At 42.3% G+C, this 144,179-nt stretch overlaps 1 protein-coding gene, 1 non-coding gene and 2 pseudogenes across 3 annotated transcripts; 2 read left to right on the forward strand and 2 right to left on the reverse strand.

Moving 5' to 3' along the window:
* Window positions 1–42,183: 42,183 nt before the first annotated feature.
* LOC101673734 lies at window positions 42,184–45,239 on the forward strand (annotated as a pseudogene).
* On the reverse strand, window positions 43,289–64,045 carry CFAP418 (cilia and flagella associated protein 418). Of its 2 annotated transcripts, XM_013064569.2 has the most exons (7): window positions 63,842–64,045; window positions 61,817–61,876; window positions 60,849–60,936; window positions 57,668–57,732; window positions 57,057–57,122; window positions 48,538–48,633; window positions 43,289–45,629 (listed from the first exon to the last, which is right to left on the reverse strand). In XM_013064569.2, exons 1-7 carry the CDS (start codon window positions 63,994–63,996, stop codon window positions 45,476–45,478), a joined length of 684 nt encoding a protein of 227 aa, XP_012920023.1. In that variant the 5' UTR covers window positions 63,997–64,045; the 3' UTR covers window positions 43,289–45,475. The 2 variants fall into 2 exon arrangements, with proteins under 2 accessions (XP_012920023.1, XP_004768592.1); XM_004768535.3 differs by lacking the exon at window positions 61,817–61,876 and having other exon boundaries at window positions 63,842–64,033.
* Window positions 64,046–64,473: 428 nt separating this feature from the next.
* TRNAS-AGA lies at window positions 64,474–64,555 on the reverse strand. The gene has a single exon. It is a non-coding gene; the product is annotated as a tRNA-Ser (tRNA).
* Window positions 64,556–136,216: 71,661 nt separating this feature from the next.
* Window positions 136,217–136,336, forward strand: LOC123391522 (annotated as a pseudogene).
* Window positions 136,337–144,179: the final 7,843 nt, after the last annotated feature.

The following is a 144,179-nucleotide window of genomic DNA, read 5'->3' on the forward strand; positions in this document are numbered from 1 at the left end:
GATCCCAGGACCCTGAGATCATGCCCTGAGCCGAAGGCAGAGGCTTTAACCTACTGAGCCACCCAGGTGCCCCTTGACTAGACTTCTTAATGTGGGTCCCCTGGAGCCCTTGATGGTCTCTGCATAGAATTCATGGGGTCTGTGACCTTGGCTAGGAAGAAATATTGACCTTCTATTTTCACTAACAACTAACTAAAATTTAGAAACTCCTCCAATTACGAATATAGACAACAAAACTCACCAGTGGGAACGGTACTTCTGACTTTGACACCAACACAGTCCACATTTCTTTATAGTTGTTGCAGAAGACTTGGAAGATCGGCTATGCTTGTCACTACTTCAAAACTAGGTATTAAATCTGCTACTAGAACTTGTTATTTATTTATTCAAAGATTTTATTTATTTATTTGACAGAGAGAGAGCACAAGCAGGAGGGGCAGCAGGCAGAGGGAGAGGGAAAAGCAGGTTCCCCACTGAGCAAAGAGCCCCATATGGGACTCGATCCCAGCACTCTGGAATCACGACCTGAGCCGAAGGGAGAGGCTTAGCTGACTAAGCCACCCACGTGCCCCTAGAACTTTTTATTTAATGTGTCAATAAAGAAGCACACGTTTTGAAACTTCAGTTTCAATGTGACTGGTTTTCTTTGAATATTTTATATTTTATTTTATGAATTTAAGAACATCTTGGAAAAGGTCCATAAGTTTCCACTAGACTGCCAGGAGTGTCAGTCCATGGCACAAAAATGGGTAAGAACTTAGAATGTGGAGGCAGCCCCTAAGACGGCCCTCACTTCTGGTGCAATCGCAAGTCTGGGAGCTTCCCAAGTCCACCTTCAGTTTGGATAAATTACAAGAAGGACTTACAGAATTTACTGGAAGTTCTTACAGTTACAGTGTATTACAATGAAAGGAATGGGCCAAGGGAAGAGACACACGGGGCAGAAAGTTCCAAGAGTGGATGGAGCTTCTGGCTCTCCTTTCCCAGTGGAATCACGGATAGCACCCATTTTTCCTGGCAACGTTGTGTGACAACACACGTGGAGGATCGCCAACCAGGGAAACTCACCTGAAATTTGGTGTCAAGAGTTTTTACTGGAGCTCAGTCGGGTAGCCATTGGGGACCACCCACCATTCTGGAGCCCAGCCATAAATCACATTCTGTGGCCCAAGGCCCTCAGTTAAGCTCTTATCAGGAAGGTTAGTCCAAGGGCTTAGAGATACCTCAAAGGAGCTGAGGACAGAGGCTGGACTTCTCTTTGGCTAAAGTTGATATTTTACTATTCAACACTCCACCTGGGAAGCTCCATTTGGAGCTACAAGCACGGAGGCGGGTAATGAGGAAGGGGGTGGGCAATCAGCTAACCTGTAGTTGTCGCTACTGAAACAAAGTTTAGAGGAAGATTTTTCCAGGGGTCGGGTAGGACCTTGCAAAGATGATGTAGAATTCATTGTTTCCAGAGGAAACTGAATAATGACAATGATTAAAAACCTCACTTGGCCTTCCACACCTAATTCTTGTCTAAGTGCACTTCCATCTGTCCTCTCCTTTAATCCTCACAAGAGGTGGAAAGCAGGGGGGTTGTTAAGCGTCTGAGATGCAGGAGGCCCAGGAGGTTGGGGTGGGTTGAGGACCGTCTTGGCCCCCTCCCTCGCCCTGCACCGCCCATGGCCTCCTCTGGGGTTTTCAGACAGAGCCCTGCGGCCAAGACGATCAGCAGACACTGGGCCCCATCAGGTGCCTGGTAATGCCGGGGTGGTGCACGGAGCGGAACCCATTTCAGGGGTGGCCTGTTCTGGAGCTTACTACACAAGGTGATTACATGAGGTCACTGCCGGCCTGATGGAGCCAGCTTACGTGTGGGAAAGCACGGGTTTGCCTAGGCCCAACGTGTCTTGACGCATCTATAGCAAGCCCAGAGCTGTGACTTCACCCTGAAGTTTGGGTAAATTACATGCGGTAAATCTCTGAAAAACCGTTCTTTCAGGGCCCTTCGCATGGTATCTTCCCTGAGTTAGACCATTTCTGTGGGCTTGTCTCCTCGGCAGGAGCCTCTAAAGAGGGGAACGCCGTGAGCGTGGGCCTCCTCTGACCAGCTTTGTCCCCACAGGGACCGAAGGCTTTCTGGGGTGCAGCTGGGAACTGGAGAGCTTTGTGTTTCCCCTGACGAGCACATCTGTGCTTACAAGTATACTTATATAAAATTTGCCCAGTAATTGTCACTGTTTTAGGGAGGCCGATGTGTTTTTTTTTCTTTTAAGCTACCTTTGGAAAGGATCACTTATATATATATATATATATTTTTTTTTTAAGATTTTATTTACTTGAGAGAGAGAGCGTGTGTGAGAGAGTACAAGCAGGGTGAAGGCCAGAGGGAGAAGCAGACTCCCCACTGAGCAGGGAGCCTGATGCAGGGCTCCATCCCAGGACCCTGGGATCATGACCTGAGCAAAAGGCAGACCCTTCACCGACTGAGCCACCCAGGTGCCTTAGGATCATTTAAAACGACCCTTCTTTCCTCAGCTGGGAGGCAGCCTCTTTCGGGTGGTCACTACATGCCGTGTGACCTTCCTCGGCAACCGGACTGCAGCTCTGTGGGGCCAGGCCTGCTCGGGCCTGGTCACAGCTGCATTTCAGCACCTATGCCGGAGCTTGGCCTATGGTCGGCATTTGGTTAAGTGTCGAATAATAATAGAAATGAATCTTATAAGGTCACTCACAGTATTAACTTCCTGTGGTTCCTTTAGCAGAAACTGGGCGGTTTCAGACAGCAGACATTTGTTCTCTCACACTTCTGGAGGCTGTAAGGGCTATGTCAGCCTCACTGGGCCATGATCAAGGTGTCAGCAGGGTCCTCCGGAGCTCGAGGGGAGAGTCTGCTCCTTGTTTCTTCGAGCCTCTGGAGGCTGTTGGGTTCTTTGGCTTGTGGCTACGTTATTTCAGTTTCTGCCTCTGTGGTCACCTCGCCTTCTCTTCTGCGAGTGTCAAGTGTCCCTCTGCCTCCTTCTTAAAAGTATCCATGTGATGGTACTTGGGGTCTGCCAGGAAATCCAGGATAATCTGCCCATTGCAAGATCCTTAATCACACCTGCAAACTTCCTCCCCCTACCCACCCTTTTCTGCATAAGGTAGCACCCACAGGTTCCAGGACTAGGAGGTGGAAATGTTTGGGGGGCCATTGTCCAGCCTACCACACTCACACAGGAGAGAGAAGCACAGAGAAGGCTGGGTAGTTCCCCACTGAGGATGACGGCAGGGAGGGGCACCTGTTCCTAAACACTGTTAATTTACACAAAGGGCCAGCAGAGGAGTCTGGTTCGTGGGAAGCCATCATGCAGTTTTAGGGACCTATATTACTATGGAAAAGGTACGAACAGGAAAAACTGCCCTTTTTGCCCTCTGAGCTCTCAGCCAATACACACTCGCTCTCCTGGCACTAGACCCTCCTGTGGCAACGGCATGTGTCTGCGGAAGCAGGAGAGGAAACCCTTTCCATGGAGAGCTCAGGAGGGCCCTGGTTCTAGGAGTCCCTGGGGGGTTTCCATGGGGGACCCATCTCTTCCTGGTATACATAGGTAGTCACTCTTCCTCTTGGCCATTACCCCAAGCTCTTCAGTCCCACGGCTGGGTCGACGAGGGGTGGGTCGAAGAAGCTGATGAAGAGAATGGTTAATAATTTGGGAGGCCCCGATAAAGAAAGGTCAGATAGGGAGGACCCTACCTCGGGCTGGCCAGCTAAATGGGGCGAGTTTTTGCTTTATGTGCTCTTTGGGACTTATAGATGCTGCTGCCGGCCACCCTCTCTCCCCACACAGATTGTGAGAAAGACAGACTGGAAGAAACTAGAAAGGGGCTGGTTGCAGGAATTTAGCAGATTTGTCTATGCACGCCCCCTCCACATCACCCTCCTACTGGATATTCCCTCCTTTCAGTGTTTCCGAATAAATCCCCAACCTATTGTTCTAGGGATCTTCATCATTGAACTCTATTATTCTCCGTTCTCCAGAGTTTCTCTAAAATTACCACTGCTTTGCCAGACCTCCCAGAGTGAATCTCCAAGTAAAGAGGCAGAGCATTACTCCAGGATCTCTCTGCTGGGGCCCTTCCAACAGCCAGGCAGAGGGAGCTGGAGGGAGGGATAAGGTGGAGAGATTCGCGTTTTCCTTCCTGCAGGGCTCGGCTCTTCTCTGCTGAATGGGCCACCCTCTCTGGGAGCCTGGAAGTGTTGCCTCCCATGAGCCCCTGGCAAAGTCTCCATCCATCGTTACATGACTGCCTCTCCTGATTTACACCCCGGTAGGCACCAAGAGCCACTGTGGGCTGCAGGCAGAGTGCTGAGTGGAGAATCAGGCGGACTCAAGGGGAATTCTGCTTTAGATGCTTGAGTTCTTCCGGACAGGCTCTTGGCCTCTGTCTGCTATTCTAAACTGGGACAGGGTGACACAGGCTGATCGCTGGGAGCTTCCCAGTGGTGCCACCCAGACTCTGTGGGGTTAGGATTGGCTCCAGGACTCCGTCTGGATCTTGGAGTCTAGGTTTTGTTCCATCTGTATCTGTAGCCTTCTTTGAAGAGGAGAGGGGAACACGCTTCATGGCCCAGGGCTCTGTGTCTGTCTGGATTTGTAGTCATGGTGTTTAATTCGTTCCAGGACAGGTGTACGCCTAGGCCTTGCAGGGGGACCAGGCTCTCTGGGTGCCCTCAGCAGGGATGGCCGGGCAGCAGAGCTGAGGGAGAAAGGTGGTAAGAAGCCGCCAGTGTCCTCCCTTTCTGCACAGCCTTGCTGGGTGGATCTGCGGGGGAGAAAAGCCTGAAGGGGTAAGCCAGGAAGTAACACATCCCACAGAATGGGGGAGCTTAAATGAAAGAAATTGACTTCTCAGGGTTCTTGAGGCCTGCAGGTCTGAGACCACAGTGCCAGCACACGGTCAGGTCATGGTAAGGGCTGTCTTCCCAGGTCACAGACCATCTCCTTTCCTCTGTGTCCTTGCATGGGGGAGAGAGAACATCTCTTCTGTCTCTTCCTAGAAGGGTGCTGATCCCATTAATGGGGGCTCCACCCTCATGACCTTATCTAAACCTAAGCACCTCCCACAGTCCCCAACTCCAAGTGGGAGCGGAGGATGGGGGGCATATAGCAGGTGTTCTTGAGGGACAGTGATGTCAGCATCACTCCTGTTGCCCACAACGTCAGGTAGCTGCTGGCAAGTCTGAGCATCGACATGACGGTGGGTATGAAGGGGGCTTCCAACCCCCAAGCCCTTCCCTGGGGTTAGGCTTGCCTGCCTGGACAGAGAGTCTCCCATTTTACACATGACACACTCATTACATCCATTCTCTCTCCATGGGCCTGAAAACCCCTGAACGCTACCTGTGTGTTGTGTCCTGCAGAAGTAAGAGGTGAAGGCCGGTCAGATGTGGAGCCTGCCCTCTCTGTGCTCCCCTCGGTAGGGAAGACCAGCCAGTGAGCCTCGTGTGGGGGGTCCAGCAAGAGAAGCCTCTACAAGACTTAGACTTGACATCTCATATTCCTTCTTACCTCCAGGCCTTGACATGTTTCTTCTGCCTGAATTACTCTTTCTCCTTCCCCTATTGAGCTCCTATCACCCTTCAGGTGCCCACGAAAATCTTCCCTGAGGCCCTTTCCCTCATATTTCCAATTCCTTTTGACATCTCAGAGCTTTGGTTCCCTCCCTTCCTGCAGGGCTGTGACTGTGTCAGTTGTGTTCCTTGCTGTACCCCAGGGCCTGGTCCCTAGTTAAGTGCTCAGTAAATATTTATTGGACCATTGGAAAAAACGTATTGCCTAGAAGAGGCACTGGTTAATTTTATTAGAAAGGAATCAGGGACAGCTTTCTGGAGATGGGGATGAGTAAGCAGGGGTTTAAGAAAGGAGTTTGCTGAGTTGCAGTGGGAACAGCATATGCAAAGGTCCAGTGATATCGTATGGAAGGTCAATATTGTTGGGATGTAGAGTGAAGGGGGAACAAGTGAGATGATGGTGCAGTAGAGGCCTGGGTGTGGAAGGCCCAGAAGGTCTATTCAGGAGGTGGGTGACGTGGATAAGAAGGAGGATAATGGGATTGCTGGGTGAGGTAGATTGAAGGCTCTCAGACTGGAGCTAGGAAGTTGTATGCTGGTACAGGAGGAGAGATACAATGAGGCCTGAACCCAAGCCATAGCTGCGAGCATGGGGAAGAAGAATGCATTTGAGATTTTAGGCTGGAGTGCCAGGGCTTGATGACTAATTTGATGTGATAGAAGAAGTAGTGGAAGGTAGTTACATGAGTCCACTAACCCAAACCACAAACATGAGAAGAAGAACAACTTTGAAGAAGTTGAGAAGGGAAGATCTAGATCAGTTCTCCTTTAAATACATTCAGTTTGAGGATCCCTTGGGACTTCAGGGAGCAAACAGTTTTCTATTTGGGTCTAGAGCTCAAAGGACAATTCAGAGCAGAAGGTGCAGGTTTGGATTCCTGGACATATGTGTGGCAGTTGAAATCATAAGGATGAGCAAGACTTCTGGAGAGAGGGTGTGGAGTAGAACCAGAAGAAGTCTGGGCATACAATACTCAGGGAAGTAAAAATTCAAGGGGCCTTCAGAAAAGGGGACTTGGGAGTGGACACCAAGAAAGAGTGGCAGAAGAGTGAGAGAAACAGCAAAAGGAGTGTCATGGAAACTGCTGCAGGGACTCTGGGTTGTCTAAGCAACACAAGTCCCTCCATCTCCCTTGATAAGCATGTGGGCCTTCCTGCTCCAGAGACTGGATCATGATGGTGGAAGCCAGCAGTGGTAAACCCATTCCCTTCATCAGTGATTAGCTTAGGAATAAACATGTGATCCATTCTGACCAATGAAACCTGAGTGGAAGAGTTCTAAAGGGTTTCGGGAAAAACTTTTCTATATTTAAGACAGAAGCCAGGATGAGATGGTTCTCTTTAAACTTTGAACTTGGTTGAGTTGGCAGGTTCTAGAATAGTTGCAGTTCTCTTGTGACCGCATGGAAAAGCAGCCTAGCAATCAAGTCAACACACCAAAGCTGATGGAGAAGAGAAGTGAAAAGAATAGGGGTCTTTGATGACATTGGCCTACTGTAGCAACCATCCCCGGATTCTACTCCTTCACTGAGTCCTTTCCTATGTGATTATAATGAAATGTATTTTTGTTTTAGCCAGTTTGGATCAGGTTTTCTGTTACCTTCCATTAGGGTAACCAAGGAAATATTTCAGCAGAGTCACACTCCTCAGAAATTCAGTTATGAAGATAATAGTGTTGATTGGATTTGGCAACATGGTGGTCATAGGGCACATTCAGTAGGGAGATGGATGGGCTAGAAGACTGGCCATAGAGACTGAGGGTGACTGTGATGTGTAGAAGTAAAGACCAGAAGTGCAGACAACTCTTGTAAGCTTGGTTGAGGAAGGGTAATGGAAAAGCATCTTGTCAGAAGACCTCAATGTTTAGTCAGTAATGGTTAGGCTTTGCTGTGCTAACAAACAGACACCAAATCTCTGTAGTTCAACATACACAAGTTTTATATTTTGTTTTTGTTTCTCACTTGGAGGCAGTCCTCTGAGGATCACACAGGGATTTCTAGCAATGACTCAGGGATCTGGGTTGTTTTGTGTTGTGGTTAAGCCTTCTCAGTGTGGGAACTTCACAGTCACCATGGCAAGTGAAAGGGGAGCTAAGGAAACTTGCTGAGGTTCTTTCCTGCCTTATTCTCCTCATAACATTTGGCATTTGGGCTCTGAGTCCATTGACCAGACTGGTCATAGACGGGACCCTCAATATGCCTACTTCTTAAATCCCTGGGACCTCTGATGGTCCCCTTGTATGGGAAAAAAAAAAAAAAAAGATGTTGCTATCATCCAGATGAGATTAAGTTAGATTAAGTTAGATATCAAGATGGGAAGGTTATCCTGGATTATCCAAGTGGGTCCTGAATGCAATCACACAGTATTCTTGGAGAGGCAGAGGAAGCTTGAATACAGGGAAAAGGAGGGATGCCTGACTGGTTTAGCCAGTAGGGCATGCAGTGCTTGATCTCAGGGTCATGAGTTCAAGGCCCACTTTAGGTGTGGAACCTACTTAAAAAAAATGAATTAAAAACAAAACAAAACAAAAGAGAGGAGGAGAAAGCAATATGAACACGGGTACAGAGATGGAAGTGATGTGGCCACAAGTCAAAGAATGCCCATGGCCACCAGAAATTGGAAGAGGCAAGGAGTGGATTCTTCCCTTCCCGAGAGCCTCTGGAGGGTGTGTGGTTTTCCCAATTCCTTAATTTCAGCCCAGAGATACTTATTTCAGACTTCTGGCTTCCAGAACTATGAGAGAATAAGTTGTTGTCCTTTGTCGTGAGTTAATTTATCGTAATTTGTTATGGGAGCCACAGAAAACTGATATGCCAGATTTCAGGGGATGGCCCAGGAATGCCTCAGTCTTTGGTCCTCTGACTTTTCCCATTTGGGAGGTCAAGAAGAGTTCCTATGGGCCCTTGTGCCCGTGGCAGACAGGAGGAAGAGGCTGAGCTTCACTGTTGTTGGACTGAAGGAAGAGCTTCAGAAAATGGCCTTGAGACACACAGGAATCCTTTATGCACCTGCTATGTGGCAGACCGTCTTGGAATACAGATATGGTAACACTGAGAGGTGGGTGTGGATGGATTCCTGTTGTCCAGGCTGAGGCTGGTCTGTCCCCAGGCCCAGCTGTGGGCTGGAGCTGTTGGAGCACAGGACTTCCCAGGCCCATCCTGCTGGCCTTGCTAAGCAGTCAGGTGCCGCAGTGGGAAGGGACTGGAATCTGGAATGTCCTGCACCCCGAAGAGGATGTTAGGAGGGTGCCGGTCCCAAGGGCACATGCTGGGCGCAGGTTTCTCCAGGAGGCAGGACCAGGGCAGTAGAGTCCTGCCACACCTGCGAGGAAGTTCATGGGGTGAAGTGTGGAGCTGCCAGACCGCGGGGGGCCTGAGAGGTGTATAGCCCAGGAGTGGAGCTCCAGGGCTGGAAACAGCCATCCAGAGGGCTGCCAGCCACGACAGTTTCCAGCAGCTCTCTCCAGGGCCAGAGGTAGGCCTCGATGGGAGCTGTGGTTTGCGTCACTTTTGTGCCTGCTTGGCCCGAAGGAAGGGATGGATGTCTCTGGAGGACAGAGGGGCCTTCGGCCTTTCTACCACTGGTGGGACTCTGGGCAACTCTGACCTTGGGCGCGAGGGTTTCTGGACCTTGGCTTCCGTGTGACATTCCACTGTGGCGAAGGGGCACACTGAACCAGAGGGCAGTACCTGCCTGACTTGCTGAGCCAGCTGATCGGGGTCATGGCATCTCATCTTCAACTTTATGGATGAAACAGAGTGCAGGGAAGAGGGAGTGGTCCTGTCAAATCAGGGAGAGAAAGACTGAGGGAAGTTAGCCAGGAATGGGAGCTGGGGATGCCGGTCAGCCCTCAGCAACCAGAACGTTCTGGCGCTTCCTGAAAAGAGGATGTCCTCCTCAGAGGAGAGAAGTAAGTACTCCATTCATGTTTTGAGGGGGCAGGGCACTTTGAGAATCTGACGTGATGAAGATAGTGGCAGCTTCTGTGGTGTTCTGTGGCTCCCTCTTCTCTCTTCATTTCTGTGTTCCCTTCCCATCTCCTCTCTTGGCTGCTCTTTTCTCTTTCCATCCCTTGTTTTGTCTCTGTGTGTCTTCTGACTCTTCCTGGATCTCTTTCTGTCTACTGCTGCTGTGACACACATCTGCACACACTCCCACCCACCCTGGCTTTATTCGGGTCACTTGGGCTCAGGGGCCTGAATGTGACAGGAAGCACCTGTGCCCTGACTCGGCCCAAGCACATTTTATTTTCCTCATTTATACTTCCTCATTCATCCTTTCCTTTACAAATACTTGGTCACAATGTCATCTGTGACTTTCTGGGTCCCATCACATATCTTCATCTGTTTTTATCACCAAACAGCCAAACTTCCTAGTGTCTTCCTGGTATCCCCCAAACCCCAACCCTTTGGGCCCAACCAGCCCAGCAGAGAAGCCTCAGCTCCTTGGGGCCCAGGTTAGGTGAGGACCCTGCTGTGGGGTGGGCCGCAGGCAGGCATGTCCAGAGAGGTCTAACTCCTCACCTTGACTCCTGAGAAGCCACTCAAATAAGAAGAGGAAATACAGCCTCCCCTCAGCTCTTAGCCTCCTGGGGCTGCTCCCCCAGCAGAGCAGAAGAGCACCTAGGTGAAGGCTGCAGAGATTCCCATTAGCACATGACTTAGAGCTAGGACACCAGACCTTGGTGACCTCTGGCAAGTTCCATAATCTTTTGGAGTTTCAGTATTTTTTTTTTTTTTAAGATTTTATTTGACAGAGAGAGATCCCAAGTAGGCAGAGAGGCAAGCAGAGAGAGAGGGGAAAGCAGGCTTCCTGCGGAGCAGAGAGCCTGACGCAGGGCTCGATCCCAGGACCCTGATATCACGACTTGAGCCAAAGGCAGACGCTTAACCCACTGAGCCACCCAGGCACCCTGAGCCTCAGTATTTTTAATCTGGAAAATGGGTATTTTGTCATCACAGATGCCTTCATGTATAAAGTCACTTAATTCTACCACAATCTCATGAGAAGCTACTATCATTATCTTTGCTTCACAGGTGAGAAAATAGAAGTGCAGAGAGGTTAAGCAACTTGTCTAAGGTTGCACAGCTGCTGAGCAGCTGAGCTGGGATTCAGACCCAGCAGTCTGGTCCTGACCTCACACACTGATGAATGCACATTTTCCTGTGGGCGGGGCAAATACTGTTCCTTTCCTATACTTCAGTAGCCTGGGGGAACACTGGCGGTGCCCCTCTCCCAGGGGCCCTGAGAAACTCTATATACAGGCCTGGGGACAAATGCCTGGGAAGAAGTGACCCAGTCTGCATAAGTGATGGTCCAGCACCTGAGGGCATGTGGCCATCTCCATCTTGGCCTTGTGAGGGATGTGCGGGGGAGGGGGGCATCCTTGGGAGGAGGGGGTTGCTCCCAGACTTCAGGAACCAGCTGTGTTTTTCAGCGAGGTTGCTTCAGGCTTTGTCACCACAATACGTTTATTTTTGGAGAATTACTATTCCCAGCTTGGCCTACCAGGCCTCTTATTCATCAGCCCCATCCCTTCTGGTTTCTGTGTAAGTGCATTGTGAATCAGCTTTGCTGCTGCTAACTTTGCTTCTCTTCTAAAAACAGTATTCGTGTGGGAAGCTCTGTGTATTTGCTCACTTCAACAAACATGACTTCCGCCTACAGGACACCATGATGGCTGCTCTGGGGACATCAAAGATGAGATCAGTGTGGCCTTTGCCCTCAAGAGTCTTACAGTCCACTCACAGCACTATAACACGCACAGAGGTCCCTGTCATGGAACGTGAGTGGCCTCCAAAGTGCCACCAGGACATCCGACAGGGCTCTCAGGGAAGCTTCCACAGGGAAGACTGTACAAAAGTAATTCATGCTGCAGAGATTCCAAGACACTTTGACTCGTACAAGGACAGTCTTAAGATATAATTTTATTCCTCTCTCCTACGACAGTGCAGATGTTGTGGTGGGACAACCTCAGCTCCATGAGGTCATTCAGGGACCCAGTTCTGCTCTATCCCATTGCTTTGCTCCATTGTCCTGTTGGGTATCCTCTTCAACCATATGGTTAATGCTTGGTTGTTGCCACATGAATGTTCCCGCCTGTAGGAAGGGCAAAGAGTTACAAAGGATGCTGGGAAATACAGTCTATAGCCAGGTAGACAGCCCAAAATGTAATGTGGAAGAAAGGGACGATGGGATAAAGGCGTGGGCCTTGGCATATGGATAGGATATGCTGGGTGGAAATTAGAGGGGGAGGATATTCTAGACAGAGAAGATGGCAGAAGCTTGGGAAGGTGCAGGGTGGATTAGGGGCAAGTGAGTAGCAAGCATAACTGAGTGTGGGGTTTAGGTAGAAAAAAACTGGGGTTTAGGAAGAAGAGATTGTGACCCACCTATGGGTGGAGCTGGGGCAGACTTCATCTCTTTAACAGGCTAATCAGTCTTCCCATAGAAGGTGACCCTTGTCACCTGCTAGCCAAAAACAAATCTTTGATCAACCACACAGGATGTGTGCATTTGGGGCCCGACTCAGGAAATTTAATCTTGAACTGATAGTGATCTAGATCCTATCGATGGGGCACCTGGGTGGCTCCGTCAGTTAAGCGTCTGACTCTTGATTGCAGCTCAGGTCATGATCTTGGGGTCATGAAATGGAGCCCCGCATGGGGCTCGGCACTTAGTGGAGTCTGCTTAAGACTGTCTCACCCTCTGCCCCTCCCCCCATCCATGTGAGCTTGTGCGCATGCCCATGCTACATCTCCCTCTAAATAAATAAATAAAGGCACCTGGTTGGCTCAGTTGGTTAAGTGTCTGTCTGCCTGCAGCTCAAGTCATGACCCTGGGGGCATGACCTTGGTTTTGGCATTGGAATACATGCATTTTAATCATGATGTTATTGTTTTAGCTCAAACCTTGTTTTTGTCTTGCTTTCCCAAAATGGCCATGCTGTCTTTGTGAGTTTTCATAATTTCTGGATTTTTTGTGTGATTTACTAAACAAAGGAATTTTTTTCATGCTTAGTTATCCCTCCTTCCGATATGAAATGCCAAAAGCAAACAAACAGAAATCATGAAGAAAAAAAATCACCAACTAGGTATATCTCTCTATATCACGCTGTTCTGTCTTTGGCATTCGACACTTCAACAAATGCTTATTAAGGCGCTATTGGCAGGTACAGTGCCAGGTGCTGGAAATACAGAGAAGAGACACAGTCCCAAATATCAGGGAGCTCAACAGTCTGGGGCAGGGTGCTCAGGTGCCCAGGTGCCCAGTCTGGGGCAGGGCTGTGTGGCGTGTGGCATAGATAGATAAATAATTATTTATGATTTAATCTAATTTATGTATTTATTGTGTATAACTTAACAAGTATTTATTATATAATCCACAAATGTTGCAAGAGACATAGGACAAGACCATATGGGAACCCAAGAGAGAAGCCTGAAGGGGCCTCAGAAGGGGCTGATCTCGAAGACGGAATATGGGTTAATAATGTGAGGAATGAATAAAAGAATGCTCCCAGTGACGGGAACAGCTTATGCAAAAGCTTGGAGAAATGAGAACGGGTGGGGCAGGAATGGTTGGGGAACTTCTGGTAGCTCCACGGGGCTCTGGCTCAGGGGACCAGGGGCATTGGGCTAGGGAAGCAGCTGGGGCTATCCACACGGGCTTTGCAGCCACGCCAAGCAGGTGGGTTTCAGGCCCAAAGGCTCTGTGCAGTTCTGCACATGATCAGGGCAAAGGCTGGGAAACAGCAGCCTTGTCAGCACAAATTGGGAAAGGAAGAGACTGAGAAGGGAAGCTGTTGCATTACTTCAGGTGGGACATGCTGTGGCTTTCAGTGTGTGCAGACGAGGTAGACATAGGGAGGCCAAGAGAGATCTGGGGGATATTAAGGAAGAAGCACCTCTTGCATTCGGTGACTGGTTTGGAGAAAAGGAGTGGTGTCGGTAGATGTTTGGACGGGAGTGGCCGCTCCCACAGATGACATTACAGGAGGAGGAGCAGGTAGGAAGTGGATGGTGTGGAGTCTGACCCTGGCCACTTTGAGATAAGGGTAAGCAGTCTGAGACGCAGGAGGAAGTTGGAGGTAGAGGATGTACCAGTGTGGTGATGCTGGTTGAAGACAGGAGTGTGTTTAAACCTGGTGAACACTCAAGGACGCACCTGCTGTGTTGTCAGCTACTTTCACTCAATTAAAAAAAGCTTATGAGATGTCCGCTGTGGTCCCAGAACCTCTGCATTGACTCTGTTAGCCCTCTACAGAAGCCTGCAAGGAAGCGTTTGTTTCCCGCTCACGGGCCAAGCTGAAGAAAGGGTGTAGGTACGGGGAGCAGTCCGATTTTACGGGAAGGTGCCGGGAAGAGCAATGAGCTTGCTCAAGTTGAGACAGCACAGAAGGTAGCAGAGGGGGGATTTGGAGCAGGTCTTTTGCAGCCTGGTCTTTATCACAACTGCTTTTCATGCTGTGGGTGAACTTGGAGCAGAAGGTGCTCATATTGGGGTAGGATGTGGTGCCCACAGGGGGTTGCATGAGTAGGTGGGATGAGGGCGACCTGAACGTGGCCTTGACTCACGTTCGGGTACTGAATTCTGTGAGGGCACATCCCAGGGAAGACTCACTCAACCCAGTGATCTGGTAACCTTCGCAAAGGGTTTGGCTCTCCTTTTATTATCCTTGCTGGAGCAGGAGGCTTTCTGCCTCTCAGGCCTCCACATCTCCTGCCATCCAAGTGGCTAGAGGTGAGGTCTGCAATGAGCCAAAACAGACCCCAGGGCAGGCCTGTCTCTGGTGAGAGGAGACGTTCCCTAGCATGAGGTTTGAAAAGGTTTGCACAAAGGGGGTGAGGGGTAGGGGGCAAAGTGGGAGGAGGTACTTAATCACCCACATTTCTTTAGCACGAGGCTGAGGTAGTGGGTTGAATTGCATCCCTCATCCCCCATAAATATGTCCAAGTCCTAACCCCTGGTACCTGTAAATGTGTCCTTCTTTGGAAAAGGGGTCTTTGCAGATGTAATGACCTTACTGAGTGTGAGATGAGATCATCCTGGATTCAGGGTGAGTGCTAAATCCACGAATTGGTGTCCTCATAAAAGAAAGGGGAGGGGATCTAACACACGGGAAGAAGTCCCTGGGAAGCTGGAGGCAGAGAGCGGAGGTCTGCTGCAAGCTTGTGGCCAAGAGCATTTAGAAGGAGCGTGGCCCTACGGACATCTCGATTTTGACCCAGGAAGACGAATTCAGATTTCTGGCTTCCAGAACTGTGAGAGAATAAATTCCTGTTGTTGTAAGCCACCCAGTTTGTGGTAATTTGTTGTCATAGCCCCAGCAAAGCAATTCAGCCTCAAACAACCGGGCAGGCAAGAGCCTCCTATGCCCGAGGCAGGCATCAGTAATCACTCAGCATTCTTTCCCTTGGAAGCCGATGGAAGCAGACCCTGCCCCATCCCGTCCAGCTGCAACCCTGTGACTGGAGCTGGCAAGCCCCGTGAAACCCATCGGCATCCTTGGTTTGGTGCCTACGCCTGGGTGACACCCTGGCAGTTTGGGAAAGGGTCTGGCAGGCCTCCTCCAGCTCGCTGGTTGCCCAGCTGTGGCCCTGCACACGGCAGCCCAGCAGCTGTGGCTTACCCCCACGAGGTGAGTAAGTCACCCACCAAGCATTCAGCAGTGAAAACCACGTGGTAAATAAAATGCACCAGTGCCTAGATTTAAGGGCTATGAAATTCCCAAGGAGGCCTCCTTAACTTGGAAAGGAGAGAGCACAGAGGAGGCGTGACCTGGGAGCTGGGAGCGGGGTCTTGAAGGAGGAGGAGAAATTTATCCAGGTATGGAGAAAGAGACAAGACCTCGTTAAGGATAGAGGCTTCCTTACGCATCATGGCGGGCATCTCTTACCCTTCTGTCAAGGGCGGATTGCTCACTCAGGGTACATTCCTTCCTTCTTCCCTTCCTTCTCTCCCTCCTTCTTTCCTTTCTCTTCCTCCTCCCTTTTTCCAGCATACCGATGAAGCATTACTTTCCTCAGAATCACTGACTATAGTTACAAAAATGCAGATTTCCTGAGCTGTAGCCCAGACATTAAGGGTTGGAATCTCTAAGGATAGACTTAAAGATCTTCGGTATCTGCATTTTTAAAACATTTTATTTATTTATTTGAGAGAGAGATAGCATGAGCAGGGGGAGTGGCAGAGGGAGAAGCAGGCTCCCCACTGAGCAGGGATCCCCAACACAGGATGGGGATCATGACCTGAGCCAAAGGCAGATGCTTAACTGACTGAGACACCCACGTGCCCCTTAGGTATCTGCTTTTTTAACCCTCTTCCCAGATTACTCTGCTGCACCATCACCTGGAAATTCTTGACCTAAAGGTACCTCCAGTGCAGCCCACAGTCGATGGACTGATACAAAGCAGGCGTGTGGGCCTTTGTCTGGAGTTCCATTCTCTCCTCCGGAAACTGGTCGTGGGATATGGAGGCTCCTTGGTTCAGAACAGCCCTGAACTGTGGACCAGTCTGGGCAGGCCCTGCACAGGGGTGTAGCACTTAGCGGCTAGCCTGTGATCCAGGGAGAAAGGCTTTTTGCTACTTATTACCTGGGTGGTCTTAAGCAAGTGGGTTCACTTCTATCTCAGTTTGCACATCCTGTAAAGTGGGGCTACCAATAGAACAAACCTCAAAGGGCTGTTGAGAGGACTAACGAGGGTGTGTACGTAACGTGCCTCACCCTGGTAACACTGTAGAGTTTAATAAAGCAGAGTCTTTGTTTGTGTTTGTTTTTAAATAGTGGTGATGAAGAAAAGTAACTCATATCTAGGAGAGAAAACTTGATTGAAATCATCATTACAGACCCCAGGTGAAACTTAGCTGTTTAGGAGCTACTACTGATCAAATTGCTGAAAATAGTGTCAGTGATGCCTGAAGGTAAGCAATGATTCTCAACAGACAGCACATCAGATCCGCTGTGTTCAAGAACAGTCTAACCTTGACCCTGCCATGCCCACTCTGTGGAACTGTAATCTCTAGTGAGGAGGCATCTGCATTTAAAAAAAAAAAAAAAAGAAAAGAGGGGCACCTGGGTGGCTCAGCCTGTTGGTTAATGGTCTGACTCTTGATCTGAGCTCAGGTCTTGATCTCAGGGTTGTGAGTTAGTTAGCCCTGAGTTGGGCTCCTCGCTGGGCGTGGAGCCCAACTTAAAAAATAGATAGATAGATGATAGATAAGTAGATAGAGCAGGCAAGCTTTCCTACAATAAGTGTCAAGTGAAGGCACTTGTTGAAAATCTTTCCTGATCTTTCATGATTGCTTGACTGTTCCAGGAAATCTTGCTTCAAGGCATTGGGGATGGGTTCTGGAATTTGCATTTTTTAACAGGGGCTTCTTTAGAGAAGTTAGGGAAGCTCTGGTCGAAAGCAAGTTTGACCTTCTGTAGCAGAGAGAACTTTTGGTGTTATCTGACTGGTCAGAAGCCTCCTCCTTGACTAACCACACTTCTTTGTAATGGTCTTTCCCTGCAACCAGGACTCCGGAAAGTGCTCAAGACAGGGAGAGGGAAGAGTTGTCTGGAGGTTACAAAGCAGAAAACCTTAGTCAGTGCACGTATGTGTTTGTGCAAACCCGTGCACACTCAAACACACTTGAGGAAACTACCTAAGACGATGGTAGAAAAAAGAATTGGTTAAATCATTGAATTTGGGCACAGAGACTGTGCTCAGAGAAATATTACCTCTAATTTTCAAAACAGAAGGATGAAGAAGGGATATTCCCATGGATAGCTGGGGAGAATTTGGGTCTCAGCCCTGAATGGAGGGTCCTGTCCTGAAACCCAACAGTCTCCGCCTCTGTCACTTTCTAGGATGGTTACAGCTTCACCGACCGTTTCCTCCTGGGAATTCCAGGAGGGCTAACACCTGTGTGCTTTATGCCTAGAAAATGCTAGAACCTGACCTACTAATGGTGCAAGAGGGAAAGGGGCTCTTAGCCAACCTCAGTGAGCCAGGAGTCAGGATAGGCAAAGGCTCTGGCTCCCTGCCTCCCCATTGTACAAGGCACTTTTAGGCAACAGGCTTGAGCAATAGAAACCAGAGTAGGACAAAAGGGACCACAGTGACCACTGAGCTGAATGCAAACAGTCTCACTGAGCGGCCGACTTCAAAATAGCCATAGGCCCTAACTAAGCGATGGGCCACCTGTAACTGGTAATCCTAAGATTACCAAAAAAGGGAAAATTCCATAGGTCCCCATACTCCCTCAGTATGGACCCTCAGCACTGCCTCATGGCCAACAATCTCTCCTCTGCTGTTCTGCCCGCTGCTCCCTGGCCGTGTTTTCAGAAAACTTCTGGCTCTTTTGTTCTGCCTTGGGTAAATTCTTCCACAAACTGCGCTACTGGCCCCCAACCCATCAGAGCAACCCACACCCACCTTTTTCTAAGGGACACTCTCCTCAGTCTAGACTCTCCTGTTTGTTTCCTCCCCGAGGCGGGCTGCCAAGAGGATGGCTTTGCTTGCTGAACCCCATGCGGCTGGTATGGTAGCTTTTCTATGTGACTTTTCTAACAGGAGCTTGGAAATAGTATTTTGAACGTATCATGCTCAACTAGTCCCATTTTGAGGGACTATCCCCAGCAGACATGTTGAAGTTTGGGATGAACCAGTGCTGGATTAATAGACCAGACCAGGAACCACCGGACATGGCAGGGATCGAACAAGGCCTGGAAAATGGTTTATGAGAACAAAACAACAAACACGAGAATATGCGACTCTGAGTGTACCAAAAAACACCCAGTTGTCCTCTGTAAATGGGTGGATTATGTGGCATAAAACTGCTGCCCTCTCACCACCCCCCACCCCAACAATAATTAAACACTGAAAAGTAGATGATTTCCTGGAAAGGTAGTTTCTCATTTTAAGACCTACTGACCAGCCTATGTGAGGCTTGGTTTTTCTATCCCGAATCCTATCCTGTTTAGAAATCAGCCTGTGTTATCCACCAGCATCCCAGAACCGGACCCATGCCCACCCCCACAAACCATGCCACTATTAAAGAGAGTGAGATTTGAAAAATCCCGAAACAGCTAGAGAGGCTAACCATGGTGTTTCAGGTTTGGGTTTACAAGCTGAATCCTGACTCTTCCTGCTACTAGCAGCACTCCGTGAAGAGTGACTACAGGCCAGGCGTTGAACCCTATAAGGCAGCAGGAGCTGCATTTCACGCCGGAGAAGACTGAAGCACGGGTTCCGGAAATTGCCCGGAGTCACTCAGCCGCTAAGTGGCTGGCCACAGCTCAACCTCAGGTTCTAACTTTGGTTGCACATGGGAAACATCTGGAGAGCTTTATAACCCACTGGTGCCTGGTTCCTGCCCCCACAGCTTCTAATTTTATTGATTTGGGGTGTGGCCTGAGCATCAGGCTTTTTTTTTTTTTTTTTTTTTTTTGGTTTTGGTTAGAGCACACCAGGTGATTCTAATGAGAACCTATCTCCAGAGTCGGAGGACTACAAGATCAAGGCTGTTCACCCCTTGCAGGCGCCGCACCCACAACTTGAGTAGCTGTTACTGACACAGCGTGGCTCAATTCCTCCATCTGGGGTTAATTCAGGGAAGAAGAATATAAGTTTCAGACCAGTGGCCGTGGCTGCAGAACCCCGCAGGATTCCTTAGGCCGTGGCTGATCCTTGACCTTTGTTAGCCTCCCCTCCCCACAGCAGGAGACCAGGATCAAGTCCAGTCCCACTCCACCCCAAGCCCTCTCTGCCCACGTCTCACCCTGGGTGGGGCGGGGTGGGGGCCGGGCAGCTCTTCAGCTCCAGAGCGTGTGTCCATAGCAAGAATTCTTGATTGTTAACCCACCTAACCCAGTGCCAAGTTTCAGTAACTGGCTTCTGGACTCGGTCCTGCGTCAGCCCTTGTAAATCTGGCTAAGGTGACACTGCTTCTGCCAGCTTCTTGCAAAGTTCCCATCAGGAACACTGCTCCTGTTTGCATGTGCTGCCCTTGTTTCACTTAGCAAGGGTCTTGGACCCAGAGCTGCCCCTTTGTAGTAATGGCCCCAAATCCCTATCCTGCCACCATTCCTGAGTGGCTCTCCCTCCATCTAATTTTGTGCTGGCTTCCTTTCGAGTCCTGGCAGTCTGCTGCCTATTAAACGGTCCTCTTAAAGACCCCACACTTGCCCAGGACTTATACTTTCCATGGTTTATGGGTCTGCCCTTCAAAAATAGAGATTAGAGTCCTCTGAATTTAATATGGAGATTTGGTTGGAAACACACAGTTGAAATACTCAAGAAGACAAAGCGGGAAATGAGCCCGAGAAAATGATGGCCCACCCTTAGGACCTCTCTGCTGCGGCCAGGCGGTGGGGGAGGGGGTCCTCCTCTTCCTACCCTGTCCTCAAGGCTGGACTGGCCCTGCCCCGCCCTCCCAAACCCGGGCTGCCTTTCTGCCCACCCCTGCCATCAGGAGGCAGCTGCTGCAGGGAACCTTTGTCTCCCCAAACCTCACAAGTTCAGCAGGACATTGGCTAAACTCGATTGAACAATGTGAGACCCCTGACTCTCATCGTTGACCTCTGTCCTGAGTACGGACCCCTCCTGTGGTCTAGCACAGGATGCTCTGACCTGCAGACTCCCAGCTTCTCACGGCTGAGCTCCCCCTTCTCAAGGCTTTCAGGTCTGACTTTTAGAAACACTTCCGGTACTGACACCCTCCCCCATGGCTTCAAGCTCTTTGCAGAACCTCCCTCCTCCTCCTCCTCCACCCTTCAACTGAGGAGCACAACTGCCTAGAGCCCATGTGAGTGGAGGCGCTTTGTTCTTACACCTCCAATTTACCTTAGGCCTAGAAGCCACTGTTGATGTTCTTGTAGCTTCTTGCTGTTGACAGGCAAATATGTGCTCACCTTCCTTTGAAATCTGTGCCATCCTCCTACGCCATCTATAATGTGGAGGCTTAGCTCCTCTACTGACAGAAAACCTAAAGTAACCATGTCTCAGCCACACAAGATTTTTATTTTTTAAGTCAAAGAAGTCTCCGAGGTAGACAGTCCAGGGCAAATGAGTTGGCTTTGTGAGGTCCTCAGGGACCCAGGCTTCCCTCTGCTCACTGGTCTGCCATTGCTAGGTTGGGACCCTCATCCTCACGGCCCAAGATGCAGCTCAAGCTTCTGTCATTCCACGAGATTTCCAGGTTGGCCGTAGCGCGAAGGAGACGAGAAGGCTTCCAGAAGTACCAGAGAGCAGGCCCATGGCCACCCTGAGCTGCCAGTTAGGCTGGGCAATGTGTTTAAACAGTCTGGGTGACAGTGATTCCAGCTAAAAAATCAAACTCCTTATTGTTGAGGAAGAAGGGGTGGGTGTGGGTTTGACAGCAATTTTCTGTCCCTTCCAGGCCCTTCCCTGCCAACCTTGTTGTGCCCTCCATCTACCGCTTGGTTCTTCTTCACAAGCTCTGAGGGCTTTAATGCTTGCATCATTTGGGGAGTCCTCAGCACCCCTGACCCACTCTGTGACCTTCCCAGGCCAATAGTCGTGACCTCCCTCCAGCTCCCATCCTGGCGGCCACAGCATGGGGCTCGTCGGTCTACCTGGGTGAAGGGTGCAGTGTCCTCTGTCCATAACCCCTTATCCTTCCAGCTCCCTCCTCCCTCCCACCGATTCTATTCTGGGACCTTGTCAGGATCTTGAGTTCTCTGACTCTGCATTTTTAACATCGTCAGTTTACCTCCCAGGGCCACATGGTGTCCTGCCTTTCTTCTGCCCAAAGTCCCAGTTCCCTTCCTCCCTGACGAACCCAGCCCTGTCTGCAGAGCCTGCCCCTATGGACACCACACAGTCCAGACTCGTGGTGTCCAATGGCAGCTGCCTCCACACACTGCTTTCAAAGCCTCTTCCATGGGCTTTGAATTTCCTTTGCAGAGATTTCAAACCCTGATGACTCCCTTAAGCCCACCCTGCCCCCCAGTAATGACTCTGCTTCTTCTCTTTTATTATTATTTTTTTAAAGATTTTATTTATTTGAGAGTTTGGAGGGTTGGTAGGGGCAAAGAGAGAGGGAGAGAGAGAATCTGAAGCAGACTTGCAGCTGAGTGTGGAGCCCAACGCGGGGCTTGATCTCACAACCCTGAGATCATGACCTGTGCCGAAATCAAGAGTTGAATGCTTCTGATCTTTCAGAAAAGGGGTCCTCAGGTATAGTTTCCTCCATCTCCTTCCCTCTCCTCACACCTGCAAGCTTCTTCAATCCAACCTTTTCCTTCTGCCCCCATCACCAAGGGGGAGGGATCTCCTCACCGAGCCAAGGCCCAACCAGCTACAGATAGCTCCACCTCTCATCTTCCTTTGAGTAGCCGCTCCATTTCCTGTACCTTCAGTTTCTTTGTCTTCCTTGGCTTCTTCCTCCCTGTACAGAAATATGAGGCTCTCTTCCAAACTGAAAAAGCCCTCGTGTATCTCACTCTACTGATCTCTACAGAGACCCTTCCACAGCCCGGTTTGTGGAAAAGTTGCCCACCCTCCCTTTCTCCACTTCCTCCCTTTTGGACTTCTGCCCTTTCCTGTCTGGCTCCTGCTCTTACTATTTTTCCTGGAAACTAGGCCAAGGTGCCCACTGATAAGGCTTTTTTGGGCCTCTCCTTGGTGGCTGCCTTGGGGCAGGACTCACTGTCAGCCACTCCCTCCCTCCTCGGAAATTCTCTGTCCTCTGGCCACCCTTTCTCTTGTCACCGTGCCCCCCCCCCCACCATGGTCATCTGTGCCAGCTACATTTTCTTGGGGCCTTGATACCAGTAATTCATCCATCCCAGGAAATGGAGGCTGCCCCCATGGCCTCGGCCACCTCACAAGTCTATATCTGCTGAACTGACAGAAGCGCCTCCCTGTCAAGGAAATGTGACATGCAAAGTCAGCTTTCATTTACCTTTTCCTAGAAAACAGGACCTGCTGGCCTTGTAAGGAAGGCTCTGACCTTCCAGCCAGTCCCGCCCTGTTCCCCAGTTGTTGCTCTAGGAACACAAGCTCCCTCGGGAGAGTTCTCCAGTGCCTGAGAGGCACCGTGTTCCCCAAGCCAGGGGTTGTTTTCCCTTGAACAAAGCACATCACGCTCCTTACTGATTGTTTTTATTTTTGTCACTTGACATCATCTTGAGAACGTTGGATTTTCCCAGCGCTCCTCAGCCCCACTGCTCTGCTCAGGGGCCGTATCCCTGTGGGGAAAGAGAGTTGGAAGAAAGGCAGGCAGGGATGAGGGGTCCCCACTCTGAGAAACCACCCTGAATGGATTTTTATACCACCCTGGAAGGAGACCTCTACATTTTCCTGCCTGATAGGTAGATGACAAAAACCTCATTGAGTGACAGGCATGTGGAGTGTTAATCAGATTAAAACAGCCCACCAGGGAGCCCATACAAACCCCTAGATAAACTCCCCTGGCAACCCTCTCAGGTCCACTTCCTTGGGTCCCCTCCCTCTTCTGGGGGCTTTGTACTATGGGTCAATAAACTTTACTTTGCTGCTCACTGCAAAGTGAGGTCTCACTGCAAAGAGGTCTCTTTGCTCACTGCAAAGAGGTCTACCTCTTCATTCTTCCAAGTGCCATGACCAAGAACTGAGGGCACTGAAAGGAAAAAAAAAAATCCTGTAACACCCAGGGATCTCTTTCATACCCAGGTTTCGACTGCTTCCTACATTCCAGCAGGACTCTGGTTTGAACCGAACAAAGTCCCCCAGTTCTCAGGCATGTTTGGACATGTCTGGGGGCCCACTGAATGGGATCGGCTCGGGTGTGTTTATCAGTGGTCTAGATGTCTCCTGGGGAAGAACACGGCTATTGTTTCAGTTCCCTCCATCGCAGATCAACCGAGGGATCACGGAGTTAATCCAACACCCATCTACAAGCACTCTTCTAGCGCTGGGAGGTGGGGTCAGCAGGGAAGGAAAAAGACAAAATCCTGTCTTCATGGAGACAGGCAGAAACAGCAGAATAAGGAAGATGTGTGTGAGAAATGCAAAGGAGAAAAATAACACGGGTGAAGGGATAGGAAGTGTGTGTGTGTGTGTGCGTGGCTATTGACATTTGAGGAGGCATGATCACTAGGATGGTGTAGTGAGATCGAAGGGGGAGATGCATGGCCGTGTGCAAGGGAGAGTGCTCCAGGTGGAGGGAACAGCAAGTGCAAAGGTCCTGAGAGGACAGAAAAAGTCCTTCACTTGAGGATTGAAGGGAGCCCAGTGATTAAGGAACTGCAGCCTAGAGATAAGGTCAGAGCATCCTGAGGGTGTGTGAGTGTGTGTGTATGTGTGTGCATGGGTGTGTGTGTTAAGGCTGATAGCTCAGGGCTTGGTAAAGACTTGGGTTTTGGACAGGGGAGGGTTTTGAGCAGAGTAGTGACATGGTCTGGTAGATCGTAAAGGTTCGCTCAGGCTGCCTTGTTAAGAACAGGCTAAACGGCAGAAACAGGAAGACCAGGTAGGAGGCTGTTGCACTAATTCAGGCAAGATACGATGGTGGCTGAGTCTGGGCTGGGAACAATGGAGGTGGTAAGTGGTTAGAATTTGCCTGGATTTTGAGAGTAGTGCCAACAGAATTTGCCAATGGTGGACCCAGAGATGATATTATTTAAGAAAGAACGATCCAGACCCTGGGTACTGATTACTGCCTATATTGGCTATGCCTTCAGACTGTACCACACGGATGGGGTTAGGTTCCCCCTTCGAAAGCAAACTGATGGTTCCAACATCAGTCATTGTGGAAAGATGCTAATCCTGGTGTAGGAAGGAAGGCAAGCTTGGACTGGGGTCAGGGTGTGGGGATGCTAGGAACCTTCCTGGTCATGGACGTGGTGGTTTTGGTTTGGGCAACAGTGTGGGCTGAGTGGGTTAGTCCTGACCTGTGCGGGGCTTGGCCTGCTAAGGGACTAGGATATAGCTGGTTCCTGTTGGTTTTCAGAGAAACTACTTTTCATCGTGGTCAGACTTCATTTACTTGTTGCACATTTGTTCTTCTCAATGCAGACATGAGTGCCCTTGATGGCAGGAACTGGCCCTGTGGGTCAGGGCTAGTGTCATCACTATTGGAGGGCCCTAGGCATGTCTGAGCCCACAGTAAGCAGAACAGGGGGGGGGGGGGAACCACGGGTACATGTGGCAGCAGAGGTCTAGTTCATGAAGTAAGTTCATGTAAGGTTACCCCCCCCACACACACACACAAACCCAGGGTCCCCAGATTTCCCTGGGATGTGTGTGAGAGGCCCTGGAGTTTCCTAGGAGCAGGAGGAGATCCAGGCAGAGAAAGACCATCCTGGGTGACTCACTGTCATGCTATTTTCCACACCAGCCTCCTGTTGTCTGGGAAATGTGCCTTCTCCTCCTTGGTTGACTCCCGGTCTCTCCCTCCAAGCTTAGCTTTCCCTCTTGATATCTGTACCTCCTAGGCATCTTCTGATATTCAAGACCCCAAGCCCAACATTCCCACAGTGAGCTCTTCTTCCCCTGCCAATCCCTCTCCCTCCGCTCAGCCTCCAGAACAATACCATCACCCAACCAGCTGTTGGCCAGAACCCTGGAGGGAAACTTGACTCCCTCTTTCCTTTTTTTCTGTCACACCCACTTAATCCTCTGGTCCAGTGTGTCACCTCCCAAACACCTCTTGATTCCCTCTTTTTTTCCATCTTTGCTGCCCCAGGCAGAGTTCTGGGGTGACCCTTGCAGGTTACCCTCCCACCCTCTTCACCCCCACAGCTCTTCCTGGTGACCTTCCTGGTCCTGTCACCACCCTGCTCACCATTCTTTGTGGCTCGCCATCACCTTCAGGAGTACAGCTCTCCCCAAGGCACAGCACCAGGACCTTGTGTGTGCCTGTGTGTGGCCCCAGGCTACCTGTCCACCTGTTCAGTCTTGGGCACCGCCCTCTGTAGCATGTCCCGTGACAGCTCTGAACACTGGGGTTGGGGGGGGCTGGGGGGAGGGGCTGTTATTCCCAAAGTTTTCTCTTTCTGTGGACTGGAAGGAATATCAGACTCCCCAGAGGGAAGATTATAGAAGAAAAAGCTCCTCCCTCTGCCCTCCTGGGGCAGGGGATGGGCTATTAGTTGACCTGGGAGAAAAGGCACAGCACAGCGCTTTCAGCCGGATATCTTGCTCTTCCTGTCCTGAGGAAAGATGCGTGTGGTCCTGTTTCTCAAAGTTTGTTGACTGGGGTGGACTTTGTCTGGGAAGGGGGAGGTCTGTGTTTTGGGAGGGAGGAATTCAATTTATGGGGCACCCTTCGAAAACCCACTCCCTCCAAGGTCTCTTTCTTATTCCCCTAAGATCTTGTGAAATGGGCTCTTTCAAACCCTCATGCTTTAGCTTTTGCTCTTTCTTCCCTGAGAGATCCAGCCAGTGTAGTGAATTTCTTTCTGGTGTCCAATCTCACTCAGGTTCTGCATGAGCTGCGGTGGTCACCCCTAACCCCTTTCTCCAGGCTGATTCCTGGACACCCTCCTTGTGTCTCCACCACACTTTGTTAATCCGTCTATCGTTACAGGTCCCTAATTATACTGCAAGGTCTGTATGTTTAATGCAGGGTTGTTTTTTTTTTTTAAGATTTTATTTATTTATTTGACAGAGAGAGATCACAAGTAGGCAGAGAGGCAGGCAGAGAGAAAGGAAGGGAAGCAGGCCCCCCGCTGAGCAGAAAGCCCAATGCGGGACTTGATCCCAAGACCCTGAGATGGTGACCTGAGCCGAAGGCAGCGGCTTAACCCACTGAGCCACCCAGGCGCCCCAAAGCAGGGTTTTTTTGTTTGTTTCTTTGTTCTCTCTTTTTCATCTTTGTACCTCTTGTTCTTGGCACCAGGTCTGGCACGTAGGATTTTGCTTGGTAAAAGTTTACTGAATAATTTAGTTCAGCCTAGTGTGTTTAGCATAGATGACGTTCTGGGCACGCTAAGCACTGGGATACAAGCTGTGACTAAGATGGGGACCCCTGGAGGTAGGTGCATGGTCTAGTGGAAAAGGCACACACACATGCAATTAAATAATTATCAAATAATATGCTAAATTCCACAACTAAATGTACGTGAGATGCGGCTTTTAGGTGGTTAAATACTGGGTCTGGAGTTAGGACCCAGACTTAAATCCTAGCTCCACAGCCCACTAGCTTCATTGTCACAGCTGTGGAAGCGGAGGAACAGTACCCGTCTCCACAGGTGAAGGGTAAAAGGAGATGAAGTAAGCGAAAGTATCCGGCGTGGTTACTGGGCACAAGTTTGCAGAATTGTTTGTGCTGCCTCGTGTAGGAGCCTGGATTAGTAGGACAGATTACACAGATTACACAGAGGAGGGACACTGGTCCGGAGTTCAGAGACAGGGGCTCTACATTGCATTTCTGGAGAGAAGTCTTTAGCGGGGTGGGGCGGGGTGGGGGGTGGTGTAATCCTGTGACCCTCAGGCATGGCAGTGTCCAAAGAAGTGAGCTCAAGGGAGCAGCAAGAAGATCTGGGGCAATGTGTCCCCAGCCTGCCTCTGAAGCTGCTGAGTCAGGCCCAGGCCCAAAGGGCTTTGCTTTGTTCCGAAGGAGCTTGTGGCCAAAGGACAGGCCCGAAAGGGCCTGGCTGCTGGGACTTTGTGCCCAGTTATTTCATGGGAGCAGCTCAAAGCTCTGCCCTGCTGGGGCCCCTCCCATGCCCCCACCCCTGCAGTCTGGCCCCGGGGAGCCTCAGCCCAGATTCCTAAAGGGAGTTCCAGCCTGGATTTACAGAGGGAGTGTTTTTGGCTTGGGGCTTTGTTCTAGATGCAGCCCCCAAAGCAAAGAATTCCCGCTTCAAGAGGCAGGTTTCAGCCAGTTATGAGATCCCAGCTCTTGGAGACTGTAGCCTTGAGCAAGTGGTCTGGGTTCCTTAATAGCTCCTTCCTCTGTCAAAGAAATGAACTAGAGACTCACTTCTGATTTGATCAATCTTGGAGTTGCCTGGAAATCAGGGCTTCTCGAACGTTCACATGGCCCAGGGATCTGCAGGATGGATTCTGATCCAGCAGTTCTGGGATGGGGGCTGCGGGTCCACGTTCCTAACAGTCCCCCCACCCCCACCCCCAGCTGAGCTGACTCCTGATGTCCTGTCACCACCGCACGTGGGCAGCTCAGGGCTCCTCCTCTTCACGTCCCTCAGGGTTCCCTGCCTTATTCTCCTAACCAGCCTGGCTGCCTCCAGCCTTCCCCAACTCCACACAGGCCACTAACTGTCACCGGACAAGTCTTACCGAAGTGCAGGAGAAGATGTTTGATGTTCAGCCATGATGACGGCAGGAGCTGCTGCTTTCTTCAGAGAGGGGGAAGGAGCGCATCTTTGTCTCAGGAGTGGATGGGCTTTTATCCAGCAAAACACCTCGGACGCTGCCTGGGTGTGGGAGGTGAATGACCCAGGGCTAGTTTACCAGGAGACCTTAAGTGGTGTGAGGTAGAGCATGAAAGGGGGCTATTTCAAGTCCTGACCTTTCTCCATGTGAGGGGTGATGATGTTGGGCTCTTTGCTGGGACTCATTTTCTCTGTTGGGAAAAGGCTTAGCAGGTGCTGGTAATCGCGGGCCAGTCGGCAGGGAGGAGCACCTGCTCTGGGAAGGATCAGATGAAAGGTCTAGAGCCCATCCTTTCCATCCCCTCTCTGCTCTGCTCCAGTGTCTGGGGGGGGTGGGGAGAGAAGGCCTGGGTCAGTCCCTCAGCCTTTTAGGAACATGTGCATAGGCATTCGTATAGGATCAAGTCCTTCTTGAAAGAGCTGGTGGTCATCTCCATAATGTGCTTGGAGATACTCTGGAGAAAAGGGAAAAATGGACAGGCGGGTGCTGGGGAAGAGGGTAGGTGTCCCAGTTGGTGGCTCCCAGCGTCGCCAGGGGCTGGACCCCACAGGAACCTTCCCTGCAGCCGAAAGGACTTCCCTAGTTTTCTGACAGCTGCGGTGTCAGCCAACGAGAATCCCTGCGCTGCCTTCACGTGGTTCTAATGTCAAGAAATAGAAAATTAAGATTTAGGAAATTGGACAAATCTGAAGGAGTCGCTGTGCACCTGGAGGAGCCTGGAGTTGTAGCCAAAGAGTCTGCCAACCGGGGGGTTGGAGGGGCTGCTCTAGAAGGTCAGATTCTAAGAGCGGATCCGGAGGCACGCAATTTTCTAGCTGACGAATGAGAAAACGCAGATGGCGATTACTGCACAGAAACCGCATTCGGGACATGGGGGCCCCCGCGAGGCTTTTTGCACGTTTTTGGTCTCTTTGCGCAAAAGAGATGATTGGCGTGAGCCTGGCGGGTCTGTTAGCTAAACACAGATGTGTGCTTGCAGCTGCAGCTGGACTTGTCCGGCGGCAGGAAGAAATTGTGTGCTGTGCAGGGGTGAGCAACGGACAGAGCAGGCGAAGCCGGCCACCGGCCCATGGCGCCCCTGATTCTGCCTTGACGGCCTGGATGTAAGATAGGGAAACGCTTTAAAACAGGGGAAGCCCTGGAGTTAATCTAGCAAATTACTTTACACCTATGGTGGCTCTGTGGACTTAAAAACAAAACAAAACAAAACAAAACCCAAAAAACCCCAAATCCACTTTCCCAATATCTTTCTTTCACTTATTTATTAATCTACTTCCAGAAAGTGATGGAGGCAATTTTTAATTAAAAACACGCATCTAAACTGGGTAGCTTAGACATAAGTCAGAAAGGTCAAAAGCCATAAGTCAGAAAGGTCAAAAGCCAGAGAGGAAGCAGGGAGAAAATTCTGCGCAGAACCCAAGGTAAGAGTTATTAGGCACTAAATGCAATCCTGACCCTCACTTGTCTTGTTTTCTCCACCTTCCCATATTTGTGACTCTGAAGAAGTTGCTGTTCCCACGGCTCCCTCCTGAAAGAAGCTACGGAAAATTTCTCAAGGAGTTCAAAGCTGGAGACTGGATCCGCTCTCAGCAGCTTTCAGAGACCACCGGTGGAGCTCAGGAATCCACCTTTCTGAGCCTGTGGCCCCCTGCTGCGCTGCCCTCTCCTTGCCCTGAAAAGTCACTGCTCACCTGCCATGTTTGTTCTTGACCCTGTCCTGGCCTCAGCTCACATGGTGAGTGTCCAGGGGTGAGGCAGCCGTGGCAAGTATAAGGAGACCAGGTGCTGCCTGGAGTGCCTGGCTTCTCCCCCTGCCTGCCACTATCTACTGCCAGGAGGTGCTGAGGACAGGTCTTCGGCTGGTGTCTGCACATGGACCCCTTCCCATCTCAATGTTCATCTGAGTTGGGGCTGTGTGGCCAGAAGTGCAGGGAGAGGCCAAGGGTGGGAGAGGCAAGAGGCTGGAGAGTGGATAGGGCACTGAAGACCATGTTGAACTGGAGACTGTGTTTTAAGCATGGAAAAGGCCTAGTCAGATTAGATCCTCATGCCCACATAGCACTGGGTCCCCAGCTACTGTGACAGGTGACATTCAACACTCCTTTCATCTCTGCCATTCCTTAGGCCCGCTCTCTGAGCTCTAGTCATACTTTCGATCTTTAAGTTCCTCCAAAGGTCTTGCTCTCTCCTGTCTCTGGGCTTTCCCGTGAGTTTGCCTTTTTATGATTAAGAACCCACAACCTCCACTTGGTGGATGCCTGCTCCTTGCCTAAGGAACACGGGCCAGCTGCCTCACCCTGGGACAGGTGACCCATGGCCCCTTGTAGTTCCCCTTCGAAATATTCTCCTCACTTGTAATTACATGGATGGGGTGGATAGTCCCTATTTTTGTGGCCCAGCAGCCTATTTTGTATGTATAGCTACTGTATCTTTATTTTGTGGTACAGCCAAAACCTCGCTCTCTACCTCTGTGCTGTGGGTAAAGGTGCCCCCTCCCCTGGGGGAGCAGTGACCTAGCCTACACTAAGCAATAGTTCATCCCCCTTGGCTTCAGTGATGGGCCCAGGAATGGGCAGGCGATCTAAATGAGCCAATCAGGGCTAAGGGCACTCGATCCCTGAATACTCGTTTGAGTTTTGGGGATCATTAACTCATCAACTTCTAATGGCCCAAGTTGGTAATGATTGAGCCGCAGGTTGCCTGGGTCACCGTGACTTGCCTGAGAATTGAACTAACCAAGAGGGAGCAAAGGCAAGAGACGGCTCCTCATGACCACGTTTAAGCTTTGAATCAAGCTGTTCCTAAAGCCAGCTCCACCCTTGCAGGCTGCATTTATAGGAACCAGTCGATTCTCTTTTTATTTTTTATTTATTTAAAGATTTTATTGACAGGGTCGGAGAGAGCATGAGTACATGCATAAGCAGGGGGAGCAGTAGGCAGGGGGAGAAGCCAGGAGCCCGATGTGGGGCTTGATTCCAGGAGCCTGGGATCATGAGAGCCGAAGGCAGATGCTCAACCCACTGAACCACCCAGGTGCCCTCCGTTCTCTTTTTAAACACAGACCTGTTTGGGTTGGATTTGCTGTCAGTTGCAGTTAGAATCATATAAATGATAACCTTGATCTGTGTTGTCTTCCTTTTTCCATGAGTGCAGGGTCTACGTCTGTGTCCCCAGGGCCTCATTCAGGGCCTGGTCCATAGGAATGTTTAAAATAAATGAATCAAGATATAAAGAAAGGGGTCTCAGAGCTTCTCCAACACCACCCCTTTGTCCTTTCAGACTTGAAAAGGAGGCAGTGGGTTGTGGTTCTTTCTGGGTGATGATCCTGTGACAGAGTCCCATTGGAACTAATTTTCATTAGAGCATGGATCTCAGACTATAGGAAAGCAGCCCCTTGCAAGTCATTGCCAAGAGTGGCTCTGGGAAACACCTGTTGCCCAATGAGATTTTTAGAGTGCCTGAAGTTCTACTGTCAAGATTTCTTTGGCTTACAGTTCTGGGAACACTTAAGAATTCTCTGTGAATATATATATATGGGCACGGAGATACAGGGACAGGACTTAAAGGCTTCCTGTTCCTTAAAATTGGCAGCTCCTGGCTTTCAGCTTTTATGATGGGTCAAGCACAGCCGCTGCTCACAAGTAAGAGAATAGTGTGGGGTTAAAATTTATAGAACCTACAGTGCTTATAATACACTAGAAAAAATATGCAATACACCCATACAATATATATATTACATATTACATACAATATATATGCCATTAAATTCTGTACTCTTACGTGGCTTGTACTTTTGTGTTCATATAGTAATTTGCTCAATGTAATGATTTAGATGACGTCAGAAGTTTTGTGATCAGTGTCTGGAACATTCCTTTTCTGACTGGCTGTGAGGCGCAGCCCCTGGAGGCCTTCTTTGCCAGCAGGCCCTGTGGGGAGATGGCTGGTCTCTCTGAGCCGTCCTCTGCAGATGGTGGGCTTGAGGTTGCCCAGGCTGCCAACACGATGCCATATTTTGTTGTTGTTGTTGTTGTTAAGAAAAAAAAAAAATCAGTAAATGTCTCATCTGCCCATCCAGAAAGATGGGCACCAAATGAACAGTGTTTACCTCTTGGGAGAGTGGAAGGATTTCTTCATTTTTATATATTGTGTGTTTCAGTGCACCAAAAAAGTGAGAGTTATCTTTTTTTCCTTTTGTGTTTTTCTGTACCTTTAAATAAATAAAATTAAAAATAAAGCCCAGTCACTGCATTCTGAGAATATTTGTGCTGAGTAGTCATGTTCTAAGGTCACGGAGATAGGGCTTTCCCGTCTCAGAAAGCCTGTCAGCACAAACGCACTGACCCCTGTGGCTTCCTCTATTGCCTCTGCCAAGCCCGGGACCCTGATTGCCCATCTTCTGTTGGAGGTGAGGAGTCCTTTCATGGTTCCTCTTGAACTCTAGATCCACTTAGGTGCCCTGAAGTACTTAAGGAGTCCTTTTTTGGAAGGGAGTTATTGAAATTGTGCCAATTTTTCCCCAGAGGCGGACCCTAAGCTCCAGATGACAAGTGCTTCCGTGAGGAGAGGGTTGTTCCGAGTCCAGGGCGAAAGGGATCTGGAGTTTGGTGCCTCTCCTTTTCTCCTAAAAACAGACAGATGGTTCAGACAACGGAGGGTTTCTATTTTTGGCGGGAAAAGAAACACAGAACTCCACCACTGCGGGACATCCTTAACAGCAGGCCGACTGAGGGAAAATGGAAATGGATCATATTTTAAAACAGTGTTATGGGTGTTGTTCCCAGACCACAGCCCAGCAGGGACATTTTATCCGGTCCTCAGTGCAGGTCTGCCCCCTATGGGCCAGATTCTCGATTTATTAGTTTCATCAAGTCTGGTAGGGCTCAGAAGATGCGTCTTTAAATTTTTTTTTTTTATTTTTAAAATTATTTTATTATTTTTAAAAGATTTTATTTATTTGTCAGAGAGAGAGAGAGAGAGAGAGAGATAGAGAAAGCGTACAAGCAAGGGGAGCAACAGAGGGAGAGGGAGAAGCAGGCTTCCCACTGAGCAGGAAGCCTGACTTGGGACTCCATTCCAGGACTCTGGGATCATGACCTGAGCCCCAGGCAGCTGCTGAATGGACTGAGCCACCCAGGTGTCCCTTTACTTATTTTTGACCACGGGTCTTTTAAAATCCCTAATCCCTCAGCAAAATTTGTGTCTTTCTTCTCCACTCTAACTAGCTGTAGCTCTATAAAGAGTTCTTCAGGACCTCTTTCCTCTGCTGGGTCCTTCAGGCCTCAGGGACGGAAGAGTTGGGCTCAGAATGTGACCGGATGACTCAACAGCTGGCCCGAAAGTACAATAAGAATTTTTAAACTGTAGAAGGGGAAGTTTAGGCAAAGTACTTTCCTTACTCTCTGTCTGGGAGAAGTGTATGTTTCCAGCACAAGTACCGACACACAGATGAGCAGTTTCCATTTTGGTCATGTTATAACCCAAGATAAGCCAATGCGGGGTGTCCTGTGTTGAATTTGAGTAGGCTGTGAAGAGCCTGATGTACAGATTCTGCCTGTAGATGTCTGTATTTAGATGTTTGGGGTTCACCAGAGTCAGACACTTCATGTAAAGGACTGATTATTATAGTTCCTTAAGAAATAATCCATGTTTTACCAACTCTGCTCCTGTGTGATGACTAGGACCTCTGGGCCTGCTGGCCATGCAGGGAACACAGTGCGGGTGGGCGCTTTCATTTTGCGAAAATACTCTTGCGATTTGACACTCCCTTGAAACGGGTCATTTTGGGTCTGTGTATGACATGAAACTTGGTGGTGGTGAAACACATTTAAGGCAAAACAGAATGCCAAAGGAGAAAACCGATCTGGTTTTGTGGCAGGAAGTTCTCTTGAAGGTATGCACTTTTATATTGACAGAACTTAGCAGAGAATTCACACTTACTGAGCACTTACTATGTGCCAGGTGTCATGCTAAATGCTTTCCATGGATTATGTCACTGGTTTCCTCCCGCCAGTTCTGTGAGGTCGGTGTTCTTACAATCTCTTTTCCAGTGGTGGGGAAGAGGCGCAGGGAGGGTAAGTGACTTGCAGAACATCATGTGCCCTGAAGTTGTAGGTCAGGACTCAGATCCAGGCAGTCTGACTCCAGGTCTGTGCTCAGCCCTGCTGACCATCAGGCGCAAAGGCCGTGAGGGGCATGGGGCTCCTTCACTGGGGACACAGTGAGGAGCTTCCCTAGCACACATACCCATGCCTTTCCAGGTGGGGTCATGCAAATCCCTGCCTTGTTAGTCCCTGGTTTTTTTCACTAGACCTGGGATATTTCAGAATAAATTTGTGCTGGTAATTAGATTAAATATCCAGTGTTCTTCCATAAAAGCTGAGTGCAGAGAAGCCCTGGTAGTCTCGAGTATACAATAAACAGTGGAAGGAAACCAAGGCCAGAGAGAAGGGACTTGGAAGGAATTTGCTGGGTCTTTCTTAGCATTAGATGTTGAGGTGGAAGATGATTGTAATATGCTATGCCTCAATCTACTGGGAAAAATCTTGTTTAACCTCCATCCCTCAATAAAAAAATGTCAAAAACAAAAGTGCATTACATTCTTTGAGAGCAAGTCTTTTATAATTTTCCCTACATGTCTTGTGGATGTCAATTAAAAACAATCTTTGGAGTGTGGGTTAAGTGTCTGACTCTCGGTTTCGGGTCAGGTCATGATCTCATGGGTTGTGAGATCCAGCGGGATGTCAGGCTTCCCGCTTACAGGGGCATCTGCTTGAAGATTTTCTCTCTCTGCTGCCCCCTCTTAAATAAATAAATCTTAAAAAAGAATCTTTAATATAAGAACTAAAATGGCTCCTAAGTTATGTATAATTTCTCTATTGACTTAAAATTGTTTTCAGTCAACTTTCTAGAGTCCTGATTTCTACTTGGTATTATTAGTTAAGTGCCGCTCTTTGCAGTGGAAGGTGACACCCATGACTGACTTTGGGGAGAGCCACATGCTTTGAGATGCTTCTCCTAGTGGGAAGGATTTGCATCATTTCCATCTGGAGGTTGCAATTCTTTCCCATGGAAGGCAAGTAGCTTATGATGGGACTCAAACCTTAATACCAGCATTGACACCAGGTTGTTTCCAAGGACCAAGAAAAACACTAATGATAATATATTCTGAATCCTAAATGAAATAATTATTTTAGAATGATTACATCATGAAAAAGACTCATAAAAGTGTTTAATCCTAGAAGGGACATTAATAATTACCTACTATAAGCTCGTATTTTTATACCTGCAGTAAGAGCTTTTAACAAATAACTTTTCTTTTCTTTTCTTTTTTTAAACAGACAAGGACAGTAAGCCCAAAGAGGAATGTGATGTGCCCAAGATCTACTGCTACTAGTAGATATTGGTCCTGACTGCACACTGGAATAACTAACTGTTTTTTTTTAAATGCTGATGCTTGGGCCACACGGCAGATGGACTAATTAGAATTTCGGGGCCTTGGGCCTGGTTACTAGCACTTTTTAAAGCTGCCATGTGACTCACTCTGAAGCCAGAGTTGAGAACCACTGAGCAAGACAAGAACCTGGGGTCATCACATCCATCGTAGTCTCTCATTCCTCATCCCTGGGACCATGGCAGACTTGACTAGTGGATTATGGAATGCTTTCCTGTTGTGCCTAACCTGACCTCCTCCCCATATTGTTCCTGGAAGCTACCACCTGTCCATCAGCAGTGGGTGACAACTTGAAACCTAGCTACAACTGGTTACTCACTGTATCTTGCTTTTTCTAAACAAAATTATAGAAAATATCTGAAAGTATTTTTCTGGTAAAACTGATAGTCTGGGGTATTCATCTCAGTCCATTAGGGCTCTCTACTGGGGAAAACCGGGGGTGAAAAGCCCTGGATTACTCAACGAGGTTCTGCTCTAGCTCATTCTGCGGAGAACAGCTTCTCCTTTACCTCTACACACAGACATAGTTGGGTTGATCTAGGTTTGCATCCTAATCTGCTATTGACAACCCATGTGTCTTTGGGCAAGTTCTCTGTGCCTCAGTTTCCTCAACCGTAAGGAGGAATAATGAAACTATCTTATGGGTTCATTCTTCTTGCCTTTTTTTTGGTATTGACCTCCAGCAAACTGAAACCTTATCTGTCTGAATCCTCTTGGCTCCCTGATAACAACTTGTTCTAATGAACAAATTTTTTTTTAAAGATTTTATTTATTTGACAGAGAGAGAGCAAGAGAGGGAGGGGGGGAGAGTGAGCATGTGTACAAGTAGAGGGAACAGCAGGCAGAGGGAGAGGGAGAAGCAGGCTCCCCTCTGAGCACGGAGCCTCGTGTGAGGCTTGATCCCAAGACCCTGGGATCATGACCTGAGTCAAAGGCAGACACCCAACCCACGGAGTCACCCAGGTGCCCTAATGAACAAATTCTTGATAGAAAAGGTTTGGTCCTTAGGCCTTACTCACTAGTATTGAGTGCCTATAATGGCCTTCTGAAGACAGTGACTACGTTTCAACACATTTTTTCCTTGGGTACTTTGTACTTCCCTATCCAGAGATAAGCTTTGAAGTTTCCTAACAATCTGGATTTTATTAGAATCAATTCTATTCAAAACTGAGAGCAAAGTGTGTAGACTGCTGACCTGGATGCAGCAGAGTCCAGTGGTCTCACCACTCAGGGCCATGAGACTATGTCATGCATGGAAACCGGCTTGTTTCTAGTTGGTACCAGACTTTCAGATCCAGTCCCCCAGAGCTCTGATCCCTATTGTTTTTTGATTGAAATGTAAGTTCCTTCCAGGCTCTTATCTCAATCCTGCTCCATTCTTCTTACCCATCTCTTGCCATCCCCTGTTCTCCGACCTTCTGTCTTGGCCAACTTGGTTCACCATGCCTGTTCTATGGTGAACTCCACAAGCCCTCCCTCCACCTTAACTGAACATGGCTTTCTTGGGAATGCCTCCTTGAAGTCCTTTCATTCTCAGAGTGTGGGATGCCATTCTTCACCCCCTGAGTTCAACAGGTGAGGATGTGTGGTCCTTCTGGAGGGAGGAGAAAGAGTAATTGTGAACAGTAGCACTACACACATTCTTGTCACTCAGAGAAAGTGTTTGTCAGCCTTCTCTCTCAACTGCTTCTTCCTGTTAGCTCAATTTCTATTCTAAGGGCTACAGGGGACAGGTTTCCTAATTCAATCCTACTTGCCTGGGCAGCTCCAGATCTTACTACTCCATTCTTCCACATTCATTACAGAAAAGTCAAATCAATTTACTTGTCATTCTTCTAAAATATTAAGACAGTTTAAGAATCATCTTCTACAAGGAGGAGGAACCTTATCTCCCAACCTGATTTAGATGCCTCTTCCCTGTAAGGACCCTGTTTATGGTTGACTTCTTTCCCCTACTGACTGAAAGCTCTAAGAGGATGCAGGTATTGTCTTTTTGAAACCCCGTCTCTCTGACCCCCAAATCTGGGTGCTTCCCCACAAGCACCTTACCTCTCAGTGTATGGATGGTACAATACTGGGCCCAAGGTATTGTATGAGAAGTAGAAAGTTTGAAAGCAGATGAAAGGGGGAAGAATCACATCTTCAGGTCAGGTGGCATGTGTGTAGGGAGGGTACAAAGGATTTGTATAACAGTTCTCAACCTTTTTGGTCTCAAGACTGTTTTACACGCTTAAAAATTATGTGAACCCCAAAGAGCTTGGTTTTTGCAGTTCTATCTATTGATATTTACCATATTAGAAATTAAAAGAGAACATTATTAAAGACTATTAAAAATAATAAACACATTACATGTTGTCACATTTTTATAAAAATGATTATTTTCCAAAACAAAGGTAGTGAGAAGAGTGACATTTTATGTTTCTGTCAATCTTTTTAATCTATGACTTAATAGAAGACACCTGGATTCTCATATTACTGCTGATTTGCTCTTGGAGTCTTGTTTTAGGTGAAGCCTTAGAAGAAAATTCAGCCTCATGCAGACATGTAGTTGGAAAAGGGAAGAGTATTTTAATAGTGTTTTCAGAGAACTGTGGATCTTCTTCAATACTACATCAAAACTTGAAAAGTGCTAGTTCCTTAAAAGTTAATTGCACTGTGGAAACTGAAATCGTATCAATGAACATTTTGTACTCTGTTACATTAAAATCCATCGGTCTATTTTGCATTTTATCTTATTTTAAAATATTTTATTTATTTATTTGATAGAGATCACAAATAGGCAGAGAGGCAGGCAGAGAGAAAGGAGGAAGCAGGCTCCCTGCTGAGCAGAGAGCCCGATGCGGGGGCTCGATCCCAGGACGCTGGGATCCCAGGACCCTGGGATCATGATCTGAGCCAAAGGCAGAAGCTTAACCCACTGAGCCATCAAGGCGCCCCTATTTTGCATTTAAAACGCATAGTTTTGTAATATCATGTATTGGTTGTTTAGCAATGCTGATTTGCTGAATTATACAGATCTTCCAAATATTTTCACACTGCATTATATAATAGGACAGAAAAAAATCACTTGTTCATATCACCACTAGTCTTGACAGGAATGTCTTAAGTATTGGGGAGGATGTCATACTCAAGAGTGGTTGATACATTTTCCCAAATCCTTGTTTTTGCCTGAAAACTCGAATTTTATCACTGGCAAAAACAATGTCAGTTATTTTCCTGCATATGACTCACTCAGTTAATTTTTGCAAAAATGGATGCCAAATATTCAAGTCTGAATACGTAGTTTGTTGTTCTTTCACGCAAAAATGAATTCCTTAAAAAAAGTGGTCTGGGGGCACCTGGTGGCTCAGTGGGTTAAAGCCTCTGCCTTCAGCTCAGGTCGTGATCCCAGAGTCCTGGGATCGAGCCCCACATTGGGCTCTCTGCTCTGCGGGAAGCCTGCTTCCCTTCCTCTCTCTCTGCCTGCGTCTCTGCCTACTTGTGATCTCTTTCTGTCAAATAAATAAATAAAAATCTTTAAAAAAAAAAAAAGTGGTCTGTTTGGCTCGCAACTCAATTGCACGAGTGCTTTTTGCATACTACCCATTAAGTCACACAGCATACGAAAAAGATCTGTTCGTAAAAGCCCGGATCAATCAAGTTAGTAATTTTTACTGTCTTTTTCAAGGACATTCTTAAGTAAAACTGGTTTTCATACTGCCACATGCCCATGGCATTACTTTGAATCATGTTCAGAAAGGTGCCAGCAGGTTGGCCCACATTTGCACTGTAGCACAAATGTCAACACAGTGAAAAAGGAAGTTGATGTTCTAGCGTTACGCAAATAGGTTTGACCATGTGGACCTTCTTTTGTGGGGACTCCCCTGAGAGTGGACAACACTTCAACAATTATACAAGGTACAGGCTTTGACAAATGAGTCAGATTTTGATTGGCTAAGATGAGGGAGAATAGGAACATCAAGAAGGCGGTAAAATGTGAGGCATATCTAAGGAACGAGGGGTAGGATATACATCTGGTTGAAAAAGGAGGGAAGCAGAGGCAGATAGGCTGAAATACTGGGAAAGGCCCAGATGCCTTCATGACTATCAATTAGGTTTAAACCACACAGGAAGAGGAGACTAGGGTGAGTGGTTTTTTTTTTTTTTTTTTTTTTTTTTTTTTGGTTTTGTTTTGTTTTTGAAAGCTTTAGTTTTCAAGTTATATAAAAATAAAGCTGGCCATGTTTACATTTACTAGTTATATAATGGAAGTGAGAACATAGCTGCTTTTCTTGTAAGTAATGTTTAGGGAATGAAAAAATAAACATGTGGTCAAATGCTTTGTTGTACCGAACATGATGCACTATTTGATTTAGACAAGCATTATTTTCAGAAGGAAGAAGAATGAGAACATTTATTAAGCATTTACTGTGAACTAAACACTACGCTAGTCACTTTTCATATAATGTAATCTTTACACAAGCTTATAAAAGAGATACTACCATTCATAGAAATGAGGCAAATGAAGCCCCAAAAGTTAAGTAACTTTGAAGGGACATGACTGAACTCTGATTTGGTAACATTTCATATTGCCATCTACTTTCTCATGGCATTTGGGGAAAGTCTGAAAACAAATTTAATTACCAACCATATATCCAAGCAACCTTTTAAGACAGGGCACAAAAGATTGCCACAAACCCAAATAAATATATTAAATCTCTAAAAAGAGATCACATATTTTGATTTTTTTGTTCCCTTCAAGGACAAATTTTAAACAATATGTGAAACTGATTACTAGTAGTGTGTTGCCTGACAGAATTTTGTTCAACATAAAAAGTGAAGGGTGCCTGCCTGGCTCAGCTGGTAGAGCATGCGACTCTTGATCTCTGGGTTGCCAGTTTGAGCCCCATGTTGGATGCAGAGATTACTTAAAAATAAAATCTTAAAAAAATAAAAAAGTAACAGCTGAGAAAAGTCAGCATATTAGAGTTCTTCTAAGCTCATCGAGGTACTTATTGGATATAAACACCTTTTTATTCCATATTTTAAAATATCAGATCATGAAGAAAAGGAGGGAAAACATTTCAAAATCAGAGTCTGATGCCATCTTTTTTGACCCAAGAGAATAAAGGTGCCAAGTTTACTAACATCAACATATGGGGTCTGGCTATACACCACCGTATCCACATGGCTCGTTCTTTGGGCACTTGGACCTGCTCCTTTGAATACCAATGGTCCAGAAGCTCCCTGAACAGTGTGCTTGTGTCTGTGGCCTACATGAGGAGGTACTTTGGAACTAGTCCCCTGGTAAGCAGCACGCAGAAACGTGGAAGCGGTGGAGATTACTCATAACCTGGAGCCCAAAAGAACATGAAGACAGTGCCATTTCCTCTGTGGCAGACAGCTGCCCAAGAATATTTTTCCTCCCTCCTTTGAATCACCCTCTTCTGGAAATCCCAGCAGTCCCATCAGGGATCTGACCTCCATGGTTTCCTGACTCTCCACCTGTACCTCCAGGGACCACAGTGATTCCTATATCAGTGAGCATTATGGCAGCTGCTCCAACTGGCTTAGTATCCACTGTGTCTATGGTGGGAAAGCATTGGGAATAAGAAAGAATCATCCAGGCTTAAAGATGAAGGAAACTACTACTACAACTTTTGTTGGTAATATTTCTGAGAAAGCTTCAGACATGCCTGGTAAGATAACCCCTTGCTAAATGTGGCTTGGTTTTGAGCTGGAAGAATACAAAGTGCATCTGGAGAACTTCAAGCCTTATAAGGAGCCTGAACCCTACCCCTGTGCACTCAGGTTATGGTACAACCTGCAGATTGGAGAGCAGAAGCTACTTGTTAAAGTTAATGCAAGGATAAAGGCACAACTGGGTAAATGGAAGGCAAAGAAGAAAGCTTCTTATGGGAATGCCAGGCTAGGAACTGTCACTAATGATAAGAAGCCTCAGATGAAGAAACAAAAGAGATCAGATGATCAAAGGGGATTTTGAAGTTTCAATACACTTTAGTGAACTCAGTGCCCCCTCACAAAAATTTGACTGACCCCAGGAAGAAGAAGAAAAGGGGAGGACAGTTTCCACACACTTCTAGTGCTCCACTGATCGATTATTTACTTACCACTAAGGAGGAAGGGGGATATAATCCCTATAATAATGGAAGAACACAAAAGAGACCTGATATCCTGAGAAAGCAGCATATTCAGAGAAAACACACACCAGAAACTGGAAAAAGGCAACAAGGAAATGGAAAAAGACAGGAAATTGAGACAGAGAGAAAACAGACCAGATGTAAACGGGAACAAGAAAGGTGAGAATGGGAATGAGGAAGGGAGAGAGTGTGAGCGAAAGAAGGAATGGGCTCAGGAAGGCAATGGGGCTGGGATCGTGACTGTGATTAGGAAAGGAGCTCAGATAGGAGTAAGGATGGCAGTTGACTGAGAGGAAAGAGCAGGGATCACGGAAGGGAATGAGGATGAGAGAGAATGTGAATGGGGGGAGTGCAGAGAAGACAAGAAGCAGGTCTATGAAGAGGGTGAAAAAGATGCAGATGAACACACAAAATCTGAATGAAAACTCTGAGAGAAAGAAGTTTCTTACCAAGAGTGCCTTCAGAACTGGGAAAGCAGAGACCAGAAGAAAACCCAGGAGTAGGAGAAAGAGACTGAAAGAGAAGAGAGAAGAGAAATGGCAAAAGAGGCCAAATGACTATAATAATTCTTAGAAGTTATGACAATATAGATGATACCAAATCTCACAGAGGATGTGTTCTTCAGAAAAGGGTGCATGATAGGGAAAAGGAAATGGAAGCTGATGAATGGGACCGAGGAGAGAGAAGGAAGAATTAGAGATTCAGGTAGCACCTGCTGGATCCAGATGCAGAGGTTGGAACAAAAGGCTGAGAGGACATGGAAAACTACATGTAAAGCAAGAACCAGAACCAAAGGATGAGGAAGAAGAAAAGCAAGAAAAAGAAGAAAAATGAGAGGAACCCAAGAAAGAGGAAGAGCCAGAGCACAGGCCTTCTCAAACCAACTGAGGCCATCAGTTCTGTCCCATCTGTCTCCTTGGCCGGTGGCAATGCAGCCCTCAGCACTCTCGGGGAGGAGTCTCCCTGTGGTATCATTATTCCTCATGAAAATTCTCCAGACCAACAACAGCCTGAAGAGCACAGACCAAAAACAGCAATAAGTCTTAAGTGAGGTGCCTGCAATAGTCCTGGTGAGCCTTGTTCTGTGAAGGGAAAGAAACTTCCTGTAGATAGTGTTTTTAACTAATCTGAGGAGGAAGACCGGATGATATACCAGGAAAAAGGAAAATGGTTCCCTGGATCACTATGAGGATGATAAAAATGCTACCAAAGGTTCTGCAAACCCTGAAGAGAAGCATAAACATGTTAAGAGTATCATTATCTCTTCAGCCAAATCCGTGTTCTTTGGTTATCTCCTGGATTGGTCTATTGTGGACTCTCTACTGTTAGAATGACAGATTAGACCATGGATTAATAAGAAGATCACAGAACACACAGGTGAAAAGGAGCTATATTAGTTGATTTCATTTGTTCTAAGGTTATCACTTATAGATCACTTCAAATTATTTTAGATGATATTGCCATGGTACTGATAAAGAAGCAGAAGTTCCTATAGTCAAAATGTGGAGATTACTGACATATGAAACAGAAGAAAATTGGTCCTGTGAAATAAAACTCCTTATACACTTGGAAGAAAAATACCAATGCTCTTTTATACATGCATGTACACACACACTTACACCTATGGCATGTTTCTCCTTTCCAATGTAAATAAATAAATTTTCTGTTCAACTGAATGGTCTGAAATTCTTTGACATTTTAAAAGAAATCACCAAAATTATTTCAAACTAATCCCCATATGAATATTTTACTACAAAGATAAAAAACTAAATACAGAATAAAGCTATTTATTGTTTATTCATTTCTAGGCAGGATAAGGGTCTGAGAGTATAATATAGTTCAAAGAAAGTAGCTACCGAGTTGACAAAAAACAGATGATTGCTAATGTAGAAAATTATTATAAACATTAACAACAAATAGGCAAAACATCTAGGAAGTTTTATAGACTGCATTTTAAAATTATAGTTCATCAGAAGCTATGTTTTTCTTCTGTATTGTTATTAAAATGGTTGTGTTTTTGCTTAAATTTCAATGTTATAATTTATCCATTGGTATTTTTATTATTTTAAAAAAATATTTTATTTATTTATTTGACAGAGAGAGAGAGAGTACACAAGTAGGCAGACAGCCAGGCAGAGGTAAAGGGAGAAGCAGGCTCCCCACTGAGCAGGGAGCCCAACATGGGATTTGATCCCAGGACCCTGGGATCATGACCCGAGCGGAAGGCAGTTGCCCAACCAACTGAGCCACCCTGGCGCCCTCCACTGGTATTTCAACATAATATTCTTTCTACATTTTGGATTAAAAATTGTGCAATATTAAAAAGCTTATAAAGTAAATTGCCAACAAAAACATGAACTCATATGTACATTTCCGACATTGGGGAATTATGTTACAGAATGCCAAACATGAGCAATGTATCCAAGATACAGGACAGTAATGAAATAATAAAAGAGAAAAAAATATTTTCAAATTAATGACTTAGTACATTTGCTCATTTGAATAAAAAGAAAACATCATTGTTGTGACTAATGATATCTCAATCAAATCCCCTTGTTTCTCATACAATTACACAGAGATAAGATTTTAGGGAATAAAAAATGTTTATTCAAAGATAAAATCTGTAAACATTGTCAATATAAAAATGTAAGCATCTGCCGCTGTTGAGTTCACTATGGGTTTTGCTGCAATGCTAGACTTACTAGCACATGTGTCACGGCTAGGAAAAGGATTTTAATGGCCGATCTTTCTTCTTACTTGAGTAAGGTGACTGGAATGGATTCATCATAAGACTAAGCAATCACAACTCTGCTTCAGTTACTCCCTTTCAGCATGCCTTGTGTCGTACATTTGAACTGTGTCTTAGACACACGCAATAAAGTGCTTATGGCAGATTGGAAAGCCCCCAGAGTTTCTTCACGGTGCTGGGAACTGGTAATTTTGAGGTAACTGATTTCCTGAATGTGCTGCTATTATAGGGTTCCTCCAGTCTCAGAGATGTCAAGGAGAAGCACAACAGATTACCTGTTGGTTCCACTATGATTTATTTCTTCTTTCAAGCTCTCATCTGACAAACAATATGTCAGCCTGATCCCACCAGAAAATCAACAGGCTGCCTGAGCAAATATCTCAGTTGCTGTTCACTTGATGGGATTTTAGGCACTGGAGGCTAGAGAAGTACTTGGAAAAAATCCAATAATGATTTATCTGTATTAGGATTTTTCCTTGTGATTATAGGTACATCAAAAAAATTTTATATATAAATATTTACTAAAATAGCAAACTACCCTTTGATTATCTAAATGAACAAAAGGAGAAGAAATAAGCTAAAATAAGAATATATACTTATCATTACTGTGTGTAATATCATTTGGAGTTACTGAGGTAAGGTCAATAGAGGCAGTCTTTTCATTTACAATGAACCTGTGCTCCCCCCAAATCCTTCAGTTAGCCACTGATCACATGGTTTCTGCCACATCTAAATTCTGATCTTTGGCAACAACAAATCTGACCAAAGGAGATGATGCCTACACCTCCTCCCCACCAACTCTCAGGGACTGGCTAGTTTTATCCTCTTTAAATGCTATAAGTGAGGAATATTTAGCTATGTGTATTAGCAGTGACTAATTTTGCAGTTGCTAATGAATGCCTATATATTTGTATGAAACTCCATAATTAAACTTCCATTTAACAGGAGAGTGGCTAGCAAAGAATTTGGATAACTTGCTACCTTCCTAAGTGAAATGCAGCAAAAAGAAATAGTTCCAAAATGTTAAAGCACATTATCTTCTCAAGTCCATTAGGTCTTTGAAAATCTATACTATATAGTCATTGAATGAAATTTCTTGTCTTTTTCCAAAGGGCATGATACTGCTTTGTATCTTCGCTAAAAATGTTGATGATTACTGGAGATTGCTCTCACTGCAGGCATTAGTCCGAATATGAAAAGTCTGCATTCTTAATGTTTACCACAAACCCAACGAAGCTGTTGATCGGTCTGAAGGTCAGTCAGATCTTCAATACTTCTCCAGCTACACTGGCAGGCATATGCTCGTGTTCCTTTCTTCTTTACCAACTTCGTTTTTAATTTGTGGAATTCTGGCATGTTGTTTCTATTAATAAAAAAATGAAGATTTTAGCACAGTGGTTTTGCTCGAGCTGGATAACTTAGAAAAAAAAAGTTGTCATTGCTTTATTTTCCTATTTTTACCACATCTGAACACTAAACAACCATGGCCCTCTCACCTAAACAACAGAAGATAGGCTTCTGTGCTCTTTCTGATGGTATTTCCTTCGTATCCAGTGCTTTTGAATGGCAGTCCTCTAAGTCTGTTTATGAAAGCTGTCGTAATAGAAAATGAGAACTAAAAGGCTGAGTGAAGAATTATTGATTTGTCCTATCAGAGATGACATGATATGAGAAGAGAGTGGGAGGATGGTGGTACATTTCCTACTCAGATACTCACTTATACCATACTCTAAAAGCCTGTAATATGGCCAATGGAGGGCATATAAGAGGCATAAATAGGGTTCTGATGGGTTAACTATAGCGTTTTTCATTAAATAGATATAAAGTGCCTGTTATTTCTATTTGTTGAACTAATATTATATCTTTCAATTGTTTCAATGGTATACTGATCAGCAAGATAAACTATTAGAGACAGAACAAATGTCTATCCTGCATTAAATGTCAATAATGTTAACATAATTAAATCAATGGGCAGGACCATAATAAAAAATGATAACTGTCTGACTTGATGCTACTATAGAAAGACTAGAGAAGTTAATTTAAATTTAATGAACTGAAAATCAATTATGATTTTCATGACAATCCATGTACTGAATTTATATAACTACTCTGTAACAGGAAAAGAAGGAAAAAATCCAAAAATGAAGTGATGAAAAAATACAAAGTAAAATTATAAAATACAAAGTAAAATGATGAAATACAGTAAATATTAAGAAAAGAGACAAAGTGCTGTCACTGCAACAGAAAGAAGGCTACAAAGTGCCCTCTGGTGGCCAGTGGGCATCACACAGTACTGTATTGTACAAAATACAGGCATAATTCAGGTTGAACCTAACAAAACCTAGATCTTCCAGGCCAACTGTTTGCTTTCAGTAAACTACAGGAAGAGATGGATCATCTAAGTTTTATCAGAAAGAAAAAGCCTCCACAAAATGGAAAACTAAATGTTCTTTATTCAATCTGCAATATATCGTGACAAATTTGTTTGATACTTGACTGAATCCTTAGAGATTTTATGAGTAGGATTCATGAATAGCCAGGACACTAATGAATGCATTTTGAGTTGTTTTTAGGATGCGCATATCTTAAAAGTTTAGAAAAATAATTTCCCATAAAGAAAATGATTTAGTAGGAAAATAAAAGCATCTTATGTAGCTACTATGGCAGGATGATCAAGTATAGCTTATATCTCTTTGAAAACTCTAGAACTTGTCAGAGCTAAGATACACATTTCCCTCCCTCATTTATAAGATAAGGACAATAAAGTAAGCCAATGTGCAGACTGATACCACTAAAAAGAAATGGCTCCCCAGGCAATTTCAGGCAATCAATGGCACCCTGCAAGCCCTGAATGAAAAGTTAACTTTTCCAACTCTGGGATTAAAAGTGGGCTAACCTGATCTGGGATTTGGGGACTGTACTAGGCTTCACTCGGGTTGGGAAATATGAAACCTCTCAAACTGTAATTTTTCCATGAATTTGTATATTTGAATTTTTGTGTATGCTTAGAAAGGATTCAAAGTTTTCATAAGACTGAATTTCAAAATGTGTGAAATTTTGATGTGAAAGAGTTTAAATAAACAATTCAAGTAAAAGAGACTCCCATGGATTTACAGGAGAATGGCTGCCAGAAGAGGTGTGGAAGAAACACCCTCACCTTTTCATCTATTAGAGAGAGATGCAATATATTCTGATTACTTGCATCAGAAAATACAATTCTTGTTTAGGCTCAGGTTTGGGGTTAGGGATAAAAATGCATGGTGTGTGCACTTCATTAATTTTTAGGTCCTAATTTTTATTTGAAAATATGATATATAATTCACAGCCCAATTTATTTATTTATTTATTTATTTATTTATTTTTATTTATTTAAGCAGGGTCCATGTCCAGCAGAGCCCAACATGGGGCTTGAACTCATGACCCTGAGATCAAGACATGCGCTGAAATCAAGGGTCAGATGCTTAACCAACTGAGCCACCCTGGTGTGTCCCATGTGATGTATAATTCAGATACCTTTTTATGACTTACAAATCTTAAAAACATTAGGTATGGAGTAAGTATATAAGAATGTATAAACTGCAAAAACATAAGACACTATCCTCACCCCAAGGAGGGAGGCAGACCTAAAATTTTCAATCTTCTACTCCAGTGAGTGCTAGACTAGGCACAAAGTGCTGTGGACACACAGGAAAGGATGAATTTACTTCCAAGTTGACTGAGAGGTATGGGAATCATGAAGGATGTGCAATGAATTGTACCCTGAGGGACAGGTCAGGTTTAGGTAAATAAATGCTGGGATAGTTGAAGGGAAGAGCTTGCCCTGTTCCAGGAACAGCAGTACTGAGTACTCTGATGCAGCTGTAATCTTGTGAAGGTGAAAAGCAAACTGTGACAGACAGATGGGAGCTGGATGGTGAAGGGTCTTGAATGCTGTACTAAGGAACTTGGACATGATTCCACAAGCAGAAGAGTTTTGGGCATGTACAAGGCACACTCAGAGTTATGCATTATTTCTCAGAAGGGGAAGGGTCTGAAAGAAGTGACTGTAGGCGGAGAAATCAGCAAGAAGGCTTCTACTATACTCCTGTCCGGAAGTAAGATATCCTCACATAGGCTGACTACAGACAGATGGAGAGGAGGAGATGACAGAAATATGCAAGAGGTGGAGGACACATGATCTTGCCAAGTCCACCAAAAGACGTTATAGCAAAATAAATATAAAGTTATTGCTTGGTATATTTTTCACAGAGTGAAGTTCTTTGGAAACATACCTGAAAAACAGATAATCGCATGATTTGTCCCACATGTAGTCATCGTAGCTTACAACCCAGAAATCACACGCTATACAACGCAGATGATCACATGCTCTGTTCAGAGAAAAACAACAGTACTTTAAAGATTACTGGTACGTTTAAATGTGGAAATCTGGTGATTTATTCATAGGATACACTACATACTACAGATTATTGAGTAAATAACAGAAAAGTAAAGATTAATGTGACTAAACATTTTTGTATGAAAGGATGGATTACATATCTTTAGGTACAACTTCTCAGGTTAAGTTTCTGCACAAACTTACATGTTAAATTTCTGTATAAAGCTCCTTATTTTTCTAAGCTCTTACACACACACACACACACACACATATATATATATATATATACATATATATGCATACACACATATGCATACTATATAGATATAAAACAAAAGGGATGTGCAGATCTTTTAGTGCAGTGGTTTTCAAATTGGATCTGAGGGAGATCTTCACTTAAGATAAACTTCTTTAAGTTCCTTCCCTTCCTACTGAAAATTTCAGGGGTGCCTCTATCATAGAATTTGCCACATTATAGGAAATGAATCTGTCCCCCCATAAGTTACTTAATACTGGGACAGTATCTTATTTGCTTCTGCTTCCCTAGTATTTGGCATTAATACATTCATTCACTCACTTAGAAGATACTTCCTGAAAGCATATTATGTATGCTGGTGAGCTTCTGTCCTCATGGAGCTTATATTCTAATGAGAGAAGAAATGATACTCATAATAACTAAATTACATAGTTTGTTAGAAGGTGAAAAGTGGGGTGCTTGGTGGCTCAGTCGGTAGAGAGCTGCCTGGGGCTCAGGTCATGATCCCAGGGTCCTGGAATCGAGTCCCACATCGGGCTCTTTGCTCAGAAGGGGGTTTGCTTCCCTGTCCCTCTGCCTGCCGCTCCCTCTGCTTGTGCTTGCTCTCTCTCTCTCTCAAATATATAAAATCTTAAAAAAAAAAAAAGGAAAAGTGCTTCCAAATTTTGAAATGATAAGTAGAGTAAATAAAACTGGGAGTATCAAGAAGGAGTGGATTTCAACTTTAAGTAGAGTAGTCTGCACAGGCCTCACTGAGAAGGTACGTACATCTGAGCAGGTTCTTTAAATGGAGTGAGAAGGTGGTTAAGAACAGGGGTTAAGAGAAGGGAGGAAAAAAGATTATTTTTATGTTAATGGCAAAGCTGCAGTAAAAAGCAAAACACTGATGATATAGGAGAAAGGGGCGGAAGTGCTGGAATGTCACTTAGCACATAACAGGTCCTTACTGAAAATGTGACAAAATGAAATGCCACACAATTCTCAAAAATGCATAAGCTACACAGTAACTTTAGGAGTAAAATAACAAAGAAATACTTTGAAAATAAGGAAATACTTATGAACTGCTCTTGTTAACAATTTGATTTATGTAATAACTGTGATTACTTTAAAAAAAAACTTTTTCCATTATTTGAAGTACTTAAGAACTGAAATCAATATAGACATACATTGGATTATCTAAAAATTAAAAGGAAGAAGAGGTTTTTCTTTCTTTCTTTTTTTTTTTTTTTAAGATTTATTTATTTTAGAGAGAGTGTGTGCCTGCACATGTGCGCATGTAGGGGTAGGGGCAGAAAACCTTCAAGCAGACTCCCCACTGAGCGCAGAGTCTGATGTGGGGCTCAATTTCATGACCCATGAAATCATGACCTGAGCTAAAAGGCAGAGTCAGATGCTTAACTGACTAAGCCACCTGGGTACCCCAATAAAAGATTTTAAGATACAAAAACAAAGTGAAAATACCAGTCAGTGACAGAGTGGAAGTAAATGTTTTCAACACAGTCAAATACTTACACTATACCAAGAGTGCTTACAAATGACAACAAAACTCAAAACTTAAAAATATATTTAATCTCTCTCATACGGGTATCACAGAATAGCAGTTAAGAGCACCGACTGTGAAGACAGACTGCCTAGGTTCAAATGTATTCCACTATTTACCAGCTGTGTAACTATAGTCAAGTAACTTCTCTGTGACTCAGTTTCCCCTTCTGTAAAATGCAGGTAATAATAATACTTACATACCTTACAGAATTGTTAACGGACCTAATCGTTTAACACTGGTAAAGTGCTTATAACAGTGCCCCGCACAGGGTTTGTTAGTTAAAATATAATGTAATTAAAATATAAAGCAACCAAGAAATAAACGTTTTAGCCAATTAAGTTAGCAAAAATTAGGACTCCCAGACATTCCTGATGGGTATGTGAATTTCTATAATCTTCTGGGAAAAACCTTAGCACTATTTTAAAATTAAAATTATGCCTAGCTGTTGCTCTAGCAACCCCATTTTTGGGAACCAAAAATTACATACAAATAAAAACATCAGTCTATAAGCCATTTAGCTCAATAATTCTTACTGCACTGCTGAATTGCTGAAGTGGCAAAAAACAGGATACCACTTAGATACCTATGAAAAAGGGAAAAGGCTGAGTAATATGCAATATATATAGACTGTCAGGTAGCCAATAAAGAGACTTAGATTTATCTATTGACCTAGAGGCATGTCCAAAGCAAGGCAACTGTAGCATGAGCCTATTTTTGTAAAAACAACCAAAAAATTTTCCTGTATAGGTATTTGTAAGTTTGTAAGAACATGGAGAAAAATGTGGAAGGTTATATACTGTACAGCTAACACTAGCTGCCTCAGGGGTAGTGGGAATGGAAGAGAGAGAAGATTATTAGCTTTTTCTTTACACATTTTTAAACTGCTTTATTTTTTAAATAAACAATCAATACTTCTGCAATAAAAAAATAATTTAAAAACCCCATCATTAGATTTTTTTTTCACTTATTTCCCTCTAAAATTCAGATATGGTAACTTCAAAATTGCAAGTATATTTGGCCTGAAAATTTCTTTGAAAATAAATGTTTATTTTAAAAATTATTATTAATCATAAAAATAACTACTCAAAATCTACAGAAGTTTCATAAACAATTCCATATTTTCTTTTAAACTGAGTTATATTTGTACATATGGAAATTCAACACAATTAAATTTGTACACATCTGAACTTGGATTTTTAATGTACAAGTAAGGAAATGCAAAATGATGGTTCCCAAAGCTGCCATAACTTGCTTTCTTATGCATATGTAGTTTATTACATGATTGCACAGAGTGTTAACTTTAATGCTTTAATACATATGTGCAATTTGGCTAAATTATTGCTGATTTGGGAACGATAATTTAGAATTTCCTGACGTTTTATATGTATAAAATCTCAACCATAATGCTTTTTAATTTAATTTAAAATTTAGTAGTTTATTCGAATCTATTCACACTACTACATTTTCCTACAAACACTGCCCTGTGAGAAAAATAAAACTAACTTGCAGCTAAGAAATCATTCTGCTGCTACGATTTACTCTATTAGATCATAATTAGTAGGCATCTATGGAATAATACAGCCTTACAAGTAGTTTAAAAAATAGGAATGTAAAATTTGATTTGGCTTGAAAATAATGTCTTGATTTTATCTATACCGTATTATCTATACCTTATTAATGCCACCATGCTTCCTGCTACCACTCTTTCTCCTTTCCACCAAATGAGTAAAAGACTCACTTCTTTATACTCTAAAATCATTCAGCAGTACTCCCAAACCAGAGCTTTATCTGGAAATCAAACAGATAAAATACATAGAAAGTAGGCAGAATAGCCTAAAATTTCCTTTATGCCCTGGGCATGTAAATCAGTGCTTATTTTCAGAGCTTAAATGTATTTCTCTTCCATAACTATATGCATATAAGACGGTATCTTTAAAAAAGGGCATAATTCTAGTGAAAGATAAATTGTCAGGATTCTTCTTCTAAAACGTGGAGGGAAATGGGGCGCCGGGGTGGCTCAGTGGGTTAAAGCCTCTGCCTTCGGCTCAGGTCATGATCCCACGGTCCTGGGATTGAGCCCCGCATTGGGCTCTCTGCTCAGCAGGGAGCCTGCTTCCCCCTCGCCCCTGCCTACTTGTGATCTCTCTCTGTCAAATAAATAAATACAATCTTAGAAAAAAAAGAAAAAGGAAATGTGGAGGGAACGTAAATATAAAGGTGTCACCAACAGCTTTGTCCTTCTGTCCAGCTAATACATACAATTTTTACTATTTTTAAGGTGTTCATGATGGGAATGTCCAAAATACAGCCCAATATAGTCTTCTGCCCAGACTCTGGTTCTCAGTTAAACCCTGCCAGATCTACACAGCAGTCTAGGAAGCCTTACTGTTTGGACAGTGGGAAAATAACAGTAGCCTCAATAGCAAAAACAGCTAAGTTTCTTCCCTCTTGCACACATTACATGGTCTCTGTAAATTGGTATACTAGAAAGGGTAATGGACAGGAACAAGTTACATATTTGAGTCTTTGGTTTGTAATAACTTTTCTGATCTTGGCAAGACATATTACTTGGAAGTCATCCTTGAGAACATTCTTTTACTTCCCATAGCCATTTAAACACCACGTTCTGTCAATTCTAGATCCTAAACAGCACAAATATGACACCTTTTCCCTCCAGCTACTTTCACTCCTCAGGTCACAGCTACTATCCCCGTCTCTTTCCTGGACCACTGTAACTACTACCTGCTGACTATTCTCCCTCTCTTCTGTCTTCTCTTGTCTTGCCCCTTCAACTTCCAAACCATTTTCCACTCAGCAGCCCAAATGACTTTCTTTAGAAACACAAATTCGATTGTCATCCCATCTGCTGAAAATAAAAACCAAAAAACCCCCCAAAACAACTAAAGCCTTCTACTGCATATGACACACTTTTCCTAAAATCTGCCAGAGGATCCAGGACCCCCAAACCAAATGTCCCTTGACTACCTCTCCAGCCCCATCAAGAGCGATTCTTTCCCCCACTCACAGCTACTCCAGCTCAGGGATCATCTAACACTCTGTGCCCTCTGGCTCTAATGGTCTCCTCTCTTTGCCAACTCATTTCTCATACTGTAGTCTGATTAAATGTTATTTGCTTGGGAAAACATTCTCTAACCCTTCATATTAGCTAGTGTGCTGATTATTTAAGCTTATTGTACCCTGCACTTTCCCTTCACATTATGTATTATGTAGGAGCTAGCAAGCAGGTGGTTCATTAGTATGTGTTCAATGAATTTAACACCAGTGTCTCAATTTCCTCATTTATAAAATGGGGTTAAAAAGTCTTGCTCTATTTGCATCTTGCTTTTTTTCCTGTGGAGCTGAACCAATAAGCATATATAAAAAAGTGCTCTGGACAGGATAAAGTACTTCACATATAAAATGTTTTAGGTGCACATTGAACAAGTATATGCTTATCTTTCTGTGGGTGCAGATCTGTGTTATGAAGAGGTTTGTCCATAAGGGTATCTTTGTAATAGTGAGCAAGACAAGACTGAATGTACACATTTACCTGTGCATATATATGCAAACAGTATGTGTTTTTTTCTTCTTGTAGCTGTGCAGAAAGTAGGAAGGAGTTTGACGAATATTATCATGCTCATGGATCAATACTGTGTGACTGGATCCTCAAGCTATAAAACAGGCCATTCTTTTGTCTACTTAAATTCCACCTGGAGCAAGACTCTTCTGTGCTAGAACCAAATCAATGTACCTGTAAAAAATACTATATAAAAGGAAATCTTAAAGAAATATTTACTCTTTAAAAGTAAACCAGTATGGATCATCTTAGAGACCATTTTTATTTACTATTTTTAATTTTTTGGAGACAGAGAGTGTGAAAGGGAGAGATCTGAAGCAGGCTCCTTGCCCAGCGTGGAGCCCAGTGCAGGGCTCAATCTCATGACCCTGACATCATGACCTGAGCAGAAATCAAGAGTTGGATGCTTAGCTGGCTGAGCCACCCAGGCGACCTAGGGCCATTTTAAAAATTAGAAGACCTGTGGGACGCCTGGGTGGCTCAGTTGGTTAAGCAGCTGCCTTCGGCTCAGGTCATGATCCCAGGGTCCTGGGATCGAGTCCCACATCGGGCTCCTTGCTCCGCAGGGAGCCTGCTTCTCCCTCTGACTCTGCCTGCCACTCTGCTTGTGTTCGCTCTCTCTCTGACAAATAAATAAATAAAATCTTAAAAAAAAAAATTAGAAGACCCGTGTAGGTAAACACTGATACATATTTCCTGAGATAAAATGGGAACGTAGCGGAAGAATATAGGATTCCTGGCACAGAACTAGAACACAACGAGAAGGCAGCACTAACAGATGAAAAAGACACACGAATGACTGCAAACTACTACTTAAACTATCTTCGGCATCTTTCACACCACAGGCAGACTATAACATAGGATTCCATCTAATCCTCACAGGAGTTCCGTGGAGTGTGTTCAGTTTTTAACGGGTGAAGAAACCAGTTTTAGAAGATACATCCCTCCTCTCAAGGCTTCACATCTCATAAGTGGCACAGTGAGATCTGAACTCAGGCATTCTGCCATCAGAGCTCTTTCTCTTTGTGCTTTAAGTACTATCATTTGCTTTTTACCAGTTCCTTTCCTGGAGAGGGTTTCTTTCTTTCTTTTCTTTTTTTTAATTGATTGATGATTGATTGATTATTTATTTATTTATTTATTTTTTGGTATCTAGTGTTTAGCACAGGGCCGGACAAGCTGGGCATTCAATGAATACTATAAAAAGAAAAGAAAATAGAATCTCAAAAAGAATGACAAAATAAGTTTGAAGATAAGCAGATAAGATAGTGAGGACACACATTAGAAAGGAGGGTCATTCCAGACAGGGAATAAATGCAAAAATATTCAGAAGCAGAAAAATGTAGTGGAAAGTAGAGGGTTAACAAATATTTTGGTGGAAGTGGACTACCTGACTTGGGCTCTCACTGGATGTGAAGGGACCAAGAAGAGAAAGAACACAATTTGGTAAAGCAAGTAACCCTAGAGTTAATGTGGGGCAAATGGCAACTCTCATCTTCCCTCTGAACAGGGGAGATGTGCTCAGAAGAGTATTAGGGGTATTATCCTTTCTGCTGTATGTGGGTGAAGCAAGAGAAGGAGGTGGAAGGTAACAGCGAATCTGGTGCAGTTCCTAGGTGACTGGAAAGAGCCTGCGATTGGAGGGGGTGTGGTCTGGAAACTCAGAGACAAGTCCCAGTGACTCTACACGGGTAAGTCAGGATTGACAGCAGCCCGGCTAGATTCCTCTCGAAGGGCTAGTTTGTGTCTCTAATCCTTTGTATAGACAGCCCTCAACACACAATGATTTACCTGCTATTAATTGTTATTTATAGCCCTTACAGCAGGCAGCACCCCAGTGGGCTTGTTAGCCGTGATGCGATACAGGCTTCCCCAGACTCCTCAACTTTCCTTTGGTCCCACAGCCTTTCTTTCTAGGCTTCCTAGGGTCCAGGCCATCACCACTACAATCCTCCAACAATGTCTTTTTAGATCCCACTTCTATTATTCAATATAACTGCTATTCCTCCTAAAACATGGTCAACATGCAATCATGTATCTCATTCTTCTCTTTCTTAAAAAATTAACAGAAAGTAAAAGAAGTGTTTTAGGAATAACTAGACAAAATATAATAATCTGGGTGAATAGGCCTCTGCAAAAATAGAATCAACAGTATCAGGACAACAGAAAGGTATGCTTAAAACCAATTTGTTTCTCCACATTATGACGATGATGATGGAATATGCTAGCAGTATGGGGTAGGTGGTATCATGACCACGAGACTTCCCTGAAAGGTAGTGAGTATACAGTGGGTGTAAGGGATGGGGAAGAGACAAAGAATGGAGGATTTCTGCGTTTTAAATGTGTAAAACCAAGCGACTATGTTTGAGAGCTCTTTGGTACCGAAAACCTAGCCTTCTCATGCTGTGTGTTTGGTCAAGACGGAGGATAACACATCATGTGGCTGCATGGCCACACCGCTTCACCAGTCTCACCCACTGGCTTCTGCTGCCCAGACGGCAAACATGGCAAGGCAGAAGCTCACTCTCCTGGCATCCTGTGGAAAGCAGGCTGGCACTGGAGTGACCCGGCACTTCAAGTGGGGCTTAGAAATGGGCATCAACACAAAGAACAATGCATACCCAATATCAGAGCTTTTAAAAGCTATTGCCCAGAATAACAAACATTTCAGTACAGTGTTCTCAGACTGGCTAATAAAATACACCTCTGATTTTGACAGACGGATGCCAAGAACTACATCTTAACAACAGGGTATCAACTGCAAAAATCCTAATAAGAAAGATAATCTATTTCCTTTCTTTTTAAAAAAGATTTATTTGAGAGAGAGAGAGTATTTGTACATGCTGACATACAAGCAAGGGGAGGGGCAGAGAGGGAAGAGAGAGAGAGAGAGACTCCCAAGCGGACTCCCTGCTGAGAGAGGAGCCCGACATGAGACTCGGATCTCACAACCCCGAGATCATGACCTGAGCCGAAAATCAAGTTGGACCCTGAACTGATTGAGCCACCCAGGCACCCCAAGAAAATCTGACATCCTACCTCTGTGAAGTATTTGTTCCAATTCCACATGGAGCAGCGGTTCCACCAAGGTACACTGGGCTGCAACTAGATGTGTTTAATAGATGGAAGAAAAAAATTACAACAAATAAAATATGAGAAGTTAATTTGGTCTCATTGACTCGATATTCTTATAATCAAATTGTAGATTTTCCTGAGAAGGCCAATTATTTCAAAGAAGAGGCATTTATTCCAGGATAACTGCATTATTGGATATAACCCGTACATTCAGGAACACTCAAGGAGTTAAAATGAGTCACAGAAAAATGTGTTTGCCAAATAATATAAGGGACAAAGTAAACACTGAAGAATGTAACAGAACATTAATTCTGAGAAACTGTTCACACTTATTTTTTTTTCATGTGGCAGAAAATTATTTACAATAGCAATAATCTTCCATTCAAGTTGTTTTACACCAAGAGGTCACAGACCATGAGAACACTGAAGATATTGCTATTGGTCTTTCTTCTGAAAGCCAACCAGTGCTTTGTTGTTCAATGTCACTGTTGTTTAAATGGTAACAAAATATACTAGACTTTGCTCATAGTGTTTGCTCACTAGTGTGTGTAATTCACTAAAGCATCTCAACTTACCTTTTACCAAGGCCTTGAATGGACGCTCTGACAGATGTGTTACCTGAAGATTTAGATTTTAATTTCTGTTTAAAAAACAAAAACAATAAAAGGCCAAGGGTAATTTAGAGAATTCTAGCATAAAAATTAATACTTTTTATTTTATAACAACAATATTTTTAAAATGACTTAAATAAAAATTTTTTATCATTTTAAAGTTTTTGAAATAAAAACAACGATCAAAACCTTTTAAAGGCAAAAGGGAAGTAGACCTCCCTGAGGAATTTGTAAATTACTCAGCTAATTTTTAGTCTAGGAAATTGATATACTGCCATTATTAGCATGCTAAGATTTAGAGTCACTTTATAACTCTTCAGGTAATAGCACATTCGGTGATATAATATGAAGGATCTGCTATTTAAAACTTCATCCTGGAAAAATTCAATTAAGGAGAAAAAAACCTCAGACTCATTTTTAAAGGCTGTGAATGGTACCCACCTGAACTAAAAATAAAACTAGCCAAACTCCTGGGTAACTTTAGGAATATTAATTTTGATCAAACGAAACAGTATCAACCAATAGACATGCAAGGAAATTGTAGAACTACATAGTCACAACCAGACAGTAGTTCCTATATGGTTACATAACATGATCATCATTAGTAAGCATTTATTAAGTGTTAACTGGTATACGGTACCAAGCAGCATCAACCAACCACATACTAGGACCACCGCCAAGGAAAGGAAGTTGGAGAAAACGCAATTTAAACTACGCAGAGACATGCCTTCATTTTACCTTGTAGGTGAGGAAATTTAATGGAAAGGAAGTTGGAGAAAACGCAATTTAAACTACGCAGAGACATGCCTTCATTTTACCTTGTAGGTGAGGAAATTTAATGGAGGCAAAAATATTTCACTTTACAATTTCCCTGAACTTTCTTATTTGATGTTAAACAGAACTGGAAGAACTTCTGGTGCACGTCTGAAAAAATAATAATGTATGTGTCTTTTTTTTTTTTTTTTTTTTTTTTTTTTTGAGAGAAATGTTCCGTGTACCATCCACTTATGGCTTGAAGTGAGCACACTGTGTCATTGGTTGTCATTCTTGGGCTTTCCTGCGTGGGTCTGAGAGCAGTTCAGAAATCGAACAGAATGGCTGAGCGGCTGGGGAGGAAGCCGTACTCTCCGGAACATAGTCTGGTCTGGAAAAGGCGGGCATGCACCCCTCTTCACAGACACCTCTTTTCCTCACCGAATCCATGTTTGACACAGATCTGCTCTCCTCCAGGGGTTTATTTAGGTTGTTTTTTCCCTTGCAGTCTGGAGAACTGGATATGGTAACTAAAAAAAGGGAGCATACAGAAGAAGCACATAGAGGTAAACACCTCTTCATGATTGTAGGAGTTACTCTTATTTCAAATTAGTGTGTCTTAAAGCCAAAGTAGAAAAATATCCCTGTTCCTTCTGAAAGGTCTTGAAGTAAAGAGATAGTGCCTCACATATAGATACACAACCTATAATATTTAATAACAAATTGTTCAGATGATCCATGAATAACAAGATCATGTTATCTTCTCCACTATGAATTAAACTAGTGTTGCTATTTGGCATTTATGATGCATTGTTGTTTGCAGAGTATTTAACACTATTGTTATTATGTTGATAAATTAATCAACTAGACCATCAGCTTATTAATCTACCATCTGCTTATGAACTGAAAATGTTAAATTTAGAGAAGTAAAGATCATAAGCTCTCTATCAGTCATTTGATTTTTAGTCTGGCTGACAAAAATAAAAGTGGCTCATATCCATATCCTTACCACCAGCACTGCCTAGTGGTTTTCAGTCTATCTGGCTTTAATCTTCCCCCTTTGAAAAAAACCCTCTTTGGTATTGTATTTATTCTTAGATTTTTGTTCTTTGTGGTCTCTGTAATTTAGACTTCCATTTGGTCTCCTCTTAGGTCTCACAAATATATTTTATATCCACCACACTGGTAAAAATTAAAGTATACACATTTTCATCTACTGCTGATGAGAAGAAAAGAAATGACAGTCACTCTGGAAAACACTTGGGCAATAGGTAGAAAAGTTGAAGAAGAGTACACCTAATGACCAAGCAATTCCTCCTCTAGGTTTGCACATTCTAGAGAAACTCCTGTATGTAGGTAAAAGAAGACACTTGAAAATATCCGATGAAACACTGTTTTTAAAAACAATAACTAGCGGGTACTGGGGAGGCTCAGTCCTTAAGTGTTTGCCTTCAGCTCAGGTCATGATCCTGGGGTCCTGGGATTGAGCCTGGCATCAGGCTCCCTGCTTGGAGCCCTGCTTGGTGGGAGACCTGCTTCTCCCTCTCCTACTCCCCCTGCTTGTGCTTATGTTTCCTCTCTCACTATCTCTGTGAAAAAAATAAAATAAAATAAAATAAAATAAAAATAAAAAAGCCACAACTGGGTGCATTCCAAATGTCTATTACCAGGGAAGTGGATAAACTGTGGCAGAATTACATAATGGATTACTATACATCAGTTAAAATAGTTTATGATTATACAAGTATAATTAAAATATATAAGTATGGATGGAAAAGACAGGTACCTCTGGGAAGGAAGACAGTAAAGTAGGAGCTGGAGAGTTCTTTAACTATAATTTTAATTTTTTTAAAAGAAAAATCCAGAGACACAAATATCATAAAACATTGATATGTTCACTATGGGTGGTAACTACAGAGCTGGCTGTTACACTGTTTTATGGGCTTTTTATAAAGTTGGTAAATACAAAAGCATTTAAACATTAAAATACTAATGATTTACTCATTGGTTCATGGGATATCAGCAAGGCACTGCATCTGAGCACATTCCTATAATAAAAGCTATTTTTGGTCTCTAAGAAAAGTGTTCTTTAAATATGCAAATAAAGTAACCTACTTCATCTGTGATCTGACTTCTGCTCTAACAGCTTTTCTAATTTTTCATTCTTGCTGAGAAATGAACAGCAAACACATGAGAGTTTCTAATATTTTATTTCTTCTACAACTCTAAGTGGAATAATTCCCTTAAAACAACTGTATTTTTCAGAATTCAAAGAACTAGATATTTGTGCATTCTATACATTTTCAGACTCTTCTAAACATGTTTTGAAATAATGAAAGAATTACTTTTATAAATTACTTTTTATAAATTACATTTATAATACTTAACTTACAAAGGGTTTTTTGTCAAAGTTGGGTTCTTCAAATATTTCATTAATAAGACTGTCAAGATCATCTTCTTTCTCAAATGTTTCTGCTGATCTGAAAACAAAACAGCTGAAGCTTAAGTACAGATAAAGTCAGTATCAGGAGAATTTTGCTTAAATAGTCTATTATTAGAGTTGATAAGGGGAAAATGTGACGTTAATTAATTTTTTCCCTCTATGGACATAGTTGAAGATGTTGAGACAAAGATGTAGTTTATCAGGTAAAAATTCACATATGTACATTACTATTTCACACTTGAAATGAGTCATTTAAAACTATAGTTATATTCAAGAGAAAGCTAGGCATGCACTTTTCTAAATTATGGACTTATTTAAAGAACACAAAGTATGTACAGTTACAAGGAGAACCTGAGAATTATAAACAAAGATAATTTTAATGAGTCTTTCTAATTTTTTACCTAAGGTTTCCACTATAAGTCAAATAACCGTATCTTTTTACTACAGGAACTGAAGGTTATATCATCAGATGATCAATAATAAAACAAACAAACAAACAAACAATATTCCCTTGACAGCATATCTCAATTACTCTCTATATAGAAGCTTAAATCTAGGTCTACAATATCCTGGTAGACTTGGAAATATGACCTTGGGCAAGTTAACTCTTTTACCAAGTCTTAGTTTGGTCAGTGAAAGGGGGATAATATTTGCGTCAGAGGGTCGGGGAGAGTAAATGAAATAACACATACAAAGCACTTAGCACATAGATATAGAAAGGACTCAATAAATGTTATCATAAATATTATCTAGGAGGTTATGATATTATTTGTAAATATTCCCATCTGCATCATCCTGAACCACTTTAGTCCTATTATTGAAGTTCAACTCACAGCAGTTTTTTTTTTTAACTAATTACATACTTCTCTTTATTATTTTGAACACTTTAACAACCTGTATATGTTTTGATCTCTTACATTAGCAGTTGTTTCTGGCATCCAGATGTTGCACGGTCATTTATTTTATTACTTGCAGACCTATTATTTTAATAGACAACTTCAGTATTTTAATTCTTATTAGGGAAAGAGATAACAGTGGCATCACTATACAATTGGCAGATAGTCACCTGTTAATAAATTCATACTATAAATCGGTTCTTAATTTTTAAATATCAATTTTGGCGCATGATAAAATTTTTTATATTTGACATTATATACCAGGTAGGGATTGTATTTGGGTATTAGGTTTAGGGCCCTTTCTGCTGTTTTATTTTTTTGTTTGTTTGTTCTTTGCATAATTTACCTTTACAACTACATTACCAAATGAAAAGTTTTAACACATGAATAACAACAGTATTGGTTTGCTACAGCTTTTATAAATGTATTACTGAAAAATCTGAGGTAGTAAGGTGAGGTGGGATGCGATAAACATTATGGATGGATTTCAGTAGTGCAGTAACAGGCTATGGAGAGAGGCATAAAAGGACCTGTTCTTGAAAAGGATCCACATTTTCAACCCTTTCCATTTTGAGCAGCCTGCTTCAAGACATTCTAGCCCTCTGCACACTAGTTCTCCTAACATGAACAGGCTCTGGACAGCTCTTTGATTCATTCTCTCCATCCCCCAGTGAATGAATAAAAAGAACAAAAGAAATTGCAAAGTAACACTGATGTGGGATAGGGACAGTGGATGTCCTGGGAATGAGTACCTAAGGACCTCCAGCATGCAAGACAATAACATACAAATTAATGAGTGATATTTGCATAATCATTGTCAAGAAATCCCTAGCCCTTTCAAAGTGGTCATTTTAGTTGGCTCTTTAGCTGATTTTTAGAATGCTGCCCACTACTCAACTAATTTTTAGAACTCCTGTTTCTGAGCTTTAGAATCTTCTCAATATTTTATATTCCAAAGGTTAATTTTTATTAACAAATGCCATTAGAGGTTAAGTCTGATAAACTGGGTACCAATGTTGTTGGGTAAATACTTCTGGAAAATGATGCACATGAACACCAAGACCAAACAAAACCCAGTGAAACCAAAGAGGCAGGCATAAAATGACAAGAATGACTTCCTTGGGCTCTTCCAAATCTGCCTTTGTGTAATTTCACAAACATGTCCAACAGAGTTACTGCAGAGGCTCACAAGTCATCACTTGTAAGGACAATATTCATTCTGATGAAACAATTTTGACCTTTTGGGACTGAGGAGAAAAATGAGAGGAAAAAGAAAGTCCTATTATTTTATGATTATACGGAATCAAAGAGATTAACAAATTTGAAAGGTAGTTCTTTGGATCAAAAGCCAGAATACTTTAAAAAAATCTCCTCAAATTTCAATTCGGATGCCTGAGATTCCTTGGGACCTCACCTGGGGGTCATGGGGAGAAGGTAGGTGGTTTGGATTAATACAGTGTTTGCAATAATGAGCCATTTATCATAAATGTAATCTCATTCAATTCTCTGAGTTAAAAAACAAACAAACGGCTAATGATGACAGAATTGTACGGAATCGTTTTCTCCAACAACCCGCCCAAGGATTATACTGCCTGGGAAATTGGGTCAGAGGCGAAAGGCTGAGGTTCTCGGTGGGAACGACCCCCTCCCGGGGCGGGCGGGGTGCGGGTGGGGGATAAGAACGGTTCTGGCTGTCAGAGCTGGTCGGAGAGGCCCTCTCGGGGCTCAGGGGAGGGCCCCCAAGCTGCCCCTCTCTCTCCCCACCTCCATGAGGTTCCCACGGACTCCGTCTGGGTGAAAGACACGGGGTGAGGGCTCTCACGGGCGGGGCTAGCCTCCTGGGGCTTGCCCGGGTTGCCGAATTGGGCCTTGGTAAGAGATGCCCAAATCCTCCTGGACAGGGAGTTGAGCTGTGCGCTGTCCCGGGGGTGGGGAGCTCAGGATTTGGGCCCGACCAGGGACGGCAGCTGCAGATCGTGGACAGAGGGTGGCTTCAGGGCGTGGAGCAGGCTTTAACAGGACAGCTCACCCCTCCCGCCTGTTAACCTGAGAGTCTCTTTCGCCTCGGCTCGGTTCCGGTCATTGCTGAGAATGCCGCCGCCGCAGCCTCTGGGCCGCTCGACCATGCCCAGTCTCGGTGGGTCTGGTCGGCAAAATTTGGACTCGACTTCATCCAAGAGCTCGTCCAGATCCTTCGCCATCTTGAAACGTTACGTCTTTCCCGGTGCCCGTCGCGCCAGCGCCGGGTGGTTTCCAGGGCAACGCGGGGACCCGCCGAGCGCGCCCGAGCCCGCGCATGCGCTCGTCTTCCCAAGGCGGCCCAGGCGTCGCGAGGCTTCGGGGGCTAACGCGCTCGAGCGAAAGGACGCCGTGGGTCCGCGACTTCTGGTGGCGCTGGGCTATCCCCGTGGCCAGGGGTCAGAGCTGTCCCTTGCTGCATGACCTCGCGACGGTTTGCTTTCCGTTCCAGATTGGCGTGTTTTGGCCTATCTCCCCCTCCTGGGCCCAGGTTGTAATCACAGTCACACGACACCGTAGTTCCCTCGTGCGTTCCTTTTACGGCCCAATTAGGGTCCCCGTTCTATTCCAACCGTTCATAAATCCCTTAAGTAATCTGCGGAAAAAGCTGGGGAGAACTTACCAAAACGAAAGCAAGTACCAGCAAAAGCTGACCTTCCCGTAGTCGGCAGGATTCGAACCTGCGCGGGGAGACCCCAATGGATTTCTAGTCCATCGCCTTAACCACTCGGCCACGACTACTGCTGATGTTAATTTTGGCAGTAAGATCTATGTAGACTCTGCATACAAGTGTCTACGCTGTAACAGGTATGTTTTGATGGGGAGAAAAACATTACAAAGCTGTTTGGTCAGATAAGATCATATTTGAATGTTACGGCTCTAATAATTTTAGTTTTTTGAGATACTCTTGGAGCATATCTCGTGCGACCCAACCCTTTTCTATCAGGAAGAACTGAGATCTAGTCGGTTTTCTAGTTAAGAGTCAGAAAACAGGAGGGAGGTAGGAAAGTCTGGTACTACCGTCCACTTGCTTTCTAAGCAACAGTGCCATTTCCAGGACGGAATCTGGAACCGAGGGGCGTCTGGACAGCTCTGGGCTTCCTTGCTTGGCTCTCACTCAATTCCATCCCTCCACCTCTCTCTTAGACCAACAGCTCCCGGGACTCTCTTTTCTTGGATAAGGCATTAAAATGCTATTATTCCCCACCAATTTAAATTCACTACGCAGGATCAGACTGTCCCATCGTGCTCTAAAGCTCTACTTTGAAAAGTGTAAAGCGTGTTACGAATGCAAGCTGTTATTTAATGAATGATATTCCTGTAAGTACTACAAACAGTGTAACCTGAGCTTTGAGTATTTTTAAAGTGGGGTAGCAAAGAGGTGGACACTTCTTTTTGCAGAATCCTGAAAGTAGTCTGATCCAAGTGATTTAGTAGCTTCATTTATTTGCTTTGATGTGTGTTCAAAATGTCTTTAATGCCCCCGAGGAGCAAAGTGCAGGCAGTACTGTGCCTGAGCCAAAGGTGCTTGCTCACTAGAGCCCACCTTTATATTTTTATGCATTTTGGAAGCCAGTTGTTAAATGCAACCATTCATTAAAAGTAAATTATATAAACTTACAATTAAACTAATGACATTAAAAACAAAAGTAATATTCAGAATTCACCGCAGTCTAGTTATTTCCACACATTTTATTATTATTTATACTGTTGAGGTTAGTTATATCTATTGTGTCTGAAATACTGTAGAATGGGTTGTTACTGTGAATCTCTCCTTAACTTCCCATTCAAGGATGTCACTTGGGTAGTTTGAAATCAGCCTTCCTGTGTGTATTTACATCAGGGACATGGCAAATGCTAGAAAACATGTTTTTTTCTCCATATAAGCTGGTTGTCAGTCATCTACCAGCAACCACTAATGTTACTATCAGACCAACTTGGACTATTCTCAGGAAGGCAACACTCCTCTTATTTGTAGGGCTACTGTGTTGTAGCCTGCAGCTGTGTTTTATCCATAAGGATCTTGAATATTGTCTGATTTCCTACTCAACTTTTTAAAGTTATTATTTTCTTCCCTCCAAGTTGACTTGCTGGGTGATTGTACTTGGAACTGGCCTCCAGCAGAAAGACAGGACTAAGCCATTTGATACTGACGTTGCCCTTGCAACATGGGTTTCAGGGGGCGTAATGCATAGTTGCCATCCAGTTTAACAGGCTTAATTTGATTTTTCTCTAGAAATGGTGAAATCTGAGGTGTTATGGCTAGTAGTTCAGAAAAATCTATTAGCGTGTAGAGGATTTGCATGAAGGACTGTGAAAAGCTAAAAGTGGAAATGCCTGTAGTTGTGTTTTGTTTGTGTGAATATAAGAAAACATTGGAGCTTGTTTCCTTCTTCCATTCCCATCATCTTCATTTTAGTAAAATACCATGTACAGATAGATCATCCAGGGGTTGGTGCTTTGAGAATTTTGCTTACAGCTCATTTGACTCTTCATTGGTGTAGTCTTTCGGGTTTGCCTTCGAGAGAGAAAACAAATTCAGTGTCTAAAAGGAGAAGTGTTGCATATCACATAGGTGTGTGGCTATGTGATAAGCTGTAAAATGATAGATAGTGGAGTATTAAAAATCTCTAGATGTCAGGAGTGATGCCAGGTGTGTTTTAGTGGACTGTAAACAATGGTGGTGGATATACTTGATGACTGTATCCATAGCTTTAGAAAATTCTGCATTCCTGCAAATCACATTAGAAGATTAAAAAAATACTATTATATACTCTTTTGGTCTTTTTATTTCTAAAGTGAGGGAGCTTATTTATTATCTCTATAGTTTCTAATATGTGTAGACAGTGAAGTAAATTCCTTGTCCTGCTAAGTCTTGCACAGTTTTGGAAAGCATGCCTAGTGTCAGATGTTTCATAAAGGAGCATAGCCAAGTGTTTTCAGATGAGACAATTATTAAACATGCTGAAAGGAGCATGCTGTGTATTATTATGTTGCTTAGTAGTCTAAGAAAGTATTTTAGGAAAAAGGTGTCCAGAATAAGAAAACAAAGCCCTGCCGGCTTTTCCAAGTCACTGCGGAGAGCTCCGAGTCTGTCTTCTTGCTAGCCCCATTCTAAATGAGTTAGGGGTGGTGATACAGCTGGTTCTGTTGTCCCACACAGCTCCAGGCCAACCCCTTCAGTTACAAGGTGTTTTATAATCCTCCTGGCTATTCACATAATGAATTGCAAGGCCTCTTTAAATTCCCATGTACTTGGGTTTAATTTTCCCAGTTCTGCTTTACTCCCACACATCCCAGACCTTCTAAAATGAACATCCACTGCTGGGCAGTGACGATGGTGTGAGGGAAGGCATCCTCCCAGAACAATTGCCAGCTCCCCAGCAGCTGACGCTGTGGAAGAAACAGAATAGCACTGAGGCAGCTCCGGTCCTTTTATGTGGCCCCTCAGTTAGACCTCGATGTCGTGTAGGTAAATTCAGTCCAGAGCTTGTGGAATCTTTATTGGAATTTGTGCACTCATCTCTCACAGCTGTGGAGAGTTTAGACTAATCACAACCCTCACTGGGATACTATCATCTTCGTAATTTGAAAAAGGATCAGGAGCCTGCAGGCTTGGAACGTCTTGAGAAAACTCTGGCCCCGAAATACATCATCACACGTGGGGGACACCACTTGCAGCATCATCGCAGAGAGCTTAAGAATGCTGAAATCAAGTATTTCTCTGGCATGATTTCAAATGGCCTGAGAAATCTGAGAACTGCTTTAAAAAAAAAAAAAATCTCTTTTTTACTGCAAAACAGATTCTTTCCTCTTCCATCAACCCCATTGCTGTCAATGTGTCCGATGTCAGGTGCCAGAAATGAGCATAGCCTTTTAATGATAAGAATGCCAAGGTTAACATGGCCGCCAGGGGCTCTCTCAAGAATCTGTTAGGGTGTGTTTCGATCCACAGACACGTTCTGAAGGCGTGCACCTTCTTAGTGTTTCCATTCTCAGTACATTTCTCTTCAGCAGCCTGGATAAAACCTGTCACTATTTGCCAGGGCTTCTCATGCTTGGGGCCCCCTTGGACACTATTTTTCATTGACCCCATGTGTCCATATGGCAGAGCTAGGTTCAAAGTTGGGATTTGGGAAGCAGCCTCTGACAGCACTGAAGCCTAGTAAACTATGGTCATTTGTTCAAGAGGCTGGTATTCACAGATGTGCTCTAAGAGTGTAATACAATTTTTGGCCCCACCCAACTGGGTATTTTATTACCATCTATATAGCAACCAACCAAAAATTCAGCCTGAGGAGGCAAGTGCTAATTTACATGGCTCAAACCTGTCATCCCTCCAAGGAGGCAGTAGGCTAGCCTTTCTTTTGAGGCTTGAGCATTAAATACGCCTTTCAGTTCTACACTTCCCTCTTTCCTCCTCCTCGTTTCATATTAGTTTTTACTTTATGATTTTCAACCTTCAGAAAATTAATCCTGATTCAAGAGAAAAAAGGATCGATAGGAGAACTCTGTGGGATGGGGAGTAGGAATTATGGCTAGATGTTAGAATGAAAGCAAAGGGAGAACCAAACTGACAGAGGTGATCAGAAGTGTGTCTCAGCCTGGCCTTAGGTTTCCTGCCCATCAGTCTTCTGTCCCCCAACTGGCCATATTGCATTTTAGGGAGGAGCCAGTGTTTTAAGCAGACCAGTCCGCTCTCTTTTCTCAGTCACGTTTCCACATGTCAACCAATTTACGGCTTTAAAAAAAGATGCCTGTAGGTTTCTGAAAGTCTAAAATCTCTCCACATCCACAGAAAACTCATGGATATCTCTAAGGATAAAGCCAACAGAGCTATCTCCCTGACAGTGAATATTTGGAGGCTGGAAAGGACTTTAGTGATTTTTGTATAAAACTCTTACATTTTTAAAAAGGAGCAATCAAGGCAAGAATTGAAACAATTTAGAAATTCTTTGATTATTAAGAGATTTTCATTGCCACCATTACTTTGTCTTATTTCATCATCATGATGGTTATTCTAGATAAGGCCCTTTCTAGTGGCCATGGCATTGGTGATATAAGTTTAATATGAAATTCTCACATTTTGGAACACTTTCATGCCTGCATTGACATATCAATGAGAACAACTCTTATCTCTTCACGTTCTTGATCTCTGATCATCTGTGGCACTCTAATGTACTCACCCCTTTATAGTTTAGTGTTTATGTTAGATCTCTTATTATATCTGAAGACACAGGCTCTTTGAAGGACAGGGACTATAACTGATTGATATATATATATATATATATATATATATATATATATATATCTGTTTCTCCTGTAGTGTCTAAGAAGGGATGGAGTAGTGTGGCTTTTGAGAACATCTAAGCCAAAATCCTGTTATAACAGTATTGTTGGGGGTCAGGGAAGCCCCACTGTATTCTAACAGTAAGGCTGATTCTCTGACCTGTGACTTAGAAGCGTGTAGAAATGGTGAGTTCTTTCTTTCCCTGATTCTCCCTTCTTACTAATATGGGCACAAAATGGTCTTTTCAAGCCATAGAAGCTCTTGGCTAAAGGAGAATGTGTCTTGTTGAGTGTTCTGGGAGGTCTTACTCTGAGACTGTGGGGGCTACAGTGGAGGGCCGGAGCAGATCTAGAGCTCTGGGAGGGCAAGGCCTGGCTTCACCTCTGCACCCCTAGTGCAGGCATGTGAATGAGAGGACAGATTCTTTCTATAGTAGGAGGAGCATATTTTCTGGCTTCCCTCCCTCCCCGCCCTAAACCAACTCAGAGTACACGTGGCCAGGTTCTGTAAGGTATTTATCATTTATCGGCTGAACGGTACCAGTCCTTCTAGCAGTTTCTGTTTGCCTGCTTGGCTGTAGGTACTGAAATATTTCACCTGCAAGATGAGCCCCAGCAGCCTCTGAGCCAGCCCAGAACTTGCTCACTCTTCTCCATCAGGCTTCCATCTAGAACTGCTCTGGATGGCTACAGCGCTCTCTGCCCCGTGAAGCTCCATGTGATGGACTTCCCGTCCACCTTTAGACTGAACTCTGTTTCTAGTCTCAAGCTGAAACTTTGCCCAAACCCCAAACCCTTGTCCAGGGCTGCAGTAGTTTGCTAGGGCTGCCAACAACAAATTGCCACAAACTCGGTGGCTTAAAACAACAGAAATTATTCTCTCAGTTCCCGAGGCCAGAGGCTGAAACCAAGTTGTGGGTAGGATCATACTCCCTCTGAAGTTTCCAAGGAACAATCTATTCCTTGCCTCTTCCCACTTCCCATGGCATCTCTTGGCTTGTGGCCTTATCACTCCAATCTCTGCCTCTGTCTTCACGTGGCCTTCTCCTCTGTGTGTCAGTTTTTGCTTTTTAGAGAGGGGAGTGTGGGAGGGACAGAGAGAGAGAGAGAGAGAGAGAGAGAGAGAGAATCTTAAGCAGGCTCCACCACTGGTGAGGAGCCCGATGTGGGGCTCGATCTCACGAACCTGAGATTATGGCCTGAGCTGAAATTAAGAGTCATATGCTCAACCGACTGAGTGACACAGGTGCCCCCTTGTGTGTCAATTTTAAAGAAGACTTTAAAATTGCCTTTAGGGCCCTCCCAGATAATCCAGGACGAGCTCCTCTTTTCCAGATCCTTAACTTAGTTACATCTGCAAAGACTCTTTTCTGAATAAGGTAACATTCATAGATTCCAGGGATTTGACATGGACAACTTTTTTAGGGGTATTTCTTAGCTTACCACAAGAACCCTGACAAATTCTTGGCCCATGCTGGCTCCTTGCCTCTTCTGGTTATGGCTAAGGTTATGCTTCAACATGAATTAGTCTGTCTGGAATCAAATTCTGTCACCCACTTGACTATGAATATCTCCACAGCTCACACATTCTTACTGCCTTTCCAGGCCTCCACTTCCAACCCCTTGGGTATAAGTGTCAGGCTGGATCAGCTCCAAGCCTGCCTTTGAATACTGTGAGTTTTGCCTGGTGATCTCCTTTCATATAAATAAGCCCCAGGTCAGGTCAGTTCTCTTAGCCTGAGCTACACTGCAATGGTTTCCGTCCTCTTGTGAGCCAGGCATTGAGGGGTCAGTGTGCTTAAGGGCAGTGATCATATTGGGTATAGTAGTCTCACATCTATAATATAATGTATTGCCTACCTACCATATCCTGAACTCTTTATATAACCCATTTTATTTAATTGTCACAGCTGAAGATCTAGGGACAGAGGGGTAAAGTTGTTCTAAGTCCTACAGCCTGGGTTTTGAAATTGGGTCTCACTGCAGAACTCATGTTCATTTTATCATATCATACTATAGTTTACATGTTTTCATTATTTATCTTAAGGTTATCTTTTCTCCTCCCCATTAAAAAAAAAAACTCCAACAACCAAGGCAAGGGTAGGAGTTTGCTTTAATTTGATCTTCTGATTACTTATAAGGACTTGGCTGACAAATTTACTCAACCAAGCAACTTAATTCTTAAATCTTGTCTGTGGGGGATCTGTTCAGTTCAGGATCTTTGAGTGTATATAAGTTCATATGATGCTTGCCAGTGTGCATTATTGTACAGTTATTATAGTTCTCTACTCTGTGTATGTAAAATCTGTCTGTACTGTCTTAACATTCTCTAGCAACCATCCTGTGTTCACAGAGAAGATGAGATTTGAGTGTGAAGGAAAATGCTAACAAGTTTAATCAGCTAGGAAAAGATTATAAGTCTGTTCCAAGGAAGAAGTTGTGCAGTGCATTTACACAGTGGCCTCTGACAGAAATCCAGACCAAGATCTATGCCCTGAGTACAATTAGATTAAAATTCTTTGAACCAGTAGCAATTTGTCACTTGGCTTTGCTAGCTTAGGTTTTGGATCTAGCTCTGTTACTGGGTTATGTCTTAGATGAGACATTGAAACTTCCTGTTATTCAGTCTCCTTATCTGTTAAGTTGTGGCCAGTAAATACCTGATATGGTTCCATCCCTTAGCTTTCTCTGGTATAATAGACTAAAGGCAGTCCTAAAAAATTTAAAGAGATGTAGTGAAAAGAAGGGGCACATGCACCTCGATGTTAATAGCAGCATTGTCCACAGTAGCCAAACTGTGGAATGGGCTGAGATGTCCTTCAATAGGCGAATGGATGAAGAAGTTTTGGTTCACATATACAATGGAATATTACTCAGCCATCAGAAAGGATGAATACCTACCATTTGCATTGACATGGATGGAGCTGGAGGAGGTTATGCTAAGTGAAGTAAGTCAAGCAGAAAAAGACAATTATCATGTGGTACCACTCATATGTGGAATATAAGGAATAGAGCAGAGGACCATAGGAGAAGGGGTGGGGAGGAAACTGAATGGGAAGAATTCAGAAAGGGAGACAAACCATTGAGTGACTCTGGACTCTGGGAACCAAACTGAAGGTTACAGAAGAGAGGGGGTGGGGGAATGAAGTAACCGGGTGATGGGTATTAAGGAGGGCACGTGATGTGATGAGCATTGGGTAATGTATGCAACTAATGAATCATTGAACACTATAACAAAAACTTAACGATGTACTGTATGCTAAGTACATAATAAAAAAAATTAAAAAATTTTAAGTTTCTTAATCCAAAGGAAACATAGTTTAATGAAAGGCAGTGTGCCAAAGGAGGGGAACATGTGGCTTTAGAAGTCACACGGGCCTGGGTTGCAATCTCATTTCCCTTGTTTACTAGCTGAGGGTGCTGGGTACCTGAAGGTGTTGCTTGTCTTCTCTGATTGTCAGTTTCTTCACCTGTTAAAAAATGGGGTCACTAGAGGGCATCTGGGTGGCTCAGTGGTTAAAGCCTCTGCCTTCGGCTCAGGTCATGATCCCAAGGTTCTGGGATCGAGCCTCACATCGGGCTCTCTGCTCGGCAGGGAGCCTGCCTCCTCCTCCTCTCTCTCTCTCTCTCTCTCTCTCTCTCTGCCTGCCTCTCTGCCAACTTGTGATCTGTCTGTCAAATAAATAAAAAAATCTTAAAAAAAAAAAAACGGGGTCACTAATATAGTGCTTATCTGGCAAGGATGTTGTGAGGGCCGAATGGGAGCCCAAGGTGGAGATCGCAGGACTTCAGAGCTACTGAGAGAGCCAGGATGGCCTCTAATGTTGAGCCCAAGAGGAAAAAGGACCATCTTCACTGTCTTGCACCTCTCTGGCTTGTCTAGTGTTTTCTCCCTGAAGTCAGGACGTATTTTGTAACAGACAGGCTACTGGACCAAGCAGAGAGGAGTTACTTTTATTACTTTAAAACAAACCTACACATCAGTGATGACTTTGCTTGAGCCCTGGGGAGGGCTTCAACATGGAAGTTAAGTCTCCTGATAGGAAACAGGCAAATGAGAAGGGTCCTTGGAGGATCCCTGTAGAGGGCACAGGGAACAGGAGAATGATATTTCAGTGTAGATTAAATAAGAGAAAACATATATGTATTGCACCAAACTCTTTTGAATCCATCTGCTCCCACCTAATTTAGTTTCTCCATTACTAAAACATGAAAATATCCTCTAACTGGTTTCCCTGCCCACAGACACCCCTTCTCCAATGAAATCTGTATGCTTGTGTTCCTGGCAATCTTCTAGAGCTGAAGGCTTCACATTTTTTTTATCCCAATTTACAGTAAGAAACGTTTTATTTAATTATTTAAGATCTTACACATTTATTTGCGAGACAGCGTGTGTGCGAGCAGCGGTTGGGGGGAAGAGCAGAGGGAGAGGGAAAAGCAGACTTGGTGCTGAGCATGGAGCCCAAGATGGGGCTTGATCCCACTTACCCTGAGATCATGACCTGAGCCAAAATCAAGAGTTGGACGCTTAACTTACTGAGCTACTTAGATGCCCCAAGAAATACATTTTATTTTTATTTTTAAAAAATATTTTATTTATTTGACAGAAAAGGAGAGAGAGAGTGCGCACAAGCAGGGGGAGAAGCAGGTAGAGGGAGATGGAGAAGCAGGCTCCCTGTGGAGCAAGGAGCCTGATGCTGGACTCAATTCTATGACCCTGAGATCATGACCTGAGCCGAAGGTAGATGCTTAACCAACTGAGCCACCCAAGTGCCCCACGAAATACATTTTAGATGACTGCACAATAAAAACATAGATCTCTCTCCATCTATCTATCTAATTATCTACTTACTTACCTGTATATTAACTATGTAAAGTGAGACACAAGTTTTATAAAACTATTGTAATCTATGTGAGATGTATTCTAATATTTTCTATTCCAATCTGATCTATCCTTTTATTTAAAAAGTGCTAGTTAAAACCTATTTAAATAGACTTCATGACCTACTAATGTAGTAACCCACAGTTTGAAGTATTCTATTCGTAGGGCATTGCTCTGATTGTGGCCTTAGTTTACTAAATCTCTGATGGCCTCACATTGCCTGCCAAACAAAGTCCAGGCACCTCGTTCCCCCTCAGATCCATTTCCCATTACCCCTGGCGCGAGGCATTAGAGTGTAGTGGGGGTTTTGGACTCAGATGGACAACAGCTGAACGTTGGTCGGTGGCACTTACCAGTGCCGTGACCTTGAGCAAGTTAACAATTTTTTATATCCCTGCACTCTTACCTGTAAAAGGGAGTAATGGTGCCTGCCTCATCAGGCCGTTGTGAGTGTCAGAGGAGAATGCACACAGTACATAATCAGTAGATATTAGGAGTGTGGTTCTTCAGTCAAGGATAAGCTTCAGTTTCTCACATACTCCCATTATTGGCTGTTTTCCAAAAGCATTTGTTGTCCTCCTGTATCTGTTCATTTGCTCATTCCATTACTTCTTCCCTGACTGTACTTTCTTTTTAGGGGAATCTTGTCCATCCTTTATTATTCAGCTAAAACAAAACCACCACTTTAGCCTCCCCTGACTAGTCAATGAGACTTCTTCTCTCTTCAGTATCTCTAGTCCCATAACGACTTGGTGGCACTTTTTGTTATTATAGTCAGTCATAGTTATTTCTAATGTCCCTCATAGTGAGGTCCACGAGGATTAATTCATCCCATGTGTCCTTTCCCAGTGTACATCCCCTCAGACCTCGCAGCACAGATAATATGTTGAATGATGAACTACGTAAAATTGCCACTTGCTGTAGGAAGCTGAGATGAGTAAGGCTCCAAGTTTCCCAGTTAAAATAGAATGTCTGTATCTAACTGAGAATGCCTTGCCTACCTTGTATTTTTAATTGCATTAGAAATAAAGTAAAAATAATCCTTGGTTGATCTGAACTCTTCGTAAATAGACAAATTGCCCATGTAAATGACTAGCTTATGGCTGGTTTTATATCAGTGATATCAGTACTGTTAATGGTTGTCATTCCCAGAACTATCTTGTGTGCATGTGTGTATGTGTGCTCTAATTCTTATAACAATGCATGGTGGGAGAAATGAGTTAGCAAAATGACATATGGGTATAGTTCTAGAATGAATCCTGGATTAAGAACACAAGGTGGTGGTTATGGGTAGAGGCTCCATGCTTAAACCTCCTGAATTTAAACCCTATTTAAATGGAATTCATCAGTTTACTGGCTGTGTTATTTAACCTATTTAGTCTTAAGTACTTCTCTTCCTTTTCGGTAAAAATGGGGGCTAATTATAGTATTTCATTGTTAAGACTATTATGAGGATTCAGTGAGCTAATCCATGTGAAGGACTTAAACCATATCTGTTCAGCATCCACTAGTGGAACACTATGCATACCCTTAGTCCCAGCAATTCCACTTCTAATGGAAGTGGAATTGGGGGATGGAGAAGCAGGCTCCCTGTGGAGCAAGGATATGTATTTCTAAGTATATATCCAATATGTATGAGTACATATATTTACCAAAAGACATGTACTAGAATGCTCACAGTCACAGGATTTATAATGGGCCCAAACTGGAAGCTACCTGAATACCCATCAAAAGTGAGATAGATAGAATAAATTGCAGCATATTTATGTAATAGAAAAGTATACAGCATTAGGCAAAACTAGGAAACAGGATAGTGACTGTCCTGGTTGGGGAGAATGAGTAGCAAGTAGCATGAGGAGGGTTTCTGGGGGTGCTGGAAATGTTGTGTTCCCTGTTGTGGTTCTGGCTATGTGGGTGTGCTCAGCTGGTGTAACTTCACCGACTTCTGTATTTGTGATTTGTGTGCTTTTCTGTATGTATCTTATTTTTAAAAGTTTTGTAAAAGTACATGGCGAATAAAAAGTGCTTAATGCACATCAGACATTATTATTATTATTTGCCAGAAAGACTAGGTTTTGAGTGCTGGCTTTGTGGTCACTGAGACTAAGGAGTCTTTTAGATTCTCCTTTCTGAAGCAATAAACAGAAATCATGATACTTGCTTTGAGGAGATGTTAGATGCTGGTGAAATGAGATTTTCAAAATGGTACCAGCCTCTTTATCATCCAGCAGCAGTCTTGGAGCAGATTTTTATTATAATAGGAAAAGTCACATGAGTGCCTCCCTAGTTGTAAAAATGTAAGGCCAGTAGACACCTCTTGACCCAGGGTTAGTATTATTAAGGGATTTTTGCTTATGGTTTGGCAAAGGAAGCGCCCTGGCCATAGCCCTTAGTATATGTAGAAGTGGTCTTGAGTAGAAGTCAGTAATTTTGCCAGTGTTTGGTATGCCTGTGAGGTAGCCACAAAAGCAATGGCACTGGTGAGATAATAGAACTTTCTAGTTATTTCTCTCATCTGGCATTTGGGAGCGTGATTGACCTGTTAGAACTGAAAAAGGCTGTAGGATGTTGGACCATGGAGGAATGAGAAAGGCCCTAAGGAAGGAGTTTCAGACTCCCTGCTGTTAAGGTCTTTGGATCTCAAGCAATTCACTAGAATAATAAAATAAATTCGACACTGCTTGTATTCTAAGCTAGTAAAACATATGTCCTGGTTAATGATAATAGCTCTGGTAATGGCTGTCATTTATTGGGCACTTACTATGTGTCCAACATGGAGACTGATCTTTGTTCACCAAAATTTGTCCTCTCCTCCTTCCTAGGCACATAAGTAGACTAGATTGCTCAGCGTCCTTTGACTTAGATGTGGTCCTGTAAAAAAGTTTCAGAGCAGCAATATTGCATAGCAGTTCTGGTGTTAGACGTCAGGGCAATCAAAGGTTCTTTGTCAGTGCTCTCTTCCCCTGCTGCTGTTTGGACCCCACAGTAATCCAGGCAGTAGTCAGCAATGTCCTAGGGAAGACAGAGCAACATAAAAGAAAGAGCCCGGGTCGCTGAATGACTCTGTGGAGTCGGGCTTCCCTACTACTCCACACTGTTAGCACTGGAACTATAAGGAGAGTAAAAAGAAACTTTGTTTTCTGAACTTGCTGTATCTCAGCTTTAATGGGCAGAAGAATCACTTGAGGATCTTGTTGAGATGCAAATTGTGATTCAGTGGGTCTTGGATGGGGGCTTGAGTGGAGCTTGAGATTCTGCATTCTAGTGGGTTCCTAGGTGATATTAGTGGTGTTATTAATGATGTTGGTACTCCCCCAGGAATTTTGATTTAATTAGCTGGGGTGGGGCTCAGGGACATATGGTACTAATTACCCCCCTCCCCAAAAAACCCTCCACAGGTGATTTGAATCAACAGACAGGGTTAAAACTCACTGGGTGGGAGGAGTATTTTCTGAGGGTGCAGGAATCCTGAGATTATTCCTTCTAGCTCTTCTAAAGAACCTTGCCATTCTGTCTTCTTATTAACCACTTATGGGTAATGCTCCTGGTTACTTGTCTGCATTGCTGGGAGTACTTGTCTTCCATTTTAGCCTGAAACTTCTTTTTTTGACGTCTTCTTGTTTGACATCTTGTTTTGGATGCTGAGCTTTGTCTTTGAACAAAATAATTCAAGATGGTGATGTACAGAGAAGCTGATTGTTGGCTCTTCCCAAAACCTGCCTTTGGGGACGCATATTGAGCATGAATAAACCTTAAACCTTAAACCCTGCAGCAACAGTCTAACCTGAAATCTCAGTGCTGAGACAGACAGTCTTCATTACTGAGATGGATGATGTAATAATTCAACTACTATTTTGTACAGTCAGTTTCACCTGAAGGTTCCAAAGCCTTAAGAACATCTGCTGGCAATTTGTAGTTAACACAACATTATTTTGCATTTATTAAGTGTTGATAATGCACTAGGTGTTGTTACAGAATACAATCCCTGTTCAGAGGTCAGGATAGAGGGCAAATATATCCCAAAAGAAAGGAGGTGAGGCTCATAGTAGTTAAGACTTTTCCTAAAAAACCCTCTGTCTAGGTTAGTTGAAACTTTACAATTTTGAGAAAATTTGTATATATTTTCTGCAGTTTATAACGTGTTTTTACATAGATATCTAATCTTCACTCTTGCCTTACTGCATTATGGTTCAGTCAGCAGGGAGTAACTGAAAACCTGACTCAAAAACTGCATTAATCAATAAGGAAAATTATAATTGTCTCAACTGTAAATCCAGAGGTATGGTGTTCTCATGGTTGTTAGCCCATCAGGTTGGTGAGGATTCGGTTAGTCCTCTCTTTCTACTCTTCCGTCCAGGGCTTCAGCTCTAGCCAAGGCTACTTTCCCTCGTGGTAGTAGAACTCTGTCAGTAGCAACTGGAGTTGCCCATTTCATTATTCATGTAAAGAAGAAAAGAAGAAAAGTGTCTCTTTTTAAAAATACTTATTTATTTATTTGACAGAAATCACAAGTAGGCAGAGAGACAGGCAGAGAGTGGGGGAAGCAGGTTCCCCGTAGAGCAGAGAGCCCCATGCGGGGATCGATCCCAGGACCCTAGGATCATGACCTGAGCTGAAGGCGGGGGCTTTAACCCACTGAGCCACCCAGGCACCCTGAGAAGAAAAATTTCTTACACAACCATGGGAAAGAAGTCATTCTCTTCTCCTGATTAGCCAGCACAGGCAGTGTGTCCGTTGCATAAGAGAGTGGGGGAATGCAGGGGTGGCCTACAGTGACTGGCTTGGGTGCCTGAGCCAATTACTGGAGAGGAAAGGTGGGATTACTGGGATTGGCGTAGACGAGTCAGGATCCAGTCTTGGAGCTGGGTGTGGAGTCCATTACCCTTGGGTCACATGGAGGAAGGAGATAAAGTCTGGCTACTGTTAGGAAACAAACAGAAGCGAATGGATGCTGGTAGCCCTCAGTGGGGTTTAGTTCAAGTATTTGGTGCCAATTGACAGAGGAAGAATACTGGGGGTTATGGAACTTGAGTGCCCAAGTTAGGTGGGTGGCAGAACAGAGACTTGTCATTACCAGTCTGTTGTCTAGCTTAGTGGTAGAACTGGCCCAAGACAGTCCTCAAAGCAGAAGCTTGTCTTGTGGTGCCTCCCTTTCTGCCTATGCCTCCTCTCTCAACCCGTTTCCCTTACAGTTTAGGGGAAAACAAGCATTTACTGGCATTATTGTGTTGTCCCAGCTTATACTGTGATAACTCTCGGCTAAAAATGCCTGTGGCACTAGGCAGACCCAGCTGGTATTATTTGTAGGGGGTCCCTGCAGACATGTCCCCAGCCTGGGCCAATGTTGTGGCTACATTGGTCCTTATAGTTTTTACTCTGATCATGGGACCCACTTCAGCAAAACCGGCAAGGGATTTTTGAAGACCGGTGTTCATTTCTCAGGATTCCTGAAGGGATTATGGCACACCCAAAGGTCACCCAGTGAAGTCAAATCAAAGGGGTGAGGTGGATAGAGGGAGAGAGGGAGAAAGGGAGAGAGAGAGAGAGAGAGAGAGAGAGAGAGAGAATGAACCTGGAATTCTGCTTTCATTAGGGACTGAGTGTAGCATGTCTAAGGTTTGCAAGTTCACTCTTTATTAGCTAATTTAAAGCCTAAGAGCAGGAATTAGGGTGTTGGAAGGGAGAAGGAGGGTCACTGAAGTGCTCAGTTATTTGGGTTACCCAGAGGTCTCCGAAGCCAGCGAAAGTGGGGAAGTGGGGGGAAGGGAAGCCTTATTCCTTATCTGGCTGTTCTGCTGGTAGCTGTGTCACACAGCAGACAAAACCTTTATTTAAGATGGATGTCTTAGCCTGCAATTGCACTCCTGAGTATTTACCCCAAAGATACAGATGTAGTGAAAAGAAGGGCCATCTGTACCCCAATGTTTATAGCAGCAATGGCCACGGTCGCCAAACTATGGAAAGAACCAAGATGTCCTTCAACGGACGAATGGATAAGGAAGATGTGGTCCATATACACTATGGAGTATTATGCCTCCATCAGAAAGGATGAATACCCAACTTCTGTAGCAACATGGACGGGACTGGAAGAGATTATGCTGAGTGAAATAAGTCAAGCAGAGAGAGTCAATTATTATATGGTTTCACTTATTTGTGGAGCATAACAAATAGCATGGAGGACAAGGGGTATTAGAGAGGAGAAGGGAGTTGGGGTTAATTGGAAGGGGAGGTGAATCATGAGAGACTATGGACTCTGAAAAACAATCTGAGGGGTTTGAAGTGGCGGGGGGTGGGAGGTCGGGGTAGCAGGTGGTGGGTATTATAGAGGGCACAGATTGCATGGAGCACTGGGTGTGGTGAAAAAATAATGAATACTGTTATGCTGAAAATAAATAAATTAATAAAAATATATATATTAAAAAAGATGGATGTCTTAGGAAATAGATCCCTTGGCAATCAAAAATTTAATGCTAGGCGCTTACAGTACAGGCATGAAGATTGCAGTTTCTGCATTGTCATGAACCCTAGAACTTTGGGCACTTTATTTTGTTTGTTTGGGCTTCCATTCTTCAAGGAGGGCGTTAGAACTGTTTTATATGCAGAAAAATCTAATTTTCATGAATTTTACATTTTTTTCCTCCCTCCTCCCCCATTTCCTTTGAAGCTTTTACTTACTAGAGGCTTCAGACTTTTTTGGTAAACACACATGGTAAGATGTCTATTTTATTTTATTAAACAATTTTTTAAGGATTTATTTATTTATTTGAGACAGAGAGATAGAGAGCATGAACAGCGGGGAAAGGCAGAGGGAGAGGGAGAAACAGACTCTCTGCTGAGCCAGGAGCCCACAGGGCTTGTTCCCAGGATGCTGGGATCATGACCAGAGCCGAAGGTGATGCTTAACCATCGAGCCACCGATGTGCCCCAAGATGTGTATTTTATATAACAACCCAGCGCATGTGTGCACACACACATACACACAAACACCCCTGAATTAAAAATTTCATACACAATATTTATTCTTAGTGCAGAATGTAATACTCCTCTAGTACAGTTTATTATAGTTTATTTTATATCTTATCCTATCTTAGCCTAGTCTGTTCTATCCTATTTTATTTATTTATTTTTAATTCTGGAGAAAAATGGACTACATTGATTTCATGAATCCTTCCATGGATTTCAACCCTTAGTAAATCTTTCAGGGTCAAAACTTTTGACTCTTTGGGCCTTAAACTTGGTAAGTCTATATTCTCTCAATCTCCCCATCCAGCACTTGACACCTGACATCAGATTTCTCAATCTTACATTTTATTTCCTTACCATCCTGGCTCCCACTTAGCCCTGTGGACAATTCGATAGTTAGATACACTGACGTTTAGCTCACCAGTGTGCTGTCTTTATTCTGCCCAACCCTCTCTGGTCTAAACTATTATGGAAGCCATCAGTTAGATCCAGTTGGGTCTCTCCTGACTTCTGATACCTATAAGTCATAAATGAGATAGAAACTGCTCTTTTTTAGAACAGAGAAAAAAGACTTGACCAGAACATTAAAAAAAAAAAAAAAAAAAAAAAAGGAGCCCCTTCTTTCCTCAGATTTCTGTATAATCGGCTTCTCTCATTCTCTTTTGACTTCTCCCTCCCTCCGCCCCTCCATCTTTTCTTCTCCTGAGAGTGAGGCACTCACGTCTGAGACTTAGTCGTAATTAGTCCCATGTAAATACTGAACCTCATCACCGTGAAAGTCTGATGTTCAGTCAGCCTGTAGAACTGTAGATCTGCCTAGAATTCCTATAGAAATGTTGGCTTCATGCAGGTTCACCAGCAACTTCCACCCCCAGAAATCAAGTCCAGTCTAGCTATTCATAAGTACATAAATCATTGTAGGGAAGGTGAAAGCTCATCTGGCCCAATATTTCTCCTCTGTTTTCGGTTTATCTTAATCCCATTTTGCTATTTTTTCACCACGCCCTCAATCTTCTCTGTCTCCAAAAGAAGCATATGAGCGCCCTTCCTCAACTTTTAGACACTGTTCGAGTCACTTTCTTCAGTAACTTATTCCATATGTTGCATACACAAGCTCCAGCAGGATCGTCCCTCCCCCCTGCTTCCTCATTTTCATGTGGCATCCCCCAGTGTTTGCCTCATGACAAGGAAGAGGAGAGAATACTCTCCAATCCCACAGCAACGGGACCTTTCTCTTTGGTGTGTTCAGCATGTACTGTCACTGGAAAGGTTCTGCGGAAGTTTTTCTAACCCAAATAGGCTCCGTGCGGCTTGGGTGGTGCTGCCCTTCCCAGCTCGGGACACTCTGCTTCTGAGGACAAAGGACAGACTAGGCCTCCCTCTTCCTTAGAAGGATCCAATGAGAACTCTGAGCAGACACAGGACACCTCTCTGGTTTTGTGCTGCCCTTCCCAGCTCGGGACACTCTGCTTCTGAGGACAAAGGACAGACTAGGCCTCCCTCTTCCTTAGAAGGATCCAATGAGAACTCTGAGCAGACACAGGACACCTCTCTGGTTTTCCAGTCAATTCCTTTTGCGAATACACTTTCAGATTTCAGCCGTTTTAAAAATGCAGCTGGGTATAGGACTATTTTTTTTTTTTTAAAGATTTTATTTATTTATTTGACAGAGAGAGATCACAAGTAGGCAGAGAGGCAGGCAGAGAGAGAGAGAGAGGAGGAAGCAGGCTCCCTGCTGAGCAGAGAGCCCGATGCGGGACTCGATCCCAGGACCCTGAGATCATGACCTGAGCCGAAGGCAGCGGCTTAACCCACTGAGCCACCCAGGCGCCCAGGACTATTTTTTAAAATAGATATTTTTTTCCCTCTTTCTAAATAACCGCACTTATCTCCGTTTTGGTTGTTTTTGGACTGTTCTCTGAGGGTTGTACTCCGTTGTTCCTCTGCTCCCAGAGTATTCTGTTATTCGCTAATGCTAAATACTTCTCCCTTTCAGGTGGGTATAGCTTTTCCCTGTGATGAGATCTTTTTTGTGCACAACAGGCTTCATCACCCTTTACCTCCTTCCAAATCTCTCTGAAATTGGAGAGGGGACCTTGCCCGCCTCGCCCTGGCGCGAGGGCCCCACAGGTGCTAGGAGCTACCCACAGTTCTCAGGGCCTGGCAAGGCTTCAGGCAGGCTGTTGCCCTTCATTATTGCTGATTTGTATGTCTGACCTTTCTTCTACCCTGCCGGAAACCTACTTTAGAGTATTTGCCATGCCTCACAGGCATGGCATCCTGTGGATGTGGTCGGCCTGTTGAGGCTGTGCCAAGTTTATGAAAGGGAGAGTGATCCAAGGTTTATGAAAGGGAGAGTGATGCTTGGTGAGTATTTTTTCACAATACCAACTTCTTCCTAACTTTCCCCCTTCCGAGTCTTTTAAAGATGTCATTGGATTTGCTCCACTGGTCCAGATGACTGCTCCTTTGCAAACGCTGGCCTCCTTGTTGGAGGCACTTCAAAGGCAAAAAGGACTTGATAGATTCCTTAGTTTCTCATTTGACCCCATAGTGCATTTTTTTAAAAAATTTATTTATTTATTTATTTGACAGACAGAGATCACAAGTAGGCAGAGAGGCAGGCAGAGAGAGAGAGAGGAGGAGGCAGAGAGGGAGAGAGGATGAAGCAGGCTCTCCGCTGAGCAGAGAGCCTGATGTGGGGCTCGATCCCAGGACCCCGGGATCATGACCTGAGCTGAAGGCAGAGGCCCCAACCCACTGAGCCACCCAGGTGCCCCCCATAGTGCATTATTTAAGGGGGTTCTTTTGTTTGGCCCCATAACACAGTATTCAAGTCAATAAACTGATGCTGTACTGCCTAGGTAAAATATCCCAGCTCTCCTTCTTATTCACTGGGGATCTTAGGAAAGTTACTTAATCTGTCCATACCTTGGTTTCCTCATCTGTAAAGTGGAGCTGATTACACTACTCTCCTGAAATATAAAGGACTTAATGTATGAGAGTGTGTACAACTTTCTTGTATAGTTGGTTTGTTATCATATGGATAGAGCCTGCAACAGTTTCATTTCCCTTAGTCCCATGTAAACACAAGTATTGATACTCTCTAGTTCTTTCTCAAGCAGTATTTCTCAAAACACTGCTACAGGGGATATTTTCAGACAATATTACATGGATTGTCTTTAGAACTCTTCTTATTCCCTGTGTGGATCAGTTTATCAGAATAACAGATTTGTCTGAACTAACAGGCCATTTCTCTGCCTTGAATCTCTTGCCAAGTGGTTTTGACCTTGAAAGGCAAAACTTAGCATTGGCTTGTGTCTTTTCTTTATCACCACGCAGACTTGGGGGCAAGGGAATTCTCTGAGTCTGGCTTATTCCTTAGCGTGGAGCTGCTGTTGTGTCAGTGTTTGGGGGTAACTCAGTTCTTACCATTATAGGGTCTGCTTTCTAGCTTTACAGGCCTCAACATTTATTTCATTAATTTCCAGACAGTAATAATAACGGCAACATAACCCTTCCTGTGTGTGGGCACAGCTCTAAGTACTTTAGATATGTTCCTCTATTAAATGCTTTCAATAGCCCTATGAGGTTAATTCTGTTATTATGCCCACTTAACAGAGGAGGAACAAAAAATGCTTCAGAGAAATGAGATTCTTGCCTGAGGTCTCATAGCAAGTATGTGGTAATATCCAAGGTCTCCAAGCTGGTGAGGGCAGTGCCAGTACTAAACTCAAGCAGCCTGGCTCTGGAATTATAGGTACTATGCTGAGGGACTGACTTAAGTCCTGCTGAAACTAGAATGGAAATTGAGTTACGTGCAACAAGAGATATGTAGTAACTGTGATAATAAATGGTTATTTTCTTTGGTCACTTCCTTCCAGTGAGAAAACCCACTTGAAAGTCCATGTCATGGGCGCCTGGGTGGCTCAGTTGGTTAAGCGACTGCCTTCAGCTCAGGTCATGATCCCAGAGTCCTGGGATTGAGTCCCACATCGGGCTCCCTGCTCCTTGGAGAGTCTGCTTCTCCCTCTGACTTTCTCCACTCTCATGCTCTCTCTCATTGTCTCTCTCTCAAATAAATAAATAAAATCTTAAAAAAAAAGTCCATGTCATGATCACTATTGCTAGATGAGCATAAAACCAGAACAAATACATTTAAAAAAATGATTTGGATTGGATGGATAGGGAACAAGTCCTTCTGGACTCCAGGTCACATGGCCTTAGTCTCCTTTTTCGGAAACACATCAGTGTTTGGAGCAGACAGGGTGTTGTCTGGGTCTTGATCCACAAAGTCTTAGGTCAGTACCAAGAGTCTGGGGCACTGTTACCAGCTCCACCCTGGGAAGCAAGCAGAGAGGGAGCCAAGGTGAGAGGCCAAGAGAACGGAGAACCATGTGTGATGTGTGAGAAGGCTCCAAGCAGGCTGTGCGGAGGCATTCTGGAAGAAGAATTTCCTGAGGCAGAGTCCAGTGTTTGCCATGGCTTCTTACATGTGCCGCTGGTGTGGGCATCCTGGGAAGAGTTAAAGGAGCTGCCAGGGAGGAAACTTGATTTCTAGGACTCTGAAGAAGCTGCATGGATCACCCTTCCTCCTAGGGATATGCTTAGAACTCTTGACAGTGGTCCCAGAATCAGATCATTTTCTATATTGGGTGGATCGGATTCTCAATAACACTCCTATTCTCAAATCCCTTTTCAAAAAACTTTTTTGTCTTAATTTTTTAAATTTTTTTATTAACATATAATGTATTATTAGCCCCAGGGGTACAGGTCTATGAATCACCAGGTTTACACACTTCACAGCACTCCCCATAGCACATACCATCCCCAGTGTCCATAACCCAACCACCCTCTCCATACTGCCCTCTGCCCAGCAACCCTCAGTTTGTTTTGTGAAATTAAGAGTCTCTTAGGGTTTGTCTCCCTCCCGATCCCATCTTGTTTCATTTTTTCCTTCCCTACCCCCCAAACCCCCCATGTTGCCTCTCAAATTCCTCATATCAGGGAGATCATATGATAATTGTCTTTCTCTGACTTATTTCGCTCAGCATAATACTCTCTAGTTCCATCCACATCGTCGCAAAAAGCAAGATTGCATTTCTTTTGATGGCTGCATATATGTGTGTGTATGTGTATATATACACATACACACACATATATATACACATACACACACATATATATACACATACACACATATATATCACATCTTCTTTATCCATTCATCTGTTGGTGGACATCTAGTTTTTTTCCATAGTTTGGCTGTTGTGGACATTGCTGCTATAAATATTCAGGTGTGTGTGCCCCTTCAGATCACTACGTTTGTATCTTTAGGGTAAATACCCAGTAGTACGATTGCTGGGTTGTAGGGTAGCTTTATTTTCAACTTTTTGAGGAACCTCCATGCTGTTTTCCAGAGTGGCTGCACCAGCTTGCATTCCCACCAACAGTGTAGGAGGGTTCCCCTTTTCAAAAAACTTTTTATTTTGAAATAATTATAGATTCCTAGGAACTTGTAAAAATAGTACAGAGATGTCCTTCACCCAGTTCTCCCCAGTAGTAATGTCTTACCTAACTAAAGTATAGTATCAACCAGGGAGTTGACAGTGGTACAATCCACAGATCTTTTTCAGATTTTACCAGTTTTCCATGCACTTATTTTTGTGTGTGAATAATTCTTTACCATGGGAGGCACCCAGTAAACATTTCTGAAATGCATTAACTCTTTCTATCTTGATTCTTACTACTAATGCTCTTAATAAGAGGTCCTCCCTCAACCCTATATAATTCTGTCCCAGCACCTTGGTTGGCCCTGATTTTGGGTCTGATTCAATCATACACCTTTTACTGCATGCTATTTTAATAGATTCTTGTCTCTAATGGACTGCCAGAATTTACAAAATTTATAAAAATATAGTACAACTTTTTTTATAAAATTAAAGAAAATTTAAATCGAATTGCAGTTAAAAATTGTAAAGCTTAGAGTAAATGTGCTTGACAAATATAAATGGGTGCTTGGTGCTCCTGCCTGCCTGTCTCCCTCCCCCTGCCTGCTATCCTGTTTCTTCTCACAACTCTTCATTTCACTGGGCTAAAACATCTACTGATTCCATGACACTCATGCTCCCCCACCATATAAGTTCGGATGAAAAATCTCTTTAGCAGAGAGCTGGAGCAAGTTACACCTTTTTGTTGTTGTTGTTCCCACTCTTTGAGTTTCACACCCCCTGCTGCATGGCTCCTGTTAAGGTGACACACATCCAGTCATTGGACACATGGATCAGAGCTTGTCCTCATGACCAGATGAAGGTTATTTCATAGTTACTGAGTGTCCCAGGGAGAGTGACTGTGAGGGTGAAAGTTGGTATGAGGAGAGGTGGAAGGCCAGAATGGAAAATCACTAAGTTGAAGGGCAAAGATACTCCTTATCTACTGAGATAGATTCCTGACTTCTCTCGCTGATATTGAAAATCCAGGCAATTCGTTCATGTGTCAACAAGGTGCAGGCCTGAGAAATGCAAATGCACGCTGGCTAAATCTACCCATCAAGCTGGCTTTTCTTTCCAGTGTTCTCAGTTTGGACAGAGGGTTGTTTTTCCTGTTTTGATTTTGATAACTGGTTGAAATTCTCTGTTTAGTACATGAAATCCCATTGGTTTTTCCTCTGACACTGCCTCCATCTAATGTCTGGACTCTTGAAACTGTATGTCTAATGGTACCCTGACTTCAGAAACCCCTCTTTGCTTTCCTACCTATAGATACCACTATTATTTACAGTTTCACCTTTAAAAAACCCTGCTTTAATCAAGAGCTTATGGCTGCTCATTGGACAAAATCAAGTCAACACTCTTGTCACTCATAGCTTTCTTCTTTAATCAGACTCCCTACCTTGAGTCTCCGAGGTCTGTATGCTCCTTTGGTGGCCCTCTTCACACAACATCTAAGTGCTAGTAATATACATAACAAGGAGATGCACAATAGGTAGTGGTTAAACATATAGTATTAATTTCCTAGGACTGCTGTAACAAATCACCCAAACTTGGTGGCTTAAGACAAAACAGATGGATTCTATCACAGTTCTGGAAACCAGAGGTCCAATATCAAGGTATCTGGAGGATTGTGTTCCCTCTGAAGGCTCTAGGGGAGACTCCTTCCTTCCTTCTTTTGCTTTCTGGTGGCTACATGCATTCCGTGACTTGTGGCTCTTGTGTAATCTCTGCCTCCATCTTCACATGGCCCTCTCTTTTTTCTGTCTCTCCTGGGTGTCTCTTATAAAGACACTCGTAAGTAAATATAGAACTCCCTGTAATCCATGATGGTCTCATCTTGAGGTCCTTATAAATTAATTATATTTGCAAAGCCCCTTTTTTTCAAATAAGGTCATGTGCACATATTCCAGGGGCTAGAATGGGGTCATACTTTTGGGCACTGCTATTCAACAGGCTACGATAATTAAACCCAAAGAGCATTGATTCTGAGATATCAACTAATGCTATTAAAATATTAGTAATGATTTGGACAACAATATAAGACATGCTTATTAAATTTGTGGTTAACATGAACCTGGGTTGGGTAGTTATAAACTTGAAAACAAAAGCTCCACTAGTTATAATTTTTGTAGGTTATAAGAATGAGTCAAAATTAATGAAATGTACTTGACTTTGTACTTATCTCTCTTTTTTAAAAGATTTTATTTATTTATTTGACAAAGAGAGATCACAACTAGGTAGAGAGGCAGGCAGAGAGAGAAGGGGAAGGCTCCCACTGAGCAGAGAGCCTGATGTGGGGCTCGATCCCAGGACCCTGAGATCATGACCAGAGCTGAAGACAGAGGCTTAACCCACTGAGCCACCTAGGTGCCCTTGTACTTATCTTTATTACATTATTTTTCACATGGTTTTACTCACCCATCTGACTGAAAGTTCCTTGACTGTATGTCCTGGGCTTGGCATATCTATTAAATAATGAATAAAGGAAGAAGTGGGAAGTTTCAAATTGGGCTCAAATAATTAACAATACAGGTATGAACTAGGGGGAAATCCAGTCTTTTGGGAATTTGTGTGGAGAATTAGCCAGTAGACTTCAAGCTTAAAGTAAATAATGTGGCCTGGCTGCTAAAAATTGGCACACAATCTTAGGGTGCATTATTTGAAGTCCAGAGTCCAGCTCATGGAGGTAATAATTATTTATAATTACACAGATTAGGAGATATATAAAAAATGTCTGGACCCACAAATGATAAGGACCCTTTGTAGCATTTTATAAGTTGATAGCCCCTCTTAGAGAAGGTGAGGTTTCTTGTCGCCTTCTTATTTTGGTGATTTTTGAACACCTAGGGAAAGGGAAGGCAGTGATGAAAGTTGAAGGAGGCAGAGTTCATGACTTGTCACACTGACTCCTATTTTCATTAGGAAATACTGTTTGCTCTGGTTGATCCTAGAAGGGAAGGTGCTAGCAGTGGGCTTTATTACAAAGTCAAACATCCTTGGTGGTTGCAGTGGTCAGTTTTATGTGATTTATGTATCAAACTTAAATCTCAGTATTGCTATAAAGTTGTTTTGTGGATGTGATTAAAGCCCATGTTAGTTGACTCTAAGGGAGAGTATCCCAGATAATCTGAGTAGATTTGATTGAATCCACTGAAAGTTCTCAAAGCAGAGCTGAGGCTTCCCTGAGCAGAAGAAGTTTTACCTGAGACAGCATCTTCAGCTCTGTAGCCTTCTCTTCCTGATGGCCTGGCCTGTGGATTTATGACTCATCCAGTCAGCCCAATGATCTTGGAAGCCAATTCCTGGCAATACATCTCTTCATATCTTTTGAACAGTTTTGTGCCTGTGGTTGAAATTGATAAAGTGATTTCCAGGATCCCTGGCAATGGGCTGAGTGGCTTGAGAGGAACTGGGAGGCAGTAGAGTGTTTATTAGTGTTCCTTATACTTTAAAGCATGATGAATCATCTGGGGATCTTGTGAGCCAGTAGGCCTGAGTGGACCCAGGTGATGTTGGTGCTGCCCGTGGACTGTGCTTTGAGTGGCAAGGGTGTGTCTGTAGTTCTCCACTCAGGCTGCATGCACTTAAAATCACCTAAAGGGCTTTTGAAAAATACTGATGTCTGTTCTACATCTCTGATGATTATGATTTAATTGGCCTGTGCTAAATGCACACAGCAGGGGAGAACTAAGCGTGTAGGTGCATGGTTCTCAAAGTGCAATCCCAAGATATCAACATCACTTGGGAATGTGTTAGAAATGCAAACAATCAGACCTCTGCCAGGCCCGCTAAATCTGAAACTCTGGTGTTGGGTCCCAGCAAGCTCATGATTCCCCGAAAGCTCATGATTCTGATGACCACTGATGTTTGAGATCAGGTGAGGAAATTCAGATTTCCTTCTTGGGAAGGCAGTTCCAGCTCACCGTACCTGGCTTTCACATCGATAGAACAGGCTCTTCTGTGCTGCTGGAGCTGGGTCAGAGAACTGACCTGGAGATCATGGTTGGGGAGGCTGAAGCTCAAATGCCAGGAGAGCATGGGTAAGTGTTAAACTTGGAGGGGTAGAAGCCAGGGATAGAGGTAAGGTTTACAGTAAGTGAGACATGAGTGAGAGAAAACAGTTTGGACCTCCCAATGGGGTACTGGGCCAAGGTTTAGAACTCTGAAGCCGAGGGAAAGAAACCAGGCTCTGGGAGGACAAAGGTGGGAACGCTAGGAAGTGAACTAGTCTGGGGTTTGCTTTTCGAAACCAATAGGAGGGAAATGCCTAGACTCAGGTTGCAGACTATGGATGTGGCAGAGAAGCCCACTAGCCCAAACTCTGGCCCTTCACAGGCTTATCTGGTGCCAGAGCTGTTCTGAGGTCCTAAGCAAAGCTGGGGCTGGAACTCTTGTCTGTTTTCCGAGTATTGCCAGTGGGATGGCACGAGTGGAGGCAACATCAGCGAACCCTGCCTCTCTGTTTCCTCCACCCCATGGCAGTTTTAAAGTTTCCGATGGATTTCACGTCTCCTCTCTTGCACCGAAAAGTACCTTAGCCGTAAGCACATTGTGAGTCTTTAGTTTTCTGCTAACAACTCAAGAAGTTGATGTAAATAAGAAGGAAGTAGCTGTATCTGGAGTGGTTGCTGTGATAAGGGAATAGGTAGGGGTGAGGCTCCTGGCTGCCAGGAAGTGAAGATTAGTTTCTCTGGTGATGTGTGAGGGACAAGGAGAAAAGCTGCTATTCCATCCATCTGAGTTTGTTACCCCAAGAGAATGGACGAGTGTGAAACCGCCTTCCTGCCTCAAAATTTTTATCTTTCTGTATGACTGCATTGGGCAGTTTCTACTTTTCTTACTAATCCCCCCCGCCCCTTTCTCTTCTTTCATCTTCTTGGGGAAAGAGAAGGGTGAGCTGGCTGATAATCTGAATTAATAAAATCTGCCATGCTGTTTGAGAAAATGTGGGTGCTGTATCCCAGACACAAGTAATTAAAAATCATTTGTAGCATTCAAGTATTTGTTATGGAAATAACATGTGTTGGGATTTTTTAGTGTGGAAAAAACCCTATTCCAGCTTTGAGGAACAATCAGAGCTTACTGTGGGTTGGGGGTGAACACAGCACCCCAGAAGTCCTGTGTGTCTGTGTGGTGAAATGATCTGGAGATGGAAGAGCAGGCCCTGAGAAACCATGAAATAATTTTCATGGGGTCCAGAGCTTGACAAAGTAGATGGGACCTTTCAGTTGTTTGTAAGGAACTGAAGATCAAGTCTCAAGAATGTTTGAAGGAATTCAAGAAGGCGCAGGAAAATAAGCATTTATTTTTGACCAAACTTCTGTTTCTTTTATTAACATATAATGTATTATTTGCCCCAGCGGTACAGGTCTGTGAATCATCAGGCTTACACATTTCATAGCACTCAGCATAGCACATACTCTCTCCAATGTCCATAACCAAGCCACCCTATCCTACCCCCTCACCCCCCAGCAACCCTCAGTTTGTTTTGTGAGATTAAGAGTCTCTTATGGTTTTTCTCCCTCCTGATCCCATCTTGTTTCATTTTTTCCTTCCCTACCCCACATCTCCCCTGCCCTGCCTCTCAAATTCCTCACATCAGAGAGATCATATGATAATTGTCTTTCTCTGATTGACTTATTTCGCTTAGCATAATACCCTCTAGTTCCATCAACGGCATCGCAAATGACAAGATTTCATTTCTTTTGATGGCTGCATAGTATTCCATTGTATATATATATATATATACCACATCTTCTTTATCCATTCATCTGTTGATAGACATCTAGGTTCTTTCCATAGTTTGGCTATTGTGGACATTGCTTCTGTGAACATTTGAGTGCATGTGCCCCTTCAGATCACTACATTTGTACCTCTAGGGTAAATACCCAGTAGTACAATTTCTGGGTCATGGGGTAGCTCTATTTTCAACTTTTTGAGGAACCTCCATGCTGTTTTCCAGAGTAGCTGCACCAGCTTGCATTCCCATCAACAGTGTAGGAGGGCTCCCCTTTCTCTGCATACTTGCCAGAATCTGTTGTTTCTTGACTTGTTAATTTTAGCCATTCTAACTGGTGTGAGGTGGTATCTTATTGTGGTTTTGATTTGTATTTCCCTGATGCCAAGTGATGTGGAACACTTTTTCATGTGTCTGTTGGCCATCTGGATATCTTCTTTGCAGAAATGTCTGTTCATGTCTTCTGCCCATTTCATGATTGGGTTTGTTCTTTGGGAGTTGAGTTTAATAAGTTTTTTATAGATTTTGGATACTAACCCTTTATCTGATATATCATTTGTGACTATATTCTCCCATTCTGTCAGATGTCTTTTTGTTTTGTTGACTGTTTCCTTTGCTGTGAAAAGCTTTTGATCTTGATGTCCCATGAGTTCGTTTTTGCCCTTGCTTCCCTTGCCTTTGGTGATGTTTCTAGGAAGAAGTTGCGGGTTAGATTGAAGAGGTTGCTGCCTGTGTTCTCCTTAAGGATTTTGATGGACTCCTGTCTCACATTGAGCTCTTTCATGCCTTTTGAGTATATTTTTGTGTGTGGTGTAAGGAAATGGTCCAGTTTCATTCTCCTCCATGTAGCTGTTCAATTTTCCCAACACCATTTGTTGAAGAGGCTGCCTTTTTTTCCACTGGACATTCTTTCCTGCTTTGTTGAAGATTAGTTGACCATAGAGTTGAGGGTCCATTTCTGGGCTCTCTATTCTGTTCCATTGATCTATGTATCTGTTTTTGTGCCAGTACCATACTATCTTGATGATTACAGCTTTATAATAGAGCTTGAAGTCTGGAATTGTGATGCCACCAATTTTGGCTTTCTTTTTCAATATTCCCCTGTCTATTTGAGGTCTTTTCTGGTTCCATATAGATTTTAGGATTATTTGTTCCATTTCTTTGAAAAAAATTGATGGTATTTTGATAGAGATTGCATTAAATGTGTAGATTGCTTTAGGCACATAGACATTTTCACAATATTTGTTCTTCCAATCCATGAGCATGGAATGTTTTTTCATTTCTTTGTGTCTTCCTTAATTTCTTTCATGAGTACTTCATAGTTTTCTGAGTACAGATTCTTTGTCCCTTTGCTTAGGTTTATTCCTAGGTATCTTATAGTTTTGGGTGCAATTATAAATGGGATTGACTCCTTAATTTCTCTTTCTTGCTGTTGGTGTATAGAAATGCAACTGATTTTTGTGCATTGATTTTATATCTTGACACTTCCTGAATTCCTGTATGAGTTATGGCAGTTTTGGAGTGGAGTCTTTTGGGTTTTCCACATACAATATCATATCATCTGCAAAGAGTGAGAGTTTGACCTCTTCTTTGCTGATTCGGATGCCTTTTATTTCTTTTTGTTGTCTGATTGCCAAGGCTAGGACTTCTAGTACTATGTTGAATAGCAGTAGTGATATTGGACATCCCTGCTGTGTTCCTGACCTTAGGGGCAGAGCTCTCAGTATTTCTCCATTGAGGATGATATTTGCAGTGGGTTTTTCATAGATGGCTTTGATGATTTTGAGGTATGTGCCCTCTATCCCTACACTTGAAGAGTTTTGGTCAAGAAAGGATGCTGTACTTTGTCAAATGCTTTTTCAACATCTATTGAGAGTATCATATGGTTCCTGTGCTTTCTTTTATTAGTGTATTGTATCACATTAATTGATTTGCAGATGTTGAGCCAACCTTGCAGCCCAGGAATAAATCCCACTTGGTTGTGGTGAATAATCCTTTTAATGTACTTTTGGATCCTATTGGCTAGTATATTGGTGAGAATTTTTTGCATCTGATATTATCAAGGATATTGGTCTGTAGTTCTCCTTTTTGGTGGGGTCTTTGTGTGGTTTTGGAATCAAGGTAATGCTGGCCTCATAAAATGAGTTTGGAAGTTCTCCTTCCTTTTCTATTTTTTGGAACACTTTCAGGAGAATAGGAATTAATTCTTCTTTAAATACTTAATAGAATTCCCCTGGCAAGCCATCTGGTCCTGGGCTCTTGTTTGTTGGGAGATTTTTCATGACTGCTTCAATCTCCTTACTGGTGATGGGTCTGTTCAGGTTTTCTATTTCTTCCTGGTTTAGTTGTGATAGTTTATATGTCTCTAGGAATGCATCTATTTCTTCCAGATTGTCAAATTTGCTGGCGTATAGTTTCTCATAATATATTCTTATAATTGTTCATATTTCTTTGGTGTTGCTTGTGATCTCTCCTCTTTCATTCATGATTTTATTAATTTAGGTACTTTCTCTTTTCTTTTTGAGAAGTCTGGCTAGGGGTTTATTAATCTTATTAATTCTTTTGAAGAACCAGCTCCTAGTTTCATTGATTTGTTCTACTGTTCTTTTGGTTTCGATTTCATTGATTTCTGCTCTGATCTTTATGATTTCTCTTCTACTGCTGGATTTAGGCTTTCTTTGCTGTTTTTTCTCCAGCTCCTTTAGGTGTAGGGTTAGGTTGTGTACTTGAGAACTTTCTTGTTTCTTGAGAAAGGCTTGTATTGCTATATACTTTCCTCTTAAGATCGCCTTTGATGTGTCCCAAAGATTTTGAACCGTTGCGTTTTCATTTTCATTTGTTTCCATGAATTTTAAAAAAATCCTTCTTTAATTTCCTGGTTGACCCATTCATTCTCTAGTAGGATGCTCTTTAGCCTCCATGTATTGGAGTTCTTTCCAACTTTCCTCTTGTGTGGTCTGAAAATATGCAGGGAATGATCCCAATCTTTTGGTACAAGTTGAAACCTGATTTGTGACCCAGGATGTCATCTGTTCTGGAGAATGTTCCATGTGCACTAGAGAAGAATGTGTATTCTGTTGCTTTGGGATGGACTGTTCTGAATATATCTGTGATGTCCATCTGGTACAGTGTGTCATTTAAAGCCTTTATTTCCTTGTTGATCTTTTGCTTAGACGATTTGTCTGTTTCAGTGAGGGTGGTGTTAAAGTTCCCTACTATTAGTGTTGATGTATTTCTTTGATTTTGTTATTAATTGGTTTATACAATTGGCTGCTACCATGTTAGGGACATAGATATTTAAAATTGTTAAATCTTTTTGTTGGACAGACACTTTAAGTGTGATAAAGTGTCCTTACTCATCTCTTATTATAGTTTTTGGCTTGAAATCTAATTTATCTGATATAAGGATTGCCACCCCAGCTTTCTTTTGATGTCCATTAGCATGGAAATCTTGAGGTGTCTTTGGGTGTAAAATGAGTTTCTTATAGAACAGCCTATCGATGGGTCTTGTTTTTTTATCCAGTCTGATACCCTATGTCTTTTGATTGGGGCATTTAGCCCATTTACATTCAGGGTAACTATTGAAGGATATGACTTTAGTGCCATTGTTTTGCCTGTAAGGTGACTGTTACTGTATATTGTCTCTGTCCCTTTCTAGTCTATTTCTTTTAGGCTCTCTCTTTGCTTAGAGGACCCCTTTCAATATTTCCTGTAGGGCTGGCTTGGTGTTTGCAAATTCTTTTAATTTTTATTTGTCCTGGAAGCTTTTTATCTCTCCTTCCATTTTCATTGACAGCCTAGCTGGATATAATATTCTTGGCTGCATATTTTTATTACTTAGTGCTCTGAATATATCATGCCAGTCCTTTCTGACCTGCCAGGTCTCTGTGGGTAAGTCTGCTGCCAATCTAATTTTTCTACCCTTGTATGTTACAAACTTCTTTTCCTGGGCTGCTTTCAGGATTTTCTCTTTGCCAATAAGATTTGTAAGTTTTACTATTAGATGGACCCATTTTTATTGATTTTGAGGGGGTTCTCTGTGTCTCCTGGATTTTGATGGTTGTTCCCTTTGCCATATTAGGGACATTTGCAAATTATCTACTATAATTTGCTCCAACATACCTTCTGCCCCTTTCTCTCTTTCTTCTTCTTCTGGGATCCAAATTATTTTAATATTGTTTTGTCTTATGGTATCACTTATCTCTTGAATTCTCCCCTTATAGTCTAGTAGTTATTTGTCTCTCTTTTGCTCAGCTTTTTTATTCTCCATCATTTGGTCTTCTATATCTCTAATTCTCTCTTCTGCCTCATTAATCTTAGAAGTAAGAGCTTCCATTTTTTATTACACTTCATTAATAGCTTTTTTAAATTTCAAATTGGTTAGATTTTAGTTCTTTAATTTCTCTAGAAAGAGATTTTATTTCTTCAGAAGGGGATTCTTTAATATCTTCCATGCTTTTTATGAGCCCAACTAGTACCTTGATAATCGTCATTCTGAACTCTAGTTCTGACATCTTACTAATGTCCATATTGATTAGGTCCCTAGCCATTGGTACTGCCTCTTGTTCTTTTGTCATTTTATCCAGATAAGAATAGATGAATGAGAGAACAAAATACCAAAAGGGTGGCAAAGACCCCAGAAAAATATGTGCTAACCAAATCAGAAGAGACCTGAAACTGGGGGGAGAACATAGCGGGAGGGAAAAAATATGTATATATTAGACAGGTGAATAGAACAGAGCCACCCACTTGATTTTGGGTGTATTCTGGTCTCTTAGAAGAAACTACTTCCCAGAATTTTAAAGAAAGAAAAACTTATATATACAAAAATAAGGGTAAACATGATGAAGGGATGGAATATGATTGTAAAGATGAAAATTAAAAGAGATTCTAAAAAAGGAATTGATAAGATAAATTGGTTGGAAAAAGAAAAAAGAAAAAAAGTAGAGGAGAGAATGTGATCAGGCTAGAGACTAGAACAAAGCCATGCAGTAGATTTAAGGTATATTTTGATCTATTAGAAGAAACTGTATCCCAAAATTTTAAAGAAAAAACCCTATATGTATACAAAAAATAAGGTTAAATACAATGAAGGGATAAAATATGATTATAACAATGAAAAATTTAAAAGATTTTTAAAAAAAGGTATTGATAAGATCTAATTAAAGCAATTAAAATAAATTAATTAAATTTAATCAAAAACATTAAAAGAGGAAAACGGAAAATTTTAAAAAATAGAATAAGAAAAAAATAAAATTAAAAAAATTTGACTGTGAAAGATTAAAGAAAGGATCATGGAAAAAAAAGCCATGAATTCTGTGTTGCTTTCCCCTAGCTCTGGGGTTCCACAGTTCTCACTGATAAGTAAACTTGGTCTTGCTGGATGTTCTTATTCATCTTCTGGTGGAGAGGCCTGCTGCAGGGATTCTCAAATGTCTTTGCCTGAGGCAGAATTGCGTCATCCTTACCAGGGTCCAGGCTAAGTAATCTGCTCAGGTTTGCTCTCGGTACCTTTTGTTCCCTGAACGCTTTCCATTGAGCTATGGAGGACGGGAGTGAAAATGGCGGCCTCCCAATCTCTGGCTTAGAGGAGCCGAGAGCTCAGACCCCTTTCCTCCATGCGCCCTCAGAGAAAAGCAGTCAGTCTCTCCTGTCTCCCTGGTCTCCGGCTGCACTCTGTGCTCACCTGGCCTATGACCAAGCATTTCTATCTCTGTTGCTCAGCCTTGTTTGGAGTCTGCAAACCCAGCAGATTCCTGCCGGGTGCTCCTGTGCTGCTCCTCCTGGATGAGGAAGGAGGGGGTCTCTCTGGATCTGCCACATGTGGGGTCCCTGCTTGAAAAGCAGTGGCCTAATTATGCTTTGGATAACAGTTTAAGATAACCGCGAGCTAAAGGCACACTCCTCGGCTCTGTCTCTGTAGCTGGCTTGCCCACTCGACACCTAGGAGCTCTGCCACACTCAGACATCCCTGGTCTTGCTGTGACCCTGTGGCTCCTGAGACCACACTGTCCCCTCTCAGGCTCCATCCCTGCTTAGCCTCTTGAGCAATATCATTCAGTGGAGCAGACTTCTCCACTTTGTGCTCTGCTGCTGCCTCACTTGCTGGGAGCTGGCCCCACCCCCTGCAATCTATCTTCCCGTTGCTTCAGATTCACTTCTCCGCATGTCATATCCTGAAAGTGGCCAATTTCCTGTTCCTAGAATTGCTGCTCTTGTTCTCTCCTATCTCCTGTTGAATTTGTAGGTGTTCAGAATGGTTTGATAATGATCTAGCTGAACTCCTGGGACCTAATGATATTTCAGTCTCCTACTCCTCCACCATTTTGCTTCCTCCCCCCAAATCAGTATTTTTATGGTTGTCTTGAAGGGACAGTTTATTGGCTGGTAGGCCCAGCCTCTAGTATTTAGCCAGTTGATTACATTTCTAGATTAGTAGCTAGGGAGTAAATAATTTTTCCAGAAAATATGGAAGCTGAGTTTTACAAATGGTATCCTAGAGTCAGATAGGCTGGGTTCAAATTTACTTCACAGTGTACTTGCTCCCAGGGTAAGTTATTTCTCAGAGCCTTGGTTTTCTCCTCTTTGAAATGGAGAGGATGTTGGGAATTAAATGAAATAATTACATTTGCGAGTATGGTTTGTGAAGTGCTATTCAGTACTAGTTGTTATCCTTCCCAAGTCTTATTTCTTAAACTAGAAGATTAAGTGAGATAACCTGAGGGGTCCCAGGTTGTCTGCCTCTAAGTGGAGGGGAAAAAACACAGAGTGCATTCCAGCATTGTTACCCCAACTGCAGGGGAATCTCTGGGACCTGAACCTGTGTCTTTCTTCCTTATCTACTAATAGCTAGAGGAATAATCCTCATCATTGCAAAGTCCTGTTACAGCCAAGTTTTCCTTTCCCTCTACCTCAGGCTCCTTGGGTTGGGAACCTGTATAGAGGGAAGAGGAGGGCTTGGCTGGCTCCTCTGTTCTCTCCTTGTTCTTTTACTTCAGCACTTCCTCTACTGTCCTGGGTGGCAGTGAGAGGGAAGAAGGGGCTGGAAGGTCTTATTTGACAGAACAGTTGTAATCTGGCATTGGGGTGCTTGGGTGGGTTGGATGCTGCAGTGCTAATGCTGACTCTTAGGGAGAGGGAGGCTTTCAGTGAATTTTCAGGATTCCAGTCATAGCATTTGATCACCTGCAGCTCCCTTGCTATCGGCAGTGGCTGTGCAGCTGGACGTTTGTGACTCTCCTCGGCTTTTGACTCCCTATGGTGTCCCTCTACTGGGATTACCTAGAGGATCTAGTTCAGATAACCCAAGTCTCTTCCCCAACAGGAAACTCCTGAATATATTTGCCACATGAAACTCTAGAAAGGCTAGCTCTTCCCTTTGTTGTCCTTCCTTTTGTCACCAGGTAGGATATTCTAGCTCCTCTCTCACCTTTAACACTTGAGGGACAGGTCAGGTGTCAGTCCTGTAGTCTCCAGGGAACAAATGACAAACTCTAAGTTCTTTTGAAGAATTCCTTACTTGGCATAAGGAAGGGGTCCAGGGGAGGCACCGCCTCCTTGTCCATGATAAGGACTCTTGGAGTACCAACTCTCTTAAAAGAAAATCTCTAGAATTTCCTAGTTTTTTCCTCTCCTAATGAGTACATTGCTTTTTATATTGTCAGGAAGTAGGCGATGAGCTCCCTTTGGAAAAAAAACATTTCTTTGGTCACCCCCTTGCGATCCTATGAGGATGAACTTGGTGTCTATTTTCTGAGTGTTGGGGCATGACCCACACTTGGAGATGGAGTAGTCCCATCTGAACACCTTGCTTCACCAGGGTAAGTTTAAGTCTTCACAAAGATGAGGCTATAAACGGAATTCCTTCAGGGCCCTTCTGCTGTCCCTGGATACCCAAGGCCTCTGGACCCCAGGCCTCCAGGCCTCTTCTTGAACACACTCCAGACTCCTTAATACAAGTCTTTAAACTTTTCAGTCTCAATTAACCCCAAACCAAGTTGTTAGTCAAAATCAATCTGATTCAAGGAAATCACACTAAAGCAAATGTAAAACCAGGGCACTTAAGCCTCCCAGAGTTGTTTGCATGTTGAAAGAGAAAGAAAATTCATGGGGGGAACAAAATCCAAGGAGAATTTCAGTATAGTTTTCTTGGCAGATGAAACCAACATTATGTCCTACTGTGGCCACACAGTCTGGGTTGGGATCCAGGATGGGGCAGCTCTTAAGATTTGAGGCACTCTGCTCCCCTCACTAGGGAGGTTCTCTTCTGTATTCTCACTGTAGTTTAAAGTTTTCTTGTCTCTGTTGGCACCAATGTGACCCACAAGTATTTTCTGTAAGCTTGTAACCAGGATGGTATAGGTACCAAAATGATAACAATTTGTAGGGTATGTTGAGGGGAGGAAAAAACCCCCAACCCTACCACAGTTATTCTCTCAACGCCACTTAGAAAGTCACTACCATTTCCCTCTGTTCCCTCAACCTCTTATTAAAATGACCAGTAGGGGGCACTGCAGGGTGAGATTCCCAGCACTTACTCCCACCTCCTTACCCATGAAAAGTTATTGGAATGTGAAGTATCGAATGTAATACACCTATTTTAAGTGAGAATAGTATACTTTTAGCTGCTGTATTTGCTGAGAGATGATAAATTTTAGATCTCAGTTGCTCTTGGGATGTGATTAAGTGAAGGAAGTTTTAGCTTGACCTGGGGTATATTCTGACTAGGCATTAAAATGACATGAAGAACTGGGCCCTCATTATTTTCCTTGGAAGGATGGTTCCTGCACGACCACTGTGGGGCCATGATGCATTTGGCTAGGGCACTGAAAGAAGGATCTGGCAGTCTTAGGTTAGAGGAGGTGAGAGAGCCAGAGATGTGAAAGCTGAGTGTCTTAAAAGCTCAGGAAGCAGCTCTCTTCTCTGCGCCACTTTATTGGGTACTGTGAACTCGGGCAGTTGAACTTAAAGCCAGCAGCAAGTTTATCGTAAAATCAAATGGAGGGACAAATGGTTCTTTTCCTCAAGGAAGGGAGGTTGAGGTACCCAGGGAGAGTAAAGAGAAAGCAAATCACAGACTTTTAAGAGTCAGATACTAAAATAAAAATGGAAGACAGATTTTGAAACTGGGACTTTTTTTAAGCAAAATCATTTTTCAACCTGGAAATACGTTTAGGTGATTCCAATCCAAAGGTACAAAGAGGTTGATAAGATCTCCCACCCTTTTCTACCAGGCTCCAATTACCCCTCCCCATAGCTTTCTAGAGATACTACACACACACACACACACACACACACACACACACACACACTATGTATTATCCTGATTTTGTGGTTTTTTTTTTTTTAAGATTTTATTTATTTATTTATTTGACAGAGAGAGATCACAAGTAGGTAGAGAGGCAGGCAGAGAGAGAGGAGGAAGCAGGCTCCCTGCTGAGCAGAGAGCCTGATGGGGCACTCAATCCCAGGACCCTGAGATCATGACCTGAGCCGAAGGCAGCGGCTTAACCCACTGAGCCACCCAGGCGCCCCCTGATTTTGTGTTTTTAGTAGGACTATAACTTGGGAGATAATTATTTTCCTCATTCTTAAGTACTAAAAATGTTTAATTTCTATAACAGTGCTTCCAACAACAACTGAAACTAAACTTACAGTGTAGCTATAGAATGTACGATGTTGTTGAGGATGCTGAAACAATGTTTAATAAAGTAAAAGGAATGAATAAGCATCTCTACTAGGATGTCCTGGATGCTTCAAGTACCCTGGTGACAAGGAGCACGTGTCAAGGCCTGTGTAGGTTCACAAGGTTCATGGTTTTAGAGTAAGGAAACATTTTTATTTTTATTTTTATTTTGTAAGACTCAATTGGGAAATATCAAAATGCCATTTCAATTAAAGATACTTATGACAGTGTTCAGGTTCCTTGCCAGGTTTTACACCTTGAACTACAGTTAAACTGAAATTTAGTTCAGCAGTACATATGTCTACATAGATCTACTTGCATACTCACCTCTGGGTCCAGGGAGATACTAAATGTGCAATCAGCATTCCACATATACCGTTGCCATCGTGTAGAAGAATACGTATTTGCCTTTCTAGGAGTCTTCTAGGTTTTCTGTGCTTGGTTGCCAACTTGGATAAGTTGGGAGTTACATTTCTTAGAATCTCCTTCCCTATCTAGTTCTGGGTTAAAATCATCCCAAAACAGGGTCTAATTTATCTCCTAAAAAGTCAGAACTGGCTACACGATTTTCAGGGGCCCTAGATCAGTTTGCAAGGGCCGCCATAACAAAGTACCACAGACTGGATGGCTTAACCAACAAATTGTTTTTCCACAGTTCTAGAGACTGGAAGTCCAAGATTAAGGTAGCAGCAGGGTTGGTTTCTATCAAGCCCTCTCTCCTTGGCTTGCAAATTGTTGCCTTCTTTCTCTATCTCTCCCCTTCTGTCCTCACATGGTCAGTCTTCTGTGTGTGTATACCCCTAATAGCTCTCTGTATGGCTGATGTCTTCTTATAAAGCTACCAGTCATATTGGGTTAGTGATCACCTTAAGGACTTGATCTTAACTTAATTACCTGTTTAAAGACCTTTTCTCCAGATACAGCCCCAGTCTGAAGGTACTGGGGGTTAGGGCTTCACCATATAAACTGGGGAAGACATAGTTCAGACCATAACCAATCCCTTGTTCAGATAGCAGGAAAAAAGTGTTGTTAAAGGTCCTGAAATATGTTTCTCTTATGTTGTCTTTCTCTTGACTTGTAATGTTTACTTTGCTCTTTAATATCTCACTTCCAGAGACACTGTCTGGCCTAGTGTAGTATCACCCAGACTCACAGGGATTCTGTCCTGTGATTCAGTTTACACACACACGTGCCTGCCAACCTCTGGATCAACACATGGAAGCCTGGCTGAGGGCAGGAAAGTAAAATCATCCAGAGATACCTCCCAGGTCCTTGTGCCTAGTCACTGCCGTGGGTGGAGGGCAGTGGAGGTCACTGGACAGGGTGAGGATGGGAAAGCCAGTCAAATCCCAGAGCAACAGTCATTACCTTCTGAAGGTCTTTTTATCCTCATTCTTTTTCTTACTATTGTAAAAATATTCCAATGTCCATTTTTAGTTCTTTACTATGATGAGGATTTGTTGGATTTCCTTCCAAAGTTGGAGTTTTGGGGAACATACCAAGGCTTTGCACAATAGTCAGTTCAGTATCTGGCTGGTTTGAGGGGGCTTCTTTGGAGACAGTATATTCACAGGGGGAGACAAGGACCCCAAACGGCCTTTATATACCCACCAACTTAAGGCTATAAAAGTCTATGAAATCAGATCTAACCCAAGATCATTTATCATCTTTATAAGACTTTGCTTATATGATCTTGCTCTATAGATCCCAAAGAACTTTCTACTTTAATCCTTTGTCTCCTCTGGCCTCCATTTATTCATCTACAAAATCAGAAAACTGGAGTATAAGATGTTCTCAAACCTTTTCTTAAGCCATAGTACCCCCCCCCCCCATCAAAAGAAATATAGGAGAAACCATAATAAGTACTCCAGATAGAAGCAAGGGACAGTATGCCTTCATAGTTTCTTTATTTCTTGGTGGATGGTTTTCTGTGGAACTGCTGAAGTGCCCCTTAAAAGCTGGGGGGATCTTGGGAGGATTAGATGGGAAGTAAAAGACACCAGCTTGAAGGCTTTCTCTTCATGTCTATGATAACATTATAGTGATGTTAGCTGAACTTGATTCCTAGGGGCACAGGGTTCTTGAGTTTCTATAATTCATCAGCTTCTATATAAATCATGATGATTAGGTTGTCCTGAAGGGGAAAGGCCAGAGACTTGGAATGTGAGACGTGTGTCTGTGTGGTGATGGGCAGGTGGGTGGGAAGAAAATAAAGAAAAGGTAAGAACCCGGGGAAAAAGAGACCTTCATGTGAACTTTAGATGCTTTGAGGCATCAAGCCACAAGTACAGTTGTCCCCACCCGTCTGTGGTTTCTCATCCCTCAGTCTTGGTTCCCTTGTGGTCATTTGCAGTCTGGAAGCTGTTATTCTGTCTGAAGGTCAGAAAGTAGCCTAACTCTGCGTCACAGGGCCTACATCATCCCCCTCCCTTGTCTCCTCACAAAGGCATTTTATCTCCCACCACAGTAAGGGTGAGTACGGTAAAAGAAGATATGTTGAGAGTGACCACATACACATAACTTTTATTACAATATATCATAACTGTTCTATTAACCTCTTATTCTGCCTAACTTACAAATTAAACTTTATCATATGTATGTTATGTAGAGGAAAAAATATATATGGGGTTTGGTACAAGCTGTGTACAAGGAATCCCGGGGGGTGGGTATCTTGGAATTTATCCCCTGTGGGTAAGGGAGGTTTCCTGTGTCTTTTGTGAGCTGATTCCTGCATGTGGGAGGCTGAGATGGAATTTTACACAGGTTGCAGAGAGATTACGAGATGCTTACGGTTCAGTTGGGTTTTTAAAAAGGTAACATTTAGATTTTATTCTTCAACAACATAAATAACTTCATCTCTGGGTTTTTAGTTGAAAAGAATCTAAACATTGTGTGGTTATACAGCCTTTGGAAGCCTATTTCCATCTTATTCGATCTTGAGGAATCATGGTGGGAGTGTGTCTTTGTTCTGTGGGAAGACTGAACTATCAGTACTTGCCTGGGGGTTTGGCACCATTCAGCCTCTTATGAATGTCCTCGGAGGGGGCATTACCTGGGGAAATTTGGCTAAGGCAGGCAGAATTCAGTGGAGATTTAACCTTAAAATAATACAGAGTGAACACTGGTGGCCCTGGAGCTTTGAATGATAACCAAAGAATCAGTTAGAAAAGTGATTTGACTTGTGAGTCCTGTCTGAATGCCCCTGAGCAGCTTCATTTTTTCCTCCTCCATCACAACAAGTTATCCCCCACATCTATGTTAAGAAAGACTCCCAGCACTGATAAGCCAAATTTCTTCTAAAAAATTATGAAATGTGAGTATAGTATAGAACGCTGAAAACCAGGGTTCTGTGGGCTCTTTTTAAAAATATTTATTTATTTACTTAATTTCTGTGGGCTCTTAATTGCTAATATTATGCTACATTGCTGCAGCCTTCCCTTCCCTATAAGGTTTGCTGTCTGAGTTTTCTATCTGAATTTAATGTAAGTCAAGAAGAGGGAATGGGAAGTATAAGGTAGGGGTGTGTGTGCGTGTGTGATAGCAGCGAAATGAAGTTATGGCTTCAAAGTTTATTCAGTTTCCTGAGTATATCTGGATCATGACAAAGCTTGTTGGTCTGAATAGTATCTGTCTTGACCTTTTAGTACCATGTGGGATTATGAGCAATGCTGGGAATTTTTTTTTTCTTACAACTATCTGGGAAATTTTATGACCTTCAAAGTAGGATTCAAAAATCTATTTTCTGTTCAGACTGTCATCTATAAGTCATCCTTTTCAAGAAATACTTTACTATGGCACAGGGAATCTATGAAGTCTCTTGGCTGAAATGAGTTTGCATAGACAAATGACAGCAGGAGAATGCAGAAGATGGTGAACCTTCCCTGAAAGGTCATCAGTTCACCAATTAGCTTCTGAAATTGGGCATAGAGAACTGACAAGGCTGAGGGTAAGGGCCTGATCTCCTGAGAAATCATTAAAGAGTTTGCCAACCCTAGAATGAGCTTGCTGATACTGGTCACAGAAGGGTAGGGTCAATGAAAATTATCACTACCATTGAAAATCTGGTTCAAAATTGTTTTTAATATCTGGTCCTTATTATCACTGTATGATGAGAAATCCTATTGAAAAGCTTGCTAGTCAGGTGGCATATTATCTCATTTTGAAAAGTTTCTTAGAATGGTTATAGTAACTGAGAACAAGCAAATCAAGTGTTTTTTGACCTGATCCCTGTTGAATTATACATCATGACCATTGGCAATCTAGGATTGCTATCCAGTTGTGGCTAATAAAGGATATTCACACAGGAGATCCCTGTGAACAAAGAGAATAACTTCCTTTCTTCCCCCTAGGATAGTAAAACAACAACAACAACAAAAACTAAAAAACATTATTTTTAAAAGGAGCTCTTTGAAGAGTTTGAAGCACCTAAAGGGTGTAGGGACATTATATACCATTTTTATCTTGTTTCCTTTTCCTGTGCCCTCTGGTGTGGTTTTGGGTAGAGTGCACATCTTTTAAGTTGATGGACAGAACAGTGTTCTAGCTTTCAGTATGTGAAGCAATTCCTCAAAGATCTGGAGAGAGGCTGTGATGATGGAAGGTAGTTTTATGAAGGGGAGGTGGAATTTGGAAGGGAGGTAGAAAAACTGGAGAATGTCTGTAGGAGGAAGAGGCAAAAAACTTTCTAGAAATGCTGGAAAAAAGATCCTGGACCAATTTGATCTCACTGGGCTGTGTCTTCATCACCTAGCTGTGTGACTGTGGGGACGTTGCTTAAACTCTTCAGTATTTCTCATCTATAAAACTGAAAGAAGACTATATTTACAATGTAAAGTTGTTTCAGGAATTAAATGATCTAACATATTAGAACTTGAAGCAATGGTTGGCAATAATAATTTCTAAACAAGTGTTAACTATTATCACACTCTTAAAAGATCTTGGGGAAAGGATAGATTAGCTTCTTTCCTCTCCCAAAACATAAAATGTTTGACTATCATTCTTTAAAAATAACCTCTTAATTATGGAAGGAGATTTTTGTGAACTTTCTAGCATAGCAATTCACAAGTGTGGAGTCTGCCATGCTTTCCTCTTACTTCAGCTTCTTTGGTTTCTCTGAAACTCCCAGGAATATGGCTGTTTGGTGCTCTCCAGAGAAGACCATGAGGCAGTACAGCTTAGAGGAAGGAGCCCTGAATGCAGAGCAGACACCTGTTTCCACTCCCACCTCTGCTATTTATTAGTCCTGGGAGCCATGGGAGTCACTTAGCTTATTATATGTCAGTGGTACCCAGTGAAGTGGATGTGAGAGTTCTGTAGGGTCTTAAGAAAAAAACAAAACCAAACCCATAAGGGATTATAAAAAGATTGGCAATGTAACAAGTGTTACTTCTTATACATGTGAAAGAGTATCTTTTTTCCAGTAAAATGTATTTACCTTGAGAGGCATAGGATACCCATATTACTCAAAATAATTTGCTACTCCATTCAGAATTCAGATTCATGGGTGAAAACTTGTAACTTGATATCACCTTTAAACTTCTAAATTAAAAACTTTTTTAACTTAAAATTTCAAATTCACAAGTTGTAAAGAAAGATTGCACATACCCTTATCCAGTTCCCCAAATATCAACACCTTTTATAACTATAATCATTAAAAGAAATTGACATTAATATAATATTATGTTAATTACATACTCTATTCAAATTTCACAGACCGTCCTTTTGATGTTGTTCTTCTGTTCCAGAATATAGTTAAAGACCATTACATTTAGTTGTATTTCCTTTGTTTTCTTAACCTGGAACATTTCCTTGGTCTTCATCTTCTTTGATCTTGACAATTTTGAAGAGGATTGCCCAGTTACATTGTTGATTCTCCCTCAATTTAGTTGTTCTGATGTTTCATCAGAAAGTTGTGCATTTTTGGTAAGGATACCATAGACATGATGTGGTGGCTTTCTTGGTACATACTATATTAGGAGGTGCATGATTAATTTGTCTCATTGCTGATTACTGGAGATATTAACTCTGCTTATTTGGTTAAGGTAGTGTCCACTAGGCTTCTCCACTCAAGTTGCTACTTTTCCCTTTGTAATAAGTCTCTTGGGGAAGATACTTGGAGACTATGTTGATGTCCTCTTTCTCATCATATTCTAATTTTTGCTTTATATTAGAGTTCTCCACAGAAACAATAGGGTATGCATGTATTCATAGATATTATGAGGAGTGGACTGACATCTTGAAAGCTGAGATGTTCCATGATCTACCATCTTTAAGTTGAAGACCCAGGAAAGTGGGTGGTATATAGTTCTAGTCAAGTCCAAATGCTTGAGAAGCAGAGGAGCTAATGATGTGAATCTCAGTCCAAGAGCAGGAGAAGATCAATGTCTCAGCTCAGGTAGGTAGGCAGGCAGGAAGATAAAGGGGACAAATCTCTGCTTTTCTATTCAGGGCCTCAAGGGATTGGATGATGCCTACTCATATGGGGAGGGCAGTCTGTTTCACTGAGTCCACTGATTAAAATGCTACTCTCTGAAACCTATAGATAAAGCCAGAAATGATGTTTAATTTGGGGACCTCATGGTATGGTCAAGTCAACATATAAAATTAATCTTCACAAGCATCTATCCAGAGTTCTTGCTTGAAACAATTGTTACTTATGCATTTGCCAAATGGTCACATTTGCTTTTAAAGCTCCAAACCCAGGTTGTCCGGTTGGGTGGTTCAGTCTAACACACTTGATTCAGGATGACTGTCTTTTTCCATTTCCATCTCTCAGTGGTGGGGGGGGAGGATAAAGGGGGTGCCCTGTGGATAAAACTTCATGTAAAAACAGTGATACATTGTTCAATAAACACTGTAATTGTGTGATCAGAGGTATTTGATGTGCCAGAACCATGGTGCTAATGAGTGAATGATAGTATATAGTAGTCATTAACATTTCTTTTACCATCAAAGCCAGTGTCAGAGTTTTTCTTTCCAACCCTCCATCTGTCCCTCCCTCTGTCCCCTCCCTCCGTCCCTCCCTGTCCTGTCCTATTTCACACAGCCAGTAGGGGGTCTTATTAGACAGAGGAAAACACATGTTCTTTGGAAGCGAACTCTGGATTTCAGTCCTCTACCCTCCGCATAGTAGTTAGGTGACCCATTCAAGTAATCTTTCTGCATTTTAAGTGCCTTATAAATAGAGGATTCTACTTCATGGATGTTTTTCGAGGATATAAGCTACCATGTATAAAATGTTCTCCAAGCATGATATGAATCTATTCAATGAATGTTGGCTTGCTCTCTATTTTTTTCTTTCCAATGAAAACACTCATATGGCCACAGTAAATATGAAAGCTGAATTTGGATGTCATTGGTCTGGATTGGAGTCAGCTTTAAAAAACTCTTCAGGTGATTCTAATGTGCAGCCATGGTTGAGAACCACTGATTTAGGTGCTTACTTAAGGTCTTCATGATTTAAAACTCTAAGGTAAAAGAAAATTGAATATCTTGTTTTAGCATGGTATTAAGGTATGGACAACAAAAATACTGCCTATAAGGGGAAATTTTGTGAAGGAAATTTGAGGTATTGATCCATTAATCTGTTGAAGTAATCATTGGTGTTTTTGAACCCCGTGTTCAGGTGTCATGTTAAGCACTGGTCCTATAAAGATGAAATTGGCACAATGAGGCCGCAACAACACACAGTACAGTGTGATGCAAACTGGAGGCAGGTACAGTGGTCTAGTAGCCAGGAATACTATGCTTGGTGTTTGCCATGCAAAGGCAATTGCATTTTATTTTATCAATATTTGATGACATAGAAAGAATATTGTGTGGGTGGGAATCACGATTAATATTACTATTATTCATGTAATAGTAGTATTACATTAATATTAATGTGATTAATTACAATTATTAATGTAATTAATACCACATTAATATTAATAATTAATAACAGTATTATTAATATTACTCTGCTGTGTTTGGAGTGGGTGAGTTAGGTAGGGTGAGCAGTAGAGAAGAAGGAAGAGACTGAGGGCTCAATGCTGGGTTATGGCAGTGGGGATGAAAAGGAGGGACTGTTTTCCAAAGTGGATGCACCAACGTACATTCCCACCAATGGTGATAGAGGGTTCCCCTTTCTCCACAACCTTGCCAACACTTGTTGTTTCCTGTCTTATTAGCTTTGGCCATTCTAGCTGGTGTAAGGTGGTATCTCATTGTGGTTTTGATTTGTATCTCTCTGATTTGTATTTCTCTGGTTTTGATTTGTATTTTGATATGTATTTCTCTGATGGCTAGTGATGTTGAACATTTTGTCATGTGTCAGCCATTTGTATGTCTTCTTTGGAGAAGTGTCTCTTCATGTCTTCTGTCAATGTTTTGACTGAATTAGTTTTTTGGGTGTTGAGCTTGTGAAATTCTTTCTAGATCTTGGATATCAGCACTTTATTCAAAATGTCAATTGCAAGTACCTTCCATTTTGTGGATTGCCTCCAAGTTTTATTGATTGTTTCCTTTGTTGAGCAAAAAGAAAAGGCAATAATGAACTTTTGGGACTTAAGATAAAAAACTTTTGAACAGCAAAGGAAACAGTCACTCATAACTTTCTAGGTGAGTTGTTATGCCTATCTCAACCACTTTTGTTCTCTTCTGGTTATTTCTATCTGCTCAAGCTCTCTTTTCTCTGTCGTCTTGAACTTCTTTCTGCCATCTCTTTGTGTCTCTGTCCAGCTATAGACCTGTTTATATTGCCCTGTGTCTATGTCTTTTTCCATTTCCATCTCTCAGTGGTGGGGGGGGAGGATAAAGGGGGTGCCCTGTGGATAAAACTTCATGTAAAAACAGTGATACATTGTTCAATAAACACTGTAATTGTGTGATCAGAGGTATTTGATGTGCCAGAACCATGGTGCTAATGAGTGAATGATAGTATATAGTAGTCATTAACATTTCTTTTACCATCAAAATTTTGGTCAAGGACCTCCAAGTACGATGTGGTCCTCACTCAAAAAGTTATAGAGATAGGCAATGTATAGACCTATAGAGAAGATTGACTCTGTAGCTCTACCTAGAGGAAATCACTATCTCTGAATCTATAGCCATAGAAATCCTGCTCAGACATGTGATGTGCATACTAGAATGGTGAGCCCATCAGGAATTTGTGAAGTTATTTAGTGTAGTGGACATTAAAAATTCTTAGACTACCCAGCATCCATTATCCCTTCATAGAAACATCCTGATTTCCTTATGAATCCAGATCTGGCCCTACTGTGAAGTCTTGGGATGATATATATGTCAGCAGGTCATTATGGAGGTGAGGAGGACAAGATACTTTCTCTTTCTTTCAGTGTAACCAGGAGCTACACATGACTCAGGCTTAGGTAATTGGATACATCCTCCTGGGACTTAGACACAGTTGGAACTCCTTATCCCAGCAGTGGTGTCCTGACCAGTGCTCCATTCCTAATTCCTCATTCTCTCGAGCTCACTTGGATCCTGCCAGTTTCTGGGCTGGTTCTCCATCTTGTAGTCAATTCTGCGAGCCTGTTATTTCCTTTGGCTGGAATTTGTCTGCTTGGACTGCCATAACAAAATGCTATAAACTGCATGGCTTAATTTTATTTTCTTGCAGTTCTAGAGGCTGGGAAATCCAAGATCAAGGTTCTGTTAGGGTTTGGTTTTCGATAAGTACTTTCTTCCTGTTTTGTAGATGGTTCCTTTGGCTTCACATGGTCTTTTCCTCTTCACATGGTCTTTTCCTTTGTACACGGGAGAGGGCAAGCTTGCTTTCTGGTGTCTCTTCTTGTAAAGACACTAATCTTTTTTTTTTTTTTTAAAGACACTAATCTTATTGAACCAGGGCTCTACCCATATAACCTCATTTAACCCTAATTACTTCCTTTACTGGGGATTAGGATGGCAACATATGAATTTTGGAGGGCCAGAAACATTTAGTCTGTAACATCCGCTAAAGTCAGTTTGTCTGGCTTTTAGATTAGTAACTTTAGCAGATACACCTAAACATAAATTTGCTGGTCTTATTTTTCCTTCTGAAAAAACCCTTTTTTCCCCATCTTTTTCTGCAAGTCTGGCTTTATTCAGTTGGTCGAACTAGTGGTCTATATGACAAATAGTGAGGGCCTTTGAACAAAATTAATTCCTCACCCTTCCACCTCTTTTCTTATGTCTCTGGCTTGCTTGCCATTTTTTGAGCAAGGCTGTCAGTCAAGCAGGTGACTGGAGACTCTCTGATGTCATTCTGCACACTGATGTCAGATGCCAACCTTGGGGCTGGCTGGGTGGAAAAATGACCAGCTTGGCTCTTACAGTTATGGCTCCATGTTGCAAGAAGTTGGCAAATCTCTTCTTGCTTTTTTCTTTTTATTGCTTGTTCCACAGTCTGGGAAGCATACACAGCTGCCTGGCAGTTCTGCTTCTAAAGCTATGGCACTCACCATCAAAGGCTCTTACTCAGCTTGCTGCTCCAGACAGAAGGACAATGACAAGTAATACTAAACCAGGCCCTTCTTCCAAGGGTCTCCTGAGCTCAAAATCTTGTATGGAACTTACCAGAGGTAAATCTGCCTGAAGCTGTCCCCAGCATAAAGCTTCTCTTAAACAAGTAGCACATAGTGCCACATGCTACATTTATGTGCAGAATTACCAGAGAGGTGTATGTAAATATGGCCCTGAAAAACTTTTAGTTTATGCTCATTTCATTTATTTTTTAATTCTGCTCCAGTTTCTCCCTTCACACCTGGAAATCACTCAGTATGAAGTAAACCACAGCAGTTTCCAGAACTCTGTATGTGTGTGTGTATGTGTGTATTTTCAACTGCAGATGTCCAGGAAACAGTAAACTCTTGTTTTGGAGCTTTTTAAAATTGAGATTTTGATTCCAAGCAATTCAAAATTGTTCCTGTTTATGCTTCTTATTGGTGATAGTTTAACTAGCTGGATTTTGTTTTCTCTGGATTATGGTTTTTTTATGGTTTTCCTTTAGGAGTTTACCAGTCCCTGGAGCTCACTAGTAGCAGAGGAAAAAAGTGTCTAGAGAAATTGAATTTCTTTCATGTTCACAGAAAAGGTGGCCACTTGCCATTATAGGATAAACTCAGGGTTTTTTCCCCAGGGATTCATGGATTAGTAAAATCTAAGCAATATTAATACCTTTTATTTTTCAAAGCTGGAGCATATATTTTGGAAAGTGTCCATTAAATTAAGATAATAACTTATTTCTGGCATTTGTTATGGGATAATTATCCTAATAGTTCTTTACTCTTGTAATTTAGCAAAAGGGATGCTTCATTCTTGTGTTATTTGGGAAAGCATGACTAAATATCACCCAAGGGTAGATCATTTATTAAAATGTCTAAATCCGGGGACACCTGGGTGGCTCAGTGGTTTAGAGCCTCTGACTTCGGCTCAGGTCGTGATCCTGGGGTCCTGGGATTGAGCCCCACATTGGGCTCTCTGCTCAGTGGGGAGCCTGATTCCTCCTCTCTCTCTGCCTGCCTCTCTGCCTACTTATGATCTGTCTGTCAAATAAATAAAAATCTTAAAAAAAAAAGAATAAAATGTCTAAATCCGGGGTGTCTGGGTGGCTCAGTGGGTTAAGCCTCTGCTTTCTGCTCAGGTCATGATCTCAGAGTCCTGGGATCAAGCCCTACATCAGGTTCTCTGCTCAGCAGGGAGCCTGCTTCCCCCTCTCTCTGCCTGCCTCTGCCTACTTGTGATCTCCCTCTCTCTGTCTCTTCCTGTCAAATAAATAAATAAAATCTTTATAAAATGTCTAAATCCTTCTTTTACAGTTAGTGCAACAGGTGGTTGTTACTACCTTGCAGCATTTCCACCAGTTTACCCCAGATGCATCAATTAAAATCCCACAAGCAGTTACTGAGAACTCACTGTGTGTACATTCTGGGGTTCTGGGATAAGGGTTGAAGAGTTGGTATAATGAAGAAAGACTTTGCCAGGGCATATATCTTACAGAAGAGCTCAGGCTTTATGTGGATTATGTGGAATAGATGGTGGGAAGTGGTAATTCCAGGCTGGAAGGAAGATGGCTGAGAAGAGATGTACGTGGAAAAGCTAGTTGGTAAGAAAACGCAATATTGTTGGACAGTCACTCTTAAATGTTGAATGACACACTGTTAAAGCATTTAACCTTTATTAATTTACAAATTGAGATTTTTTTTTGTTTTTTGCTCTTATTTATTTATTTATTTAAAAAGATTTTATTTATTTATTTGACAGAGAGAGATGACAAGCAGGCAGAGAGGCAGGCAGAGAGAGAGGAGGAAGCAGGCTCCCTGCTGAGCAGAGAGCCCGATTTGGGGCTCGATCCCAGGACCCTGGGATCATGACCTGAGCCGAAGACAGTGGCTTAACCCACTGAGCCACCCAGGTGTCCCATTTTGCTCTTATTTTAAACTGAAGTCACTTCAAGAGCATGTGTTGAGATTGATAATGAAATTCCAGTCCATTTGACTCCAAAGAATGAAAATGATCAAGACTTGCTTGGGAGAGCTTTCCCTGTCTGGAAGAGAAGCCCTTTGTAGGGTAGAGTGAGAGACAAAGTTGGATATGTTGGTAGTGAGGGAGTGAGAGCACATTTATATATCCTAGGAAAGCTAATCTGAAGTTCCATTAGATCCTTGAGCTGGGGCAGTGACATGAGGGGAATGAGGGTAGTGGGGTACTGGCTGGGGATCTTGTGCCCCTTCACAGGTAACCAAGAACAGTTTGCATGAAGCCATAATACTCCTGACTTTCATTCTTGCTAGACATGTCTCCAAAGGCAAGGGAAAAAGGCAAAAATGAATTATTAGGACTTCATCAAGATAAAAAGCTTTTGCACAGTAAAGGAAATAGTTGGTAAAACCAAAAGATAGCGGACAGAATGGGAGAAGAGAGTTGCAAATGTCTTTTCAGATAAAGAGCTAGTATTCAAATCTATAAAGAACTTACCAAACTCAATTTCTTTTTTTTTTAAATTTTTTATTTTTTATAAACATATATTTTTATCCCCAGGGGTACAGGTCTGTGAATCACCAGGTTTACACACTTCACAGCACTCACCAAAGCATATACCCTCCCCAATGTCCATAATCCCACCCCCTTCTCCCAACCCCCCTCCCTCCAGCAACCCTCAGTTTGTTTTGTGAGATTAAGAGTCACTTATGGTTTGTCCCAAGCTCAATTTCTAAAGAACAAAAAGTCTAGTCAGGAAATGGGCTGAAGACATGAACAGACATTTCTCCAAAGAAGACATACAGATGGTTAACAGACAAATGAAGAAATGCTTAACCTCTTTCAGCATCCAGGAGATACAAACCAAACCACATTGAGATACCATCTCCCACCAGTCAGAATGGCTAAAATTAACCACTCTGGAAATGACAGATGTTGGTGAGGATGCGGAGAAATGGGAACCCTCTTACACTCTTGGTGGGAATGCAAACTGGTGCAGCTACTCTGGAAAACAGTATGGTGGTTCCTTGAAAAGTTGAAAATAGAGCTACCCTATGACCTAGCAATTGTGCTACTGGGTATTTATCCCAAAGATACAAATGTAGCGATCCGAAGGGGTATGTGCACCCCAATGTTTACAGCAGCAGTTTCCACAATAGCCAAGCTGTGGAAAGAGCCCTGATGTCTGTTGACAGATGAATGGGTAAAGAAAATGTGGTATATATGCATATATATAAAATGGAATACTATTCAGCCACCAAAAAAATTTGAAACCTTGCCATTTGCCAGGACTTGGATGGAGCTAAAGGATTTTATGCTAAGCAAAATAAGTTAATCAGAGAAAGTTATATAATCTCACTCATATGTGGAAGTTCAACAAAACAGGATCATAGGGGAAGGAAGGGAAAAATAAGATCAGATGAAATCAGAGAAGGAGGAAAGCCATAAGAGACTCAACTATAGGGAACAAACTGGGGGTTGTGGAGTAACTGAGTGATGGATATTAAGGAGGGCACATGATGTGATAAGCACTGGTTATTATATAAGACTGATGAGTCACTGAATTCTACCTCTGGAACTAATAATACACTATATGTTAATATACCTATGTTTTTTATTTAGATTAATTTTTTGTTGTTGTTGACTATGTTTACATAGACTGTGAATTTTATATGTCTGCTGTTAGATTGCAGTCTCAAGGATGGTCAGGGGACGGGCTTGTTCAAGGCCTGCTGTCTCCCCCAAAATGCCTGGTTAAATATTTGTCTTAGATAGTCACCATATTGTTGCCCAAGGAAGTCTAACACACTTGTTATTAAAGTTTTTCCTTCTGGTGAACATTCTTGGCTGATAGTGGCTTCATTTTCTTTAGGCCTGAATTATTATCTTTGGTTCTTGGGCCTCCTTACTCCTCTTTGCATATCTGCTCGATCCTACAGGTAGGTCAGGAAAAGTGTGCTGGAAATGAGACCAATGATTCTGCCTTACATGGTGGGGGAGAGGGGGAAATAAAGTAAATAGAAACCTTTTAATTCTACTTTTTTCTCACATTCCCCTTGAGGCATTGTAGCTCTTCTAGAGGGGTCCTAACTGCCCTGCCCTCTGGAAACCCCATAAGAACATATATAGCTCAGCAGCGTATCCTGCTGGGGGCATCCTGCATAGTGCTTGGACTGCTGCCAGATAAGGCCAGAGAGGAGCCCTTTGTTTGTCTTCTGGTACCTGCATTGTTGCGTTGCGTGTATGTGAGTGACCAGCTAGGCTCTTCCTTATTAAGCCAGCTACTTGATATATTGAGCTCAGCCTTATACAGTGTTTCTTATTTTACTTATTTTTGATTTATTTATTTTAAGAGAGTAAATGAGTGGGTCGGGTGGGGGAGAGAGAGAATGAATGAGCATAAATCTTAAGCAGACTCCCTGTTGAGTGTGGAGCCTGATGTGGGGCTTAATTCTAGGACACTAAGTTCTTGAGCCAGAACCAAGAGTCACTTAACTAACTGAGCCACCCAGGCACGCCAGGTTCCTTGATAGATTAGTGGAACTATCACTACTTGACACAGGAATTGAGTTCTTTATGCATAATTGGTTGTGTGTTCTTTAGGCATAGTGATAAAGACATTTCTTTGATTTTATGTTGATTATTATGTCAACCAGTCATCTTTTTTGGTTAAAGCATGTAACCATATTTATGATTACTTAATATTTTATACTTAGAGATGCTAAAATAGTTCAAACTTAGCAAAGTGAGGAACTCTTCTGTAATATCTCCCTGTTTGGAGGTATTTCTCCAGGAAGCTATTAAAATACTTTCTCAGTGAATCCTTTCTTCTTTCAGTGAGAGAGAGTTGATTTTTTTTTACTGGGTTTTATTCTCCAGATGAACTTGTTTTAATTGTGGTCTTTCCTCTTCTTTGCAAAGTACTAATTGAGCTTGCCACATGGTTCACCCATACTGAGAGTACTTTATTTACTAATATGTATATTTCTGAGAAATCATAATAGCTTCCTCTCTGTGAGTGAAATGAATGGGCAGCCACTCATTGGCTATCTTTTTACTGGTCTAATAGAAATGGTTGACAAGTTTTCAACTAAAAAAGAAAAGTCTGTGCCTAATGTTCCTTGAGATGTGGGCTATTCTGGATTATAAGAACTTGAGGTTGAAGGTTGAAGATAGTTATCTGTTAAGGCTTCTTATGCAGCAACTAGCATTAGTAGCTATAAACCTAAAGATGCTCAATGAATGCCTTGGAAAAGGACACATAATGAGATTAGAATGTTCAGCAAAGAAATGAGTGAAACCAAGATTTATTGGGTACTGATGATTACTCTTGCATGTGTGTGTTTGTGTTTTCACTTTAGCTATGTACTTTGGGTTCATAAATCATTAAGAATATTTTCTCTAAATGCAAATGAGTCGAACTAGATTTGGTCCTACCCAGGACCAGCCAGGTAGAGCTGCTCCTGGGGGTAGCCTGTTGTAGAGTCCTAAGTTGAGTCTTTGGTGTTATCACGAATATACCCAGGCAGAGAGGAGCAGGGAAACATGCAACAGGAATGAGGGCCAGTGGCAGAGCCAGGAGCAATAAGATGTTTTATATCAAAGTATTTTGACAAGAACACTGTCAGGAAGGTCTGAGCAGGGCAGGTGGAGAACACAGAGGAGGGATGAGATACAAAACAGGGGTGGTTGGCAATTTAGGAAACAGTCCTAAAAATAGGTCTTATATGAGTCACACCTTTTTATTCAGAGTTTAGAGTATGTTGCCAGGGTGGGGATGACAAAGATGTGAAAGGCATAGCCAAGATGGCCTGGTTCCTACAAGCCTTTGTCTTGTTTTTGTGCATGCAGTAGTGGAATTGTCTTCAAGCTATCCCAATCGTAACTTTCATTCAAGAGCACGAGTTTTGTTTTTCCTCCTGGCAAAGGGCTAGAAGTGCTGTTCCTTCTGATTAGACCATCATAAAGATAAGTTGTAGTTCATTCATTTCAATAAAGATAGTTTAGAACTGATTGGTAGGAGTTTTCAGAATTGGGTCAAGATGGCTTGCGGTTACTTTGCAGCAAACATAAAATATTCCTTAGAGTGTGGCCAGTGTTACTTTTTATTTTATTTTTACCTATAGTGAGTCTGAAGTAGGCATGTTAAAAAGGCAAAGTTAGATTCCATCCCAGTCAGACTCATCATATTAGAAAACTGGGAGCCTGGGAATTAGTGTTTTAACATTTTTAATCAGCATTTAAATCTGCCATTCTGTTTCCCAACCCCATGACTGAGTTGTATGCTGAAGTTTGAGAAACTGTAGGCAGATGGATCAGAAAACCTCAAGCCTTCCATGTTAACTGAGCTCTGATTTCCAAGGAAGAATCCAGCAGTGGGGCCAATGAATCTTCAATGGCTTGTGAAAATTAAAACATATTGAGTGTTTCTCCCAGTTCACTTAGTACTTATTCTTGTAGTTCTAGCTTAAGTTTACCTTTTAGATGGAGGCCTTTCAAGTCCTACCTTGGCCATGGAATGCCCTCACCATCATTTGTATTCACAGCACATATTTGTACAGTGTTCTTGACAACTCTTCTTACTGTCTTATGATAGCTCTAAGCTAAATCTTACATAGCTGTTAAATTTCTTTGAAAATTGCACTGTAATTTACGTATAGTATGTAAGTACTTACATACTAAATTTCCAGTCAATTGAATTTTAATTTTTACATGTCTATATAACCATGTAATGACCACTCAGAACATTTTTAACACTCCAGAAAATTCCCTGTGCCCACTGGTAATCTCTCTCTCAAAGTAGATTTTTTAAAAAATATTTATTTATTTATTTATTTGAGGGCATGTGAGAGGGCAAGGAAGAAGCAGACTCTCTGCTGAGCAAGGAGCTGGATGTGGGGCTTGATACCTGAACCCTGAGATCATGACCTGAGCCTAAGGCAGATGCTCAACTGACTGAGCCACCCAGGTGCCCTGCCACTGTTTAGATTTTTATCCCCATGCATTCACTTGGCCTATTTTAAAACATATATAGAATCCTATAGTGTATAGTCTTTTGTGTATAGCTTTTTCCACTTAACATTATATCTGATATTTCTCCATTTGTTGAAAGTATTAGACTTTTTGGTCATATTTTATTATATAAATATGCCATAATTTACTTATTCTACTCTTGAAATGAGTATTTTGGTTTCCAATATTGGGCTTCTGTGACAAAGCTGCTAATGACATTCTTATTCAAGTCTTTTGTGTTCAAACCGACTCATTTTTTTGGAGCTATACTCAGGAGTCCTAGGTCCTAGGCATACATGTGTATGGCAAAATGTGTAGTGGGTTGTATCTGCTTGCATTTTTACCAGCTGTGTAGGAGAGTTCCACTCCATGTAATTTTCACTGCTTGTCTCCCTGACATGACTTTGGACAGGACAGTAGGCAACCAGGCATGTAGAGTTTGTATTAGCCATGGGGCCTGCCTCAAGCCAAAGGGCGGTAGGGGTGTGATAAACCTCAAAGGACTGAACAATCACGCTCACACTGATCAGATCTCTGTCCTGCAAAAAGACTGCAAGAGACCACAAGAAAATCAAGATCATTCAAATCCCAAGAAAGGGAACAGTAGGACTCAAAACTTCATGGACTGTTTGACAATCTTATCCCAGTTCTTATCATTTAACATCAGGAGCCAAACACCTATCTGTAGATTCATGGAGCCAGAAGTCCATTTAAATAATAGTCTTGTGCATACAGCGATCTTTTTTGTTTGAGAATAATAAAATGGTTTTGTTATCTTAGGTGATCTAACAAATTTTCTAAGAAATGACTGTAGCTCTTGATTCTAAACTCTACCGTAGGTTCAGGCAAGGGCCAAAAAATAACTTCTAGCTTAGTTAATGACTATGGATGTGACACTCCTAGCAAGACAGCAGCATGATGTAATATAAAGTACCTGATTTGGGTTTAAAAATCTCACCTTCAGTATACCCTTGCTATGTGACCCTGATCAAGTGTTTGTCTTTCTGGGATCCTTATCTTGGCGATGACCATGTCTACTTCTCTTTGGGCCAAGAAGATGATGATGGAGAAATGCAAGTCTGGAGATGGCATATAGATGACACCTTAAGAAATGTCAACCTCTCTTCCCTTCAGTTTTTTCTATTAAAAATTTTCAGCTTTATTGAGATATAATTGACATAACATTGTGTAAGTTTAAGGCGTACACCATACTGATATGTTTATATACTGCAAATGTTTCCATCAGTAGCATTAACTAACCTGTATCACATAATCATCATTTCGTTTTTGTGGTGAGAACATTTAAGAGCTACTCCTTCAGCAGCTTTAAAGTATATAACACAGTATTATTACGTATAATCATCATACTGTACTTTGGATCCCCAGAATTTTTTTCATAGTTGGAAGTTTGTATTCTTTGGCCAATACTGCCCTTCCCTAGCCCCTGGTAGCTACTAACTCTATTCTGCTTCTTGGAATTCAGCTTTTTAAGATTCTACACATAAGTGATATCATACTGTATCTGACTTATTTCACTCAGCACAATGCCCTCAAGTTCCATTCATGTCACAAAAAAAATAGCAGGATTCCCTTCTTTATCATGGCTGAATAGAATACAACTGTTTATATATACCACATTTTCTTTATCCATTCATCCATTGACAGACAACCAGGTTATCTCCATTCTTAGGCTGTTGTGAACAATAAAAGGTAGTACACAGATGCAGTTTCAGAAAATGGATATATGTGAGGTTATGATTTCTCAAGGTCATTTCAGAATTGTACAGTGATGAGGCTAATAATCTTCATCCCAAGTCCTCCCCCACCTCCTTTTTGTACTTAGTGAGTGAGCTTTCCAGTTCCTATACCTATCTCATGCAACATTCTTACATTACAGATAAGTCACACTTATGCTTAAAAAAAGTAGGGAGAGGGGTGCCTGGGTGGCTCAGTGGGTTAATCCTCTGCCTTCAGCTCAGGTCATGATCTCAGGGTCCTGGGATGGAGCCCCACATCTGGGCTCTCTCCTCAACAGGGAGCCTGCTTCCTCCTCTCTCTCTGCCTGCCTCTCTGCCTTCTTGTGATCTCTCTCTCTCTGTCAAATAAATGAATAGAATCTTAAAAAAAAAAAAAGTAGGGAGAGACTCTGCACTGTGTCCTGGTTATAATCCTGCTGTGTACTTATGAGTCTTCTAGGTGCCATAACATTGTTGTTGTTCAAGGGCAGAGGCACCTAATTGCCAGAGGGACTGACCCTACTTTCTTCTCTTCTACTTTACCTCCTAATACCTGCTTGTTCTCTGGTTACCTTAAGATTTTATATATTTACTTGGTGGTGAAGAAGGGGGTGAGGAAGCATGGTGGGGGAGGTAGGGAGAGGGACAAGCAGATCCCCCCTAAGTGGGAGCCCAATGCAGGACTTGGTTTCACAGCACAGCCTGAGCTCAAGACCTGAGCTGAAATCAAAAGTCAGATGTTGGATGCTTAATGACTGAGCCACACAGGTGCCCTTCTGGTTACCTTAAATCACACAACTACTTCTTTGGAGACTGTCCTTATCTCTTCCTCATCTTCTGAGTCTTACATGCCAGAATTTTAGCTCTACTTTCTGCTAGACGTAAGGCACTCCCTCCACTTCTGGTTCTTTTCTTCACTGCCCTTTTACTCCCTCCTGCCCCTTACCTGTTCATCTGGTGATCACCTGAAGGGGGTATGAGGTTTAGGGGAAGATTCCAGCTGAGTAGGAAAGAGGCTGCAGGAAGCTACATGGCAGGACATGTCCTAGAGACAGACAAATTCTACCAAACAGGGATGCCCTTCTTTGGTGCGAGCTTGCTGTAAAGGCAGAGCTAGTTAAAGATAAGGGTAATTACCATTTTGGGCATCAAAACTTTGGGTTCTTTCAACAGCCTGATTTATTTGTATCCTGTTGAGCTGAGTGGAAACAAAGAAATTAAGGTCTTGTTTCCTTGTGAGGGGTGAGTGCAATGTATTAACTAACCCTAATGTAGGGATGATGTGGTGGTTAGCGCATAGGCTCTGGGTTCACATCCTGTGCTTCCTACTCCCTAGCTTTGTCATCTTGGGCAACTTACAAACTCCCCTGTGCCTCCATTTCCTCATTTGTATGATAGAGATGATAATAATGCTTACCTCTTGGGGGATATGTAATGACTGACTTTGGTCTGTCCTATGGTAGGGATTTCTGTGTTGTAAATATGCAATTGTCATTTATGTAGTCTTTTCACATCCTTTGACCCTCTAGAGAAGACTCACCTTGTCATTGATTTTACAATCTAGGTTCAAGAATAATGGTATTAGTTACACATTTGTTCTAGGTTTTTAAAGACAAGATTAAATTTGTAACACATTCAAATTCATTTAATGAGCTTTTTTTTAAAAATATTTTTTATTTATTTATTAGAGAGAGAGGGAGAGATCACAAGTAGGCAGAGAGGCAGGCAGAGAGAGAGGGGGAAGTAGACTCCTCAATGCGGGGCTCAATCCCAGAACCCTGAGATCATGACCTGAGCTGAAGGCAGAGGCTTAACCCAGGCTCCCCTTACTTAGCTTTTTATAAAGGAAGTCTACAACACTGGTTTTCCTCAGATTTTCACTCCATAGAGCCTTATTTCTGCGAGATATTCTCCAGAAAAGGATTCTACATGAAAGTGTAAATGGGTTGCAGCACACACTGTGACATTGTTGGAAACCCACAACATGTCAGAATGTCAAAGGCTTATAGAAGTACTATGAAGAAACTTACTTAATTATAAAAAAAATTAGTCTTAATGTTTCCTAGAAAATGGATCCTGAGCCAGAATTTGCATTGTAAGGATTTAGCAGAAGTGCAATCAGTGCAACAGAAGGAAAGCAAATGTTGGCTGGTGTTACCCAGCTGGTCGTAGCCTCATAAGAGAGCACCCTGTGATCACCAGGCAAGAGCTATATCTTCCAGATAGGCTGTGTGGAACCACACTTTGGAATTATCTGGAGTCCCTTTCCATGACTATATTTCCACCAACATAGGTGTTCCATGAACACCTATGAAGTGTTCATGCTGCTGGACTTAGGGGTTGTGTTACCTGGCCTCTTTGGGTGGTTGCTGGGTTAGGCAAATCTGCTCCACAACATGGCCTTGGACCATTGGTTAGATCTGGACATCAGAGCTCCTGTGGACCCTCTGCAGAGGACCCAGTGATGGCTTTATTAAAGCCTTGTTCTCACTCCCAGGGAGGCTGAGACACTAGGAGATGAGGCTCTGGTGCCTGAGGGCTTGAGAAGGGTGGGAGGGCAAGCAGATCTGGAAGGCATGTGAAGTGGTCCTGTATACCTGTCCTTTTACAAATGTGCCCTATGTAAATCTCACTTTTTACTCCCCTTTTAAAGTTATGTTATTTCATGGAACTCTTGAGGCATAGATCATGGAGCTGTGTTCAACAACCATTGGTAATGTGGTAGAGCGTTAATAAGACTGAACTCCATAGCTTTTGAAGATGATTCTAGAACTAGGGACACATAATTTTAGAGCCCTGTGTGTCAGGAAAGATGGTCCCTTTTAAATTTGGAAGAACAGTCACACTGAGTCAGAATCCTTGTTCATTGTACATAGTAATTCCCATGCAAACGGATGATCCCAGGTAATATACTGAGGAGCAGTTGTGTTTCCTCCTAATTTCCTAATTTTTTCCTCCTAATTTCCTCCTTTTTTCTCCCACCCTCAGTGTGTTATTTATCTTCTGATTTTGCTTTTGAGTTTTTTTCAAAGTCTGTAGATATTTAAAAATTAAGGAGCTCTTAATATAACATATTTGAGACTATTTTAAACTTACAGAAAAGTTGCAAAAATAGTACAAAGAATTCCCATATATCCTTCATCTAGAGACCCTACTCAAGATTTGCCAGTTGTCCTGGTAACATTCTCTATAGCAAAAGGATCTAGGTCTAAATCATGTGTGCTTTTAGTGATCATCTTTCTAGTCTGCTTGAATCTGAATAGTACCTCAGTCTTCCCGTGACTTTTATGATATCCATATTTTTAAATATTAGAAGCCAGTCATTTTGTAAAATATTACTCAATTTGGGTTTTTTCTAATGTTTCCCCAGGACTAGACCCAGGTTGTTTATTTTTGATCGAACATTACAGAAGCAACCATCTGTGTTCTTCATATTGTACCTATAGTGTATCCTATGATGTGGACTTGCCTAATGACTGGTGGTTATTAATTTGATCTCTTGGTGAAGATGGTGTCTGCCAGGTTTCTCCACTATGAATTTCCTTCCCCCACCCATTATCAATGCAATTAACAAGCATTTTGTGGTCTGATACTTTAAGACTCTGTAAAACCCATTTCTCATTCCACTTCTACCCACTAGTTTGAGAATGTATTGATATTGCCTCAGTTATTACAGTTGTGGTTGCAGACTGTGATTTGTGGTTCCATAATTCTTTCTGTGTTTGTTGACATTTGTTGACATAAGGGAGACCTTTCTTTTCTCTCCATCTATTTTTTAATTTATAAGAGAGAGCTCCTGGATTCCAGTTTGTGCAGTGGGTCTTAATCCATTACTATCAATCTGATGCTCAAATTGTCCCAGACTTGACCCATAGGAAGCCTTTCAAACTGGCTTCTGTGTCCTTTTAATATATCTCCTTCATGTTATGAGCAGCACCTCCTTACTTACAAGACAAATATTCTGGGTTATCCTATCCTTTCCCTGCACCACTCTGGGAATCAACCATTTCTCTAAAGAGCCCTAGTTTCTTTTAGTGGAGAGTGATAATTTTTTTTTTTGTAGTTTTATTGTTTTATTAACACAAATACAATGTACAACATAAGCTATTTTCTTGGCTGTGCAGCCTGGTATTGGGATTGGTGACTCTGATGGCCAGTCGGGCTGCACTTTCTAAATAGATTTGGGATTCTTGGAAGAAACATTGCTTATAATCTCTACACAGTAAGATTTGTTGTACATCAGCAGCACTTTAGTTTCCTTGTAGATTTCCTTGTGGACTTCTGGAGGCCACTGTGCAGCATGTGTTTTGTTTTCTTGTTGCTCCTATCTTGGGGATCAAGATCTGACTTTTGAATATTCTGCATGCCGTATTGTCAGTGCTTCTGGGTTTCCATCAGTTGTGCTTAACTTTGACATATCCGTCTGGTGCTAGATGAATTTCTTGGCTCTTAATGATCCTGGGTTTCCCCAAAGGACTGTGGGTGACCACCTCTGCAGGCAGTGCCAAGGAAAAGGAGTGGAGAGTGATATTTAAAAATCCATATCTGAATAGTAGGTGTGCTCATTGTTACTGAGATGTAATGGTACCCAGTCCTTCTCTGAATATTGAACTAGGAAATATTTGTGTAAAAACATATACACACACAAATGTGTGCATTTGCATTTATTTCTATCTTCCTCTATTTAAAATAATTCACACTGCTCCCTTTAATTCCAGTCAAACACCATATAGTTCATTCTAGTTTTACCCCTTTCCAGATTTGTACCTTCCTTCTCCAGTAGTAAGAAATTAGACTTCTGGGGAGCCTGGGTGGCTCAGTCATTTAGCGTCTGCCTTCGGCTTGGGCTGTGGTCCCAGAGTCCTGGGATAGAGCCCCACATTGGGCTCCCTGCTCAGCGGGAAGCCTGCTTCTCCCTCTCCTACTCCCCCTACTTGTGTTCCTTCTCTTGCTGTGTCTTTCTCTGTCTAATAAGTAAATAAAATCTAAAAAAAAAAAGAAATTGGACTTCATTATCATTAACACATTTGTTTACTCAATCTCTCTGAATGTAGGTGATCTGGCCACTGTAGAGCCACCAGTTGCTTGCACATTTCTCATCAGGGCCCAACCTCCACCTCGTTCAGAACCCCTCCCCACAGAAGGAAGGTTTGGTGATAATCATTTTTTTAAAAATTTTTTTATTTTTTAATTTTTGGTTTGGTGGTAATCTTAAAATCTAATTACAACTTCGATTTCTTAGTAACTTCTTCTGGCTTGGTCATTCATAAATATTTCCACATACTTTGGGGCTTAATTTATATTTCCCATTTCTACCACTTTCTTGGTGTAATGAATTCCACGTCTAATTTTGACTTCATGAAATAGTACTTCCTCATATTTCCTAAATTTTAAAATGTGTTTTAAAAGGTGATCTTAAATTCTTAAATTTCAGTATTTGGTGAACACATTTCCAGTAGTTCAATTTCAGCCCCAAACTCAACAACCACAGAATTTGTTCACCTCTTACCCATATGGTTTGTGATTGTATACATTCTGGTCATGACCTCTTTGAATGTATAGACATCAAATCTTTATGGACAATATTGTTTTTTGTCCCTTTCTTCATTGCTTTTCAAAAAATTTCCTACTTTCATTATATGATTTTGGGTGTCTGATTATCATTTTATATGATGTTCCAGCTGTTTTGCATAGCTTTACATTGGGGCAGAATCAGTTTTTCTGTTTTCATGTTTTTCTTTGGGCCAACTGTTCCTTGTTGATGGGAGCCTAGAATGCAGTGGCCTGAACCCAGTCAGGAGGGATAATTGTCCCAAGTTACAAGTAAGAGGTAAATCAGAGGATAAATAGCATTCTTGACTTAGGGATAAGGGAGGACAATAGGACATAGGTGAGAAATAGGTGAGAAAAGGAGGCCTCTGAGCATTTGCTATAAATGGGACTGTGAGACCTGACATGATTTTGAGGTGCTCTGGCTTCTTGATTTAAAGACAAAAGTTAAGGCAGATGATAGCAGAACATGGAACTAATGTTTTGTGGGAATAAAGTACAGTAAATGTGAGGTCCTTTTCCTGGATCAAAGTCTGTTCTCCAGAACCTTTCATTCTATATGCATATTTAAATAATATCAAATAACACATTTGAAACACATAAGCTATTCTCTTGGTCAGTTGCAGAAACCAGCTTTTTATAACCCTAGATTTTGACTTTTTTTCTCGTTTCATTGGGCTGGCTCTTTTTTTTTTTTTTTTCTTTTCAGTGTACCAGAATTCATTGTTTATGTACCAGACCCAGTGTTTATGCAATATGTGCCCTCCATAATACCCACCATCAGGATCACCCAACCTCTCACCCCCCGCCCCTTCAAAACCTTCAGAGTGTTTCAGAGTTCATAGTCTCGCATGGCTCGTGTGGTTCTTTACCTGGACTATGTAGCAACCCCAGTTCTGGATACAGGTCCTTCTCCAGGACAGGCCTCATCAGCCAGCAGCTGTGATGCCAACACTTGGCAGGACTTAGAATTTTAAATTCTCCTCCAAGACTTTGGAATTGGTGGCTCAGTTAATACTGGGGAACAATGTGGTATGCCAGGAGGGATTTGGACTTTGGGTTCAGAGTCTAGCCTCAAGTTTCTATTCTGTCATTTACTAGTTGTAGATCTGTAAAAGTTACTTAAATTAGAGCTCCTTTCCTTACCCATGAAATGGAGATAATACATACCTTATGTAATTTATTTGTGGAACCTGTGCATAAAGTGTACCTTAAGTGTCTGACCCATGGATGCTCAGGAAGTGGTAGCTACCATTGCAATTCAGATTACTGTAGGACTCCATATTCCTTCTTGAGTTGCCCTATTATGAAACATTCCTGGGATATTCTAGGAATGACCACCAGATGCTTATAACTCTGAGGAATAGCAATTTTTTTTTTCCCATTCCATGGGACTGGAGGTTTTGCACATAGCATTTACATATTCACTATTCCACTGTCCCTTGATATGGTGGAGGACAGGCAGCCAACAAGTTTTGGGTGAGAATCCATTTCCAACAATTATGCACACTTGTGTGATATTTGGAGCATTGCTTGTCTATTTTCTACTAGAAAGCAAGGTAGGGAATATGCTGCTCTTTCTGTAGCAGTGATCCTATCACTTGACTCCTTAATGAGTGAGGGTCAAGGGGTGACTGTAATGATTAAGGCTGTGCTGATTGTACTGATTTCATGAACTGCAGAAACATTCTAGTGCTTATACCCTAGTGTTGTAGGGGAAAGCGACTGTTGTATAAGTGGTAGGACCTTCTTGATTCTACATCTTCTTCATTACAACAGAGATAGCAGCTCCCTTTGTGGGCAAATTTGGTAGTGTTGTTCTCAGTGTCACTCTTGGAGTCAGCCTTGAGCCCACTCATCCAGCATTCTAATGATATTCTAAGGAGAACTTGCCTGTATTGAATCCCCTTTCCCTGAAGATAGCAAGAATGGCTTTGTTTCTTCAGTTGAACACTGCCAGAAAGAATTTCTACTCTCTAATTTTGGTAATGTGCTCTGGCCTGTGACCGCAGGCCCTGGTCTTGTACTTTGTCTAACTTTTTTGAGACTTGCTTTCTGGGACTGGAGCCTCAATTCAAGCCTGTCCTGCAGCCATGAATAGATAGTTTGATTGGCCTATCTACTGGCCTGCTGGAGTTCTCTAGCTTTTGTTACTGCTTAAATTCCCCCACTGGGCCGCACCTGTCTGAATGGACTGCCCTTTCTGCATATTGTGGCTGGGAGTATCCTGATCTTGGTATAGCTTTTGAACTCCATGCCTGAATGCCCTAGTGCCTCCCTTAATAGCTACCCAGTTCTCCCAGCCCTTTACTCTGGTCTTGAACTGAACTCTTGTGCGCTGTTCTCTGTGACCATAAATGGTCCGCAGCGCTCTATACCATGGGCCTGATCACACATCTCCATTGGGCTCGCTCCTTGGTACTTGCCGTCTACCCAGAAGAGTTTAGAGTCAGTCACCAATATGTTATCACTAGGTTCTCCTTTGAGATCACATACAGAAATAGCAAATTTTATAGATTAAACTTTGCAGAAATAGCAAAATCTCTGTTTAGATGTTTCCAACTAGAGAAGATTTAAACTTCCCCTGAGGTAGTTCTCTATTGTGAAGAAGTTGAAAGATGGTATTGTTTTTAAAATGCTTCTGCTCTAGTCATCATATATTTTTACCTATACCAGCATTGATAAAAGAGGACTTTTTCCCATCTTCAAGTGGATAGGAATAGTTTTTATATGGGGTGAATTATAATACTGTTTGTCAGCATAGTATATAGGTTAAATAGTGAGACACTAATTTTCTTAAAATTAATGAGTACTTTATAACATAAGTAAATAGAAAGTAAGGAAATAGAAGTTTCTGTGTTAAGTTATATAAAACTTATAACTAGAATTCATAGAATTTTTAGTAAGTACTCCACTGTACAATAAGATATAAAAATAATAATAAGACCTTTGCCCCGCAACTAAAATTTGTATCTGAGAGACTGAATATACACATGGATAATGTCGGACTATATATACAAATAGAACTTTGACCCAGCAATCTGCCTAGGAAACCAACCCCCCGACTACATTTTTTTAATAAGCAACCCAGGAAGCCAGCATGTTATCAATCAGATTTGAAGGAAGTCAGACAGCTATTTTTAGTCATAATCCAGGAAGCCAAACAATAACCTCTGACATCTGGCCTCAAATGATCAGGACTTGATTAATAACTGACCATTTCCTTCATTTTTGCCACTGCTTCCAACTTAGGATTGATGGGAGAAAGCGCAATGTGTCCTCTCATCAGTCACATAGTTATGGCATCATCTAGTTACCCCACCTCTAGATTCTCCATGCCAACCACCTCTGGTCTGGGCATATCTAAAGCTTTCCCTTTAGGGACATTATCCATTATGAAATGTCCCCTTTCCTCTCCCTGCCTTTGAGTCTTTGACTCTGTAGGTATGGTGACTGACTCTCTTCAGATAGCAAGCTCTGAAAAAAGAGCTTTTGCTTGTTCTCATTTGATTGGTCTTGCTTTATTTCCATATATCCATTGTGTCTATAGGAAATCTTGTCTTGTAAAGATTTTTTTTTTCCCTGTTGCTGATGAGTATGCAGATATTAAAGTCCTGAGTCAATTTAAAGTTTCTCAGTCTCTCAACTTTTCTGTTAATTTCAAATCCAAGGTGATAGATTTCTCTTTAGTGCAGAATTTGAAAATTTGGTTTATACTTTAAAATTCAACACACTCTATCCATAGTGAAATAGTTTTCTTTAATTCTAGACTGCATTATAACTAAAAATTTAATGATCTTTGATATAAAGTTGACTGAACTCATTTTGAATGTTAACTACAATATATCCATTGATTTAGTTTTATGTGCACGCTCACGTTTCTCTTGAGAAATGCAAATAATTATCCAGAAACTGCAGTGCTTCATTTTTACTTAAGTGTTTCAGTCTTCCTTTGTTTGATTCAACAACCTCTCCTCGTTATTAATATCCTTGTCTTATTACAGTCTTTCTCATTTTATTCTCCTTCCCTTGCATTATGGTAAGTCTTTGTTTCTTGAAGTGTGACCCTCAGGCCACCTGTATTATCCAAAAAGCTTATCAAAATGCATATTCTTGGGCCTCATTTCAGATCTATTGAAGCAGACTTTGGAGTGGGTCCCAGGAATTTGCATCTCAAATGTGTTCCTCAGATGATTTCTATATATAACATTCATTTTAATCTGTTTTCTATATATAACATTCATTTTAATCTGTCTTTCTATTTATGTTTATGTCTCTTTGTATCTGACCGTATACAGACTCAAATTTAGGAACCATGAGTCTATATGCCAGGTACGTGATAGACATAATTTATGACCATTTTAAAGATTAAAGAGATAATTTCTATTTTATTCATGGGACTGTGGTCCAAGATGAGTGACTTTTCCAGGGTCATAGCTCACAAACTGTAGACCTGGCAGTATAAGCCACATTGCCAACGTAGAAATGATTCTATATATTCAAGAAAAAAGATTTTGCTTTTCTGTGGGGACTAACTTTAATGCTTTACTGAACCACCCATCCAATTCAATGGCACGAGTCTCTTTGGTAGCTGGTGTAGACATAGGCTAAATTGTGAGCTATACTTAACTATCATTCCATTTATGAGATAAAGGAACATCTCAGTGGGAGCCTTGAGCAAAGGTATGAATGATCAGTTAGACCCAGGGTAGTTGTGGACAATCTGCTTAGAGCAGAAAGCAATGTCTTTTAAGCAGAGACTCCTGTGATTGTTGAGATTGGGACTGAACTTGAACTACGGGGATCTAAGTTCATTTTCTTTTGGCAAAACATCTTTAAGGGAAAGTCTTAAAAAGGCTTATAAAAACTTAAAAGGCCCTTGGACATCAAATGGCTCTTACAAATTAATCAGAAACATACGGATTAGATTTCTCATAAAATACTTTAAGTTTAAAATTATGGGAAAAAGCACAGGCAAAATGTCTTTTAGGTTTGTCCAAACTAAACCCTAAATGGTTGGGAAAAGTTGGAAATACTTTAACAAAAGCAGGATGACACTGAGTATGTATGTGGTATCTTTAGGCGACACTCCCATTCTACAGTGGAGTGGGGCCTGAACTCACATGGAAATGTGGAAAGTCACTCTGGCAGGTTTCAGTGATGGTGGGTAGAGGGATAGAGGTTGCAGGAGGAGTTGGGAAGGGAGGAGCCCTTGGAATATGAGGAAATGGTTTTTCATTCTTTCCAGGGATGCGGGCTACTAGCATTCTTTTTCTGCCTTGGTGCTGGCTCCTTCTCACCCTTGGCGAGTCTTCTAGAAGCAACCTTGGTGTAGAGGACTTCTATATGGCTAGGTGGTGTAAGACCTGCATTTAGTCTTAGCTCTGTCACTTCCTAGCTGTCTGATGATGTTCAAGATACCCCCACCCTAAGGGGAATGCCTTCCGTGATCCATGAGGCTTTCTAAGCCTCTGTTTCCCAACCTTTAAACAGGAGGTAGCACAGACTGGCTATGGTGTTGGGAAGATTTGGGTGAGATTATTTAATCCATTTAAGCATTACTGCATAACACCATGTAAGTGCTCAGTAAGTTACTGTTATTCTTCGGCATGATCCTAATGTAATTGTTTTGAGGTTTCTAAGGAAAAGGAGCACCATTGCTATCCAGAATGCATTAAGAGGGAGGAATGGCGGAGGGGATGTGAGAAGGGTTTTCCTTGCCTCCAGGTGGAAGATAAATTTTGGCACTGAATTTAAATATGGAAATGAATGTTCCCTTCTATGGAGGGGTGAATATGAACTATTAATTTCTCCTTTGGATACAAACAGCTTTTGGGTCTTTAAAAAAGAAGAGTATCAGTCATGGATGCACAAATGATTAGTCTTCTAAATTTGTATTTTGTTTTGGAAAGTGATCTGGTTTTTGAGAAATATATTTTTGTATGAACTATTGTTCTGGTTTTGAGGCTACAGAGAGTCTTTCCATGGACATGGTGCCTTTCCAAAGCCAAAAGAAAATGTTATTGAAAATGCATAATATCAGTGTTATGAATAGTCACCAATCTAGTCTGATCAGTTTCTTCCCTCCTCTCTCATCTAGGCTTCTGTCTAGAGAGTGTAGCCTCCATAAGGGTAACTCAACATTTTGTAAAGCTGGCTAGATCTTTGGAAGTGATCCATTTTCCCAACTTTTCTTCCTCCTCCAACCCAAACTCACAGCTTACTCTGAGCTCATGGAGACAGAAAACCTGACTAAATTTGTCCATTTTTGGAATCCACACACAAAAGTGATTTCTTGTTTTTTTAAAATGTTTTGGTTGCCATCTGCTAGTTTAATAAAAGAGCTTGAATTAAAATGCATGGACACAGCCATCATATAGTTGAATATACACTATGGATGTTTTATAAAATGTTAGATACTTAGAAATGCATAAGCATCTAGGCATACTAATATTTGTATTCTTAGGTCCTTTGCATTCATTTTTGTGTTTGTATTTATGTGATCTTGTAAACCATGGATCAGATGAAACACACCTCTCTGTCAAGTCAGAGAAAATGAATATGAACCTCATTATTGGTTGCATAAGCTTTTGTGCATCTGCGTGACTGCCTACGTATTTTATTTGATTACAGATTTTAAATGAAAGAGAGCTCATGCAATAATTTAATGTTACCACGCGAATTCAATTTATTTTATTCTTTATGTTTAACTGTAGTTTTGCTTATCCATTATGGTGGTTACACACTTTTGGGGGGTATATGTACAGCAGAAAAAAAGCCATTCACTGCTGAGAACCTCTCGTTAAAACTGGATTGTATAAGCTCAGACCAGTGTGTTACATAATAAGACAATTTACAATCATCATGATAACAGAGGCTGTTTTCTGGAAAGAAAAGATAGCAATATCTGTAAAACTGCACCTGCAAGGAGGCTATAATTTCTGTGTGGCTGTGACAGACAATGTGAATCATGGATTATTACCATTTTTTAAGGGCTCCATGCATTTCCCATTATTTATTATAGCTCCTATAGGACCTACCCCAGTATACTCACATGGATTGAGATATATATTCAGACACACAGATGTGTATATAGTTATATACTTATATACATATATTACATGCACATGCATTATGCTTGTAATTTATAGCAAAGAAAATAAATAAGCCCAGTGGTTAAAATCTTGCAAAACACCAAAACGCAGACAAAAGGAACCTTTACGTCTGCCTTTTAGGCTTAACTAGAAAGATTCTCAAAGCTGCTGACCAGATTTTCAAGGAGAAAGCTCAATCTTGTTAATGAACCATAGCCAAAGGCCAGGGTTCCCTCTGGTATACATGTACCCAATGGCCTCATTTGTCATTTTGCTTTGGGCTCTGCTAAGCTGTATCCAACCCCCAGTGCCCATGGATACAACTGATTCCAGCAAAACCAAATGGAACTCTTTCTTTGCGCTTTCCTGTTGTCATCAAGCTGTTTATAAGCCCCATTCTCTTGGTGCCAGATGATTCCCTGATGCAAATGAATCACTTCTGTGAAATACTTATAGTATGATCAATTAGATATTTAATAATTCTACATGGCAACAGGGCAAAAACAAAGTGTCAAGTTTGGTATGTCTCCTTTTTCTTGATAACCTTGACTGTTCTCAAACATCTCTCTAGTCCCTGTTGGTTGCTTATTGCCACAATAATGGTGAGTAATAACTATGCAGCCTCTGAGATGTAATTAGCATGTACTGCTCATCGTGGAGTCAGCTGGGGATTAGCTAGAGGGTTCTGCTGATCTTGGTGGGACTTGCTCACCCATCCAGCGGGCATCAGACTGTTGAATGATCTAAAATGGTCTCAGCTGGGACAATTGACCTTTGCCAGGTGTCTTCATCTTCTGGCAGTTGAGTCTGAGCGTGTTCTTACAGTGTTGGCAGAGGTGCAAGAGCGAGGGCAAGCTTGACTGTGAAGCACTTTTCATATCTTCTTGTGTCACAGTTGCTAACATCTCATCAGCCAAAGCAAATCATATGGATGAGACCAGAGTCAGACTGGAGGGCATTGCCACATTACATGGCAAAGGTCACAGATACAGAAAAGGGTGAAGAGTTAGGGCCATGCTTTTGCTATATTATACTCTTTCTCCCAAAGAACTGCTTCTCAGGAAAGAATTCAAGCAGTATTTACAGTAAGCTGCAATGATGGTTTTGTGCAAAGCTAAAACATTGCTATTACCGTGGCTGCTTTGATATATGTGATAAAAATACAGAAGAAAGGAATGTGGCTCTGTGGTGGGATAAAGATGTCCACTAATTCTTTGTCACTCCCTCACTGAGAGGAAGGGTCTATATCTCTACTCTTTTGAACCTAGGCTGGGCCAGTGGCTATTTGATTAATAGAACAGTGGAAGTGACCCCTTGTTCTGGGCCCAGCTTTTCAGGAGACTGGCAGCATCCATCTCCCCACTCTTGGAATATTCATTCTTGCCACATCCTCTCTCAGAGCACAGTTGCCATGATATGAGAAGCACAAGACACATGGAGAGTCTACTTGGGGGCTCTCTGGTTAAAAGTTAGCTTCAGCTGCCAACCATGTGATGTCAGTGGTTCAGCCCAGTTGGTCTGCAGATGACTGCATCCCCAGCTAATGAGAAGAACATGCCCAACTTGGCTAGCTTGGCCAAGAATGTGAATGATAATAAAATTACTATCATTCATTTAAGTCACTAATATTTGGGCTAGTTTGTTATATGACCATGGATAACTGAAACAGCTTAGGAGTGACTTCCCGGCATTAGATCAAGAAGAAGGAGGCACTTTTGATCTAAGAGTTTTTCTAAAGCCTTTGAAAAAGACAGTGACCTATTTTTACCTAAACTTAACAGCCAACTTCATAAATAGCTCTCTGGAAAGGGAAATGCATCTTTTCAAAGATACGGACTTCCAAGTAGAGAAGCATAAATCTTGGAGAGATCTTGGCCATTGTAGGTTTTGCCATATTATCACCTTGGGCTCTAGTCTCTATGCTTAACTCCAGGGAGCCCTGCAGGGAGCTCCTCAGACAAGAGGGGCTATCTTCTCTTATCGCTTCTAAGGCATGAGCGCACACATGTGCATGTCTACTGCCAATTTCATTCATCAGTGACCCCCAGCATGGTTCAGGGCTTACGTTTCACCCATTTATTGATAAATACCAATCTCTGCTTTGACACTGGACTTAATTTTGAAAGAGATTTGCTATTGTGGCTGACAAATCCCCCTGTGTCTTCTCAGGACAAATAGCATCTTCATTTGAATTGTCACCTGCCATGTGTCCTCCAGACTTTTGCTTCTTCTTTGCTGTAGGTGGTCAGAAGCTGATTGTACCATCATTTAACACAGGTGATTCTCTATTTAGCTGAAAATTCCTATCTTCTTACTTTTACTTACTTACTTCTTACTTTTTCTTTTAATTGCCTCCCTGCCTTTATTGAGGTATAATCGACAAAACTGTGTATCAAGTATACAGTGTAATGATTTAATGTGTACATTATGAAACATTTGCCACAATCAAGTTACTTAGCACATCCCATCAACTTACATAATTTCCCCTTTTTTGTGTGTGTGTTGAAAACATTTAAGATCTACAATCTTCCCAGTGTGCCATGGCTGCAAACAGTAGCCTCCTCGGTAGTGTATGCAGCCTGTTGATTGTATGGGTTGCCCTAAGGGACCTTGGAGACAGCCCTTTTGGTGGATGCTGGGGTCTGACCTCATGGCTATCTCCAATTTAGGCTGCAGACAGGTATGTGGGGTGCCTTTGGAAAGCCCCAGGGCACAGTAGCCAGGGTCTACATTGGCCAAGTCATCATGTCCATTCGTACCAAGCTGCAGAACAAGGAGCATGTGATTGAGGCCCTACGCAGGGCCAAGTTCAAGTTCCCTGGCTGCCAGAAGATCCACAACTCCAAGAAGTGGGGCTTTACTAAGTTCAATGCGGATGAATTTGAAGACATGGTGGCTGAAAAGCGGCTTATCCCAGATGGCTGTGGGGTCAAATACATCCGTAACCATGGTCCCTTGGACAAATGGAGGGCTCTGCACTCATGAGAACCTTAGCACTACCCCTTCCCGTCATATTCATGCCCATCAATAAATCCAACTTCCTGTCAAAAAAAAAATCTACATTCTTAATAAATTTTAAGTATATAATACAGTATTAAGCATAATCACAGTGTTGTATAATAGATCCTTGGAAGCTATTCATCTTAAGTGAAAGTTTGTACCCTTGACCGGATTCTCCCCATTTCCTCTATCTTCCAGCTCTTGGCAACCACCATTCTATTCTGTTTCTCTGAGTTCAACTTAAAAAAAAAATTAAGTTTCCACAAATAAGTGATACACACAGTATTTTTCTTTCCCTTTCTGGCTTATTTTACTTCCCATAATGCCCTTCAGATTTATCCACATTGTTTCAAATGGCAGGATTTTCTTCTATTTTTATGGCTGAGTAATATTCTGTTGCATATGTGTGTTTATGTGTGAATGCATCTTATCTATTCATCTGTTGATGGACACATGGGCCGCTTCCGTGGTTTGGCTATGGGATCCCATTTTCAACATGGCAGGGTAACAAGGTGAGCCAGGAGGTAAGGATCTGAAGCATGATAGTTGTGTTTGTTTTCCTAAGGGACATGTTCTTTATGATGCCTCACACTGCCTGCGTTGTGGACAGAACCCTCAGAGAAGTTTCCAAAAGTCAATGTTAGTGTCTCCACTAACACTGTAAATAATTTACATTAATATTGTAAATAATGCTGCAGTGAATATAGGGGTACACATATCCCTTTGAATTAATGTTTTTGTATTCCTTGGATAAATATCCAGTATTGTGATTACTGAATCATTTGATAGTTCTGTTTTTAATTTTTTGAGGGCCCTCCATACCGTCTTTCACACTAGCTATATCACTTTACATTCCCACTAACAGCGTACCAGGGTTCCTTTTTCTCCACGTCCTCATCAACATCTGTTATCTCTTGATCCTAACAGGTTTGAGATGACATCTGACTGTGACTCTTAAGCAGGTACACCACCAAAGATCCAGGGCCAAGCTGCTACCCTAGTGCAGTGAAAACAGCTCTGGGCTCAGGCTTATGAGATTTATCACCACCTAACTGTGTGATGTCTGTGAGTCTCTTCAGCTTCTCTGGCTCTCGATTTCCTTATCGTAAAGTGGAGGCTGATTAAAGATGACAGTTCTATAAAGTCCCTTGGATTTTATGGAGCACCTGGAGACACTAACATTGACTTTTGGAAACTTCTCTGAGTGGTCTTTCCATGATGTATGTAGTGTTGGGGCATCATAAGGAACATGTCCCTCAGGAAAATAAACACAACTATAGTGCTTCAGATCCTCACCTCCTGGCTCTCCTTGTTTCCCTGCCATGTTAAAAACGGGATCCATGATTTTACAGTTCTTTGGTGTATGTACTGCCAGTATATGCTGGAATAAACCAGAGAGAGTTTAGGCTAGAGTGAAAAGGAATGGATGACAAAAATAAGTCCTTTCACTTACATGCATTGAAAACCGAGTTCTTTTCTTCATGATGGAGAGGAGGTCTCAGGATCTCTCCTGGGTGTGGAGGGCTAAGACCCCTGTTCCTTTTCGCATAACATATACTTCCGCATTTCTGGAGCTGTTGGAAGTAGCCCATATCTCCCAGGGTAGCTCTGGGATTAGCACATCCTGGCCTGGACCCATTCCCTTAGGAGTGGGGGGGCTAGATTCTGGGGTACAAGCTGAAGGGAGCATACCAGATAGTCAGATGAAGATCATATTGGCACTTATTTCTGTGGCAAAGCTCTAGGGTGATGAATGGTGCACTAAAATGATGAGCATCACATTAGAAACTTGGAAAGGTATATTCACATACTGGTGGTAAACTCAGCAGTGATTTGGATGTACCCAACCACTTTTCAACTTCTAGGGGGTCAGGAAAAGCATAAAGCTTGTTTTGCTCAGATTTTTTTCCCCTCATTTTTAAACTCATGTGCATTTTAATGGAAATTTAATCATATGTTTCAGATTTATTTACACTTAACTCATCAAAATGTTTTGCAAGAGGGATTCAAGGTCCAAGAAGCCTTTCGAGTTTTTTTTATAAGCGTTTTAAGGACTTTTTTTTTTTTTTTTAATAGGAATAGGAAACCATGTATCACTGAAAGCAAACAACTTCAACTCCAAAGGCTCAAGTTTGATTTGAAACTTACAAGTCATGGAGAATATTCTGCTATGAAATGGATTCCCTCATAGTTTTTCCTTAGACATCTATGGGAAAACAGCTGAGGATTTCAGTAGGATATTACCTAGTTTTCTAAAATAGTGAATATCCTGAAATGTAGCATATAGATTGGAAATTGTTATAGATCTTTTTCTTTTTTAGTATTACTTGCTTTTAACACATTTTTCATTTCTCCCCCCCGCCACTTTGGGTGAAGTACAAAACCAGAGTATAAACAGAGATTTCATTTTTTAGAAGATTTTTACTTATTTGTCAGAGAGAGAGCGAGCAAGAGAGAGAGAGCAAGCGAGCGAGCACAAACAGGGCAAGCAGCAGGCAGAGGGAGAATTAGGCTCCCCATTGAGCAAGGAGCCTAATGCAGGACTCAATCCAGGACTGGTATCATGACCTGAGCTGAAGGCAGATGCTTAACAGACTGAACCACCCAGGCATCCCAGCAGCGATTTCATTTTATGTCAAGTTTCTTAGCATTAAGGTTATATAAAACAAAAAATTTTGTGCTAACAGAAGTGTCCATTTGTAAGCAAAATTATCTGTGGTCTAACTTTTTCCATTTTTTTTTTTGTCTTTACTGCCTTTACTATAGAGATAAAGTGGACAGATGATTGGCTTATTTGTAGATCTCTGTGCAGTTCTTTCCCTCCCCCACTGCCCCTCAAGGGGTTGAAGCAGTTCTCACAAGAGTTTAAATATTGAAGAAATTATTGTTTTTATAATTTGAATTAGTATATACTTTTGTAATGCTCTTATACCTTTAGGCTATGTTTTACTTAGGTACTCTATTGACTTTATGCTTATTATTTATGTAAGTCTATGTACTTACATATTTTATGCTCGAAGTATTTCACTTACATACTCTATTTATACTCATATACTTGTATATTACAGTTTGGATCAGTACTTACATTGGAATTCATTTTTATTTAGTGTAGGTTGTACTTCATCATCCTTTTGACATCAGTTTTTTTATTTTCCCCTGGATATACAGATCAATTAATTGATTGCAAGTTTAGTGTTAGAAGAAATGAAGTAAGCACAATGGACTGAACTTTCAGCTAAGAACCCATCACTCCATCCTTGGTCTTTGCTGTGGTTGGAGAAACGGGAATTGACCCAAGAGCATTCAATTCATGCTTGCCAGACAAGTACCTCTATAGTCTGATGCTCTGCCAACTGGGACAAACGCAGAATGGGAAGTTTCTCCACATTCACATCTCTGGGATACATGATTATAGATTGCTCCTATGTGAACCCGACTTTCTTCCCTAGAGTGTGTGTGTCTGCATGTGTGTGTGTGTTTCAGTGTTTTGATAGGAGAAACAGGTCTTCTAGTTCACTACCACCTGACGAAGCTTTATATTTGTACTGTGAATCTATTGCAGTTTTACATATGGTGGCTCAAGGTAAGATTAGTTTTTTAACTAATCTTAATATGGAAGCAATTCATTTGAATTTTACTCACTACCTACTTGCAATGAGCTGGAAGGGCCTGACAAGTATTCTCAATAATCTTACACATTAATAATTCTTGTTTTAGCACTAGTATTTGATTATAAATAAAAATATGTATAATTGGCAAAAACATCTTTTGAAAAAATGAGTAGTTTTGTGTGTGTGTGTGTGTTTTAATGAACCACAAAATTTTATCAATGCCATAATCACAGCCAGTGAAGTAACTGACTAGAAACTTCCCCAGGTTCACATCCTTTCCATCTCTTCAGAGGAACTCTATCGGATCCTCCTGGGAGAGCAATAAAGAGACTTGGTGGCAAAACACAACACAAATAATTGCTCATCCTGTGTGAAATGCCTTCCATCCGCTTTGGGGAAAACCTCCTTGTGGCAGGAAGAAACCAGGTAGCATGGAATAAAAGGGTAAGTGGTTTCTGCCAAGAAGGTCCTCAAGAGCCAGCTGGCTAAGAAGGACTCATGGGCGGAGACCCAGATTTGAATGGCAAAAGCCAAAGGAAAAACAAGGATTGCACCAGGTTCAGAAACAAGCACTTAATGGCCTCATCGAGGAGGACGCTGTGGGGGAATAAAGATAAACAAACTTAAAAAAGAGGCTTTACAGGCCCGATGTAGTGTGTTAGCTGTTAGGGGCCTCTGAGAGTGCCCAAGGATGCGTCATTGTGGGTGGTTATGGCTCTTGGAAAAATGTGGGACTGTGCTGGGCTTCGCTGGGGTGGTGCAGGTAAATTGCTGGTCTTGTATGTGGAGGTTGAGATCTTTTTATGATCTGTTTGCAAACAGGGTCAGGCTATGCCCTCTATATGCTGGTCACATTGATCTTCTTTCTGAATTTGAATCAAACTGTATTTATCAGTGTTGTGGTTTAATAATTCTATAACACCTTGTCTGTGATATACAACTCCGAGAACATGCCACATAGTTATAAATGATGTCAAAGCAGAAACCCTCAAAAAGCGTGACCCACTCATCAGCGCATATATATGTGAAATTAACTTTAATTAACTTTTAGGTGTTCATGTTGTTTACTTTTTTTAGATATAAAATTAAAATATTTTGATAAATGACTTTGATGACCTGTGAAAAGAAGGTGTATAGGTAGGTTTGTAGGAAATGAGAGTCTTCCTGACATATTTTCCAGTTTACAGTTTTTGGCACATAAATTCTTATTTAGATTTAGTTTAGGCTTGTGATTATAGTAAAAAATCAATTTGTTTTTCTTTCTTTTTTTTTAATGTGAGAAATAAAAATCTATAGGCTTCTTTCCCCCTCTTCTAATACTCTAAACAAAATTCAGATACCCATTACAATTTTGTTTCATCTTTAAAGGCCTTTTCTCAAAGGAGCCAAAGAATTTGGACTTCTCTACCCCCTCCCCTGGAATACATTTGGCTTTGTTCTTTGCAGCATAGGCAATTGCTGTTAAGGAGACTTTCAGTTTAACATGTAATTAATAGTTTGGCATTTCCCAAGGGCTTTCCTTGGGACCCTTTCTGTATCTGTTTTGTATTACAGGGCTCCCTTGCTAAATATTTCCAGATCATATAGATTTAGATAAGACAAGTTCCAGAACTTAGAGTATTTTTTATTTTGACATTTACAGTATTTATTAGTGTAATGAAAATAATACTTTGACAAGTCCCCAAGTAATAAATGGCAGTATTCTCAACCCCTGAGAAGTTTAGAGTAACTTTCAGTGGCTAGTGACCACCTGATATCCAACTGTTCTCCTTTCAGAGGTGTTAGCAAATTTGAAGTACCTTGGGATCAGTCCTTTTAGCATGCTTTCCCCAGACGGTAATTGTATTTCCTCCCAGTCCCTCCAGGTGGTCAGTGGGCTTGACATATCTTATTCCTTCATCTGTGAAAATTAGAGTTAGTAAAGGATGAAGTATAGCTCTAGGGAAATCACATTCCTTGTGCCTGGGCTGAGCCTGGGGCATGTTGGGAGTCATGGTATATTGGGGGAGCAGCCATTACCCTCAAACCAAAGATGTTAACCAGAGGGCAATATGGGTTTCCCTGAGTATCAGGAGACATGACTTAGCTGAAGCGTAATTTCAACTCAGTCTGGGAACTCATCATGATTCCCTTGGATGTTTTCCAAAATAGTCTTCAGTGAGTTGGGTTGGGTAGTCTTTATTCTCCCTTTCTCCCCTCTTTACAGATCTTTACCTTTCTTACAGAAGTCACCTCATTTTGCCTCATGACATAGGAACTTGAATATGTTTGTGCTTTACTAGGTTTGACCAAGGGAAGGGATAGATTTTCTCATTGATCAGTCTCCCCAACTCTTAGCAAAGTGCTTTGTATAAATATTTTTCAGACTGTAATGAAGTTCTGAATCTCAGAGCTCTATACTTCTTGTAGTTAATATAATGCCAGCTGCTCATAGCAACCAAACCACCAAATTTCAGTGGTTTCACTTAAAAGTTGACTTGTAATTCATGTAATATTCCAGTGTGTGTGCCTGGTCAGTGGCCACTTCTTCCACGTGGTGATTCAGGGATCCAGGCTCCTCCTTATCTTGTGGCTCTACCCTCTTCTAGGCCCTCATAACCCTCTGCATCCAGCCAGAGATAGGGAAGAGAGTGTGGGAGAGGGACATCAGCTTCTTCATTGCCTTGCTTGGAAGTGATCTGCATGATTTCCACTCACATTCCTTTGGGGAGAAAAAATCACATGGCCCCACCTAGCTGCAAGGGCATCTGGAAGGAGTAGTTCCTGGTAGTCTGCTGCTTCTCAGTGGAGAAGGGGAAGCTATAGAAGGAAGAACATATTTTTGGAGACCAACTGTCTCTATCATCTCTCCCTTAAACATCTTGAAGAATGACAGAATTGTACAATATTAGATTTGAAGGGACCTTGGAGCCATTATACCCCCTTCTCTATTTTACAGATGAGGCTACACAGACATAAAGTAGTAATCTGCACAGCTCTGCTCTGTTTAGTATTGAATTTCTGCAGAAACTTTTTGTTTGAATAGTAGCTTCTGTGTATAAAAGAGGATTTCGAAAGTACTCAGCCTTGACAGTTTTTTTTAGGTTTCTTCTACTTCTGACATTTGAGAATTTGATCAGTTACCAAAGTCTTCAAATCTTGGGGGCTGTATACAGGCCAGATCTTAGGCTCCCATGTTTCCTGTCTTTAGGAGACTGTAACTGAAGACTAGTAGGGATTTGGGAAACTATTGCATGGAACAGACTATCAAATGCATAATAAGGAAGACTCATTTATTGAGGTATACTGAATGACTGGCTCTGTTTTGGCATTTTACATAATCGAATATTTAAATCTCCCAATAATTCAATTAGAGAGATACTATTATTGCTATTACTATTTTAAAAATGAGACTAACCATAAGTGACTCTTAATCTCACAAAACAAACTGAGGGTTGCTGGGGGGAGGGGGGTTGGGCGAAGGGGGGTGGGGTTATGGACATTGGGGAGGGTATGTGCTTTGGTGAGTGCTGTGAAGTGTGTAAACCTGGTGATTCACAGACCTGTACACCTGGGGATAAAAATATATGTTTATAAAAAATAAAAAATTGAAAAAAAAAAGAAAGAAAAAAAGAGAGAAAAAAAGAACACATTTAATAAATAAATAAATAAATAAATAAATAAATAATGAGACTAAGGCTCAGAGAAAGAAAGCAACTCAGCTCAAAAGAAACAGGGTCAGGATTCAAAATTGGCTCGATTCCATGGCCCATACTCTTCTTGGCTCTCCCTCTCTGACATGAGCATTCCCTTAGGTGGCTCTCTTTGGGCTTCCTCACCCCTATTGGTCCCCAGGTGGCTCTTCCATAGTGGAG

Source organism: Mustela putorius, unplaced genomic scaffold (assembly GCF_011764305.1).
Source record: "Mustela putorius furo isolate JIRA1106 unplaced genomic scaffold, ASM1176430v1.1 tig00000228_pilon_pilon_pilon, whole genome shotgun sequence".
Taxonomy (NCBI): Eukaryota; Metazoa; Chordata; class Mammalia; order Carnivora; family Mustelidae; genus Mustela; species Mustela putorius.

Excerpts from the sequence above, each read along its gene's own strand:
- CFAP418 (XM_013064569.2), bottom strand. The coding sequence starts at position 63,996 with ATGGCGAAGGATCTGGACGAGCTCTTGGATGAAGTCGAGTCCAAATTT. Across the intron at positions 61,877-63,841 it reads GAGGCGAAAGAGACTCTCAG|GTCTGCAAGTAATAAAATAA; the intron begins GTTAACAGGCGG and ends TTAAAATAATAG. Across the intron at positions 45,630-48,537 it reads TGCGATTATCTGTTTTTCAG|AAACAACATGCCAGAATTCC; the intron begins GTATGTTTCCAA and ends TTTTATTAATAG.